The sequence below is a fragment of the Delphinapterus leucas genome, chromosome 2 (genome assembly GCF_059928025.1).
Source record: "Delphinapterus leucas isolate spDelLeu-1000000601 "Yukka" chromosome 2, BTC_Dleu_Yukka2, whole genome shotgun sequence".
Lineage (NCBI taxonomy): Eukaryota > Metazoa > Chordata > Mammalia > Artiodactyla > Monodontidae > Delphinapterus > Delphinapterus leucas.
The window spans coordinates 63,396,564-63,527,032 of NC_143130.1; the positions used below are offsets into that span (position 1 = coordinate 63,396,564).

General features: G+C 54.1%; 1 long non-coding RNA gene across 1 annotated transcript; it reads right to left on the minus strand.

Annotated features, from left to right (window-relative positions):
• Positions 1-24,117: 24,117 nt before the first annotated feature.
• LOC111177847 (uncharacterized) lies at positions 24,118-103,944 on the minus strand. The gene is made up of 3 exons (XR_016392033.1): positions 102,837-103,944; positions 80,194-80,307; positions 24,118-25,162 (listed from the first exon to the last, which is right to left on the minus strand). It is a non-coding gene; the product is annotated as an uncharacterized LOC111177847 (long non-coding RNA).
• Between the last annotated feature and the right edge of the window lie 26,525 nt (positions 103,945-130,469).

Sequence of the window (130,469 nt, forward strand, 5' to 3'; positions counted from 1 at the left end):
GGGAGAGCTTTGTGGTGGCAGTCCAGGGTGCTGAGAGGGCTCACAGTAGGGCCACCTAGACCAGACTGGGAGGGCTCAGGGATCCTGGAGACAGATGTCCTGGAGGAAGGGTGTCTGTGCTGAGATGCAGAGTGGGACAGAGGCTACGGGAGAGGTGTGGTGGCAGGGAGGGTCTCGGGCACCGGGCACTAAACCCCAGGAGCCCTGTCCTCCCACTCAGGGGCCTCCTCACCCAGACTCCACCCCCAGCTGCTGACCACCAGGCCTGTGGGGGGAGGGAACTTGGTGTCTCCTCATAGCTGTCCTAACACTGATACAGCAGCCCCCCTCCCAAGAGAGCCACTTTGCCAGGCTCCATGGACGTCACTGACATTTCCACATGCTGCCATCTCCTGGTTGTGGCCCATCTAACTAGTCAGTGGGGGCTAAGGCAGTCCCTGGAGCCTATCACAAAGCCGAGAATTGAAAAGTTCAGGATGGCCAAAAGGCTCCATGGGTGGGGGCGGGTATCTCCAGTGAGGGGCACCCTGATGCCCTCTCTTCCCTCCCACTGCAACTCCCCCAATATGCTGGTGACCTCAGGGGAGGGTGAGGCTTAAGGAGTGGCCTGGGCTGTGCCCACAGCTCTGGCCTGGGCACGACTAGGAGGGGAACCAAGAAAAGGGAAGTAATCATCCCTGCAACCAGCCCCAAACACACACACACACCCCTGGGCTGGGGAGGGGGGACAGTGTATGAGGGAGGAGAGCCACACCAACCCAGGGCCACTGAGGGATGCTGGGGAGCCATTCCTCAAGTCACCAGAGTGGCCACTCGGTCCAGCATTAAGCAGAGAGGAGAGGGAAAGAAGCCCCCACGGCCAGTCTCTTCTGGGAAAGGAAGCAGTGTGGATTCACTTCCCACTACGCGCCAACACCAGGTGTTCCACATGGTCAGCCATAGCCCATCTCACTACACCCTTGAAGCAGAAACGATCCTGACCATTCTGCAGGTGAGGAAGTTCACCTCAGAAAGATCACATGACTTGCCCACTGTCACACAGCCAGGAAGAGAGGGGCTTAAAACCAGGTCAGCACTGGGGCAGCAAGGGGTTTTAGCCAGACACGAAAGAAATCCTCCGAAAGTTTGGAAAAAACTTGATGATTCCAGGAAGGCTGGAGTCCCTTCTCAGAAGGCTGCTGGGGAGGACTGGGTAAGAGGCTGAGGGCAGGGACTGGACCTATTGACCCCCAGGGTCCCGCCCCACCATGATTTTCTTCGACAACTGGGCAAGCAGCACATACCTCCTGGAGGGTGGGCTCGGGAAGAGCTAGGCAGCCCCTGAAAACGGCTGGGGGAGGGTCTGACCATCGGAGCATAGGCCCCCATCCAAGGCTGCCACCCCCAGCCCTGGCCACTCTGCAGCTCTGCTCTCTCTATGGGAGGCTCTGACCTCCTGGGGCCACCAACAGTGACAAGGGTGCCCAGATCCCAGAAGAAAAGGGACTGGAGAGGATTAAATGGGGGAGAGGAGGAGCTCAACCCTAGTGGCCAAACCAGCAAGTGGTAAACCCTGTCTGGAAGTTTGGACAGTGCTGGGCACCAGCTCATCCAGAACCTCCTTCTTGTGCAAGATAATTACAGTTCTCCCTGTGTAATGAGATGGTTTTTAAAGGCCATTCAAAAGAAATTTCCTATAATGAGGTGAAGGGGTTTAAAGTATTATACATCAAGGCAGCTGGTAATTGGTGGGACCTGGGCTGAGTCCTGGAGTGGAATGATGGGAGTTCCATGTCTAAAGGCAAGAAGATGAAGAACCTAGGGGCAGGACAGGAATAAAGGTGCAGTCGTAGAGAATGGTCTTGAGGACACGGGGAGGGGGAAGGGTAAGCTGTGACAAAGCGAGAGAGTGGCATGGACATACATGCACTACCAAACGTAAAATAGATAGCTAGTGGGAAGCAGCCGCATAGCACAGGGAGATCAGCTCACTGCTTTGTGACCACCTAGAGGGGTGGGATAGGGAGGGTGGGAGGGAGATGCAAGAGGGAGGGGATATGGGGATATATGTATACGTATAGCTGATTCACTTTGTTATAAAGCAGAAACTAACCCACAGTTGTAAAGCAATTATACTCCAATAAAGATGTTAAAAAATTAAATAAATAAAGGCGAGAAGAGCAGGAGGAGGGATGCCAGAACCGGGGAGGTAAGACGGACACTCTGCCAGAAATGTTCCTGTAAGAGCAAAAGGTGTCCTGGAAGAGCAGACGAGGGCATGGGAGGCTGACAGAGCTGGGGCTGGGCAGGGGATAATTTCTGGGGGTGGGGTCACAGGGGTGGCGTCAGGAGAAGGAAAATGAATGTACTGGTTGAATTGTGTCCCCAAAATTCATGTCCACCTGGAACCTCAGAATGTGACTTTATTTGGAAACAGGGTAATTAGCAGTTGCAGACATAATTAGTTAAGATGAGGTCACACTGGATTAGGGTGAGTTCTGATCCAGTGACTGGTGTCTTTATAAGAAGAGGGAAATTTGGACATAGACACACAAACATGAAAGAATGCCCCGTGAAGAGGGAGGTAGAGGTTGGAATGATGCATCTACAAGCCAAGCAATGCCAAACAACCACCAAAAGCTGGGAGAGGCAAGAAATGTGAATCCCTAGAACCTTCAGAGAGAGCATAGCCCTGCCAACACCTTGATTTCAGACTTCTAGCCTCTAGAACTGAGAAGATAAGTTTCTGTCGTTTTAATCTACTAGGTGTGTGGTAATTTGTTATGGCAGCCCTAGGCAATTAATACAGTGACCATTCTAACAACTGCAACTATCCAGCAATTAAAAAGGCAGCCTCGGGCTTCCCTGGTGGCGCAGTGGTTGAGAGTCCGCCTGCCGATGCGGGGGGCGCGGGCTCGTGGCCCGGTCCGGGAGGATCCCGCGAGCCGCGGAGCGGCTGGGCCCGTGAGCCATGGCCGCTGAGCCTGCGCGTCCGGAGCCTGTGCTCCGCGGCGGGAGAGGCCACAGCAGTGAGAGGCCCACGAACCGCAAAAAAAAAAAAAAAAAGGCAGCCTCAAAAGTGGTGAGCACCTCACCTCTGGAGGTGTGCAAGCAAATCTGGGAGTGTCCCCATTCCTCCCGACCCCGTACTCTGAACAGATGCCAGGGCAGGTTCACACTTAGTCCCCCATCTGACCTTACTGTATGCAGTCCAGAGAACTGGACAGGAAAGAGTTATCATTCCCATCCCACAGATTTGGAAACTGAGGCCCAGAGAAGGCAAATAACCTGTTCAAGAGCACAAGGTAGCCAGTCAGTGCCGACCACAGGCCTGAAATCCTGGAATCCTGAATGCCAGTCATGGCCTTTTTCAGGCTCATGACCCCGAGTCTTCCTTCTGTGCCTCCCCTGTCTCTAGACTCAACTGTAGTTCAACGTCCTGAAAGGCAGAGAAAGATCCACAGTCTCCCTGAACCCAGATGTTCCAGACTGAAAGTGACGTGACTGCTGAAAGCCTTGCCCAACTCTAAACGGAAACTTCTCAGCAGCACTGTTGGCCATTGCATCCTGCTGCAATCACCAGCCTCTCACACAGCATTCAGCTGAGAGAGGGAGGTGCTGAGACCCTTACTGAGCACCTACTCTGTCAGTGCAAAGCCCTTGGCACAGTGTGGGGTGGGGCTGAAGACCAGGGAAGGCAGGTTACTGCATCTCCTTGGGGACCCAGAGTCCATGTAGATGAGACCACCCAGCAAGACCCCATAGGGTGTCCCCAGACCAAGTGTGACCTCTGGCTGGACGTCCTAGGTCCTCTTCTGGGGCCTCCGGAGGAGGAGCTGGACCTGGAAGTTGAAGGATGGGAGGCGACAGTATGGCCTTCTCCAGCTCCTTCCAGGCCCTGAGCCCCGGTGGACTGCACCGCACCCCAACCTGCAGCTGGCACGTGGCTCCGTCTACCCCAGGAGCTAGAGAACAGCGTGGAGGCCCCCAGCTCTGGCACCAAACGGAGCGTGAGCGCAGCCAAGCTCACCAGCCGGGGCAGCCAGCTCTTAATGCTGGTTAGTTGGCGCCGCAGAGCAGAGCCGAGGGACGGGAGGAGTGGGCTTTGAAGTCACCTGGTGTGAATTGTCCTGCGGGAACAATGGGCCACCCAGCCGGTGGAGAGTCTCGGCTCTTTCTAATTAGGTGCCTCTTTGAACACGGAGGCATCAGATTAATGAGGTTTACAGAGCTCAGTTTCATGGAGTGGCCGGCTGCCTCTGTTCTCTGATCGCAGTTTGATGCCAAAACCTTGTTCTCTAAATCAAAGGTTCTCCCGAAACTCTGCTTTCTGACGTGCCTTGGGTTTCTGCTGGGTGTCTAAAAGCCTTCACCTCCATCCCATCACTCCCAGTGCCAGCATTTGTCTCGCTGAAGAAGACTTCACAGGGCTGTGACACCTCACACAGCCCGCCTGGGAGAGGCAAGGGGCGGCTGGGGTAGCCCCATTTTGCAGAGCTTGCTGGCCCAGTGCACCCCGGGGCCAATAGCCCCCCTCCAGCCTGCAGGCCCCTCCGCTTCAGCTCTTGGCGGCTTCAGGCGTGCTGGGCCATAGAGAATCCACTGGCCAATTTCCCACTGTTGGCATCTGTTCACAAGCCTTAGGGACAACTGGTTCACCAGTCTTGGAGAAGATTGAGACATCGCAGGAGCCAGCCTGCAAGGCCTCGCCCTCCCACCTCTTCTGCTCTAGCGGAAGCCTCCTCGCCTCCCCCGCTCTGGGCCTTTGCTAGTACAGCTCCCCTCTCCTCGCCCCCCACCCCCAAACGCCCCTCTCTCTAAACTCACACGACCCTTCAAAACCCAGCTACACCCTTGCTCCTCCTTCGCCACCACAGTCACCAGACTTCTTTCGCCCTCCGAGATCTCCCAGCCCCATATCCCTGTCGCCTTGAGCAACTGTTCCTTGCCTTGTATTCCATTGTTTAATGCTACTACCTTGTCTCATTATTTTGTCCTGTCTCCCCTGTGAGACTGTGGCACAGGGACAGGAACAGTGTCTGTGTCAACTCTGTGTCCCCCACAGTAAAGACTGGCTGATAATAAAGATTCTACCCTCCCTTGGCACTCTGGGATACATAGAGAGGAAAGATACCATCCTGCCCTCAGCTTCCCCATCTGCCAAATGGGAACGAGACCCTCATCCTGCTTGCTTCCTGGGGCTGCTGGAGCATCCAGGATGACCCTGACAGAAGCATGTGTTTGGGGGAAGTGGGGCAGTGCAGTGGGTGGGGTACCCCTGGAGCAGGGCGGTGGGCTCTGGCAGGGAAGCTGGGAACCACTGGGGCTTGGTCAAGTCAATGCCTCTCTCTGAGCCTCAGTTTCCCTATATGTAAATAGGGTTGGCTCCAGGACTCACAGAATGTGTGTATTAACTCACTCAATCCTCGTGCCCACCTCTGGAGTAGACACTGTTACTAGCTCCATTTCACAAATGAAGAAAGGCCCAGAAAGGTTTAGAAAACAGCTTATAGGTGGCTGGAAGCAGGACTCAAACCCAGCAATATGCTAGCTCCTGAATCTACCTTCTTCACCACTCCACTGACTTTCAAGTGGGCCCTGGCTAAGCTTCCACAGAGCCTATCATTTATGAAGCTTGTTTAACCTCTCTGGGCCTCTATTTTCCCATCTGAGGGGTGGGTGCACAGTGACACTCTGTAGATGGTTTCTGCTAGGCCAGGCAAGGCCGGTGTGCTCCCTGCTCCTCTGAGTCCCTTCCAGACCTCAGCTCCAAACCTCTCCCACCTAGAATTTTCCTGCCCTTTGGATGCCTACCCCATCGGGCTGTGCCTCGCCCATCTCTTCCTTCCAACTTCCTGGCCACCCCTCCTCACCCACCGAAGGCTCCCGTCTCCCTCCAAGTCTCAGCGCTTGTCATCCTCTTGGTGACTTCACCACGCTAGGGAAGACCAACTCTGGGGCTCTCCGTTCCCTCACCTCCTGCCTCCAGTGACTTTTGGCTTCCATGCCCTCCAGCTTCCATCCCAGGCTGTAGCCTGGCCCTTGTCTCCACCACAGCTTCTAACCAAGCCTCCCAGCCCAGCCCACCTGTGCCTCTGCTTGGCTCTCTGCCACCACTGAGACCTTCACACCTCCCTCTCTCCCACACTGCTCTTCCATCCTCACACTCTTTGCCTAGCTTGGGTTCCACAGTCCATCAGTATAATAAATCCTTCAAGCACATTGCCCCCCTCTCTCCCTTGGCAACACTTTCACGAAACCCATGTCTGGAGGAACCCAATTAGCACCCTCTTGACACGTATAGCTGGAAAGTCAAATGTGATTGGAAAAAATGAGCCCACCATGCAGGCTGCGCCCTCCGTGAGCTCAAAATCTCAGAATCTGAGTGGCCCCAGCACTGCCCAGCAGTCCCAGCTTGTGTCACGGGCTGGCTCGCTTTCCTGCTCTCCAAGATGGCAATGTCGTTACCCCTTACCGAGGTAAGTACCGAGGTACTTACCTCGTACCTCCCATCTCTGTCTGACCCGTCACTCTCAGCTGAGCCCTCCCTTCAGTCTCCCTGAGGAAGCAGAAGCCGGCAGATGTGAACTCCCTCAACTGCCTACGGCAGATTCCAGAAGCCTACCTGCTTCTGCCTGTATCCCCTCTTCCTGCCTGAGGAGGGGTCACGCTGCCTGTCGAAGGTTAGTTGCTCCACTTGGACTCTGAACCGATCACCTCTGGTCCCAAGAATTTGGTTCCCACCACTGTGCTGTCTCTTGACATCACCCATCTTGCCCTCTACTGGATCCACCATCCCCACCCCAGCAGCAATCATGTTCTGGTATCTCTCGTCCTTTTAAAACTCCTTCCTTAATTATGCTGAGTTTAAAAAAACTCAATCTCAGAAGGTTCTATACTATATGATTCCATTTATATAACACTCACAAAATCACAAAACTACAGAGATGGCGGATAAAGTAGTGGTAGCTGCGGGGGAGGGACAGTGGGGGAGGGGAGGGGTATGTGGTAGCACAGGGAACCTCGTGGTTATGGAACAGTCTGTCTTAACTGTGGTGGTGGTGGTTACAAAGCTACGCGTGCAATACAATTACACGGTATTGATGCGCGCGCGCGCACACACACACACACACACACACACACACACACACAACTGGGAAATCTGAATAAGGTCTGTGGCTTGTACCAATGTCAGCGACCTGGTTTGATATTTGATGTGTATTACAGTTATACAGAACATCACCGCTGAGGGCAGCTAGGTAGAGGGTGTCCGGGACTTACACATTCTTTGCATTTTCCTGTGACTCTCCCCCTTCCAGCCCCCACTCCATCCACTTCTCTTCCCCTCTTCACAAAATTTCTAGGAAGAGTCAACTACACCCTTTCTCCCTTCTCTCTCCACCCATTCTCCTCAGCTCACTTGAAGCTGGATTCGTCCATCCCGTCACAACACTTCTCTCATCCAAGCCTGCTATGGCCTCCTTGTTGTCAAAGGCAATGGCGGTGTCTATGTCTCCATCTTACCCACCCTCGCAGCATCCTCGACCATGGCCGACTTTGCCCTTCTGTTGGGAAGCCTCTCTTGGCTTCTGAGTTGCCACACCATCCTGGTGTGGATCTTTCCTTGCTGTCCCTGGATATGCCCCGTCAGCCTCCTGTGCCGGCTCTGTCACCTCCATCAACTCTCCACGTTGGTGAGCCCAGGGCCCAAGCCTGGGTCCTCTCTCTCCACCATCCACATCTCTTCCTGGGCGATCAGCGCTTATGTCTATAAACACCACCTACAGCTTCTGGTTCCTGCATCTCCATCCCCTGCTCAACTTTCTCCCTGAGCTCCAGCCTTATGAGCCCAACCATCAGTGGACATTTCTGCTCCAGGAGGCGGTCAGAACCAAACTCCTATCTGAATCCCAATCTCAAGCCTCATCTGGTCCTCCACATCTCAGAAAACAGCCACAGTGGCTGAAGTCAGATATCAAGGCATCCTCCTTGCTTCCCTCATGTCTTTCCCCCAACTCCCAGTTCTGCCTCCACAATGGGTCTGGAACCATCTGCCTCTCTCCATCCCCATGGCTACCATTTTGGCCCAAGCTTCCATCACTTCTGCCTTACGCTGTTTCCCCTCTTGGTCCCTCCTACAGCAGCCAGAGAACTCTTTTTAAATCATAAATCACATCAGTCACTCCCCGGCTTAACCCATCAAGAGCTAGCTGGACGTTGCCCCTTGGAAAACATCTCAGCTCCTCCCCACAGCCCCAGAGTGCCATGCAAATGCCCTTATGTGAGGCCACCTCCCTCCCACCACAGTCTCCTCTTCCCAGCTCAGGGCCCTGTCACAGGTGCTCCCTCACCTGAGAGGGAGCTGGGCCTCATCTCACAGGTGACCCCATTCATCCCGTCACTGCACCATTAGCAATTTCGAATCTCCTGTTTGCCTTTATTTTGTTTGTCTTCCTTACCCACCAGCCAGAGGGAGTTAGCACGTCAGTGCCTGGTGCATAGTAGGTGCTCAGTAATGCTTGTTGAGTGAATGGACAAGAGCTCCCTGGTCTCCTCCCCCAGCAGCATCCTCTCTCCCCTGAGGAGGCAGGCTCGTCTGCACATGGGGGAGGGTGCACGTGTCTATAAATATCCACATACTCCACTCTCCCCAAAACAGTAACTGTTACCCAGATGACTCGATGACATGATAATTTCCCCACGTCTTGCTGGGAGCTGCTTCTAGCAGTAAAAGTTTGCTGTTTTATGGCCCCAAGAAGACATCAGCTGTAATGTGCTAAAATTATAACCTAGTAGAATCATGTGTTTAAATACTCTGGAAACCAAATACTCGGGGCTGAGCACTATTCTGGATTGCCCTGGATGCCAGTGGTGGGCCTGGTTGTGTGGAACACTGAACGCCCGGGACTGGGCACCAGCCTATTCTACAGGGTGACCGTGGTCACAGGTGGAATGCGGCGGTGCCGTGCATCACGTCCGGCACACTGCAGGCACTCAATATAGCGCACTTTCCATTCCTTTCACACGTCAGTCGGGCCCACTCAGCATGGGCCCGTTGGGCAGGGCATGGCCGAGGGGGTGTACGGTGTATAAGGGATGAGTTATAGCAACTGGATTTTGGCTGAGCCTGAATATCACGGTTAGAGTGCAACCATGTGAAAATGACATGAACTGTCCTGAAAGGTAGTGAACTCCTGTCAGTAGAGGTGTCCAGCAAAGCAGGACACTGCAGGGGAAGGGTTTGGACTGGCTGCCCTGCTCCAGCCTTGCAGCACTGGGACTTGAGCCACGAGTGGAGGAGAGCTTCAGGGTCAAACAGACACGCATTCAAATCCCACCTTTGCTACAGACAGCTTGGGTGACCCTGGGCAAGTCACAACTCAGTGCTCAGATGCAGTTTCCTCATCTCCACAGAGAGATAACATATACAAGATGTCTGCATGTAGTAGGTGCCTACTAAATGTTTGTCCTTCCCCTCCCTGCTTCCCTCTGAATCGATGTAAGCACAACCATCTGGGCCTTGGAACTCTCCAAATATTCTTCCTGCCCTTGCAGGTCCACCCTCCTATCTACCTGAACCCTAGTATTGGCACCACCTCCTCCAAGAAGCCTCCCCAGGCTACTCTGATAGACGCTGAGCTCCTCCTCACCAGGTGTTGGAGGCTGGTGGGTCTGGGCACATGTGCCTACTGCATCTCTGGTGTCTCATGGTTTGGGGAGGGGAGCTTGCTCTGTGTGCGTGTGTCTTAAACAATAATGACAGTAAACATTTACATTGCACTTACTATGTACCAGGCACTTTACAGGCAACTAACTCATTAATGTGTACAACAAAATTATGAGGGAAGCACTATTTTATCTCTATTTTACAGATGGGGTAACTGAGGCTCAGAGAGGTTAAGTGACTTATCCAAGGTCACACAGCAGTAAATGGCAAAGCCAGAATTGCACCCAGGCGGTGTGACCCCCAGAGTCTGTGCTCCTAACCTCGGCCTGCACCATTCAGCCTCTCAAGGCAGACGTGGTTCCCCGTGTGAGCTCTTTCACACGTCCTGCAGAGGGTCAGAAGTCATCTTAGGTGAACAGCGGTGGTGCTTCATGACCCTGGAGGCCAAGACACTTGCATAAACACTCACACACAAACGTATATACAGATGCAGGCATTAGTGAACATGCAGACTCATGCACAGAAAAGGAATGAAGAGCCATCACTACCAGTCCCTCTGCCCGAGAGGCTCTCACCTCTCCTCTCCCCAAGCCACCATGGGCAGGGGAGTAACGGGGGAATCTCAGGCACTGCCCACCTCTGCTGTCAAGTCTATCCTAGATGTTAAAAATCAAATCCTCGTCTGCCCATGTGGTGAGATCCAGTTATTATATAGGTGTGACCTGGAAGCTCAGAGAGGCTCCTGTTAGGCCACACAGCAGGTCAGGACAAAACTGGGCCAGTGCCCAGACCTGGGAAGCTCTCAACAAACGCTTTCTCACACCATCCCAGGGTCCCCTCAACAATCTCCAATTCCAGACATCTCCTCTATTCCTGCTTGCTTTGAGCAGGACAGAAATAAAGGACAGAGATGAAGAGGAGACAAGAAGAGAAAGAGGGGAAACAGAGGCAAGAAGGAGAGAGACTTGGGAGAAGAGAGGAGAGGAGGGGAGCAGCGGGGAAACACTGAGCAGCGAGCTGCAGGGAGCCCAGCTCAGCTCACCAGCCCCCCTCGCCCGCCCGAAGCTGCCCGCCTCCGAGAGGAATACGGCGAGGCGGGGGTGAACTCTGCTGTGGAGCAGAAAATGAGGTTCCGGTTATTAGTTGATTCATTGCTCTGTCCTCACTCTGCTCAGGTCCTGGAAGGAAATGTTCCACTCGAAAGCATTAAGCGTCTTCAAAGAGCAGAGGCATTAAAAACTGAAATCATAAAATAGACACGTAAATACAGTGGAGGTGAGAGGGGGGCAGGCTTCTAGGCAGGCTGAGGTAGGGGTGGCAGGTCCAGGTCCCAGCGGGCCTGTGGGCCCGCCACACGCATGCAGGAGCCGCCACACGCATGCAGGGGCCGCCACACGCATGCAGGGGCCGCCACACGCATGCAGGGGCCGCCACACGCATGCAGGGGCCGCCACACGCATGCAGGGGCCGCCACACGCAGGCAGGAGCCGCCACACGCATGCAGGGGCCGCCACATGCAGGCAGGAGCCAACTGTGTCTGCTGAGGCGAGGGGGCGGTCCTGCCCAAAACGGGAGCACAGGCATTGCTCACAGTGCCTGAAACCCCTCCATCAGCACACCGTGTCTTAGGGGTCGGAATTGTCCCATCTTTGAAAACACATTCCCCCTTGGTAGAGGGACAGCCCCTGGGCCTGTCAGATAATGGGAGGAGAGAGAAGGGAGGGGAGGCAGACAGACTGCAAGGGCTGAGTTGACCCCACCTTAGCCAGAGTGCTGGTGGGAAGAGGAAGAGGCAGCCCTGGGAGCCTAGGGCAAGCGCAGCTTCTTCTGTGCCAGGGCCCAGGCTGCTCTGTGCGAAGGGAGCCCCGGCAGACGGGCACCTAGTCCCAGGCCCTCCGCAGTGGTGCTCAGACCCCACTGCACAGCCGGGCTTTGGTTGGGCCATGTGGGGACTGGCCCACCCCCAGCCACGGCTGGGCCTCAGGGGGAGTGGACGAGGAGGGTCTCTGCTCTGCCCTCAGTACATCTGGGCAGTGGAGTCACGGGGCAGGTTATACAGCCCATGCTCTCTCCATACAAGGGCTAGCGGGCCGGACAGCTGCCAGTGGGGTGCAAGGCCCACCTAGAAACCGGCACCCAAGAGGATACTCACCAGCATCCTGAGGGGGCCGGGTCCCAGCACAATCCACACATACACACAAGCACACACGCAGACGCCTATGGGGCAGATTCTGCCTGGGCGGCATCTGTGATCCTGGCCTAGGCAGAGGTGAAGAATCGAGGCTGAGAGACAGTGAGGCCAGGCTCGGAGTCACACAGCACGTCGCTGGAGACCCAGGCCCAGAACTCAGATTTCTGCCATCAAGTCCCCGCTCTCATCCCCTTCCAGCTCAGCTTCACTGGGAGTGGGAAACAGGTGTCATCCCCACCTCCCCCTCTTCCTGCCCTCCCTCCGTCCCTCCCTCACTCCATCTCTCATCCCTGCACAGCAACAACCATCCCACTTTATTAGGGAACGCCCCCTGCTCCTTACCCCCCAGCTAACCCTCCTCCCCCCACTCTCCCCACTCCCACCCACCAAGGCCAGGATGGGGTCATCCCCCAGGCTCACCCCTCAATTCTAGAACCACTCCTGGCCCGGGCACCTCTTTCCCCCATATGTAATTTTTCTTAAATGGGAGCTCGTTAATTATCCCGATGTTTTCCAGAGGAAATAAAGAGCAATTAGAGAAATAAGTGGTTTCTTTTTTTTTTTTTTTTTTCAGTACGCGGGCCTCTCACCGTCGCGGCCTCTCCCGTTGCGGAGCACAGGCTCTGGACGCGCAGGCTCAGCGGCCATGGCTCACGGGCCTAGCCGCTCCGCAGCATGTGGGATCTTCCCAGACCGGGGCACGAACCCGTGTCCCCTGCATCGGCAGGTGGACTCTCAACCACTGCGCCACCAGGGAAGCCCAATAAGTGGTATTTTTGTTCTCCAGCAGACCCAGCAGCACGGTGCCCCATCCCATCCCCGCCCCGATGGCCAGTCCAGCCGCCTGCCAGGTCTGCTCTCTTGCCCTCTCTCCCTACATCCATCCCCACGTGTATGTGAGCAAAGTGCCTGCCACCAGGCCACCCAGCAGCAGGTCGCCTCTTGGAATCTGCGTGAAGAACCATAAATTGCTGAGAAAGGGCCTCCTTCCCCGCACAACAGAAGGTTAGAGTGTTAAAGAGAGCAGTGAAACTGTTTTTATTAATCAGAACTGCTATAAAGAAAGCATTTTAATTAACATAATTATCCCAATTGAGAAAAGCAGTCCTTATCCCATAGATACTTTTCAGACTAAAGATGCAAGCTGTCATAATTAAGTAAAAGCGAGCCACTTTTTTCTTCTTGCGCTCCCTTCCCCTCTCGGACACCCGCTCCTCCCTAGGTTAGATCTCAAAGTGGAGACAAGGCAGATGTCACACCTTCAATGCACTCATGCTCTCACACCCCGGCTGCCTCTTGAGCTGCATTTCAGAGAGGATGTGCCCCCCGGGCCAGTGGGCCCTGGACCATGACCCCCTCTCATGCCTGACCTCAGAAGGGCCTCCCCACCTCCTAGGGAAGGAAGGAGACCCATCTCCAAAGGCACCCACCTCACCCCCTGCTGGATGACAAGTCCTAGAGCACTGTACCCCCCGGACACCTGCAGGGACTTTCCTGGGTCAGCAGGCCCAGAAGGAATAATTGGGGAGGACAGCCAGTGGGCACCCCAGACCATCACCCTGGTCCAAGCCACCAGCCCCCTCTCACCTGGATGTTCACCTTCACCCCCTAACTACCTCTCCTATCCACTCTTGACTCAAATTCAGGCCATTTCCCCCACATAACAGCCAGAAATCTGTTCATACCACAAATGTAAGTGTATAACCCTCCTCGGCCCTCATGGAGGCCTGGCCCAGCCCCCTTCAGCCACATTTCCCACTACTCCTCCCCTGGCTTTCTCCACTCCAGCCACACTGGCCTTTCCTCATCCTTCTCAGCTCATGTGCTAGTCCCTCTACCTCCTGCCCTCATCCCTCCAGCCACCACCTACCACCCTCTCAGCTCACATGTTCATCCTGCAGTGCTCAGCTCATGTGTCACCTCCTCAGGGAAGCCCTCCTTGACCTCCGGGACCTGGTCCATCCCCTCTTAAATCCTCTCACAGCACTGCATATCCGCCCCTTGCTAGTGTGCACACAGTGGCTTTACAACAGTGCTGTGATTCTTTATTTAGCTTTAGTCTCCTCTGTTCAACTATAAACTTCATGAAGCAGCCAGACCCTTTATTATTTTGCTTTGATTGTATTTTTGTTTGTTCACTGTTGTGTCCCCCGTGTCCATCACAGTGCTTGGCTTGTGGTAGGTACTTAAGAAATATTCGTGGAAGGAAAGAAGGAAGAGAGGGAGGAGGGAAGGGGAGGGAGCCCCGGCCCATGGCACTCTCTAGGAGACTGTCACAGCCCTCGTGTCAGCTGAGGGCATTTCAAGGAGGTAAGGGGTCACCCCAACAAACTGTGAAACTCTCCACTCCCCTCGTCCCATCTGGGCGTCATTACTCTCCCCATTTTACAGATACGGACACTAAGGCGTAGAGAAGCAGGATATGCCCAAGGTTACAGTGAACCAGTGCAAGAGTCTGGGCCTGTCTGAGGATCTGAGAATGTCTGCTTTGAGGTGCGATGAGGAGGGAGGAGAGAGATACAGGACCACCCACTGTGGATATAGTGTCCCCCTTGGGCTTGGGGGTTCTGAGAACTGCTAGGAGCACCTCTTAAGATGTGTGACCTGGGACTTTTCAGCCCATCTGAGCCTTAGCTTCTCCATCTGTGAAATGGGTGGTCTGGAGCAGGGAACATCCTCCGCCCTCCACCCATGACTCCCACTCCACCCCACCCTAACATCTAACACCCCCAAAGCTTCAGACCTCCCTCCTCCTCCCCCATAGAGCTGGCGATGCTGACAAATGCACCTGCTCACCGAGTACGTGCCACCCTCTGTGGCCATGCAGGGAGGGTGAAATTGGGAGCTTGCTGCTCCCGAAACAACTCCTACAGGGTGACACGTGCATAGGTGACACCACAGGTGTATTTTACCCCAACATGCTTCAGTTTCCTCCCTGAAAAGGTGTTTATTTTTCAGTACATCTTGAATAGGAGCCGCAAAGTGTATCGTCAGCTCTTTTTAAATGGCTTGTTAATGCTCCTGTAAAGCTCAGCACTGGCCGGAGGAGACAGCTCACTCCTGGTCCTGGTGTGGCCTGGACTCCCTTGCAGCCTGCGCTCTGAGCACACACCTGTGCTGAGTCTTGCACCGGACTCTGGCATTGCCAGGAAGCCTAGGAACTAGACACTCCCCGACAAAAGTATGCCCAGATCCCTGCTGGGGTCACAAGATTTGGCAACTCTTTGGAAATGGCTAGGAGCAGAGTTGGACCCTGCCTGGCAGAGGAAAGAGGAATGAGCACTGGCTTTATAGTCAGGTGGCCCAGGTTCAAATCCCTTCTTGGCCACGTACCAGCTGTGTGACCTAAATCCAGTTGCCAAACCTCTCTGAGCCCCAAGTTTCCTCATCTATAAAATGGCAATGCTAACGCCTACCTCAGGGCTTTTTTGCAGAGTGAATCAGGTAATAAATACCAAGTGCGAGGTAACATTCAATTTTTAAGGTGTGGTAATGGCATTATGGTTATGTTTCTTAAAGGGTCCTTACCTTTTAAAGATATACACTGAAACATTTATGGATAAAATTATACGATGTCAAAATAACCCAGTGGTGGTGGGTAGTAGGTGGGTATAGAGGAAACCAGTCTGGTCATGAGTTGATGCTCGATGATGAGAATGTGGAGCTCAGTCGACTAGTCTCTCTGCTTTCGGACAGGTTGACATTTTCACACTGAACCATCACACAGGCATCCATTAGGTGTTCATTAAATCCAGGGGTGCACTCTCCCAGCTGCAGAAACCTTGGACCCCTTGTACAGCAAGATTCAGAGACCGGCGGCAGCAAGAAAACATAAAGCACGAGGAAGGAGCACGGGGTGGGGGGCTAAACCTTCATAGAGGTACCCCCAGAGGCTCCTGCAGTCCACAGAAGGGGAGACAGGCAAGTGAGGGGCACCTATAACCTGGAAACTTGGGATCCCAGGGGAGTCAGGCAGCCTCTGTTTCAGGTCTGCTGTCCAAGCTGTGTGACCCAGGGACTATGGTTTTCCCTCTCTGAGCTCCAGGTTCCTATCATTATAATAGGGGTGGCAACACCTCACCCCACTTGACCCATCTGACCTGCCCAGGTAGCAGAAGCCTAGCCTGAGGCAGGTGCTTAATCACCCTTAATCACCCTTCTACTGGCCCCGCCTTCCTCAGCAAATTTAAATACAACCGCCTTCAGCTACTGAAGGCTGGGGTGGGCAGACCTGCTTCCCACTGGGCACAGGGATGCAGACCTGATAAGAGCCATCCTGCCCTCAGGAAGCTCCCAGGGATAAAGTAATTTTTTAAACCACTCTGTACCCAGCAAAGCCTCAGGAAATGGGGCTGAGAGGACTCCAGGCCTCAGGAAAAGAGGGACTCCGGGCCAGGAAAAAGGCAAGGATGATAGTAGTAATAGGAACAACGATGATGGGGCCTGACTTACTGGCACCGGGTCACAGCCTTCACCTGCACCTCTTGTTCTATCCTCACCACCACCTACCAGGTACACGGTACCATTATCCCCCCTGTAGCTGAGGAAACCGAGGCTCCGGGGGAGATGTTGCAGCAAGAGAGTGCAGAGCCACGCCTGAACCCTGCCACCCAAGTCCAAGGCCCAACAGGGTGGGGAGATGCTGGGGACACCTGGGCATCCCAAGGGGCCATCAGCAGAAAGTGCTGTGTCTGGGAGCCTGCGGCCCCGGCGAAGCCAGCCCTCTCCAGGCCTCAGTTTCTTCATCTGTGAAATGGGGGCAGGGAGACCCCAGCCCCACCTAGCGGGCAAGAGGGGAAAGCAGCACAGGTTGGGGAGGAGGCCACATCTCGAAGGTTCCAAAGGGAGCCGAGGCGGCTGTGAGGTAAGTCGGGGCGCGGGAGTGGGAGGCGAGAGAATGAGACAGATCTCTCAGGCTCTGGCTCTGGCGCTGTGATATTTTCCCCGGGTTATATTTTTAGATGGACTACTTTCTCTCCCCTCCCCCCTGCCTCAGTAGGAGGAAGAACACAGAAATAGCTGGGTGTGTGTGTCTGAACAGCTATATATAGTGGGCACAAACCCTCACCCAGGGCATCTCCCACTCACTGCCCCCTGGAGAAGGAGCGGGGAGGGGTGGGGGGCCTCCTCTTGCCCAGTAGCCACAGAGTCTACTCGGCTTCCCTGGCTCCCTCCAGGCACATCCCTCACCCCAGCACACGCATGTGCACACGTACACACAGCCAGACCCGCATCACCAGTGACTGACGGCTCGGACACGAGCCTCAGGGGGCGTTGGAGAGGGCCCGGAGCAACTTGGGATCTTGGGATCCCAGGGGAGTCAGGCAGCAAGCCCTACCCGGGAGGGTGGATGGGGTGAGGTGGGAAAGGGGGTGACTTCCAAAGACCTAACTCTAATTCTCTCTGCCTCGGGTTTGCTGGTCTACAGACTGCGATCAGGGCCCTTCCTTGGACTTGTCAAATCTTCAAAGCTGTGGATACTCTGACACTTCAGCATCCTTAGCGGAATATATATCTGAAATCAAACACATTCCCCCAAAGGCATCTGTCTGAGTCTTCATTGCTCAGATGTGGCAACTGAGAGCTGAAGGTCACAAGCAATCAGTGGCAGAGCCGCTTTCTAGCTTCGAGCTCACCTCTCTGAGCTCAGTTCCGTCATCAGTAAAGTGGGGATAAGGTTGGCACCCACTTTGTGGGCTACTGTGAGGAACAAATGAAGTGAGGCACATGAAGCCACCATTCCATAATGAGGAGGAGGGCCACGAGCTCCCAAGGGCCGGAAGTACCCCACAGCCTCCCTTGGCCAGAGCCCCCTCTGGGCCAGGCTCCAGCCTCATGGCCAGGGGCTGGTCCATTTCCACCCAACATCCCACCCTGGCAGGTCTCCACAAAGCTCACACCCAGCCCACAGTAGGTGCTTCCCAGATGGCAGGCGGACCCTATTACTACCTACCCTGGGGGAGCCTGAGATGGAGTCCTGTCCTCCTCTCCATCCTCCCACCGGTCACATAAGCTATGGTGGAGGATCAGGGTAGAAGGATTTACCCTCATGACCACTCCCCTCCAGGTGGTGGGGCTCCCACCTGGGTATCAGAAGCTGGTTTGGGTGTACCCAGTCCAGAGGCAGGTCTAATTGAGCTTAGCTGATTCCCTGTGCGAGGACCTGAATAGGACAAAGAGCCCTGGATGGGGGATTCAGTGACTGGAGTCTGAGTCCTGGATCAGCCATATGAGCTTGAGGGTGTCAGTTTCCCCATCCATACAGTGCAGGGAGTGGATTCGTGGTCCCTGGGAACCTTCGGGCTCACAGTCAACTCTTAGCACAGCTGACTCCCCACAGACAGACTTACAGCCATCATCTTTTTGAACCCTCAAAATTCCCCTATGGGAAGGAAACAGTGGTCATCTTACAGATGAAGAAACTGAGGCCCAGGGAGGGGAAAAGGCCTGCCTGGGTCACACAGAAAGCTAGTGGCAGACTGTTTTACCCCCTGGCTCCACGGGCAGCCTTGTCAGAGGTGGAGCCTGCATCTGCCAGGCCTGGGGAAGTCAGGACACCTGGGACACCTGTGCTGAACCACTGGCTCGCAAGATTCCTGAACATGTGCCAATGGACACACCTCAAGGAGGAGGTATGCAAGCTGGCTCCAGCACAGCACTGCTGCAGTGTGTGTGAAAGTGGCCCTGTCCCCTTCCTGCACCCATCCCCTGGCCATTGAGTTTTTGTTCCCAAGTGCAGAACTTCATTTTTCTACCCCTAAGATTCCATTTGGTTTGGTGGGTTTTAGCCCAGAGCTTCCATCAGCTGAGGACCCAAGGTGAGAACCACCTCTCACTGGCAAATGTGGGACTCTGTACCTTCGTCTAACTCACCAGAAGATTGGGGCAGAATGAGGCCAGAGCCCTAAGGTGCCCCACTGGGGACCTTCTTCCCACAGACCAACATCCAGTGTTGCCTCTTTGGACCCTTGGCCCTGCCCAAGTCCTCCTGAGCGCACTGTCACTGGGCACCGGTATCTGCCCTGCACAGAGCCTCTGAATCCACCCAGAGGCCCCAGAGGCCCTGGAGATGGGCAGGGAAGAAGCCTGCATCCCTGTAATGGTCCACACCACCCTAGTGGGGCCGTAGGCCCCTGTCCTGCCTAAGCAGGCCTGGGTACAGCAGTGCCTAAAGAGGGGAGGAGGAAGGACTCATGGCCAGGGCAACAGTCATTCCCCAGGCAGAAAGGATGTGGGCCTGATGGACACGGGTATATAGATATTGCACAAGAAAGAAGAAGCTTGCAGTTGCTACAGCCTATGTTCAGTTTCAGGACATCCACATGCAAAAAAAAAAAATGAAGTTGGACCCTTATGGTACACCATATACAAAAATTAACTCAAAATGGATTAAAAATCTAAATGTAATCCCTGAAACTATAAAACTCCTAAAGGACAACATAAGGGAAAACCTTCATGACATTGGACCTGGCAATGATTTCTTGGATATAAAACCAAATGCAGGGCTTCCCTGGTGGCGCAGTGGTTGAGAGTCCGCCTGCCGATGCAGGGGACACGGGTTCGAGCCCTGGTCTGGGAGGATCCCACATGCCGCAGAGCAGCTGAGCCCGTGCGCCACAACTACTGAGCCTGCACTCCGGAGCCCATGAGCCACAACTACTGAGCCTATGTGCTACAACTACTGAGGCCTGAGTGCCTAGAGCCCGTGCTCTGCAACAACAGAAGCCACCGCAATGAGAGGCCCGCGCACCACAGCGAAGAGTGGCCCCTGCTCGCCGCAACTAGAGAAAGTCCGGGTGCAGCAACAAAGACCCAACACAGCCAAAAATAAATAAATTTTAAAAAACAAAGGGGCTTCCCTGGTGGCGCAGTGGTTGAGAGTCCGCCTGCCGATGCCGGGGACACAGGTTCATACCCTGGTCTGGGAAGATCCCACATGCCGCAGAGCGGCTGGGCCCGTGAGCCATGGCCACTGAGCCTGCGCGTCCAGAGCCTGTGCTCCACAACAGGAGAGGCCACAACAGTGAGAGGCCCGTGTACCGCAAAAACAAAAACAAAAACAAATGCACAGGCAACAAAAGCAAAAATAGACAAATGGGGCTACATCAAACTTAAAACCCTCTGCGTGTCAAAGGAAACAATCAACAAAGTGAAAAGGCAACCTAGTGAACGGGAGAAAATATTTGCAAATCATATATCTGATAAGAGCTTAATATCCAGAATATATAAAGAATTCCTATGACTCAACACCAAAAACCAAATAATCCGACCCAAAAGTGGGCAAAGGACTTGAAAAGATATTTCTCCAAAGAAGATATACATATGGGGGGCGGGGAGATGAGGAGCCCCCTCAAACTGAGCCTCTTGAGACATGACCCCCAGGTCAAGGCTGTTTCTCCTCACTCAGACTGGGCCCCCTTCCCCTCCACCCCTGGCTGCCCCCTCACCCTCCCAGTCCAGCCAGGCCTGGTGGTGATAGATGCTGTCCCAGAGCAGGCATTTCAGGCAGCTTCCTCTCCCGCCGCCCGGCAATATGATTAATGCTCAGCCTGCCAGGAGCCCATTCATCACGGCCACGCCACATCCCCACGAGCGCAGGGCAGATGGGCTGCACTGGGGCCTGCCTGAGTCCTGGCCCACAGAGTCTTCCCAGGTCCCAGCCAGGCCAGAGGCCAAAGCCTCGCTGAGGGGTGGGGCCCAAGTGATGGTCACATAGGGAAGAGGGCTTTCTGCAGCCCTCACCACCTCACTCCTGCCCCTTCCTTTCAGCCTCCAGGGAGGGACCTCCAGGGGCAGCTCTAGGGGATCAGATAGAGCTAATGGGAACACCACCCCGTGTACTCCTTCCCAGCTATGTGGCCTTGCAGACCTCATCTTCTCTTCACAGCTCAGCTTCCATATCTGTAACATAAGAACAGTAAGAAGCTGCTGGCAGGTTCATTTGAGGTGATTTGTATCACATGCTCCCCTGAGGCCTGGCCTGCAGCAGGGCTGGGGCAGGATCCTGACTCCTTAGACCTTGCGGGGCTCTCCTGGGACCGCCCACTGAGCAAAACCAGAGCTGCGCCCCACCACCCAGGTCAGAACCCTGCCCCACAACTGCATAGTCACTACAGCCCCTCCGGCCTCAATTTCCGCAGCAGCAGAATGGGCATAATAAAATTATCGCTAACCCACACTTGGCGTACAACATCTTAGCCACCGATCATTTTTATTATCCCGGGGCACCTTCCAGCCCACCTTTGGCACCCCCCTCCTGGCAGGTAGGCTGGGTGAGGGGCTGGACAGAGTCATGGAAGGCCTGTGCAGGAGAACAGGCTGGGCCCGGGCACCAGGCTCCGATGTGGAAGCCGCCCCCAGGTGCCAATACCGTAGGAGGTGTCAGGGAGCCGCCCTACTGCCCCAGTTTCCCAGAAGTGTCCAGCCGAAGTCGGGGAGCGAGGAGGACGTGCAGTCACATATGCACATCCAGGACCCCGCATGACCACTGCCCGGGACAGCCAGAGCCTAGCACTACAGCCCCACCCGTTCCTGGTGCCCTGCATGCCCCCCAGGGCAGAGGACACAGGTGGGTTCAATCCCACCCCTGCCTCTTCTGTGACTTGGGTCAACTCACCTTCCCCACACGGGCCTCTGTTTTTCGTATGGCAACAGGGCTAGTGACATCCCTCTCCTGTATGAGGAATGAACAATGCTACGTGTGTGAAAACTGTGCCAGGTGCCTGGCAGGTGGCATGTGCCAGGTCTTTCTCCTTCCCCTCTCTCCTCCCTGTCTCCCACCTCCACCTGCCAGGCCTTTCAGGCCAGCCCCGTCGTTACCACTGCTGCCCCGCTGCACCCCGTTCAAGCAGCCTCCCCACCTCCTCACAACTTGGATTTCACCCCTCTGTGCCCATCTCCACCCTGGTAGCTGAAAGCACCAATCACCAAAGCGGGGACAAGCTGCCTCCGCCTCATACCCAGCAGTGCCCCCAGCAGCCTTCAGTAATTGATACCCAGAGGAAGGCAGCAGAAAAGAAGCCAGAGCCGCCACCCCAACCACAGCCACAGGAGCTGGAGGACAGAGATACCACTGGCTTCAGCTGGAGCTGGCTCTGCTGTCTGCCCCACCCATAAGAGCAACCGGCTACCAATCCTGGCAATAATAATAGCTCCACTGACGGGGTCCTCACCACGTGACAGGCCATGTTTAAAGGCTTCTCATGCATCCTCTTATCCAATCTTCCCAACATCCCTATGAGGAAGCGACTGTTATGCCCATTTTACAGATGAGGAGACTGAAGCACAGAGACGTTAGGAAACTTGCTCAAAGTCACACAGCTCACAAGCGGCGACAACAGTATGAACCCAGGTGGTCTGGCTCAGAACTTGGGCTCTTAACACTATACTTTTCTGCTAAGTCCATCCCCCAGCACCACAGAAATGCCCACAACTGGAGATCTGGTGGGGAGAAGGGAGAAGGCCATGGGGTCTCCCTTCTGTGTTGAGGTGACTGAGGTGAAAACCAAGGAAACAGAGCAGTGTTTGAAGCAGAGACCCTCTGACTTCTTAAAGCTGAAAATTACATCCCCAAGAATAGGATGTCAATTAGGGCATAGGCCTGACACCCAGCCCCATCATTCCCCTGTTTTAGAAATGAGGGCAGTCACAGCTTGGGTCTGCATCTCAGACCCACATGAAAAAGGCCAGTGAACTCTGGCAGCGATGATAGAATCGGGGTGGGTGCCTGGCAAGCCCACCAATCCAGCCAAGACCCTTTCCCCAGGCCTCCTGGGCTCTTCTGGGGGGGGCCAGGCCTCTTCCGGAGTGGTCCTCACACTTCTGGTCCCCTCAGATGATTGTACACCCCTTGGTGCCCACGTGGGGCTTCACGTGGGGCAGAACATTGGCCAAGGCTGGCCACCACCCACGCCCAGCCTTGACTGCAGATGGAGCCCGTGCCCTGGTGTGACCTGCGGACCTGCGGCTCCTCCTTCTGCCCCGGACAGATGCTGTTGTAACTGTGGCTCCCAGACTTGCATAATGCCTCCCCGCCAGGCTCCCCATGCACCACACACACACACACACACACACGTGCGCGCACGCGTGCATGCTCTGATCCAGCACAGCTTTCTTCTATTCCAAAGATTTCTCGGGCCATCCCACAGTCATAAATAATCAAACATGCATCCGATGCCAGTTCCAGGTGTGCCAGATGACATCCCTTCAGGTCTGTGGTCAGCCTTGTGGATTTGAAGCTGCCCTTCTCAGCCTACCCTTAGTAGCATCTCTGCTACTGAATCCCACGTCTGGGACAAGCGCCTGGAGCTTGCTCTCAGTCAACTGAATGGGGCTAGAGCCCACTCAGCCAAGGGATGGCGGGCTGGGGAGGGCAGCTAAGGGCAGTTACTGTGGGCTAGCTCCTAAGGGTGGGGACAAACTCTAAGCAGAGGGGCTGTCAGTGTGCAGGCACAGAGGAGAGGGAAGTGGGTCATGTCTAGGAAGGATAGATGTGCCCCGGAGAGGGAACCTGAGAGAGCAGCCAAGTGGCTTCATCTTGCAGCTCTGCTGATTGTGGCCTCCTGGTCCAGACAGGAGTCCAGCTCCCACCCCACATGCCATGGCTTCTCTGGAGGGCAGACCCCAACTCCTGGGGGCCTGGCCAGGGGACATGGTGGCCAAAGGTGTGGCCTCTAACCATGCCTCTCCCCCTGGGAGGCCCCAGACTGGGAGGAAAGGTGCAGAGTAGTGGAGAGTGATACATAGACTGTAGGACTTGGAGGGAGAACCTGAGCCAAATCCTACCTTGGCCACCAGGGTCCATCCCCACCTCTCAGCCTCGGCTCTAGGCTCCTTTCCACCTCTAGGAAGGGAACAAACTGCTCCCTCTCATGAGTTGTTGGTAAGATTAATGAGCTAATTAAAGTGTGAAAAATGTTTCTTGTAGACTTAAAAGAGGTGATCAACCATGGCAAATTAATAACAATTAACACCCCTCCTCCAGGCAGTCTGCCTGGATTGGGTCCACTGGGCACAGTTTTCCCTCGCAAGAATGGCAGGAAGGCTGCGCCGGCCTTCGCAGGAGTGTCTGAGCTGCTGTGGGCTGCTCTTCTCTGTTCCCCAGAGTCCTGCAGACTCTTCCCGATAACCAGACCCATCCTGTGCCTGGCCCTGGGCTCTGTGTTCACAGAACTCAGTCCATGAGGCAAAATAACTGGTGTGTCTTTTAACATTTACTGAGCATCAACTGTGTGCCAGCCTCTGTACCAGTCCTTCTCCATACAACACAACGCCCGGAAGGATACACTGGGAGGAGCCCCCTTTCAGAGATGAGGAAATGCGGAGGAGTGGGTCACACAGACAAGGGTGAAGCCAGAACTCCAGCTGGTTATCTCAGTTACCCCCGTCCTGGGCTGTGTAGCAAGGTTAGGCTGCCAGACGAGGGTGGAGAGCCAGGGAGGCCCGCCCTCAGGTCCCCCACTGCTCCCCACTGGCTGATGCTATTGCTGTGAAAGGCTTTCGGGGGGAATGGTGCCACCTCCCCTACTTCACACCCCTCTGCTCCCTCCTGTGTGTGGAGGCGAGGCTGACTCGGCAGACACACTTGGGCCCCCTGACGCCAAATTAAAGCCAGAACCCTCTTAGAAATCATCCACTCAGCAAAGCCTCCTTGGAACTGCAGTCCGAGGAGACACAGGGAGCTGGGGGGAGGGAAAGCACCTGCCCTGAGACCTGCTGGGGCCTGCCTGTGCAACCCCTCATCAAACAGCGTTCCCCAGACCCAGGAATCGTGTCCCCAAAATGCTCACTCATTGAAGAGCACGGCCAGGCCCCCAAAGCCTGAGCTCGACCACCTAGAGCACCTACAGCCTAACTTAGACCTTGGCCTGCCCCCCACAGGCAGGCCCACCTCCCCTGAGTGGCCCACAGCTCTGCCCCCTGCTCAGTGAGGGGCCTCCAGGGTCCCTCCAGGGTCTCACTCCTGGCTGGTGCCTCCGCCAGCAGCCCCCAAACCCCAACAGCGCCCATAACCCTGACCCCTCAGACCAAGGAGCCACCCTCCTCTTTTCTTCCCCAAAGCTGATTCCCAAACCCTTTTTTTCACCCTGCAGCTCAACAGGACCCCCAGGAGCATGGCTGGAGGAGGGCAAAGGTAGGCTCCAGGAGATGGAAGAGGAGAAATGGTGGCAGAGAGGGCGGAGCAGAGGGAGACAAGGCCCCTGGAACCTGCCCTGCATGCACACACCCTAGGGCCCAGCCTCATCCACCAACCCAGACAGCTGCTGCTGCTTACCTCTGGGGGGGGGGTTAGCGTGAGCGGGCTCAGGGGCTCTTCAGAGGGACACCTGCAGAGAGACGGCAGAGAAGGGGTGAGACCGCAGTCAGATGGAGACCAGCAGACTCCTCACCCACAGGACCCACCCGGCAATCAACCCCACCAAACCTCCGCTCACAGCCCGGGACAGAGGGAGCAGCAGACTGGGCAGCCAAAGGATGCCAGACTCACCCCAGAGTCAAGAATGCACTTTCTATAAAGCAAGTACCTGGCTGCAGCTGGCTGGGGAGGGGCCTCAGGAGGGATGGAGCTGCGGGGAGGGGTGCTCCCTGTGGCAGGCCCGAGTGCCCATAAACAGAGAGCAGCTGTCTCCACCTCCCCATACCTGTGGGTTCTCTGGCCCCTGGACACACGGGACCAAACCTCAAATTCTCTCTCCTGAGGTCAGATGTGGTGGCACAGGGAGCTCCCAGGCCCTCTCCTTCATCTCTAACTGGGACCTTGACATGGTCATCTCAGCTGGCTCGCCCCATGACCCTGGGCCAGCCCTTCCCCTCACTGTGTCTTGGCTTCCCCATCAATACCAGTAAGTGCATCAGAGTTACCTGGAGGGCTTATGAAAACATGGCATGCTGGACCCCACCCCCAGAGTTTCTGATTCAGCAGGTCCAGGGTGGGGCCTGAGAATCAGCCTTTCCAAGAAGCTCCCAGGTGCTGCTGCTGCTGCCATTTGGGGATCACACTTTGGGAACTGCCAGTCTAGATGTGTCTGGCCTGTAAAGTGCACAGTCCACACCCTCAAGGAGTTCATAGGCTGACTGAGGGGACCACACTCATGTGCACACACGGCTGATTCAAAGCAGCCACCGCAGGTCAGCTTATATTGAATAGATCCGATAGGTGTGGGATATGGGCCAGTGCAGTCATGGAAGGCTTCCTGGAGGAGGTAGAGACTAAATTTACTATTTTTACATATTGTAGTCTTATCACTATACAAGTAATACAGGTGTACCTTGTTTTATTGCACTTCACAGATATTGTGGTTTTTACAAATGAAAGGTTTGTGGCAACCCTTCATCGAGTAAGTCTGTCAGCACCATTTTTCCCACAGCATTTGCTCACTTCATGTCTGTGTCACATTTTGGTAATTCTTGCAATATTTGAAACCCTCCACCAGCAAAAAGATTATGACTCACTGAAGGCTCAGATGATGCTTAGCATTTTTTTAGCAATAAAGTCTTTTTTAATTAAGGCATGTACTTTGTTTTTTCAGACATAATGCTATTACTTAATAGACTACAGCACAGTATAAACATAATTTTTATACACACTGGGAGACCAAAAACTTCACGTGACTCACTTTATTGCAATATTCACTTTATTGTGGTGGTCTGGAACCAAACCCACAATATCTCCAAGGTATGCCTGTACATGAAAGCTCTCTCTTGTTAAGAGCTTCAAATACAGGTATTTGTAGGGTAAACATGCTCTCACTCCCAACCACATCTCCAGAGGTCCTGACTGCCCAGCTGGTGTGAAACTTTCACTATGCATTTGCACAGACATGCAGAGAGGTGCACAAGTGTTTACATAGAGAACAAACCTGCAGTTACGCGCCAGAGTATGGTCTCTATGCTGGTGTATAATCACGTTCCTCACAATAGATTCTGGAGCTCTTTCCCTGTCTGTACATAAAGATAACAATAATCACTGCTTGTACTCACTGAGCACCTACTATGTGCCAGATACTGGGTTGAGCACTGTATGTATTAACCCATTTAATTCTCATAACAACCCCCCCAAGACGGGTGCTGCTGTTAGCCTAATTTGTAGATGAGAAAACCAAAGTGCAGAGTAACCTTCCCCAGAACGCCCAGCCTAGGATGTGGCTGAGCCCATGAAGCGCCAGTGTCTGTGCTCCAAACAGAGCCCCACTATGCTCGGTGCTACATGGAGGAACTCCACGTGGTGAACATATCCTCACCTACGTAATCAGACCTCCCAGGATGAATGCTTAGGGGGTTCCAGTTTCTTATTTCAAACATTGCTGGAAAAAAAGCCCGCTCTTTGTACACATGTATTTCTAAAAAGCAGGTCAAAATGTATACACATTTACAATTTTGATACTCACTGCCAAATTGTCCTCCAAAAATGTCTGTGCCAATGCCAAGCTGACCACTCCCTCAGGTGAACGCCTACTTAAGAACAATTCCCATTTACTGAGTACCTACTAGGTGCCAGATCCAGTAACATCTGTGTTGTCATCTCTATTTTGCAGATGTGGAACTGAGGCTCAGAGAGGTTAAGTTACTTGCCCAAGGTCACACAGCTGGTAAACAGCATATCAGTTTGCCTCAATATTATGAAGGAAGAAAGGGAAGAAGAGGAGGGAGGAAAAGACAAAGGGGGAGAGGGAAGGAGATTCCTCAATCCATGTGCCCTTCCATCTTTCTGCTCCCTTTTATAGCAAAACTTAAGAGCTCTCTCTACTAAGTGTCTCAGTCTCCACTCCCTCACCTCCTGCTCTCCCTCACTCCCTCTCCAATTGTGCTTCCATCCCCATCACCCCACAAAACTGCTCTTATCAAGGTTCCCAGAAACCTCATTTTTGCCAAACCCAGTGGTCACTCTCTGACACGGCTGACTGCTTCCTCCATCGGGAAACACTTTATCTCTGGGCTCCCAGGATTCAGCCTCTCCTGGTTGTGCTCCCAGGCTTTCCTCCCTTCTTACCCCACCCGCCTCCAAACATCCGAGGCCACAGGGCTGGCCGGGGCTCTCTGCTCTCTCCTATCTATGCATTCCCTGGTGGGTCGGACGTGTGGCTTTAAATCCCAGCCACGCCCCCAGATCTCTCTGCAGCCCCAGCCCTCTCCTGAGCAACAGCTGTGTGAATCCACAGGCCTATTTGTCATCTCCACTTGCTCATCTAACAGACCTGTCCAAAAGAGAACTCTTAATTTTTATCCCCCAAATTATGTCTCCCTCAGCCTTGACTCCTCTCTTTCTCACCCGACACCCAAGCCATCAACACACCATGTCAGTTCAACCCCCAAAACACATCCAGAACCTGCCCACTTCCCCGGCTCATCTGCTTCCGCCCCTGTCAGCCCTTGCCTGGATAACTGCAGCAGCCTCCTGCCTCTCCAGGCTCCCTGATCCCACCCTGGCCCCAAACTATCAGGGCAGCCACATGATGGTACAAAGGGAATCCTGTCACTCTCCAGCCATAGCAAGCCGTTTCCATGGCAGAGAATCAAGTCTAGACTCCTCAAAGCCTACCCACTGCTCAGAACTCACCTTTGACCACAATCTGGCCCCCTCCCACACTGGCCAGTTTCGGGGACTCTGTCATTGTTGCTCCTGCTGCCCAGAATGCTCTTTCCCCAGACCTCCCTACCACCCTGGTCAAATGGGACCTCCTTTATCTTCCCTGGTCATCCCCATGCACCCCAATCTCTACCATCTTTCATAGACTTTATCCCTACCTGACATTATCTTGCTGATTTAGTCCTTGTTTCTCATGGATCTCCTCATCGTAATACAAACGCAGTTAGGCAGGGAGGGACCGTGTCCATCTTGTTCAGCTCTATATCCACCTCTCGCTATGTGCAGTACTCAGCACATAGCAGACACTCAGTAAATATTTGTTGAATGAATGAACGAATAAATGAATAAAAGAATGAAGAGGCAGAGGCAGCTCTATCTGGCTGCAAAGCCTGTGCTTCTATTTTCTACAGAGTCTGCTGCCATATGAAGTGGGAAGGAGCCGGAAGGCACACCCAGCAGGGCAGGACCCTCTGAGCAAACGCTGGGAGGTGGGCACAAAGCTGGGACAAGGCCAGCTGGAGTGGCGGATGCACACTGAAGAGCAGTGGGGCCTGAGGCCTCCCTGGGATGCCAAGCCCAGCAGCCCCGCCCCAGGTGGGAACTGGGGCTCTCACACCTGCCAACCTGTCCCATTCAGGAGGGAGCCTTGGGGGGCAGCCGGCAACTGAGCATGACTGGCAGGGGGCCAGGATGCCTGCCAACAGCTGGCACTGCTGCTTGGCAGCCAAGTAATCGTGTTAGCCAGCGGAAATTGGTCCAGGGAGCTTTTTCCTTCGCCTCCCATTTTCATTCTCTTCCCTTCCCCCTTGGAGCTGCAAGACTCGGAAGATTGATCTTTGCCTGAAACAGAGGAGATAACTCGATATAATGAACTCTACGGTCCCTCTTGCTGTTTGGAGGTTTTAAAAAATTTTAAAGGGCTAGGGACAAAAAAGCTTGTCCTCAGGGCTCTCTGGGGCTGCCCATCCTCCCCTGGTAGCCCCCACCTCTGCTCATGCCTCTGCTCATGCCCTTCTCCCAATTCTCTGTCTGCCTCCTTCCCCCTTCTTTTTCCCTTGGGATGCCTTGATGGAACAAAGGTTAAAAATATCCCCTTTCTCTTGCAGGTTTTAAAAATAATTTCGTTGAGGTCAGGGCTGGATCCGCCAATCGCCCTGTCTCCCACTGCCCCGCCCCTGTGGCTGCCCCCCACTTCCCAGAGTCACCAGCCAGCCTGGGGGTGACAAGTTGGCTCAGTCCACCTGTTCTCAAAGCATTTCCAAAGGGAGCCAGCGAGGCCCCGGCCAGAGATGGCTTTTGTTCCAGCAAACGGCTCTTTAAAGAGCTGCCTAATGACACACAAAGGAAGCAAAGCTCCAACTGGGACCCAGGTTTTGCCCCACCTCACTGGAGGTGCATGCCTCCCCCTCCCCAATCAGCCCCACCGTCCAGCCTGGGACTCACAGCCCTGTGCCCCTACATACATCCACATAATCAATCGACATTTATTGAGCACCTACGCTGTGCCAAGCATTGGGCTGGGAGCTGGGGATGCAGGGGACAACCAATCCCTTCTGATTCCTGCCCTCAGTGGCCTGAAAGCCTGGCGAGCAATCAATGGTCACACTGATGGGGGGGCAGGGGGGAAGCCCACTCCACACTGGGATGAGGGGGCTCTGAGAGCATGGACAGTGGTCAGGGAAGGCTTGCCTGAGGAACTGTCCTTAGAGCAGAAATCTACAGGACAAGTAGAAAATCATAGGGCAGAGGGTGTGGGTGGAGGGCTCCAGGCATTATAGGGAGGGTCTGCTCTCAGGAGGATGCCACCCAGTAGGGGTGGGGGGAGGAGTTCTTCCCCAGGGCTCTCCACCTGCAAAGGGAGGCCAGATCCCATGATTCCCTACCTGGCATTCAAGGCCCTTCCTAGCCTGGTCTCTGACCCCAAGACCCCCTCATCTCCAGCCTCCCCTTTCAAGGTACAGCTCAAGTGTTGCCTCATCGGCCCCAGGGCAGGAATTTCTGCTCCCTCTGGGCTCCTACATCCGTGCTCCTCCCCATGCCAGCCTCCTGCTGGATGTTACAGGCCCACCTGCTCACACAGGCAATGCTGAGCAGTCTCTGTGTAGCCGCAGCCCCGCACAGAGCCAGGAGTGTGTGCCAAGTAGAAGGGAGCAACTGGGGACACCATCAGGTTCTGACTCAGATCAGGGACAGCCGAAGGTATCAGAGAGAGCTTCCTGAAGAGGTAGGTCAGGGCTCTGAATAGAGAAGGATTTGGACAATACAAGGGGGGTGGACGGGGGATCCAGTAACCAACAAGGACCTACTGTATGGCACAGGGAACTCTGCTCAATGTTATGTGGCAGCCTGGATGGGAGGGGAGTTCAGGGGAGAATGGATACATGTATATGTATGGCTGTGTTGCTTTGCTGTGCACCTGAAGCTATCCCAACATTGTTAATCGCCTATACTCCAATATAAAACAAAAAGTTTAATAAATAAAATGAAAAAAAAAAAAAAGGTGGGTGGGTGGGACTTCCCAGGCTGTCCAGTGGTTAAGACTTCACCTTCCAATGCAGGGGGTGTGGGTTCAATGGGAGCTAAGATCCCACATGCCTCGAGGCCAAAAAACCAAAACAGAAACAATATTGTAACAAATTCAATAAAGACTTTAAAAATGGTCCACATAAAAAAAAAAAAAAAAGGGACATTCCTGGTGGTCCAGTGGCAAAAAATCCGCCTTCCAATGCAGGGGACGCAAGTTCAATCCCTGGTGGGGGAACTAAGATCCCACGTGCCGCAGGGCAACTAGGCCCACGTGCCACAACTACTGAGCTCGCGCGCCTCATCTAGAGAGCCCGCATGCCGCAAACTACACAGCCCACGCACTCTGGAGCCCATGTGCCACAACTAGAGAAGAGAAAACCCGCACGCCACGGCTAGAGAGAAGAGATCCGTGCGCCACAGCTAGAGTGAAGCCTGAGTGCCACAACGAAGAGCCCACGTGCCACAACGCAAAGATCCTGCATGCATCAATGAAGATCCTGTGTGCCTGCAACTAAGATCCGATGCAACCTAAATAAATTAATTAAATATTTTTTTTAAAAAAAAGGTGGGGGGATCCAGGGCAGCAGAGACAGAGCAGCTCAGAAAAGGCCCGAGGAGGTGGGCACCCAAAGACTTGAAGCCTGCCTAGGCTGATCTCTAAGCTGCAGCGCTTAAGAAGTCAAGTTGCAGAGGGGGAAACTGAGGCTCAGAGAGCAGCTGCTTCCACTAGGCTATGCAGCCAGGCAACAGCGGCAGGCAGGATGCTGTCCAAAGGTCCTTAAGCAGGCACCGTCCACCAGCACCCATTTCCAGCACCCTCGACCCCCACTAGAAGAGCTCACGGACTAGTACTCAGGCAGCTACCACACCATGTGGCCCATGGAAGGAGGATGGGAGCCCGGAGAGCCCAAACCTGAGCTAGGGAGGCAAGAGGTACCTGAAGTGGTTCTCTAAGATGTTTGCTGGGCTAAGAAAGGCACTCCAGACGGGAGTCATCCTGGGCAAGGCCCCAGAAGAACCTCCGTCAGGTTTGCTTCTCTGCCCACACCCAGGGTTTCTGGCCTGGCTGGACTCCTGGGAACATGGGTCAGCCCACTCAAGCCCGAGCCTTGAAGAAACCAACCCCTTCCCCGCCTACCACCACATTGCCCTGAGAGGCTGTTCTGGGAAACCCGTAGCCAGCCTCAGGCTTTCTGTCCCCCCCACTTTTGGCCCTGAGGTCCCAGCCCCCTTGGGTCAAGGACACAGCAGAGGCTAAGGGCTCTTGCCCAGGAAGGTCCCTGACTACCCCTCCAGCATCCCCCAGGCGGCCCTGGAAACCAAGCCACAGCCCCTACAGATTGCAGTGTGGCTAGCTTCTCTCCCCAGGGCCCACCACTGCCAGGAAGAAACGGAAAGGCCCAGCCTGCCCCCGTGGTTCTGCAGGCGAGTGGCTTCCCGCCTCAGCTTCTCCAACACGGCCCCCTGGGGCCGCGGGCTCTGCGGGCCTCAGGCTGGTTGGAGGTACAGGAAGCTCAATGTAACCAGCCCAGCCCCGCTGCTGGGGACTGAAGCCCTGGTCCCATACAGACCAGGGAAGCCTCACCCAGAAGGTCCACACACAAGGCTTCCCAAGACCTCAGCTGAACCCAGAGAGGAAATCAACGTTCAGATAGAGGGGGGAGAGAGTCTGGTGGGGGGAGGGGCAGAGAGCGGCTTGGGCCATACTCAGTGGGCCGAGCCTGGATGTCAGGCGGATGGAAATTTTGGGCATCGGCCTCTGTGCCCAGTAGCTTCATGGGCTGAGCCAAGCAGAGGAGTAGGGCCTTCAGCCAGCTACTGGCAAATGCAAGGCTGGACAGAGGGGCCACTCCAGGGGAGCCGGCTGACCTGGCTCAGCCCCCCAAGCCCAGCTCGGGCCAGGCCAGAAAAACTGCCACTGGGCATGTGTGGAGCTGAACGTTCTTTCCTAAGCCTCTGAGGGGTAAGAAGGCCCAGGCTGGTCCCCCAACCATGGCCTCCGGCCAGCCCAGCCAGAGCTGCCCCTCCCTGTCACTGTACCCGCAGCCTTTGGGAAGCAGAGTCACAGCAGACAGGGTCTTGCAGAGCCACCATCTGGGTGGCTGACACAGCAGCTTACCTACCCTCCCAGCAGCCCTCTGAGGGGGCTGTGAGCATCCCCCTTACAGAGGGGAAAACCGAGGCTGAGTAGAAGACACAGAGAATCCTGCTCCCAGCCCAGTGATGAGAGAAAAACCAGATGATGGGCAAAATCATAACTTTTATCCAGCCCGTCAGAGAGCTGAGGTCACAAGGCAACCAGGGGAACCAAACTGCAGAGGGTGACAAGCTGCTCCAAGGAGAGTGGGACACACAGGCGGTTTCACCTCTGGTAGAGTCGGGAGGAAAGGGTGCTGTCAAAACAGCAGGTGAGGGGCTTCCCTGGTGGCGCAGTGGTTGAGAGTCCGCCTGCCGATGCAGAGGACACGGGTTCGTGCCCCAGTCCGGGAAGATCCCACATGCCGCAGAGCGGCTGGGCCCGTGAGCCATGGCCGCTGAGCCTGTGCGTCCAGAGCCTGTGCTCTGCAACGGGAGAGGCCACAAGAGTGAGAGGCCCACGTACCGCAAAAAAAAAAAAAAAAAAAACAGCAGGTGAGGGGCGCTAGAGTCCGCGAGCCACAACTACTGAGCTCAAGTGCCACAACTACTGAAGCCCACGCGCCTAGAGCCTGTGCTCCGCAACAAGAGAAGTCCCCGCTCACCACAACTAGAGAAAGCCCGCACGCAGCAATGAAGACCCAATGCAGCCAAAAATAAAATAAATTAAAAAAACAGGTGAGCAGAAAGCAGCGACAGGTGGAGGAAATCGCAGGGACTAAGTGTGGATCAGCATATGACCATTTAGATCCCACGGTCCCAGACAAAATGGGGGTTGGCCCTCCCCACCAGCTTGTTTCCACAGCCGCTCACAACACTCATGAGAAAGCGTGGGGCACAGTGGGAGATGGAAGAAACATCCCTCAGTGTGCAGACAGAACACCAGCCACCTCCCCTCCCTGCTGACTTGGTTGTCCCCCAACTGCCCGCCAGCCTTCCCTGCCAGGAGGGGGTCTCACTAGGGGGTTTGGGCAACCCCTTCTCCTCTCTGGGCTCCTTCCCTTGTCAGTCATGTCCATCATGACCATCACCTTTGCTACGGCCCACAGGGTAATGAGAGTGGGCCTGCGGGGAGCCCAGGGACCAGGGGAGGGGAAAGAGAGCACCAGGGCCCACACCTTCTCTGTGGAAGGGGGAGCATGACCCCGATACCCCCAAAGCGGAGTTGAGGGGCTGAAAGGGCACAGGTTACTGGGGGCGAGGGTCAGAGCCGAGGCTTCCTAGCCTCAGGCCCGTGCCCTGTGCCCTTCCTAAAGGAGCCCCAGCCAAAGGAGGGTGGACAGGGTCTGCTCCATTCCTTCTGAAGATGGTCTACTCTGGGCAGAGAGTGGGGGGTGATTTTCTTTTCTCTCTCCTCGAAGAACCTTTAGACAGTCAAATTATAGTTCGATATAAAAGCAGAGGCAAAGACGTCAAGTTCAGGAGTTATTCTCTTCTTAATGAGCAAGTGGGGAGGACGGAGGGAGGCAGGAGACAGGCTGAAGATTTGCAGTGACTGGAGGTTGGGGGCAGAGTAGAAGAAAAAGCCCCTAGGCCACCGCTCTGGGGGAGGGCAGCAGCGAGGCAGGGGTCTGGGTGGGCATAGCAAAGGCCGGAGGGGATACTGCTGTGAACCTGGGGGCAGCGGAGGTGTTACCTCCCAACCAGGCAGGAAAGGTGGCGTCTGAGGAGCTCATGCAGTGAGCACTGCACGCTCCAGGAGTAGGTGGGGAGCCCACCCCACTTTCTTTTATGCAGCCAGACAATCAACAAGTATTTCTTGAGCACCTATTATATGCCAAGCCTTGAGGGTCCTCACTGCAAGACAGACAAGGTCCTTGGAAGGGAAGAAGATACATTGTAGGCAGGCCTGGTCCAACACCTCCAGGGAGGCCTTGACACTGGTTGTACATTGGACCCATCTGTCAGACACCGGGAAAGCCCAGAGTAGAAGAAAGAGCAGAGGTTTGGAATTAAACAGGCATTGGCCTGAATCCTAAACCTTCATCACAAGCTGTGTCCACGGGCAAGTCCCCAAGTCTCTCTGAGCCTCAGTAAGAATAACAATAGCAGCTAACTTTTATTAAACAGTTACTATGTACTCAGATTTGTTCTACAACTTTACATATATAAAGTCACTTAATCAGTACAACACTATGAGGTAGGTACTATCATTTTCCCCCTTTCCTTGGAGGAAACCAAAACACTGAGAGGTTTAGTGCCTCTCCCAAGGTCACACAGCTAGTAAGTGCCGTAGCCAGGATTCACAGTGGGGACAGCCTGGCTCCAGAAACTGCACCTTTAACCACTGCATCATGGTCAAGAAGCTGTTCCCAACAGAGGCCTTTAGCACTGTTCCAGGCATTCCACTATAATCTAGAATTATTGCCACCCCAGCCTGTCTCTGCCCACTGAACTCCTATTCACACTCTGGAGCCCATCTCAAATGCCCTCTCTGCAGTGAAACCTGACAATTTCTCTCATACCTAAGGAGGATTAAGGCTCAAAAAGATGAAGTGGCTTGTCCAAAGTCACTTAGCTGGTTGAGGGCAGGACTTGCCATATACCACACGCACCACATGCCTCTAGCAGGGATGAATGTGGGGATACTATGTGAATGGAGGCCAGCATACGGTCACCTAATAGTTCCTGGGCCACCTGGGAAGGATGTAGAGTACCTGAGCCTGAAAGAGCAGGAGATTATAAGACCTGGGAACAGGATCAATCAGTTAGTCAACAGCACTGCCTGGGCGCCCTCCGTAAGGAACATGGGTATGAATGAGGGATCTCCTCCACTTCGTTCCATGGTCTCCCATCCCTCCCCCAACCTCAAGGCTGAAAGCACCTACTCTTCTCTCCACCTGTCCAATTCCTGCCCGGCTATTTTTTCAGGTCCAGAACCAGTACTGCTACCTCCTCCAAGAAGCCAGCCCTGATTGTCCAGCACCCTTTAGAGCACCTTGAACCTGCAATCTAGATGAAGACTAAAGCAGATCTAGAGGGTAGAATTGCCCCCATGCCACGGGGAAAGGGCAGTCAGGTGTAGAAGCATGTTGGGTGGGGAGGAGAACGCTGCCTGGAGGATAACAAGGCACCCTACCCTGCAGGAGACTCAGGCAAGACACTGCACTCGCTGGTTTGGTGGATTCAGTAAGAAACAAATCCCGAGACCCGTTCGCCAGGTGAACTGGGCAGGGGCGGGGGTGGGGTGGGGGGTGGGGGGTGGGTATCCATCATACAGATGCTTAATGAATGTGCCGGTCGCAGCGGACGGCAGCACGTACATCTGCCTCCTACCCCTCTCCAGCTCCTTGTGCTCTTGGACCACCCTCTTCCCCCACCCTCAGGCTCAGCCCTTTCCCTAAGCTTTCCTAGAATCACGGATGGAGGATGCAGAGATTAGCTGGTCCAGACCAAAATTCCCATTGCACAGACTCGAAAACTGAGGCCCAGAGAGAGCAGCAATTTACCCAAGGTCACATAGGAAGGCCAAATGTAGAACCTGGACTAGAGCCCAGGCCTCCAGCCAAAGCCCACGTGGCTACTCCCTTAGACTCATCTCTCCAGGGACTTCTCCAAACCCTCCCTGCCTTCAAATTCTTCTGAGTCCACCCCCATCCCCAGGCCCAGGGCTCCTCCAGAGCACCCGTCCTGGATCTCTCTATCCTTCTGTTCCCCTCATCTACCCATGACAACATGGCCACACCATGGCAGGCACCCGGGGCTCATGGCCACTCCTGGGAGGACTGAGTGGATGAGGGTTCACAATGAGTCAGAGTGGGAGCACAGGAAGGTCCTGAGGGTCTGCTGCATTAATGACCAGATAAGACCCACCCCCAGAGAGTCTTCCCAAGGACCGTACCCCCAGGTTCCCTCCCCGGGGTTAATCGCTCCTGCTGTTTGCCTGTTAATTATTCTCTGCCTGGTGACCCCTCACTTCCTAGAAGAGCAGAGGTAAGGCTGGCCCTGGCTGCATCAGAATGTCTGCCAATCCCCACGCTGGGCTTTCACCAAGCTGACGGGCAAGTACGCTCGGAACAAATCCCTCGATCAAATTAACGAGACGTTGATCTGCCCTCTGCCCGTGAACAGAGCAGAGGGAGCCTTGGGGAAGGGGGCTGGAGAAGGGCCAGAGAATGAGGCTGCACATGACATAGGAACCAGGCAAGTCCCCACCCCAGCATCTCCCACAGCTGCCACCACACCTGAAATGTCACCGTTAAAGGGAAACATCGTTCCTTTGGGGTTCAGAGGCATTAAAGTCTCCTATTAAAGTGAAAATATCCCGGAGAGAAACCACACCCCCAGTCATTACCCACCTCCACGCCATCAGCAGAGGAAGTGGGCAGAGGGAGGGGGAAGCACCGAGAACCTACTATGTGTCCAGTGTTGGAGGCGACACCGAGGCTCAGGGGCCAAGTGGCTGGCCGGAGGCCACTCAGTCTGTGGGTGGCAGGGCTAGGATTTGAACCCAGAGCCAAGCTCGCTCCTTCCATACGATCCAGACAGGGGCTGTGGCTGCCTCCCTGAGACTCCCTCTGGCAGGATGAGCTGCTGCCCACCCTCCCACGCCCAAAAGCCCTGCAGGGCTTCAGGGCAGAGCTTCGCTGGGCCCCTGTGGGTGTGAAAACCAGGAATCGAATCCTTCTAGGACAGGTACTCTGAGCCCTCCTAATGAGGTGTACTTTCCACACTATCCCACCCTCTGGACATGCCACCCCCCACCCCTGCAGCCACCAGTTTACCACCGAGGAAAAGGAACTGTCCTTGGAATCAGACGACCCAAATTCTAATCATGTCCCTTAACCTCTCTGGGCCTCAGTCTCTCCATCTGTAAAATGGAGAGAGTACCGTCCTTGCAACAGCACTGCGGGGACTCCCTGGGAGAAGATCTGGAAGAAGCCCAGCCCCTAGAGTAGCCCCCTCTGCCTCCATGTGTAGCCACCCCACTTGACTTCCTGCAGAGCCCAGCCCTCCTGGAACTCCTGGAACCCTGAAGTGGCTGCCACCAGAGGAGGACTCGGGCCCAGTGAGCAGAGCCAGGAGGACACAGGAAGAAGCAATGGGTAAAGAAAGGCCGGGTCCCTGCCCTGTCTTCCCAGCCCCAGCCCAGGTCCCCCTGGTGGTCCTGGAGGGAGGTCTGGGCCCAGGATCACCTGCCTGGCCCAGTACAGGGCTCCTCTGAGGCCCCTGCCTTTCCTGCCAGGAAACAAGCACAACTCCATACGCTGGGCGAGGCCCCAGTGGGCACCCCTCCACAACCGTGTCTCTGGGCAAGTCTCCCTGACGCTCTTCCTCTCACTCAGTCCTCCCACACCCTGGCCCTGTGGCCCGGAGGAGGAAGCAGGCTCAGCGGGGGCTGCTGGATGGCCCAGAATCTCCGCAGCTGAGCAAAGACTGGAGAAGGGAGGGGTCTCTAACTCCTGACCTATTGCCAGCCAGGTCTGGGGACATGGCTCCTTAGGAATGGCTCTTCTTTGTCCCCTCCCACAGCCACTTCATAGGCCTCCTCGTTGCTGCCCAGTGAGGCTGCTCCAGCACCTCTGGGGTCCTCCCACAAGACCACCCATCAACCCACCCCACACCAAGCCTTCACCAAGGGGTCCTCTGAAAAAAGGGGCATGACCCCAGCTACTTATTGGCCCTTGAGTTAGTCAATCACCTTCTCTCTGCCATGAGGGCTGTCTGGGAGCAGCCAGAGAGGTTGAAACACAGAGAAGTGACCAGCTTGGGGGTTGGTGAGGGGAGTAAGGAGGGTATAGGAACACGAGTTAATCAAGCACCAGATATGGGGCAGTCTTGCTCTATTTCATTAAATCCTCCTAACAGCCCCTTATATTATGCGCACTTTACAGATGGAGAAAGTGAGCCTCTCCGAGGTTAAGGCACATGGCTTAACTTGGGATTTGAACCTATATCTACCTGACTCTCCATTGTTCCCCTGACACCCACCCCAGGTGCTGAATAGACACCATCAGATGGACTAACCGCCCTGGCGACAGAGCTGGTGCCATTTCCCAGATCTCCCTTGGGACAACCTTGCCAGTGACCCCTTCCTCCCTGACCTCAGGGTCAACAGCTGGCCTGGCCGATCCCAGGGTTGGAGGACGCCTGCTGCCTTCCTGTGGGGCTGTCTCCCTCCCACCCCCCTCTCCATTCTCGCTTACAAATGAGAAAGAAGAATAGAATTACACTTTGGCTACACAAGACACAGAATTAGCAGGATTAAATATAAATAGCTATTAAAAGTGCCTTATAATTAAATTCATTTTCCAGTTATTTGTTTTACACACACACACCCGCCCACACTCGTGCACACACGCATGCGCTCCAGGCCGCAGCTCCACACAGAGTGGGTGTCAGGGCCCCAGCTGCCAACCAGCCTCCTCCCTACTGTTGCCTCTTCTTTGGAGTTCTGGTGCCTGCTTCTCTCCCTCTTCTGCCTCTCTTCCTCACCCCCCTCCCTGGCCCTGTTTCGGGTCCCTCCACGGAAACTACGGCCACTGCTGTTCCCACGTGCTGAGCCTACTATGAGCCAGACACCTGACACCGTCACCTCCTTTGTTCCATCCGAAGATACAGTTTTCATTCAATAAATATTTGTCGAATGCCAAGTACTTAACATGCACGATCTCGTTTAATCCACACAATGACACTCATTCCTTCATTAGACAAGTATTAGTTGAATACCGACTACACGCCAGGGTCTGGTAAGTGCTAGCAATACTTCAGCCAACAAGACTGGAGCCTCTGTTCTTGGGGAGCCCACTTTGAAGAAAGCGCAGAGCCAGAGACCAGGCCAGGTGATGGGAAAGATGCAGACGTCACCTGAGTTGGGCCAGGAGGAGGTCAGGTGGGACGGGGACGCACAGAGTGGGTGTGTTGGGGAGATTCTTCCCACTGTGAGCTCCTCGAGAGCCAGAGTGTGTCCCACCATCTCCCTGTGTCCAGGGGAAGAGGTGGGGCACAGAGTGGGCACGTCATTCATGATTGTCAGCCTAAACTGACCTAGCCAGGTGTGAGCCCGTCTCTACCGCCTCTCACGCTATGCCCTCGAGAGGCCCCTCCTCCCCTTTAGGACTCAACTTCCTTCTCTGTAAAACGGGAGTAAACCTAGCCCTGTCTACATAAAGTACAGAGGTGAATACATGTAGAGAGCTTTGAACTGTGCCTGGCACATAGTAAGCGCTCAATAAGGGCTAGTTGCTTTTATGACTACCATTATTACTACGATTACTGCTATTACTGTTAACCATCTCACCTATGGAGTTGATCAGTCACGATATGAGAGAACTTAGAAAAAGCCTCATAGAGACGGGAAGGATTATAAGACCTGAAATAGTGGGAGTGGGGAGGATACCCTGAGAGAAGTACAGTGAAAGTCTACGTGGAAGGGGTCACACAGGGAAGGAATATTTCCAGCTAATCCCTGGAGGGCTTCCCGGAGGAGGGAGCAGTGCTTTTGGCCTCTCCATCCCAGCTCCCTCCCCTCTGCTTTCTTGGCCTGACCTTCAGCTCCTTCCCATGGGAAGACCCCAGCCCCAGAGCCTGGACTCTAAGGGAAGGGGCACTTCAAAACCTTCAGCCTTTGAATCCAGCCATTCAACCAGCCCCACTGCCTCCTGAGCCCTGGGAAAGGAACGAGAAGAAAACCCCATCCTTCTAAGGGATCAGATGGCTAGGAGGAGGGCACATGTGTCCAAGATGAACAGGGTCTGAGACAACGCCAAAGTAAGGGCATGACCCCAAGCAGTGAACTGTGAGGCCACCAACATTTTCTAGTCCCTGCTGTGCATCAAGCACTCTGCCCCATTATCTCTCTCAGGCCGAACAGCCACCCTCTCACACAGTGGTACGACCCTGGCCCCTTCGGAGGAAGAGACTCAAAACCCAGAGAGGTCGGCAGGGACTTGCCCAAGGTCACAAGACCTGCAAGTCGGGGGTGGATAGACCCCAGATCCATCTGATCCAAGGCCTTTCCTTACCCCATGCTGCCCCTGAACCAGCGAGGCTCTGCTGGGGGCCACAGGGCCAAAGAAGCAGTGCTCCTGGACTGCCCACCCTACTCGTCCCCCGCAGGGTCCCTGCACTCAGCCAGCCCCAGGAGCCCAAGAGTAAAGACTTCTTGTCCTCAAAGTAGGCAGCTGAGCTTGTTAGCACAGACTCCATCCTTTCCTCCGCGAGGACATTACTTCATTATCCAAAGCCAAACATAGCCCCACGGTGTCCAGCAAACACTCTCAGGCAACTGGCAAAAGCAGCGCAAATCGATGGGCAGCAAGAGGCCTGCTCTGGCCCAGTTTCCACACAGGGCTTTGGGGCTCTGTCCCACCTTTCTGACAAATACCAGGGAAGAGAAAGGAGCCTGTGTCGGATGAGAAAGATTACAGGTCAAGCAATAAGACACAAAGACCCCACAGACAACCCACACCTATTGTCACTTCCAGACGAAATCGGCCAACCCCAGGTGAAGGAGGGAGGGCGGGAGAGGTGGGGGTGGGATTATGGTAGCAGGCCAGGCTGCAGCACCGGAGAGCCGAGTGGAAATCCCGCAGTGTCCATGGTGATGGACAGCCTTCCCTTGTGCCCACAGGACAGAGACCAGCCCCTCAGCAGGGGCACAGCCTATGTTCTTAGACTCATCGCTGCCACCTGCCCTAAGCCCATTGGATGGGCTTCTCACCGTCTCCCCCACACACAGGTGGCCTCATGCCAGCCCCCTCTTCAGTGACCATGCTCTTTCCCCCTCCTTTCTGTCTGGCCAGAATTGGTGCCACCTCTTTCAGGGGCCTTTCTGACTATTGCATCCTGCAGGGACCTGCTCTGCCTCATGGCTGGAGCACTTCTCACAGGCCCCACAGAATCAGGCACATGGTTCTGTGGTGCCTGTCGTGCCCAGCTCTCGTTGCTGTGGTTGCTGTTGATTTGTGGGTCCTGTTGTGGAGAGAACAGAGATCTGGCTGCCTCCGTCTCTGCTCCATCATTGAGCCTGGAATAGAGACAGGCCCACGGTAGGTGCCTGATAAGTGTTGATTGAACACTAGGAAATCCTTCTAAAGCCTCCCTGCGCTGCAACGGGGGACACCTGGGGAGTTTAGAGAACAGTGCTGTAGTCAGCTCTCATGCTAAGCTTCTGTGTGCTCTGGGAAAAGTCACTGGCATCCTCTTGGCCTTGGTGCCCTCACCTGACAAAGCAGGGCTTGAGTCAGAATGACAAGCTGCAGGAGACCGTGAGCCCCAGGCTGAGCTAGGTGCTGTTCGTGGTGCTGAATCTGGGTGTGGCCCTCTCTGAGGCTGGTGGGCACAAAAGCTGAACCGAGCCCAGAGACAGAGGACTGGAGGGAGGGAAGGAAGGCACAGCTGAGAGACAATTTATTTGGACTGCTGGCTCTGGGCACTGCCAGGGTCTGTCAGCATGGGGGCCACATGCTCAGGCTGGGGGAGGAGGTTCAGCCTCAGCCATTGGGAGACCAACAGTCTGGCCAGGGACCCAGAGTCACATTGAGAACACTGGTGGAGGAGAGGCTGGAAGCACACACCCACCATGCGTGCACGCAGCAGCACACGCACCATAATGTCTCCATAAACAATGTAGGCAAGCCTCGCAGGCATCGAGCTTCCCAGCCCAGAGCGCCCTCCCAGGCATTGCCACACTCCATCCCCGCACACCTGAGGCGGCACAGGGAACCCCTTATGGACCCGCTTAAAAGAAGAGGCAAGTAAGGCTCGGTTCCTGGCCCCTTCTCACTTCCAGAGTGTGAGAGGCTACTGCCGGATCCCCTCCTTCTCCAAACTGGGCCAGGTGCCTGTCTTCATGAGAGATGAGACAAAGAAAGCATTCGCTCTGGAAGAGCGGGCAGCAGGCCCAGAGCTGGGAGAGAAAGTGTGAGCAGGGAGGGGTGGGGGAAGGGAGGGAGGAAAAGAGAAAGGGAGGGAGGGAGGGAAGGAAGGAAGGAATACAGATTCCACTGCTATTGAGGAACAGATCTTGGCAGGGCCTTCTGCTGGGCCAGCCACCGTCCGCTTCTGAATCATTTCTCCAGCAGAAACTCCATAATTATGGGTAATAACAATCACTCTGATTTGCACATATTGAGCACCTTTCAGCCTGAGATCTCCAAGTGCTTTGCCAACATTAATTAATTCATTAGGCATGCCTGCTTCCCTGGGCCAGGGTGACATGACGCCCCGCCCAGCAAAGCACAACTGACTCGGCTACTCAGCCGGTGGGTGGCGGTCCCAGCATGGGCACATGTTGGGTGTCCTTGGGGAGGGGCTCTGAGGAGGAGAAGACTGCAGAGCGGCCCCTCTGGCCCTGCATCTGCATCCTGGCTCAGTTGCCCCCCTCAGAGGTCAAGTCCCTGCCCCTAGGCACAGCTTCCCTGCCCCAGCCTACTAGAGGACCAGGGCCAGAATTGTCCGGTGCACAGAGTCGCGGAGCCCCAGCTGTGCCCTCAGTCACTGGAGACCTTGGGAAACTCACAAGCTTCCAGGAAATCGTTTCTTCACTTGTAAAAAGGGGTCCGGGGTCTTCAGCTGCTAGGGTGGTTGTGGAGATCGCGGCAGGCAGTGTGGGTGGGAAGCATTTAGACCTTACCAGGGTTCTGCGAAAGAAGGATGCTGCTTCACCCTCTGCCAGCCTGGTCTGTGGGAAATGGGACCAGATGGTCACAGATGGATGCACAAACCTTCCCTACTGGCTAGGACCCTCCTACGACTATACTTGGGCACTCAGTCCCCTTCAGAAACATGGAGACGCCCCTCACTCCTCACTCAGTCCTGCCCCTATTGCCCACCCCAGGCCCCGTCCCACACTGGCCTCGGTGTCGGAGGCCCTAGGGATCTGACTGGGAAGGAAGCGGTTCCCTGAAGGCCAGGCTCAGAATCAGGGCCAAAAGGGAACTCAGGGGTCAGCAGGCTGTAGCCCCAAAGCAAGGCCCTCCCCAAACTCAAAGAGGGCGGCCAAATCCAAGTCATATCCTCCAGGTCCTGAGAGTGCAGATGGGAAAAACTGAAGCACAGAAGGGAGACGAATACAAGCTTTGAAGTCCCACCTGGCATCGAATCCTAGTACTACCATTTCTTTGTGCTGTCACCTAGAGCAAGTCACTACCTCCCTGAGCCTCCAGTTTCCTTATCTGGAAGATGAAGTGGTAAAATACCCTTGGCTAACAGCACTGCCTACACGGGAGGTACTTAACAAATGGAGCCGTTGTCATTAATTACGCTGCAGTTACGCTGCCTATTTAACACCTTCCCTAAGGTCACATAGAAAACTCCACAACTGGATCCCTGGTTTCACCTCACAACTCTTTACTGAGCATCTACTATGTGCCAGGCACTCTGCTGCCCACCTCTCCAGCCCCTCTGCTTTGTACACATCCTCTGCTCAGGTGGTTGGCTTCCTCCCTGGGGAGGCAAAGTCTCAACTGCAAGGAACATGCGAGTCCATATCCATGCAGAAGGGCTAGGGTAGGCCACCTCCTCCTCCCCCACCACTGGCTACACCCTGCCCAGCTGAGCCCACTTCCTTCCTTGACGGGTCCTGATCTCTACATGGACATCTCCTCATATGGTGACAGAAGATGACCCCTCATGTGCAAAGAGTGCTTTACAGTTATAGAGCCCATGGTCCCCTTGGGGTCCATGAGGAACTCAGGATCCAAGGAGCTCAGACGCTTGACACCCACACTCACAAGCACAGTCCCACATGCATAAACACTAGCACACAATGACACAATCAGGCGTGCACTGTCATACACACAATCACACGAAATACATGGTGACACACACCCATGGACACACCCTCTCACACAGAGTTACACAACACACACTGACACACAATGACAACTACACACCCACGAACACACACCATGAAGGGGAGGCCAAGCCGAAGTGGTGGCCCAGGCTCAGCACGGCTGGTTGGTGAGGCAATGAACACAAGACTGTTTCCCTCCATCTGGGCATCTAACTGGTTTCCCGTCCTTCTTCTGCACATTTTCATCACGGTCTTAAGAACACTTGTGTCAACACGCTAACTTGAAAGATGATTACAAAAGTCCCGCCTCAGGGGAATGTGCTCAGGGCACTGACCCTGCACTCCCCTATTTCCACCCACACATCTTCCCCCACAGGGCACTGGATGGCTCTACACGTGTGCACGCATGCCCAGTGCTCCACTGCCCGCACACACTCACAGGCACTGCCTCTCATGCACACTCACCCAGGCTCACACATGCTGACCTTAGGGACACCTCGGAACCCAGCCCTAGGGAATGGCCCCGCTTCTGCTGTGCAGGTCTCCCCACACATACCTGCAGCCCCTGCGCCCGGGGGAATGGGCCAGAAACCCAAGGAGTCTCACCGTCCTTGAATAAGGTGAGATGCTCAGGGCCTGTTGCCTCCCTCCTTGGCCAAGCCACCCTCCCTTCTCCCTCCCCAACCAGTGTCCCTGTCTCAGGGTCATCTCCTCCCGGAGGCCTCCCTGGTCCCCAGGAATCATCTTGGCTTGATGTTTGAGACTATGTCTTCGAGAATGGTCTTCTCAGGCAGTCTGTCCCAGGGTCTTGGCTGTGGGCTGACACGAAAGGAGGTCCAAGCCTCTGGAACAAGAATGGTTGCGAAGCACTCTTGCGGGATGGTAGGATGCTTCCTCAGGCTTGGGTTCCTGCCTCACGCTCCCAGATTGGGCTCCTTAGGCATCGACCACGTGTAGGGGTTGACTCCAGGGACAAGGCATCACAGGGGAGGGGCGTCCAGTCAGCCAGAGCAAATCTGAGGTGGGCATGGGAGCACCACATAGGCAGAGACTGGGGCCCCATAGACCTTATGGTGGTCACTTTCCGTCTTTGTGCCTCAGTTTCTTCATCAGTCAATGGGGATATTGTGAAGACCAAGCCAATGAGCTTTTGATCTAAAAATGCCATGTAGGTGTTAGGATCTCATGGTGTTTTCCTGCAGGGTGTCCTCAGGGAAGTCTTTTATTCCCTTGACCACACAGGGTCCTCAGTGGACCCTGAGCCACAGAGATGTCCCTTCAAGTCCCCAGAGGAGAAGAAAGAAGGTGTGGAGACAGGGTAAAGAGAGCCAGCAAGGGGCGGGAGGTTGCCCTAAGGCACTGATAGAAGGATGAAGAGGAAAAGAAAGGCAGCCATAGGCATCTATGAGCACGGGCTGCCTGGAATTGCCCAGAACCTGGGGCTCAGGCCCCCACCCCGGCACAGGCCTCAGGGCACAGGGCCCCTGGTAAGAAGCCCAACCTCCAGCTCGTTAGCCAAGACCTGCTCGTTAATCACCACAGCCGCCTCTCTCTGCCTTGGCTGTGTCAGGCCACAATAATATATGAAGAACATTCATTTATTCACCAACTTCCCACTCAAGAAAAGATATATGACGTTGTAGGAATGGGTTTATCCTGACACCCAGCTTTCCGCAAAGTGAGGCTAATTTAAACATTTAAGTCAACAGCTCACCCCTCCCATTGTCTCCCAATTTTTTTTTTTTTTTAATGGTGGGAGGTGAAGGATGGGAGGGAAGTTGAAGATGCACAGGCCTGCATGGCTTGAGGATTAGAGGCAATGGAGGGAGAGGAAAGGGATTCTTGGCCGGCTTTCCCTCTGGCCTCTCCCCCCACCACTCATCCTGCCCCATCTCTGAAATAAAATCAGTGCAACAAGTGGGTGTGGAGGAGAGAGCACTGAACCTGGGGTCCAGAGTCCTGCTCCATCTCTAACTCACTGCACCCTGACAAGTCCCTCCCCGTCTCCGGCCTCCATTCCCTTGTCTGTAGAGCAGCGGGTTGAGCAAACTAGGCCGCATCCAGGTCATCTCCAGCTTCTGGAGCCGGGTTCCTTTGTCCACTTCTGGGCATCTCCTCACCCCTGTGGTCCACCTGCATGCTCTTAGGAGACTAAGCAGGACTATAGGCCCTGCCACAGAGAGCCCTCAGGAAGGGCTGGGATGGCCGCCCTGCTACGGAGAGTCAGCTGAACCTGGGGGAGCTCAGAGCAGGCTGGGCAGTCAGGGTGTGCTTCACGGAGGAGGCAAGGCTTACATTCAGGCCAAGGGAGCAGCTCTTTAAGAGCACAGCCTCTGGGGCTAGATGCTTGGACTCAAATCCCTGCTCTCCCATCTATTCTGTGGCCTTAGCAGATTGCTTACCCTCCCTATGTCTCAGTTTCCTCATCTGAAACATGATAACGAGAGGGCCTATCCCACAGGGTTCTTGAAAGCATCAGATGGGGCCACCATCCATGAAAAGCCCCTGGTACCACGCTCTACACAGAGGAAGTACTCAAGCAACACCAGCATCACCATCATCAGGGGTGGGCTGAAGGGGGGGGGAATATCTGGGTGAGGTCCGTCTGCCCCAAGTCTCCCCACTTCAGCCCAGGCCTGTCTGAGGTGTCCCAGGGCGGGGTCTGCTCCTCTCAGCCCATCGGAAGCCCACCAGGCCTCCGACCAAAGCAGCAAGATTTCTCTTTGCTGCAGGCCAAGACCCAACCACCCCACCCTCCATGAGTAAGAATTAAAATCAGGGGCTTCTCTGAAGCCCTGGAAAGCACTTAATAGCAGGGCAGGGGAGCAAGTAGCAGGCACCCAGGGGGCAGGCACGTGACATGAGTAAATGAACCACCCTCGTGTGTGTGTGTGTGTGTGTGTGTGTGTGTGTGTGTGTGTGCGCGCGCGCGCGCCTGTGTGTACGAGCACACACGTAGGCACACACTAACTTTCCCACAGCTCCCCCTCCCTTCACTGGCCTCTGACCTGAGGTTACAAGCCACCAGCTGCCCCCAGAATCCTTGGGCCTGAGAGTGGGCTAGTGTGGAGGTGACGTACAGACTGCAAGGGCCCTGTCCAGATGGAAGACTGGAGATCAACTGGGAAGAAGGACAGGAAGCCTTGCTAACCCCCTCAAGTGGGCCCGGGGCAGCAGGCCATGGCCAAGTTACTCTCAGAACCTCAGTTTCCTCACCTGAAAAAATGAAGCCAATTAACACCAACTTCACCAGGTGGCTGTAAATATTAAGCGAGGTCATATACTGAAGCACCAAACCCAGGGCCTGGCACACAGTCGGTGCTCAGTGAGCATCCCCCACTGCCCCTCCTCTAATTTCGGGGGTGCCGGGAAAGCTGAAAGCAGTTTTCCTCTCACACCCCACCAGAACAGGAGACCCCATTAGACAGTGACAGATTGGAGCTGGCGACCGGGGAAAAAGGAGCCAGCTTATGTGGGGGGCGTCTGCATCTCTGCAAATCTCACTCTCATTGAGCGTCCTATTAAAACACGTTGATTGGTAGCACAGCCACTCTAATAAAAGAGTTCCTGTGTTATTTTTACAAGTCATAACTGAACAAACATGCCAGATCCTCTCCCCTGGCCACGCCCGAAGGGAGCCTGGCATCTGAGCCACATCCTGTAACTGGGATGCCACTGCTCACCTGGTGCCAGCAGCGTCCATACCTCAAGAGGCCTGGAAGGCGGCCACGCCCCAGAAGGTGACAGCCAGAGGGTCCCAGAAAGACACGCCCCAGAAAGCGTCACCCAGGCAGGCCTGGGTGACAATTCTTAGGAGGCAGCTTTTTTTTCCTCCTCGAAAGGAAGCTTGTCAGTGACTCACGCCTGTTTCCCCGCAGCAGCCTGCTTCTGTGTTGTCGCTCAAGCACACCTGATGGCTCCCTCCCCTGCAGGGGGTGGAGGGCACCCGGGGGTGGGGAAGGTGACATTTAACAGCCCAGGCTGGGTGTGGAAATGTTCAAGGAGGCAGAGTGAGCCCAACCACTGAGGGTGTCCTGGGCCCCAGCCAGTGACCCCAGCCCCAGTGGGCCTCAGTGCCTGTCTATAAAAGCAGAGGTTGGACCATACACAGTGCTTGCAAACTGGGCAACGGAATGCTTTATTGGGCCTGCTCAGTGGTTTTTAAAAGATTCGAGTCAGTTGCCAACTTTTATGAATCACATAGAAATCTGCACTTCTGGTTTCTCTTGGAAAAATCTGATCTGGCCACAGAGGTCCCGCATTTCCACATGGCAACAGTCAGCTGGAGCTGACAGTGGCCCTCCAGGTCCCCACAGTCCCCATCCAGCCTGCTTCGCTCATTTACATTCCCTGCCTGACCCCTGGAAACTTTGAGTCTGAGACCCCCCCGGGTTTCCAGTTCTGAGGTTCCAAATCTCTAAATCAGTATGAGCTCGCTGTGCTCTGCCTGGGGCTGGGGGAAATGAGGAAAAGGAGGAAAAGGAGGCTAACAGGACTCACAGCTAGACCCAGATTGCGGATACAATCTAGGAACATATAAACCGTGGACTCTATTGTGAAAGGTTTTATTTTGTTGCTGCTATTAATAAGTATCCATGTTTAATTCCCACCATTCCGTTAAACCAAACACTTGCTCCAGTGTATGGGGTGGGACAGTGCTGGGACCAGCCACCCAACTGTGAGGGACCAGGCCATGACAGCCCAGTCCAGACACGGGACCCCACACGCAACCAAAGGCTGTCCTAGTAATTTGCTGATAACACAGAAGCTCGGATGGACATTCTCTGTTTTCAAATTTGGGGACATACTAACCACTTTAAAGGGTTGAGTTGTAATTGTGCAAATACACAGAATGAAATAAAGGCTTTTTTCCACTATGATTGTGCTCTTTCCAGTTAAGATGCCCAGTCTCTAAAAATACCATTAATCTCGTCCAGGTCAGGTACAGGACATTCCAGGTAAATAATCTCCCACTGTAATTAAGGGCTGGAAGGAGAGATCCTGACAGAGGAGTTCTCAGGAGGGAGGGCATCAAGGGTTGAGGGAGCCCAGGCAGTTTCTTGGCCTCAGGGCATGAAACCAAGTCCCCTTATGGCTGCCTGTAGCTCCTATGCCCAAGAATTCCCCCAGGGGAGTGATGTCAGAGGATATGACCCAAAGGAGCTCACTGAGGCCCTGCCACATGCCCAGCCCACGGAGCTTCCATCCCGGCTCATGGCCTCTTTTGAGCCTCAGTTTTCCCATCTATAAAGTGGACATGAATGATGGAGTGAGGCTTGGCTTGCAACTGTGTTCAGGGAGCAGGCTTCTGCTTCCATTTCCCTTGTTCCCCAAGAAAAGGCCCACAAGCCACCTGAGACCCAGTTCTAGGCTGTGCTATGCTACTAACTGCTGGCTGTGTGACCCCCAGGCTAGACCCTGAACACCTCTGGCCTCGTGTCCCCCATCTGTAAAATGGGGCTTTACACACCCTCTTGGGTCTTCTGAGCCCTAAAACTTGATGAGCCAGCCCTGAAATCGCCTGGGCAGTCTTTGTTGAAGCCAGAACAGTCTGAGGCTTCCTGGTACCTGGGGGTGGAAGAGGACAAGGAACAGGCTTGGGAGGTGCTGAGTGAAGGCCGAGCAGGTTGAGGGGTGGGTAAAAAGCAGTGACATGAGGACAGTGAATGCAAGCCAGTCTTTTAGGACTCTGGCTGTGGTGGTCAGGCCTGGATGGAACGTGGGGCAATGGCACACACCAAGCGCATCTTATGCTCAAAGACCCAAGTGCAAGGGCAAGATATAGTCTCAGAGCTCCAGAGGAGCAGGACTTGGGCAAGCCTCCTCTGGTAAGCCTGCACTGATCACCTTCCTCTCAGGACCCCACTCCCCACAGGCCCACATCGATTCCTGATCAGGCCCTCAGTGTACAGATGGAGTGAGGTACCCTGCCCAAGGCTCTCTGCACAGAGCCTCCCAACCATCCGGTATTTCACAACCAGGAGATCTGGATTGGAGCCTGGGAAAGCAGGACCACAGTGGGAGAGCCCTTTGGGGAAGCTACACAATGGACAAGGCTTCAACCACCAGGTCTTTGCCCTTCACCCAAACTCAGGTCTCTTATCTACCTGGTCAACACCTTTCCACTTCTAGCACTCAGTCCGTGGGCCCCGCCCTCCACGAAGCCTTCCCTGACTCCCCACCCAAGGGACACACCACTTCCTCCACTGGACCACCCACCCCACGAAGCAGTCCCTCACGCCTCTACCTCTGTCCCAGGGGCCTTCACTGTAACATCTACTCACAAGGCTGTCTCCCCACAGGGCTGGGAGCTCCCTGAGGGAGGGACCGGGTCTGACTGTTCTCTGTCACCCCAGTACCAGCCTCAGGACCCTGCTTGGCACATAGTAGGTTCTTAACAGATGTCTAAGGAACTACTGGAGGACCAAAGGTGAGAAGGCAAGAGAGACCTGGCCCAGAAAGGGAGATGCCCACGCACCCCCACCTCCCAGGCAGGCAGGCATGCCCCTCCCCACCCCGCCCTCACCCAGTTGGCAAAAGCTGCAGAATTAAGCACAAGTTATAATTAAGACGGGATGTTTGAAGAGAAACATAATCTCCGTTTCCGTGGGATCCGCGGGCACAACAGTAATTAACATCTCATTAACATTTGCCTAATTAAGCAGTTTATGAAAGTGTATGGATTTGCATACTGCCATGCCAGGCTCAAGGCGGCAAAATTAACCCCTCAGGCCCTGGGTCGGGCTGGGAGGCTGGGAGGGATGCGTGAGGCCTGGGGAGGAGGTGGGGTGGAGTGACACCAGTCAGCAGAGGCTGGGGGAGGGGATGGTCCTCACCTGCCCACCTAGCACCACCCCCAGCCCTGCCTTACCAGCCTCTCCGCCAGCCTGAGGGTGGCCAGTTCACTCCTCCCCTCTCCCCACTCTCTGGGCCAACAGCAGAGTTTCTCAAAAGAGACTTTTTTTACAAGGAAATGAAGGTCATTGGTCCCACCCCCTTCACTACCCACAAGCTTTTCCCGACCCCCCCACCAACCCCTGAAGGTCTGCCTGGAAGCCCACTGCTCACCCAAGCCCCTGGGTGCCCACCCTTCCCTGTGGCTCTCTGCAGGGAACAGACCTTCTACCTAAGAAAACCTTTTTAGCTTCAGGTGCTTTTACCTGCATTACCTCATCTCACTCAGCAGCTCCTCCCACCACCTCCCCGAGGGCTGTGTGAGTGTCACCCCATTTTATCCCAAAGAAGAGAGGCTCAAGGAGGTGTAGACCCTGTCCAAGATCACAGAGCTGGCGGTGGCAGACCCCTGGGCTCTGTGACCCCCAAACCCCTCCCATTTCCCCAGGGGCTCAATCCTGGGGGCACAAAGACTCCCAGCCAATAGTAACAACACACACAGCACACTTGTAGCCCCACCTTGGGAAAAGGCATTCTGCTCCTTCTCGGCTCCCCTGGACTCCTATTAACCACCCTCCTGGGGGCCTCCTCAACTCCCAGCCCAGCCACCACAGGTGGATCTGAGTCGAACCAGAGTCACCCGTGACGGGCCATGGCGGGAGGCCTCGGTTCTCCAAAGGAGACAAAGAGAGGGGCCTTTTAGGACGGTGTCAAGGATCAAGAAAAGCATTTCTCTCTAGAGCACTTTGAAGCCTTGAGCACTGCATGAATTTTGGTGTTCATTAATTATCCTCTTACTCCTTGATCTCCGCTCCCACTGCGGTGATGCCCACCGTTCGTGCTCCTGGGACATCTGTCAACTCTCTCCTTCCGAAGGCAGGTTCGGACAACTTTTCTCAGTGAAAATTTAGCAAGATATATCACGAGCCTTAAAAAAATTCTCATTCCCAACAGGCTATAAAAAGCATAAGCCATAAAGGTGAGAAATCTGACTTTGTTACAATTTAAAGCATCTGTGCCATCAAAGACACCACAGAGGGAAAAGGCAAGCCAGAGACAGACCCGAGGACTACACCTGCAGTACGTATAGCCAACAAAAAATTTGTTTCCAGGCTGTATAAAGAACTCTGCAAATCAATAAGAAAAAGACAAATCGCCCACTTTTTGTAAAAGGGAAAAAATAGGAACAGTCAATTGGTGGATGAGGAGACCCAAAGGGCCAAACGCATGACAAGACCTGCCTCAGGGCAGCAGAGTTCCCAGCAATGCCAAGTAAAACGAGATACAACTCTGTACCCATTAAGTTGGTAGGCATCTAAAAAGTCACAGTGCCAAGTGTTGTTGGGGACTATGGGGCAACAGGACAACTCCTGCATTGCTGGTGGAAGTAGAAGCTGTTGCAAGCATTTGGGGAAACAATCTGGCCTTATCTTATAAAGCTGAAGTTGCATACAGCCTACCACCAAGCAATTCCACTTCAAGAGAAACTCCCACACACACACCAGGAGGATGCACAGCCTCCTCACAGCCGCCTTGTTTGTGAAAGTGAAAAAGGGCAACGCTCTAAATGTCCACCGGCAGGACAATGGATCAGCTGCAGGATGTACAGATTAACTGTGGCAGGTTGAACACATGCATTTACCTTCACTCCTTTCCAAAACCCCATTACAACAAGAAAGGATCTTTTTTTGTACATAAATCCACCAGGACAAAGAATGGAAGAAGAGGAAAAGAGCAACATAATTTTGGAAGTTGGAAAGCAGATAGGTGAGTTGTAATTGATTCGGCAGAGCTGAGAAAGAAGTGCCGGTCCTATTACCTGGCAGAACCCACCAAAGGCTGAGTAACTGGAGGCACCAGGTAACCCTGCACATAAGGACTGGTCAGAAAGCAAGAAGCAGGTAGACCCCAAGGGGCTCCCAGCTCTGCCCAGAGAAGACTGGGAGACACCAGGCCGGGTGGAGTGTGGGGGACCCTACTGAACACGGAAGGAGTCGGAGAAAGTTTATGCGCTGGATTTCAGGTCTCAGCTCCAGCCTTCCACCCCCACTCAGCTCCAGGAGGCCCTGCCATCAGGGCTCCCAGTGAACCAGCCACAGCGAAGCCACAGTTGATGAGTCTGCCCCCAAACAGGGGACACCAATCACCTTTTAGTGCCCCAATGCTAAATAAGAGCTACCAAACAAGCATTACCAGACATTTGAACGCCAGCTCCACCAGCTCGAGGACTTTTGACCATTTTGTTCAGGGCTACAGAATGGGGCTGGTGCAGAGTAGGCACTCCATAAATTTCTGCCAAGTGAATTAACTGAGGAAGCCTCTAATAGGAAAGACAGAGTCCCAAACAAGTAAGCAAACAGAAAAAAAAAAAAAAAAAGCCAACTTGAAGGAAACAGGCAATGCAGATAAAAGGAAACTTAAAAAAAAAAATAGAGAGAGTGCTATTATTATCCTCAGAAATAAAATACAGTATCCATGAAATAAGAGTTGGATGCAACATATTTTAAAGAGAACATTCAGCAAATAAAAAGGAATCTTTGAAATTTAAAATTTACAAAGCAGAAATCAAAAACTCTATTAGAAGGGTAGAATGATAACACAGAAGAGATCTCCTAGGAACAGGGACAGAAAGGTAAAGAGATGTGACAAAGGAGGGAAAAGATAAGGAAGTTAGGGGTCCCTCCGAGAAGCACAACACGTGGCTAATTGGAGTTCTAGAAAGGGAGAACAGAGAAAATAGAGGTCAGGAAATCACGAAGGAGTAAATCAAAAACTTTTCTGGAGCTGAAGAACATGAACTTCTAGCTTGAAAGGGCAGACCCTCACCAAGGCCCAGCACAGTGAGTTCTCAGAACATGGAGGGAAAGAGAAGGTCCTACAGGCTTCCAGAAAGAAAATCCCAGGTAGGATGCCCAGAATCTATGCCAGAGCAGCCGTGGACCCCTCAATACCAGCACCATAAGCAACGTTAAAGCAACAACTTTAAAGGGAGGGCCCCCTCTAAATTCTGGGAAAACAGATCTCCATCTGGAATTCTATACCCAGTCAGACTATCAATAAAGATTCGGGCAGAAGGAAGAATTTTCAGACGTGCAAGGTCTCAAAACATGTACCTCCCACGCACCTTTTCTGGAAGCTATTGGAGGATGTGCTCCACCAAAATGAGAGTGTCAACTAAGAAGGGAAGCAAGACATCCAACCCAAGAGAGGTGAAGGGAACCCAAGTAACGGAGGGGGCCCATCCCAGTGTGCCTGCAGCACGACGGGCATCTAAATAAACTGAATTGGAGCAGGTCAGAAGGCTCAGGGAGAAATTTCATCCAGAAGATGAAATTGATAGAGTACTTTACGTGTTTACTTATGTTGAGAGGAGATTACCCAACTGGGGGAGAATTGGGAATCGAATAAGTGATAAGTATTTAAAAAAAAAAAAGGCCCTAATCCCTCCCACCCCTCCAACCCCGCAAGAAGATAGTTATAAGCTCCAGGGAAAACAGAGCTGTCAAGAAAGGAAAAGTAGGGCTTCCCTGGTGGCGCAGTGGTTGAGAGTCCGCCTGCCGATGCAAGGGACGCGTGTTCGTGCCCCAGTCCGGGAAGATCCCACATGCCGCAGAGCGGCTGGGCCCGTGAGCCATGGCCGCTGAGCCTGTGCGTCCGGAGCCTGTGCTCCGCAACGGGAGAGGCCACGACAGTGAGGGGCCCGCGTACCGCAAAAAAAAAAAAAAAAGAAAGAAAGGAAAAGTAATCAGAGTATTCTATGTGGCTCAGCTGGGAAGCTCAGCCGACCAAGAATGTGGTCACTGGAGTGGAAGCAGGGGGATGGTGATCAATTGGAACTAAATCCTCAGCTTCTTTTTTTTTTTTTTAATATTTATTTATTTATTTTTGGCTGTGTCGGGTCTTAGTTGCGGCACGTGGGATCTTTCGTTGCAGCGTGAAGGCTTCTCTCTAGCTGTGGCGCGCAGGCTTAGTTGCCCACGGCATGTGGGATCTTAGTTCTCCGACCAGGGATCGAACCCGCGTCCCCTGCATTGGAAGGCGGATTCTCAACCATCAGACCACCAGGGAAGCCCCTAAATCCTCAGCTTCTATAGTAAAAGTCACTAGGTAATGCCTGAAACTAAACCAAGGAAGCCAGTTATTTAGAAGAAGGGAAGTAAACACACAAACTATCCACAAAAAGGTTGAACGAGTTTGCTCCAGAGGAGTGGCAAATGGTCCATCCCACCAGCACCCCAGCCTCCTGGCCAGCTCCTGCCTCCACTCCTGCTGGGTTTCAACAGCTGGGCCCCTTGCCCTCCGTCAAAGGGACAGAAGCAGGTCCCCTGAGGCAGACAGGGAAGCCCTCAGCTTCCTCTTCCTCTGCCTCTTCTCCCTGGTTGGGGGCTTCCTGAGGGTGGGGGCCTGTCCAAGCCCGCGGTCTACTGAGTTTTTCTTTCCACTTTTCATTCAACAAATAGTTACTGAGCACCTCCTCTGTCCCAGGCACTGGAGACAGGGCTGTGAACAAGGCAGCCGGACATTAAGCAAATAAAGCAATAAATACAAATTGTGGGGAGAGCCGTGAAGGAGGAGAGCCAGGTCTGTGGAAGGAGAACTCTGATTTCTTCATGGGGACACTGAGGGGCAGACTGGGATGGTGACAGGGACACAAGTCTCCTGTCTAGAAGGAGGAGAGGAATAGGTGGTGGGGAAGGAGAAGCATGAGTCTCTACCCCCATCCCCCTCACCCGCTCCCCTCTGCTCCCCACCCATTACCCAGAGCTCTGCCCCCATCCCCCCTCACCCGCCCCCCTTTGCTCCCCACCCATCACCCAGAGCTCTACCCCCATCCCCCACACCCGCCCCCCTTTGCTCCCCACCCATCACCCAGCCAAGACCAGGGCCAGGCTTGTCAGAGGACAGCAGGAGAGGGAAATTCACGGCCCAGGCTTTTAATGGAAATTGATGATCGATGCCCACCTTGCCAGGGTGTTCCACACCCTCAATTCATTCCTCTCTCAGGTCAGATGAGGCACCTCAGCCAAGTGGGGAGGGCGGGGCAGCAGGCTGTGGGCGCAGGGTCCCTCTGCCAGAGAGTTCTCTCTGCCTGCTGCAGCCCTGTCACCGCAGGTCTTCCTGCCCTGTCCTTCCTCCATGAGCCCTGCTTTCATTCAGGTCCCCCTTGCTCAAGACCCTTCCACGGCTCCCACTGCTCTCGGGGACAGTTTATGGGCTCTGGCGTGCAGTCCCGGCTGCAGCCTGCCCCAGGCCAGGCTCATAGCCACAGAGCTGAACTAGGGGCTGATGACCGCTTAGCACCATCCTGGCAGAAACAGAGGAGGCTTCCCATGGCAGGGCGAGGCTCAGAGCAGGAAGCCCCCACCAGCTGCCACAAATTCAGCAAAGGTCTCCAGAGGGGCCATGCTAAGCCGGCCTTGGGATGAGCGGAAGTCTGCCAAGAGCTCCAGGAGAGGGCCAAAACCCCACTTGGCCCATCCTACCTCCAGGGCTTTGCTCTTGCTGGGCCACTTGCCCAAGGGCCCTCCCTTCTCCCCCCCAGTTAGCCCACTTCAAGTCCTCCTGAGGCTGCTCCTTCAAGCAGCTTTCCATGACCTCTCAGTCTCCCTCATGACTTGGGCCTCTCTCCTTCCTCCCCTAGCACAGGGCAGGTGCTTTGGGAGGTCTGTCGGCCGACAGAGTGGCCAGGGTCAGCAAGGGGTCAAGGAGGGTACCTTCCCATGGGAGGAATCGCCCTCCTTCCCTGCCATACTCCAGCTTGGGCTGAGCAATGTCAAAGCCGAACACAGCCATGGATGGAGGCAGGGGAACTGACACGGAGAGAGAACGAGGGAAGGAAGCCAGCCCCTCAGCCCCTCGCCCACTGCTGTGGACAGAGACCGCTGTGTGGTGCCGGACCGCTGTCATCCACTTGCCTATGCTCCCTCCCTCACCTCACACCATGAGCAGAGATGGTCCCTGGGGAGAGAGGTCAGGGCGGACCTGAAATAGCCACCATCACCCAGTACCTCCTAGGTACCAGGCACCTCACGTAAGACCTGCCTTTCGTTACACGCTCACTCGGCGCTAAACGTGCAACATACGTGAGCTTGTTTAATTCTGAGACCCTGCTGTGCCCCATTTTCCAGTTGGAGAAATTGAGTTCCAGAGAGGTTTAGTGACTTGCCCACAGTCACACTGTGGTTAGTGGTGGGGCTGGGATCTGGGGTCAAATATGCCAACCGGGGGAGCTTAATTCTTCCCAGGGACCTCCTGAGATGGGGGTCCCTGGGATGAAGGGACATACAATTTGGGGCCTGCATCCCAGGAAGCAAATTAGCCTTCGTGCTCTCAGCTGGAGTGGCGGTGCCCAGAGGGGCAGATCATTGCTGCCATCTATCACTCCCCATAGATGGGGAAACTGAGGCTCTGGGAGGTCACAGCTAGGAAAGGTGGATTCAGATCCAAGCCTGACTCCAGACCCAGGGGCTCTTCCCCAGGAACGATTCATCCTCCTCAACTGGGCAGGAGTCAGTAGGCCCTTTCTGAGCCCCTGGACTGGCCAGGGCTGGGCTTAGCCATTCCGGGCCAGGGACACAGGAGGCTGAAGCTCCCAGCTTGGCCTGGCAGGCTGCCGCCCAGGGCCAGAGGGAGCCCAGACACCTGCCCCCTTCCACCCCCTGCCTTGGCCAGTCAAGTGGGTGGGCTGTGAAGAAAGGGGCTGGTCCCACCTTCAGGCTCCCAAGTGAGGACTGCGACCCTTCCCTGGGCTCAAGTCACCCAGAAAGCTGAAGCCCACACCGCACCCAACACAACATCTCCTCACCTGCAGGCACCTGGTGAGTGAGACAAAGTCAGAGGATGAAGCCAGATAGAGGTGGGATGAGAGCATCACAGCCCTGGGGGAGGAGCAACCTCGCTTCTCGAGTTGGGCCAGGGGCTCCAAAAATCCAACCTCTTGACAGTCGAGGACCCTGGACCTCAAAAGGTCTGTGATTCCAAGATTTCATGCTTCTCAGAATTTTACATCTGCCATCACTTTTGAGCACTGACTAATGTACAACATCGTATGGCATTTGCCCCCTCCACCATCCCACCAGGAGGTGGGTTTTAACTCACTTTTCTCACGGGGAGCGGGGACTTGCCCAAGGTCACCAGTGAGGAGAGGCAGGCTGGGTCAGACTCTGGTGCACTGACTGGAGCCGCTATGCGCTCAGCCCACGGCCCATGAGCCCTCACAAATCCCACTGTCCCAGATGGGGCGGGAGGGGAGGGCAGAGGGTCTGCAATAGATTCCTCTGACCTAGAAAACCAAGGGTCTGAGAGCCAGGATTTCTCAGCCCCGGGATTCTCTACTGAGAGTTCTCAGAGGGTAGAAAGGAAGCGCCCACACTGCCCTGCCCTCCGAGACCTTCTCCAAGCTCTAAAGAGCTCACAGTGTTGATGGAGTGCCCCGTGCAGGAGCTGGTGGGGCTGGGCCTCAGGGCCCCGGAAGCCAGGCCAGGAGCCTGGGGCAGCACCCGAGAGGTAGAGGGGGCCAGCAGGGACCTCGGAATCCACTGCCACCCCTCTGCCTGCAGGATGCTGTCGGGCCCATTCCACAGATGCAATAACTCGGGAAGGAAGATTCTGGGCTCAGCTCCACATCCTGCTCCCATCCCAGCTCTGGCCCTGAAAATCTGTGGGGGGTTAGGCAGGCTGCCTGCCCTCTCTGGCCTTGAGTTTGTCTCTGTTCAGTAAATTGGGTCATCCCTCTCCAGCCAGGCTCCGGGGTCTGGTGCTAGCCCCGCACTCTGATTCAGAGGCCACTGGGAAGATGGGATGCCCATCTCCACTATGGGTCCTGCCTCTAGACCTGCAAAGAACACCATTCAAGCGGCATCCTCCGTGTGGAAAGAAGAACCCTGCAGCCCTTCTTCTAGACCAGTGTGACCACAGGTGCTCTGGGGCCAGGGCTGGCCGGTAGCCTGGAGACTCTGCTAGCTTCTCCAACCTGTGCTCCCTGTCCCTGGGAGTGACCTGGGCAGACAGTCCCACTCTGGCTGGACCCCCGCACACCCCTGGTCAGGCAGCAAGATGGAGTAGAAAGAGTGTGGAGTTTGGTGTCCCACAGCCCAGGTTCAAAGGCCGCCCACCAACCCCTCCAATTCCAGAGCAGTTTGGGGCAAGTCTTTTAACTTCTCTCGACCTCCTCTCGATTTCCTCATCCACAGATGGAGCCCACAAGCACGCCCCTAAAAGGAGGGGATGCATGTGAGCAGGCGAACCCGTGAGATGGAAGCGGGAGACTCTGCCCATGCCTCCCTGAGCAGTCAGCCTGCCCTCAGGTCCTGCCAACCTGATACCTCGGTTCCACTTTCAATGCCCAAAAGCCACTGACAAAGGGGGAAATCTGTAGTTTAAAATAAAGTGGAATTTGCCTGTCATTAAAATGAAGTTTGTCACCTCTATCATAAATTGTCCCTCTCAGCTGCAGGAAAAGGTCCATTAACACATTTCTTTTCCTTCTCCAAATGATGTGAGAGTGGGTAGGTTTGAAAATCCCTGTGGACAGTAAGAAAAGCCAGATAAGCCCTCCCCCCTACCACCTCCAGCTGCCCCCCAGAAGCCAAAAAAATCATTGTAATTATCTGGCTGGGAGCATCCTCGGGAGAGCGCCTTAGCAAGGTTGTTAAGGCACTAATTAGCAGGAACCAGCTTCAGCTATGGGGGTTGGGGGCCAGGGGAGCGGCCTTCAGCCTCTCCCTCTCCTCCTACAATCCCCCAGCCTTCCACCCACTCAGCTTCACCTGGTTCATGGGCACTTGCTCTCAGAGCCCAGGTACCTGCAATAGCCCTCTCCCTTTGAGGCCTCAGTCTCCACATCTGAGCTATGGAGACTGATCCCTGTGAGTGCTGAGGACTCACAGAGCCCTGGATTCCCTGTTCCTGGGAGGCTTTGACACAGACAGAACGATAGAGCATGGAGGGGGCAGGCCAGTGGGGGGAAGGGGTTGCCCGGAGCTCTGAGCACTTTCAATTCCGATGTTAGAACAATGATGCCCTATATTTAATGAGCACCTACTATGTGCAGGGCTTGACGGAATAGACTCTTAATCTGGGCACAAGAGCCCCACGAGCTCGTCCCTCCCAATGTCCTTTACAGATGAGGAGGCTATAGTCACAACAAAGTTGAGTGACAGCTAGTAAGTGAGATCCGAACAGAGACCGGGAAACTGAGCCTGGTCCCCACCCACCCACCACCCTTGGAGCCCATGCATCCCAGCCCCTGACTCCACAGAGAAAGGACATGTGATTTTCTAGCACCTTCCAGCACAAATGACCCTATGAGAGGGAACTACTACTGTACAGTGATATACAGAGATAAAGGCGCTCCCTGGGGTCACACAGACCAGGAGAGTGAGGATTTTAAGAATAGTGTCCCTGCTCCCACTTCACAGCCCTGGAAACTCACTTGGGGCCGGGCAGCCCCCCAGAGGCCCTGCCCGGAGCAGAGCTCTCCTCCAGTGCCCTCACCTGGGAACCTGCATGAGGCGCAGCTGCGCCTCCATGGTCTCAGAGACCCCATCTGTCATGCCTACTCAGCTGTCTCCAGGCCCCACCCAACCCTCCCTTAAATCCTGAGAGCACCCCTCGGCTCCTGCCAGCCCTCACAGACAATATCCCTCTCATTCCCACACCTCCGTGGCTCCAAGGGGGTCACTGGGCCATGAGCTCTGGGAGGGCTCCCAACCTCTCCTGAGATCCAACCACCAGAGCAGTTCTGATCCCTGCCCTGCCAGACCTTCTGGGGGCTGCAGGCCAGCCCATGCCCTTTCTGGGGAGGATGGGTAAAGGGAGCCGGAGTCTGCAGAGGGGCAGTCTAGGGGGTGGTGAGATTGTGCAGGGAGGGTGCCTCAATTTCCCAGAAGGTTTTCTTGGCTCCTTAAGTGAGCAGGGAATTGTGGGCCTTCACTCACACGAAACGATGGCCACACCCAACAGGTCTGTCTCCCCTGCCTGATGCCCACTCTGTCCCCAGCCAAGCCCTCCAGCCCCTTGCCCACTTCACCCAGGACCCGCTGCCCCTCAAGCACCTTCCAGCTTAGATTCCGCCTCAGAATCAAGGAGCAGCCGCTACCCGATTCCACTCACACCCCCACGGACACCAGAGTTTGTGGGGCATCCTGCAGGAGCCCTGTTCCAACCACCATTGCCCAATGCACACACACACACACACACACACTCATACACACGGTCCTGGGTGCCTGCCCCAGGCAGAGCGTGAGCGCCCACCACCCACACAATCCATCTGCCACCCAGTTCAAGCCTCTGGTATCAGTAGTGAGAGCAACAGGCCAACAGGTCACGGGGCTGATTGCCACTCAGCAGCGGCAGATGAAAGGAAGCTTCCTGACCCTGGGCTGAGCCCTGACTGTGCACAGGGATCAACGATGGGGATATGGGTACTCCTGGGATTCTAGCCTCCCCCTTTACCTGGGTTCAACTGTCTGCAGAGGAAAGTGGCCAAAAGGGGCTGGAGTCAGTGCCCGGCATCAGGCCCTAAGGTTCTTCCTCAGCAGCTCCCAGCGCACAGCCTCAGTGCTCCTTGCTCCTGCCCAGAGAGGCCAAGGGCTCTATCTGAAGTCACACAGCAAGTCAGACACAAGCTGGCACTAGAACTCGGGTCTCCCATCTCCTGGACCTGGGACTCAGATGCAATGCACATTGTAATAGGGGCAGAGCCACAGACACAATTCTCATGTCATGGGCCATCTTATCTCCTAGAACTCAGGATGACAGTGCCTGCCTCGGGCCTAGAAGGATAGGCCCCAAATTCTCCCCTTTCTCCATCAGGAATTCCTTCTCTGGTCTCCTTGGCCATGGTCATTGAGCCCCTGCTTGCATGCTTCTGATGAGAGCAAGCTCACTACCACCCAAAGCAACCTGTCCATCTGTAGCTCTAATTGGGATGCCCCTGGCCAGACCTGGCTCTGCCATGGGGCAGTTGGTGGCCATTGCAGGTCGGGGTCTGGGGAGAGGGCTCTGGCCCCTCAGAGATTTCTGGACGACAAATGCAGCCCTCGAGCCTACCATTTTCCAGGTCCCAGTCCCTCCTTGCCTTCTCCTTCCTGTTAGTGTCCCGGAGGGCCCAGGCGGAGGCCCAGGCTGGAGCACCGACTGGTCGGTGGCTGAAGACTAGTTCCTTGCTCTCTTAGGTAAAGCCCTGGCCCCAGAGGCTCTGGCAGTGTGGGTCCATCACACTCAGCCCTGGACAGGGCCCTGCATACCAGGCACGACCAAGCCTCCCCAGTCATCTCCTCCTTCACACCAGACTCCCTGCTCCTTGTGATACAGCCTCCCACAGCCTGAGCCAAGGCTCTCCAGCACTCTGCCCTGTGTCTGTGTCCCTCCAGGCCTAGAAAAACATTGTGTCTCCCTGCCAGCTTGGCCTGTCTCTGAGGTTGGCCCTGGGCCAGAGGCTGGAGCGTCTCCCCCAAACCCTGGCCAGCCGCAGGCACCCAACTGTCGCCCTAGATGCCCAGTTCCAAGCCCCCATCCCTCCATCAGCATCCCCGCCATGCCCTCATTAGCACAGCCGGCTGTCCCGGAGCCCTAAGCTTGCTGAGTTACAGCCCATCCATCCCTTCCAACGTCCTTGCCACCGCCACCGTGGGCCCATATTATGGCATGCACATCTGCCAGACTGTGGCCGCCACCACTGCCACCGTTTCCAGGGAGACAGACTCCGTTTATGACATTATCAAAAAGTCCAGCCCCTCCCTCCCCCTCCCACCTCTTAGCCCCACCTCCCTTTATGAGGACGAAGATTTGAGCTGTAAATATCACCGCACGTCTTACCTGCAGATTCTAATGGGCCTGAATACCTTGCTGCTACGGAGGGCACCACAACCAAAAGCACGCGGCCAGCGCGTGCTAACAGGTGCATTAAGGCCTCACCCTGGCTACCCTGGCCACCCTCCCTGCCACACCCAATGCCACTGGAGAGTCCCCAGCCCACCCCTCACCCATGCACCCCCTGTTTCCCTCTAAGCCCTAAAGCAGAATCTGCTCACAGTAGAGGCGGGCTGGGGATGGGTCACCAACCCAGGGCTTTGCGGGAAGGAAGGTAGAGAGCTGGCCCTGACTGAGCCCCCAACTTGGGGGCCCCAACATAACAGACCCTTTACATATCGGCCACCAAGTCCTTCTCCCAGGAGCCCCGCAGGCAGCTAGTGTTAAGAGGAGAAAACTGAGCATCTAAGGTCACACAGCTGGGGAAGCTGGGATTCGAACCCAGAACTGGGGACTGCAAAGCTCCTTCCACCACGGTCCTGGCCCCCCAAGGCCCGAGGGTTAAAAGCTGACATGTTATAAGCATTTTAGATGTTTACATGTAATAATTTAAGCCTCACAATGACCCCATGAGGCTGGCACTATAAATACACCCATTTTACAGACAGGACACTGAGGCAGAGCCAAGGCCACATGGCTTACAGGTGGAGGAGCCAGGATGCAAAGCCAGGCAGGCTGGCCCCAGAGCCCAGCCCTTAGGGGCTCTCCTCAGAGCAGCGTTCTAGCCTGGCCAGGTGAGGTGTTCCCACCACTCCGGGAAGACTCAGCCCCTTCCCTGCACCCACCCCACAGAGATGGGCCTTGTCACCGAGATAACACTAGAGGAGCGAAGCCCAGGCGCTGGGCCTGACACGTTGTAAGGGTTCACCCTGCCTTCCGCAGCCCCCAGCCTTCATCGCAGGGGAATCATGAGGAGCAAATGTTCAAGAATTACTCATCCATCAAGGGCTGGGCAAGTGGTACATGGCAACATCATCATCATCATCATCATCATTATTATTATTATTATTGTCATTGCTATCATCACAGCAGAGGTTTGACCCCATCATTGTGGGCTTTCTGACCTCATGCCCCACAGGAGGGCACACACTCCCTCTCTCCATGACCCCGGGACACTGAGGGTGCTTCACTAACTCTCTAGGCCTGTTACAACTGTATTCATTTCCAAGGGCTGCTGTCAAAATTACCACGAACTTGGTGACCTAACAGAAATTTATTCTCTCACAGTTCCAAACTGGTTTCGCTGGGCCAAAATCAAGGTGTCAGGAGGGCTGATTCTCTCCAAAGGCTGTAGGGGAGAATCCATTCCTGGCCTCTTCCAGGTGGCCTCCAGCATTCCTTGGCTTGTGGCCACATCACTCCAATCTCTGCCTGTGCAGTCACATAGCCTTCCCCTCTTTGTAGTCAAACCTCCCTCTGCCTCCCCCTTATAAGGACATTAGTGATTGCATTTGGGGCCCACCCAGACAATCCAGAATAATCTCCCCATCTCAAAATCCTTAATTTAATCACATCTGCAAAGACTTTTTCCATATAAGGTAATTTTCACAGGTTTTAGGGATTAGGATATGGGCATCCGTGGGAGCCATTATTTAGCCTACCACAGTCACCAAATACCCAACTCAACACCCCTCCTGGACAACTAACAGGGGCATCAAGCTTCACATTATCACAGCTGAGTGCCTTACTTTACCCCAAGCCTGATCCTGCCAAAGTCCCCATTTCAAAAGTAGTTGAATCCCCATCTGCACAGCTGTCGAGGCCAAAAACCACGGGGTCAACTCTTAGTTCCTCCCTTTCTCTCACCCGGGATAGGTGATCCACTGTCAACAGGTCTCACTGATTTTCCCTTCAAAATTGATCCAGGATCTGACCATTTCTTGCCACCCGCACAGCCACCACCTGGTCCAGACACCATCCCTCTCTCCTGGATTACTGCAACAGCCTCCTCCCTGCGCACCTGCTTCCACAGTGACCTCAACAAGGCAGCCAGAGGGACCCTTAAAACCCAAGTCAAGGTGTCACTCTGTCAAAACACTGCAGTGGCTCCCGACACACTCAGAGCAAAAACTTCACAATAGTCTGCAAGCTCTGGCCCCATTTGCTCTCAGACATCAAGTCCCACCCCTCTCTCTCTCCCTCCCCACTGTCCTGCCACTCAGTCCTCCTCCCTTTTCCTCACACAGGCCAGGCATGCTTCCAACCTGGGGGCCCTTGTTCCCTGGCCTTGAATGCTCTCCCCAGGTATCCACGTGGTTCCCTCACCTCCTTCAGGTCTTTACCTAAAGTCTTCTCAACGGAGCACTCCCACCGCTGACGTTTCCTTTTTTCCTCCACCTTGATTTATTTTTTTTCTCCTTGACATTATCACGATCTAACACAATACGTATTTTGCTTATGCATCTTGTTTAATGTCTGTCTCCTCTGCTAGAATGTAAGCTCCACGGAGACAGCCTCCTAGGTCCAAAAAGTGCCTAGAAAGTAGGTGCTCAGAGATAATCATGGAACCAGGCACTGAGGAGGTACTGGGACCCAGTGGTGAACCAGACACAGCCCCTGACAAGGACCATCCAGGGTATCAAACACAGAGACAGGGAAGCACAGAGTGCTGTGGGAGTTCAGAGTAGGGAGAGACTAACTCAGCCCAGAGAGTTGGGGAAGACTGTACTTCAGAGGGTTTTGCAGAATACATAGGAGTTCACTGGCCGGATGAGGAGACAGCTTTCTACCTGGCAGGAGAAACAGCTGGTACAAAAACAGGGAACAAAGTAGTAAGACCTGTTCTTGGTACAAGGGAGAAGGCAGGATGTGAGGCTAAAGGGGTCAAGCAAGGGCCAGGTTCGAAGGACCATGAAGAGTAGGCCAAGGGAGTTGAACTTTTCCCTGTGAGCAATAGTGGGGACTGAAGGGAAGGGCGTGGCAGGTGTGGATGTCTGGAGGCTCCCCTACCGTAGATGACCAGCAAGCAGCCTAGATGCGGGGAGAGGCTGGGGTACAGGGCCCACCTACCAGGTACCAGGGGAAGGAGTAGGAAATTCCCTCAAACTCTGGCCTCAGCCAGGAAGCAGCTCAAGCCACAGTGACATTATGGGGCCCCAGTGTGCCCAGGACTGTGCTGGGAGGAGACCTTGGGGAAAATTAAAGCCAACAGTTTACAACAAATTCTAGACTGTGCAGCTTCGATGCAGCCAGGGAACAGGAGAGCAGGGATGGCATCATGGATGGAATTGTATCCCTCAAAGTTCACATGTTGAAGCCCTAACCCCCAGTATGACTGTATTTGGAGTAAAGAAATAACTAAGGTTAGAGGAGGTCATAGAGTGAAGCCTTAATCCAATAAGATTAGTGCCCTTATAAGAAGAGACACCAGAAATACCTCTCTCACCCTCTCTCCCTCTCTCCACGCCCCACTCCTCACTCCCTCTGCCATGTGAGCGCACATCGAGAAGGTAGCCATTGCAAGCCACAGAGATTATTCTCACCAGAATCTGACTGTGCTGGCATCCTGGTCTCGGACTTCCAGCATCCAGCACTGTGAGAAAATCAATTTTTATTGTTTAAGCCACCTAGCCTATGTTATAGCCACCCAGTATTTTGTTACAGCAGTCAAGCAGACTAAGACAAATGTCAAAGTCAAGGAGAGCTTCCTGGAGGAGACAAGGTTTGGGGCCATCCTAGGGCTTGAAGACAGCTCAGATCCTGGCTGGCTGGCCCTGTGGTCACACGGCAGACCCCAGCCAAGGCCCTCCTTCATCTGGCCTGCAAAGTCTCAGCAGCTTCTTTGCGGTTTAATTCCTCTGCTGAGGAGCGTAGAGGTAGTTGCAGGATTGATGGAACTTTACATCTTCCATAAAGTATAGCCAGACCCCTCAAGACAGGGGTAGGAAGTTATGTTATGGTTCCTGAGCACCGGATACCCGCGTCCCCCTTCTGCCACCATGAAAGGTAACTCAGCCTGGCCCGAGCCAACCAGTAGTCAACGTGAAAGGGCCTCCCCCCAACTCAGGATCCCACCCCTAAGGGGGCTGCCTGCACGTGGAGACCTGGGCTGGACTCTGAATGACAGAAATGATCAGGATATGCAGAGAAAGAAAGAAGGTCTATAAATAAATATACATTTTTATAAAACATGTTTAATTAAAGTGGATTAAAATTAATTTGCTTTAAGAAAATTAGAAGTGCCCTAGAGGATTTCAGAAGCAGGGCAGGAGACCCTGAATCTAGAGGCTCCTTAGAAGGGCCTGGGAGTGGGATAAGGGGGGGCGCCCATTCCCTGCTCATGGTGTCCTCAGAAGGAGGTGGCTCCCATTTACACAGCACTCTGTACACCTCAAGGTGTGATCCCGTGGGATGGCAGGCACGTTCAGCCTCACTTTGCTAGGGAAACTAAAGCCCAGAAAGGGCAGTGATTTGCCCAAGGTCACACAGCACAACTGTGGCAGGGCTCAGTGGGAAGCCGCTGGTCCTTTCTGCCAGCCCTGGGCATTTTGTTCGTGCTCAGCACTCCAAAAGCCCCTCACCGCACATACAGGCCCCGCTCCCCGGCCCGAGCCGCTGCCCCCCAGGATCCTCCCATCTGCAGGGCGGGGACTCTTGCTCTGTGACAATCTGGCTCCTCTGAGGCCTGGCACAAGGAAGGTGGAGGGAAGCAGCCTGGGGGTTGGGGACAGGAGGCAGAAAGGGAAAGGACCTGAAATCAACAAGTGTTCCAGAATTTTAAGCAGTTTTTGGAGGAAAATGAGGAGCAGGTTCAGCTGTAGCAATTTGCTCCAGGGGAAAATTATGTTCGCATGCTCTATTATACAGAACAGAAGGAACATTTGGTGGGTTGAATACTTGTTAATTTATTTCTCTGTTTGTTAATGGGCCTGACGCATGCGCGTGCTCACGTACACACACCCCAGGCGTCAGCAGATGGTGCCCGGCTCCGCGAGTTTTCCTGCCACCTTCCTATGAAGTATCACTCCTGTTCTTGCTGTCTCCTCCCAGTGTCGACGCCGGGGGTCTAGAGGGAGGCAGTGTGCAGTTCAGGGACTGAAGTGAGATAAGAGCCCCTCAGTTTTCCTCATCTGAAAACTGGACTTGGCAATGAGATGACCCAACGTGTTTGACCTTGGAACGAGTATAAAGAGATGCAAGAAGTCATTTTGAGAGCGTCTAGAGACACGCAGTAGGTCCCCACAGGGCCTGAGGGAATGATGCTCCACTGGACAGCTCCTCGGCACCTCAACCCAGCAAGTCCAAATGAGGATTGTCACGCTTCTGCCTGGCCCAGAATCCTATCTCGGAAGTGGGGCCACTCAGGCCAAGTTGACCTCCCCAGACCTGGACTCTCAGCCTTCCCCCCACACGGCCCATCTCCAGCATCTCCCCTTCCATCCATTTCTCACCATCCCGAGTCCACCTTCCTCCCCGCTGTGACCCCACGGCTCCCCTCCAGATCCTGCACCCACCTGCCCACCAGGCTCCCTGCTTTCCCTGCCACTGGCTCTAATCCATTCTCTCCCCACGGTGGCCAGAACGGAATTTGAAAAGCACGTCAGATCCTGTCACTCTCCTGCTTAGCTCTCTCCAGAGCTTTCCCCACCCGCTAGCGCTCCGAATAAAACCTGCTACTGGTAGGGCCTCCCCTCTCCCTCCTTCCCTATCCACCAGCGTGCTGTCTTCCTCCTGGTCTTCACACACACCCAGCTCCTTCCCATTTCCAGGCCTTAGTCTTTCTCTTCAGGCACCTGGAATGCCATTTCTTCTCAGACTTGAGGTCACCTCTTCAGAAAGTCCTGCCTGGATCCCTCCCCCTCCAAAGCCACTCAGCCCACCCCAGCCACTCCCTGTTTCATGGCCCTGTTTACTTCCCTCCCAAAATCATCACAGTCTGACACTATTGAAATTATCTGAGGTTTGGCTCACTGCCATTCCCAGAAGAATGGAAACCATCTGAGGGCAGGTGAAGCATGTGTAACTTTCCTCTATCCACAGAACCTAGAAATAGCACCTGGTACTTAGGAGGTATTTTATAAACACTTGAATGAATGAATGAATGAAAAGACAGGTCAGCTCTAAGCCAGAGGGGTTAGTGAGAAGGGGGCCAGGGCTTCCTGTCCCCATTGTCTTCTGTCCCAGCCTTTGAAGGGTGTCAGCACCTCTTCAACTGAGAAAAGGGAATGGGTAGGGATGAGGTTTATGGAGCAGCACCTATGATCCGGGACCTTTTCTCTAAACAATTTCATGAAGCAGTTACAGACCTGAGACTCAGGCCTGAGTCCTGGCCCCGCCACTCTGTGCAACTTGTTTGACCTCTCTGAGCCTCAGTTTCCTCATCTGCATAATGGGGATAATAACAGGACCCATCTCCTAGGACTGTTCTGTGGGCGAATGAGATCTTGTTTTCAAAAATATGAGACGAGGGATTTCCCTGGTAGTGCAGTGGTTAAGAATCCGCCTGCCAATGCAGGGGACACAGGTTCAAGCCCTGGTCCGGGAAGATCCCACATGCCTCGGAGCAACTAAGCCCACGCACCACAACTACTGAGCCTGCGCTCTAGAGCCCGTGAGCGGGAACTACTGAAGCTCCCGTGCCACAACTACTGAAGCCCTCGTGCCTAGAGCCTGTGCTCCACAACAAGAGAAGCCACCGCAATGAGAAGCCCAGGCACCACAACGAAGAGTAGGCCCAGCTCGCCGCAACCAGAGAAAGCCCACACGCAGCAACGAAGACCCAATGCAGCCAAAATTAATTAATTAATTAATTAAAATAAATAAATTTTTAAAAAAATATACGAGACGATGATGATGATAAAAAGATCCCATCTCTTACAGATGAGGAAGCAGGAAAGGTTACGCGTGCTGTCTGGGTCCCATAGTTGGAAAGTGGGGAGCTAGGACTAAATGCAGACTTGCCCCCAGAAATCAGGGCTCTTGCCCCTGTGCTGGTTACCCCACCCCCACTGGCTGGGAGTGGGGAGTGGAGCACAGGAGGCCTGTCTGTCATTTGTGCCTCGGTGGTTGTGTTCCTTTATGTTCCCCATGTGAACTGGCTTAGCCTCCCATTCCCCCAGGTTCAGCACAAAGACATTTCAGGAGGCTGGGAGTGCTGGCCAAGGAGAACATCGTGGCTCCCACCCCAACCCCCATGCCTGAAGCTAGGGAGCTGGGGAAGAGGCAGTGGCCCAAGCCCTGGACAGGTAAACTGAGGCAGCCTCAGAGCAAGTCTGTGCAGAGACTCCCCAGGATAGTCTAAGGTGGAGGAATGGGCAGGCCTGAGAGTCAGGAAATCTGAGAAGAGTTGGCCCACACAGCAGGGGAGGAGGAATACCACTTAGCAAACACAGCCCTGTCCCCCGGGCCAAGGGCACAGAGCAGGGGGAGGTGGCAGGACTCCAAAGGCCCTGGGGCGGGGTTCTAAGGACAGACTCGGGGCACACGCACTCCCACTCAGACTGGCTTCTGGGTTTGGAAGGTCATCACTGAAGGTCCAGAGGCCTAGAGGTAAGGCCGCCCTAGCAGAGACCCCGCTCAGGTCCAGCAAATGAGGGACGCCGCTGCGAAGAGCCAAGGTGCCTTCCGCTTGCAGCCACGCACGTTAAGAATTATTCCTCTCGCCAGCAAACAATTTGTTACAATATCCATCGCACACTTTTCCTAGCTGGGTGCCCTCCCATACATCCTGAATTAATCCCGGAAGTCACTCCATTCATTTAGGACACACCTGAGTGTGCCTCCTCTTTTATTAGGGAAATTTTTCATTGTTTTGAAGCACTCATAGGTTTTAATCTGGGGCTGAGATTTTAAAGCCTCCTTCAGTGGCTAAGACACATGAGTAGGCTTGTGGCTGGAAAGATTACCTCTGTCCTCAGATCTGGAAGGGCCTGGCAGGGGCCACCAGACCCTCTAGAGGAGAGGAGCAGAGTACCTCCTCTCCAGGGAGCCAGGGACTGCAGACCTCAGTGCTGTGTGGCATTGGGGCACACCCTCGACCTCTCTGAGCCTCCCCAAGAGAGGCAAAGTCAAGGAAGACGGCATATTTGGGTGTCCCTCTACTGAGCCCACCCAGAGAAATCTGGGAGATCATCACCTCTAGAACCCACAGCCCTGGGCAGTAGTGTGGGGCCACTGAAAAAGCTAAAAGTTTGGAGTTCATCAACTATATTCCAAAAAAATTTTTTTAATAAAATAAAAGTTTGGAGTTCAGATCTGAAATGACCTGGGGCAGGTGAGTCATTAGCCTCTCTGAGCCTAGCTTCCAACTCCTCAGGATGAGCTAAGTGCCACCCCGTCTCTGGGCTGTTGTGCAAGCCCAAGTTCAGAGCAAGTCTGACTCAGGGCCTGGCACACAGTGGGTGCTCAATAAGAATTACTCTCCTGGCCCTCCCAACCCACCACAGACCCCTCCCACTTCTCCATCTCTCAGTCTTGTGGCCCTCAAGAAGCCAGACCCCCTGGTTCCTTAATCCAGGCTTGAGGCTGCCCTCAGGCTGTGGCACCTCCAGCCAGAGCCTCTCCGCAGGCCCATCCTGCCAGTCTGGTTATCTGCCACCAGCCTCCTCCCAGGCCTTGCACGAAGTCTCCATACCCCCCACCCGAGGCTCTGGGGCCTGGGGAGTTCTGTATGTACACAGTGAACCCCTGCCCCCCGCCACAGGCCCCATCCCATGCCAGGCTCTGTGCTGGGATTCAGGCTGCATGTTTGCTGCCCCCTGCCCTAAATCAAGAGACAGCTGTCCCACTCCCAATTTCTAGTCCCCCACCACCACCAGGGGTCCAGGGCTGGGACTTCTCTGGGCTCTGAAGGCAACCCCCTCCCACCCCCCACTCCCCACCCCCGTTACCATCCCCTTCCTGGTCTTTGCTCACCCAACCAGGCCTGCCCTCTCTACATCCCTCCCTGCCCCACCTCCTTCCCCAAATCTTCCTGAACACTAAGGTCCAGCTTCCTCCAGGAAGCCCTCCCTGACTTCTCCAGCCCTCATCTCCTTCCCTTTCCTGTACTCCCAGCATTTCTCCTCAGTCCCGCTAAGTTCACATTGCTACCCAAAAGCAGGAACTATGTCACCTACTCATTTCGTGGCCACCAAGCCCAGTACCACTGGGCATTCAGGAAGGATGGGCTCATTAAATGATTCAGAGGGAAGGGTGTAGAAGACTCCCACTGATGGAGTACATACCTCTGTGAATAGGTCTCATCATGCCCATTGAGCTGATGGAGAAACTGAAGTTAAGAGAAGTGAAGCACCTACCAAAGCAACAGGGCTGGCAGCCTTCCCACCCTGGTGCCCTCCCCTCCCCAGGCTGCTGGATGGCCCTCCCTGTCCCCAACCAGCACATCACCTGCTCCCAATTATCGGCCCAACCCCAGGACTCCAGGGAGCACTTGCACGGTTGATCGACCTTTTGGAGGGGCCTGGCTCTCACGGTTCTGGGTATTTACACAGACAGCCTTGCTGCGGTGGCTCCCGGAAAGTAGGACATGTGGGGGGAGGGTAGGAAAGCAGGTGCAGACTGAAAACACTCCCGCCATCCTCCACACCACCTGGACAGCGGAGCTACCCGTGGCATGGTCTCCTCAAATGACCTTGACAGGTTCTAGGGGCGGAAACTGTGGGGACTGGGGTAAAGGCCTGGACTGCCCGCTGAGGGAAAGGCCTTGGCCAACGTCCCCTCCAACTCCTCTCTGCTCAGTGACCTGGAAGACCTCGGGGGACATGGGAAGAGAAGCCCCTTTTTAGCAAGCACCCCTCTCTGCGTCTAGGGGTCACTTTACGTCACTGCTCCCTCATCTGTAAGTGGGGTTCAGGAAATAGAGGCCTCCACATTCTAGACATTCAGGGAAACTAGGCTGTCTTATCCCAGCAGGATCTGAGGATGCAGCTCTCCTGAGACACCCAGCAGACATTCAGCTCCAAGCAGGACAGATCTGGTCTCCCAGGAAACCAGCTGTGTAGCACTGAGTAGGGGTGCCAAGCTGAAAGGCAGGTGGACACACCCACCAAACAGCTACAAAACCACACCCAGGATGTTACCACGGAGCCCAGGGTCTCAGAAGCCAAGAGGTGCTGCCCCCTCTGCAAACTGTCTGCTCCTGAGCACAAAGTCAAGTCCTGTTCACCACTACAGACTGTCATCACCACACCCCAGCCTCCTCCCAACTCTCTCCTGGCCTGAGTGGAAGAGGACAGAGGGTTCACAGTAGAAGGCACCAGTGTTTGGCGTTCAGGCTAGAGCCAGAGGGGCGTAAGGGCTGCAAGGGGTGGAGGTAAGGACAGTTTCCCCCTCTTTGCCCTCCCCATGCCAATCCCCATCTCCACCGCTGAGCAGAAAGGAGCTGCACCCCACCCCCATCACACACAACCATCATTCTCAAGGCTGGGGGCACCCGTCTTCAGTGTCCCCCACCCTCTCATCTGCAGCTCAGGCTCCACTCTGTCTCTCTCCAAGCCCAGCTCAAGCACCTTTTATTATTCAGAAGAGCTTCTTGATTGAAAAGGCCTCTAAGGCATCTCGCAAATAAGAATCCTTTAATTGGGAAGTTGTTAACTTCTCAAAGAAGAATTTTAATTTTGCTTCCCCACCATCTCCTCTCCCCGAAACCTATGAAAACTATGGACTAAAAGCAAAGACTAACAAAGCCAAACACCCCAGGCACCCTGTCCCGAACTGCACAGCGCCCAAGGCGGCAGAGGCAGAAGTGGCAGCTGCCCCCCCAACTTGCACAGACCCCCCCCCGGACCCCCACCTAAGACTGTGCGAAGGCCTTGACCTCTCCCTTTGGGCATGCCTGCTCCATACCCCCCTCACCATCCACACAAAGGGTGGCAGATGACTGAGGGGTTAATAGGATGACAGGGCACCCAGACAGGGCAGGGACTGCGTCTGTCGGGTTCCCAGAGCCAGACTCTCGATGCACATCTCCCCATAATCTCCTCTGCTGTCCTCTATCACACTGTCCTGTAGCTGATGACTTTAAATTATATTTATTGAGCATTTACTATGTGCCAGACATTGCTCTAAGCCCTTATGTGCACCAACCGACTTAATCCATACAAGGTCAATGCTATTATTACTCCCAATTTACTAATGAAGAGACTGAGGCCCAGAGAGCTTAAGTAAATGGCCTAAATTTACACCATTAGTGAGAGGCAGAGCTGGGACTGGATTCCAGGCAGTCTGACCCCAGAGTGGGCATAACCTAAAGTGCCACCTTCACCCGCCCACCCGCCTCCATGGCCCGTGCGCTCCTTGAGGACCAGGGCCATAACCATCTCATCTCTGGGTTCCTGGGGACAGCACAGAGCCTAGCAAACAGCCCGCACTTAAGAAATGTCTGCAAAAGGAAAGCACTTTCCCAGTGGTTCTCTCCTTCGAGCCTCACCAGAGGCCTGTGACAAAAACAAGCAGGCAAGATGGTCCCTGGTTCACAGTCAAGGTAGACTGAGGCTCAGAAGTGAAAGCAACTGCCCCAGGTCACCCAGCTAGCGGGTGCAGAGGCCAGGGAGCTCCTCCTTCAGCCCCGACTGTGCGTACCTGCCTTCCACCCTGAGTGTACAGGGACTGGGCTGCTACCGTCACACACCAGGTACCATGTTCCTGGGCCCCAATTAAAACCCCGGCCTGAGGGCTTCCCTGGTGGCTCAGTGGTTGAGAGTCCACCTGCCGATGCAGGGGACACAGGTTCGTGCCCAGGTCCGGGAAGATCCCACATGCCGCGGAGCGGCTAGGCCCGTGAGCCATGGCCGCTGAGCCTGTGCATCCGGAGCCTGTGCTCCACAACGGGAGAGGCCACAACAGTGAGAGGCCAGCGTACCGCCAAAAAAAAAAAAAAAAAACCCCGGCCTGAAACAAACACCAGGAAGCCCTGGGGTAGGAATCTCCTCTCTCCATCCCTGACAGCTCAGGGCAGCCTCAGCACTACCTTGTATACCTCAAGGCATGAGATGCTCACCACCACCAGGGCTTCCCGGTCCACTGTTCACTGCTCTGGAAATCCCAGGCTAGTCGCGTGCTGTTACCAGTTGAGTTTTGCCCCTCAAATTTATATGTTGAGTTTCTAAACCCCAGTACCTCAGAATGTGAGCTTATCTGGAAATGGGGTCATTGCAGGTGTAATTAACTAATTAGGATGAGGTCATACTGGATGGAGTAGGGTGGGTGTGGCCAACCAGTATGGCTGGTGCCCTGATAAGAAGGGAAATTTGGACATACACATACCCAGGGAGAACGCCATGTGAAGAGACACAGGGGGGAGATGACCATCTATAAGCCAAGGAGAAAAGCCTGGAATAGATCCTCCCTCACAGCCCTCAGAAGGAACCAACCCTGCTGACACCTTGATTTCAGATTTCTAGCCTCCAGAACTATGAGAAATAAACCACCCAGTTTGTGGTTACAGAAGACCTAGGGAGGGTGAGCTGACAGCAGTTTCTCCAGGCTGGTAAATCTACACAGCTTGTCTGCAAGCCTGGGGTAACAGGCCCACCCATGGGCAAGGAGCCCCCATGGGCTGGATCCCTAAGCAGTAAGGCCCAGATTCCTCCTCTACATGATCTTGTCCAGGCTCTGAAGCTTTATTTTTTATGTTTTTTTTTAAATAAATTTATTTATTTATTTGTGTTGTTATTTATTTATTTATTTTTGGCTGTGTTGGGTCTTCACTGCAGTGAGCGGGCTTTTCATTGCAGTGGCTTCTCTTTGTTGTGGAACACGGGCTCTAGACACGTGGGCTTCAGTAGTTGTGGCTCATGGGCTCTAGAGCGCAGGCTCAGTAGTTGTGGCACACGGGCTTAGTTGCTCGGCGGCATGTGGGATCTTCCCAGACCAGGGCTCCAACCCGTGTCCCCTGCACTGGCAGGCGGATTCTCAACCACTGCGCCACCAGGGAAGTCCCCAGGGTCTGAGGCTTTACACACACCCTTCCCCCCCGCACCCCCACCCTGGGTCAGACTGCTGACAACCCCTTCATTTACATGCCCACGCCAGCCTCTGCCCTCAGCTGCAGCTGTACAAACCCACGGTCTGTGCATCCCCTCCACGTGGATACTGGCATTTCAAACATACCACTTCCAAACAGGACTCTTCCTTTCCCTTCCAAATTCATCCTTGGTCCCCTGAGCTCAGCTCAGTCAAAGGCTCTACCAGCCACCCTGTTCTCAGGCTCTGACCCCTCACAGCCCACAGTCCATCCTTCAGTACCCCTTCAGTCTCCTACCCTCGGCCACTCCTCCCCATCCAGGCCCAGTCCCCCAGCTCTCTCCGGACTGATGCTGGGGCCTCCGCATGGGCCTACCAGCTTCTACTCTTCCCCCCGACCCACAACCCCCTCCCCAGTTTTTTCCCCATGAGGCTGTGAGAGGGAGCCTGTGAGCCATTCCATTCACACTCTCTAACAAGAGGCCCCGCAAGCCCATTTCTCAGCCCTTCTTCCCCACCGGCTGCTCCCTGCTCAGAGCCTATCCAGACCTCCAGGGGCCTATTCCCTCTCCTCAGGTCTCTGCTCACAGGGCAGCTCAGCTGAGAGGCATTTCCCAGACCACCCTGCAGAGAACAGCTCTCCCGCATGCTCTCTCCCTTTTCCAGCCTTATTTTTCTCCACGGCTCTTATTATTCCCTAACCTTTATTATGAATTTACTTCTCTGGTCATTTTCTGTCTACTCTGTTAGAATTTAAGCTCTGTGAGGGCAATGACCTGGTCTAACTTATTCACCTGTGAATGCTGGGCACATAGAACAGTGCCTAATACGCAGCAGGTGTTCGATAAGTACGTGTCGAATGATGAACGAGCCATGGAATGAATGAATGACTTCAGTAAGCATTTGTGCAGCACCTGGTATAAAGGGAACAGAGGGGCAAATCAGGCTAGGTCTGCCCTGAGGTCTGTGGGGAGAAAGACCCACGCCCATAGGTAATCCCGCCCAGCATGTGAGCAGTGCTGGTGTGAACACACGTGCACGGGGAAATGAGGACTGGGAGGGGGCTACCAGATGGGCCCAGAGGTCAGGGAAGCTTCCTGGAAGAGACACCCCACCCCCAGCCTCCCTTCCTGGCTCTCCAAGGTCATGGGCCACCTCCCACCCTCCACCAAGGGGAAGAAGGGAGGCCTGTCTGAGCTGCAGCACTGATTCAGAAGTCAGTAAGTGTTCAGAGCTGGTGTGTGTGTCCCTCCTGCAATGAGACCTGGGCAGGGCTCACCAGAGAGAGAGGGGGGCTTGAGTTAAATGCCATTGATCCCTCCAGGGAGCGAGAGGTCAAGGGCTGTGGCATCTGGGACCCCCAGCCGCACCTGCCCTTCCCCACTCCACCAACCTGCCCCCTCCCCTCCGACCACAGGAGCAGCCAGAGGAGGCAGGAGACGGCAAAGAAAGACCTGAGCTCCCTCCAGGGCTTTGCTTAGTCAAGTCTCAACTCCTCAGCAGGTCTCGAAGGCTCCCGGTGACCAGCCCTGCCCCCCTCCTGGGCACCTCACTCCACAAACACTCCAAAGTCCCCCACCTCTATACCTCTGCTTAGCCTGGACCCTCCTCCTCCCCCAATCCTTTTCCACCCATCATAACTCTACATACGTCATCTTGTTCATCCAGGAATTCTTTATGATGACACACCACGGGAAACAATCAAACCCCACCACAGAGAATTGGTTAAACATGCTACGGCACACACAGGCTGGAACATTACACTGCCATTAAAAATCACATTACAGGGCTTCCCTGGTGGCGCAGTGGTTGAGAATCTGCCTGCTAATGCAGGGGACACGGGTTCGAGCCCTGGTCTGGGAAGATCCCACATGCCGCGGAGCAACTAGGCCCGTGAGCCATGGCCGCTGAGCCTGCGCGTCTGGAGCCTGTGCTCCGCAACAAGAGAGGCCGCGATAGTGAGAGGCCTGCGCACCGCGATGAAGAGTGGCCCCCACTTGCCACAACTAGAGAAAGCCCTCGCACAGAAACGAAGACCCAACACAGCCATAAATAAATAAATAAATAATCACATTACAGAAGAGTATTTAATGATGGGAAAATGATCTTAGTATAGTATTAAGTGCAAAAGGCAGGTTAGAAAACAGTAAGTGCAGTTTGATCCCAATTATGATATAAATATGTATTTTGTAAAAGACTGACAGGTAAAACACCCAAGTGTTCACATTTTCTATGGAGAAATGCAGGCTTTTTTATTATCAGAGAAACAGAACATTTTAAATGAATCCTACAGCCTTCCAGGCTCAGCTCAGGCAGCCCTTCTTCAGGGCTCTCCAGCCCCCCAGCTGAGAGGGGCCCCTGTTAGTTCCCCTGTCTCCCTGCCCACTGAGCTTCCCGGTGCCTCACACTGTCGCCTAGCCAGCGGGAAGGCTGCTGCAGCCCCTGATGGGGAAGTGGGGGGGGGATGGGCAGGGCCCAGCCACCTCCTCCCTGACGCCCCTGCCCCCAGTCCTCCCATCACCCCTGGCTGCCTTGCAGATAACCCTGACCACACCCTCTCTCCCCATCTCCCAGCAGCAATTACAGGTTAAACTGGAGGGGCTAATCAGCTGCTCATTCCACCCGGGGCTCACTGACTAGCAGGAATATTTTGATGGAGGTAACTGGACTTCAAAACGAGCCCTAGCACCCAGGAAGGAAATCCAGCCGTCTGCTCCCTGCCACACCCCGCGGCCTCCTGAATGGGAGGACAGTGTCGGCTGAGCCGCAGCCATACCACAACTGTCACCCAGTCCTTCAGCAGAAGGGATTGAGGTCCACTGCCCTGCTGAGCCGTGAGGTCTTCTCTCTCTGAAAAATGGGGTTAACATTCCAGTCCAGACTGCTGCCCTGAGCCCTCCCCCGGTGCTCCTTCTGTGTAGCAAACTTTCTCAGGGGTCACAGAGGCCTGTCCAGAACAAAGCATTGGCCGGGAAAAAGTGTGGAAGTCACCTGTTCAAAGTCACAGGCAAGGCAGCAACCCAGGCCCCCCTACTTCCCCATCTACCACCTCTTTGGGACTTGCTATAGTTTCTCCACATCCCCTCACGTGAGACACAGAGTGGGAAGGTCTGTCACCTCCTACATTCTGGGTGTCCTGCTCCTTGTGATACAGTCCAAGAGGCCATCTACTCTGCTCACACGGAGCCAAGGTCACCTGGCCACCAGTGCTTGTCACATGCACACACCTGGGGCTGAGCCTCATCCTGCCTTGAAGGTGTGTGGATCCACACATTGCCTCTGGCTTGGAGCCCCATTAAATTCCACACGTTGGAGCCAGTGCCAGCCTCTTGACAGTTTCCTGGACCCTGATTGTCTCAGTCCACACGTTCCCACTCCCTCCTGACCTAGAGTCATGCACACATTTGTTTAACGATGGGACAGAACCAAGGACAGAGCCCTTCAGCTCACCATTAGAGACGTGCCATGCCACGTGGGAACCCATCAGCTGGCACGCCCGTGAGACCGCATCACTCAGAAAAATGACCCCGGCTTCTGAGCTGGCTGCCAGGGCCCTGCCATAGCAAAAGCACTACTGGGAGGTGGCCCAGCCAAATCAAACCTCCTGGACTTGAATTCACGTGGGATGGAGAGATGGGAACACCCCCCGGAGAGACTGCCCCTCGATGGCCTTCCCACAGCCTCTCCCTTGGGGACACCACACCCACCCCCCATGGCCCACGCCAGCCCCGCTCTCCCAGCGGCCCAGAGCAGCTTCTTACCTCAGGTCGGGCAGGCGTTTGGGGAGTGCAGCTGCTGGGGGATCAGCCTGGTTTGACCCGGTCTCTCTCTTTGCCTGTGGGCACAGGAGCCTCAGGGCCTGTGGGAGCAGGAGGCTGTGGGAAAAGGAGATGGGCCGTCAGCCAGAGCGGAGCAGCAGACGGCAGTTCTGGGGAGCAGCGGGGGGCCATGCACACAGGGAGTCTGCTCCCACCCGGCTGGGCAATAAACACTCACACATCTCACACACACACACACTCTCCCTCTTGCTGACACACTCACACTTGCACACTCGCACGTGCCCTCACTCATTGGCACACTTGTGCTTATACACACTCACGTGCTCTCACATGTACACGCACATGCACTTACTCTCTGACACACTCACATATCACTCACACACTGGCATTTACACACACATGCCCTCACTCACTGACACTCACGTGCACTCACATGCCACCATCTAGGGCAGGTGGGGCTCTGGGAATGATGGAGATTCTGGCAGCAGGAAGAGAGGGGGGTGTCTGAACATGCCTCCTCCACCCACTGGCTCTGTGACCTTAGGAAAGTCAAGCCCCTGAGCCTCACTTCCCTCATCCGTAAAATGGGGATACCGTCCCTCCCGCCAGGACTGCTGGGAAGATACAAGCAGACAAGGGACACATGGCCTGAGGCACAGGAGGTGCCCAGCCAACACCGGGGCCTGCCTCCCCCCCAGCCTGGCTCCAGGAAGCAGGCCCCGGGGCTGGCCCCTGAGGGCGGGCACAGCAGAGCACCAGGGGTGCCTCTCCCTGGGCCTGAGCCCCAGCTTCCTGGTTCCCAAGGATGCCCTCTGCTCCCAGCCACCCACCTCCCCGCCTTCCTTCCCCAGCCTCTTCTAGTTCATTCCTTCACCAAACACTCTCCAAGAGCAGCTCAGGTCCCTGTCCCCCCACCCTCCATGAGTGGAGGAAGACACTAGGGAGTCCTGTCTCCTTGGCAAGGGCCCAAGACACAGGCCTGGGGCTGGAAGTCCGAGGAGGCAGGTCGACTCCCAGCTTCCTCACTTGCTGGCTGTGTGGCCCTGGGCCGAGCTTCCCCCTCTGAGCCTTAGTTTCCTCAGCCTCTCAGACCAAGACCCAAAATCCCCTCTCACATAAAGACCTAAATCCCTTTCTGAGCTATTGCCAAGAGGTTCCAACCCCATCAGTGATTCTCTAAGCATGGGGCACACTGCTGGAGGTACATAAGGGGATTCTAGGTGGGATGTAGACAAACATTTTTATTTTCATAGGTGTGTGTTTATATTTCTGTGTATTTTTTTTTTAAATGACAAGTATATCACAGCTGTGATTTCATGGATGTGTGGCGTGGGGAGCGCTGGGTAATCCACCTTCAAACGTGAGTCAACGCAAAGACAAGGGTTAAGAAAACGCGAGTGCAGGTAGCACCCAGAGGTGGCTATAACCATGATGGTGAAAGGGAGACACAGAAAGTCGGCATCTAATAGGGTCTGGCTCCCAGCAGCCCTCACGAGGGTTAGCAGCTCCCTTCTTTCCTGACAGGCCAGGCAAGCCCGTCCGTTTCCTCTTAATTCCCCACATGGCACCATAAAACACAGGCCTAAGTCCCCAGGGGGACTCACAAGGCCTTCCAGATGGGATGGATGGACGCATGGATGGAGGGGGCTTGGAGGTAGTTGCCATAACGTGGGCGGAAGATGGCAAAGGCCTCTGAGTCTCTCCCAAAGTCAACATTCCCTCAAGTCTAACATGCAAAGATGGAATTTCTAGCTATATGGTAGGTGAAGATGGAGGGACTCTCTAAAGGCAAGTCTTCTCGTTTCATGGGCTGTAAACTTCTCCTCCAAGAAAGAGGCAGAGAATTGGGCCGGTTTCAGGGTCCACCTTGGCTTTCTTCTCCTGACAACAGAGCCACAAGCAGTGTGGACCCAATAAGAGAGGCCTGCCTAGCCCCACAGTTCACCAGCCCCAAATTATGCCCCCTGCTGCCAGCAGGTCCCAAGGGTGCCTCCCAATGGCTGCTGACCCTGGAGGACAGGACAGGACAGGACATAGTGATGCTAGCCTGGGACAGAGGGGTAGCCAGAGCCTGGGCAGTTCCTCAGGCCTGGGTCCTCCAAGCCAGGTCTATCCAGGCAGGGGTACCCTGAGTGGACGCCCAAGCTGGCTCCCAGTAGACTGGCACAAGTCAGCAAAGCCCTGTCCCTGGCAGGCCTCCGGACCACCTGGCTGGCAGCCCTGAGCCCATTTCCACCTGAGCTGGCAGGACAAATCATCCTCACAGCTCCTCTCCAAGCACCCAGCTGCCAATGTTCCATGATAATGAATGGGCCTCCTGATCCCTTCTTCCCAAACCTTCCTGAAGCTCCCACTCTCCACAGTGGCATCACAAGGAGTTGCTATGGAAATGCAACCACAGGCAGAGCATGACAATGATTTGGGGCAGGGGAGGAGACACAGTGGGAGCCGTGAGCTCTCCTGGACACGAGGCCTGCCTGTGTGCTGAGTCCTAGAAAGGACATGAAATCCCAGCTGCAGGCCTCACAGCCCAGGGGGGTGATGGGGACCATGGCAGAGGTGGTGGTGGGGGGAGGTGCTTCCAACCTGCCCTCCTGTCTCCTTACCCCCTCAGTGGAGCCCAGGGAGCCCTGGGAATCAGATGCCTGCGTCTTCAACAGAATTAACACATGCCCCGGGGAATGTGAGACTTCCACAGAAACAGCTACTTCAGGATGCTGCTAAAGTGGCTTCAGTACTATGGGGGGCTGGCACCAGTAGGTGCTCAGCGAACACTGTGATCAAAGAGGATAGTACTGGTGTGTGTATATGCAAGTGTGTGTGTGTGTGTGTGTGTGTGTGTGTGTGTGTATAAGAGAGAGAGATAGAGACATGTGCCTGCTCTGGTCAACACAGTCACAGAATCACAGAGCTTGAAAGGCCCATTGTACAGATGGAAAGACTGAGGCCCAGTGAGGGTCAGGGTCAACCCAGCAAGTCAGCCAAAAAGTCAAGTCCAGAACCCAGGTCTCCTCTTCCCCAGACCTGAACCCTCTACCTAATACCCCTGGTTTTTCATTCATTCATTCATTCATTCTACTTTTGGTAAGCGCCTACTATGTGCTTGGTGACTGGGATGAAGAGATGTGAAGGACACCACCCCTGCCTGCCAGAAGCTCAGAGAGGAGAGAGGCCATCATAGTCAGGGAGAGGGGGCTGGGACAGAAGTCCAAGGGGCTGCAGGAGCCCAGGGAAGTTACCTCAGAGATTTCAATTATGTGCTTCTGAGTCGTGCTTCAAAGAGACCCCGACTTGTCTCCCAACTGCTCCCTCAGCCCAAGGCCCCCTACAGCCCCCACACAGAGGCCTGCAGTGTGGGGCAGTACTGAGCCCACCTGCCCTCACCTCCAGGAGGTCATGGGGTGTTCCCCATTAGCACCCCCAATCCCCAGAAATGAGGAACCATGAGAAAAGTACCTTGCTACACAGAAGGAGCTCAAAGAAAGTTGGTGCCCTGGCTGCCCTTCTCCTCCCCCAGGCTCAGCATCCTCCTGCACTATTCACTCTTTCCTTGTTCATTCTTGCTTTCCTGGGCGCCTCCCATGGGCCAAGCATAGCACTGGGCCTGGGGTGGAGCAGAAAAGAAGTGAGCCCTAGTCATCAGCCATCACACTCGTGGAATTCAAGTCCCCATCTCTGTCAGCAGCACGCAAATTCTCTCCTGTAGTGGGTTTTTTGGAGGGCGTAGTACTGAGAGGGCAAGAGGGGACAACTTCCAGAGCTTGGCTTGGATGACCTGCCAGCTCTGCTGTATCCCACGTGGGCCACACCTCCCAGCAGCTGTTACATATGCCCACAACCAATTTCACACAGGCGGAAACCAAGACCCTGAGAGGTGGCCAGGTGGACCCCAGGTTGCTCAGCGCTGAGAAGGCAGGGGACAGGGAAAGAGCAGTGAGGACAGACGGGAAAGGCCAGGTCCAGGGCTGTGGAAGTGGAGGAAGGGGCTGTCTGGGATGGCTTCCTGGTGGAGGAGGGAGGGGGGTTAGCTCAGAGCCTTCCCTCAGCCTCGCAACAGGAAATGAGTTTCTGTGAGAAAGAGAACTGAGCCAGGGGCCGTTCTGCCAGCCTATGTGACTTGGGGCTGCGCTGGCAGGCGGAGGATGAGGGGGGCATGTTCCCTAACAGCCACTGTCCCATCCCAACCCACTGAGGGCTGCCACAGCCACCATCTCACATCCCTAATTACCGCTGCTCGATGGGGAACCAGCTGGGGATGGGAAAACAGTAGAGACACAGAAAGGGAGGAACAGAGCACACGAGAGACAGAGGCCCGAAAAAAGAGCAACTGTCTCCCCAAAGCCAGAGGACAGAGAGAGAGTCAGAGAGATGAAATGGATGGGCCGATGGGGCCATCCCTCCCTCCCCCAGAGCCAGTGCTGCAGCTGCCAGGAGGAACCCATAAACCAGGGCTTTGCAAAGATTTCTCAGCAATAAAATTCTTATTTGAAATGAAACCTTATGCAGTGGGGGAAGCCTTCTATGCCAGACATTAAATCCAGAAGCCATAAAGTGAAAATTTGATAAATCCGACTATATAAACACATAAAAACATCTGTACAGCAAAGACACTATAAACAAAGTTAAAAGGCAAGTGAGACACTGGAAGAAAATATCACTAATATACAAAGAGCCCCTACAAATCAATAAGAAAAAAAGACAAAAGAAGAGAAAAATTGGCAGTGAATTAGAAATCCGAAGAGGAGGAACTAAATTGGCCAATAAACATATGAAAAGATGTTCTATCTCTATAGCAATCAGGGGAATGCAAATGAAAACAACACGATATCATTTTTTGCCCATCAGACTGGGAAAAATTTAAATGATTGATAACAACCAGTGCTGGCAAGGATGTGAGGAAATGAGCACTCATGGACCATCGGAAGGAGAGGGAATTGGCTCAACCTTTGGAAGTGTAATTTGGCAGTACTGAATAACGTTTTAAACCCACACACCCTACCACCTAGTAATCTCACTTCTAGGAGCTTCTCCTACAGAAACGATAGCATAAGCACTCACATATAAATATTCTAGGATGCTCATAGCTGCATTGCTGGTAAGAGTAAAAAAGAAATGGCCTAAATGTTTATCAGTAAGGGACTGTTTAAACAAAATACAGCACATCCATACTATGGAACACTCCACAGCCACACAGCCCTTTGACAGAAGGAGGCACCTCTATGTATAACAATATGAACAAAAATCAAGCTGTATAATGCTATTTCAGAAGGAACCCATTTTTATAAATAGCAGATTGTTGGTTTATGCCCCAAAAGGCTGGAGGATAATATCCAGACAGTACAGTGATCGCCTCTTAGGTGGGGGACGAGGGGACTTTCATGGTCTCCATTGCCTACAAGATGTGTTATTGAATTTTCAATAAAGAGTTAATTTTTTTCTTTAAATCCTGCCGGGAACCCAATATAAGATGCAGATCTGAGCAGATCTGCTGTGGTTGAAATGGGAGGGACCTATGCAGCCCCACCACCACCCCCATAGCCCCCAGGCCCCTTCAGGGACACCAGGGCTCTAGGACCAGTTTGAGAACCTCAGCTGGAGAATGTGGAGCCCATACCTTCACTCTCCCAAACCAAGGCCAGCAGGGCAGAGGGTGGCCCAAGTCACACAGGCAGTACAGACAGGTCGGGGCTAGAGGCCTCTGGCTCCTCGGCAGGGCTCCCAGGGCTGGGGCAGGAGGTTTCCCTAGGTGTCCAGGAAACCCTGGAACATCACAGTCTTGGGAACCCTAGGCTGAGGCTCAGGGGAGCCCAGGGGGTGAGGGCAACATGGGAAGGGCCTTGGTAGAAAACTCCAGGGGAGCGGGCTTTGAGGTCCAGCTCTGAGCTCTCACAGGGCTCATGTGCTAGGGAAGGAGAGGGAGGGAAAGAGGAGAAGGGAAAGCAACAGGGAAGCTGTGGTGTGCTTCCCTCTGTGCAGAGAGAGGCTGGGGCGAGCCCGTGGGTACAGGTAGAGGGCACTGCTGTGTGCAGGTGTGCGGTGCTCGGAGAGAGGGGGCTTGTGTGGGTCTGCAGCAGTGACTGTGAAGGGCGTGTGTGTCGTCGTGTCTACATCTAGAGTCTGTGTGTGTGTGTGTGTGTGTGTGTGTGTGTGTGTGTGTATGTGTGTTAGGGCGTCTGGGCAGCCAGCAGGCCCGTAGAGAGGCCAGGAGCAGGTGGCAAATTCCAGAGACACATCCCCAACTGACTCTCAGCCTCATGCCTGACCCAGTGCCTCCCAATACTGCCCTACCCTCCAATGAGAGGAGGCATCAAGGACTCAAGTTTGTGGAAAGAATGAGTGGGTTATCACAGCACTCAGGCCCCAGCCAGGCACCGGGTGGAGCCGCAAGAGCGTGGCCACGGGACTGACACGCCTAGCTTCCCATCCTAGGACAACACAACAGGTCACATTAACCATGTCACCTGGGAATCGATTAAAGCAGAGCTCTTAACAGGGGTCCCCTGGGATGGGGAACTCAGGAGGTCTGTGAGCGCTGAAACTGCACAAAACTAGATGTGCATTTATGCATATGGTGCCGGCAGGGGAGGGTGCATTGTTTCGGGTCGAGGGCCCTGGCTTTCATCAGATTCCCCAAGTGGCCCACAGACCAAAAGGACTCAGAACCATTGAGCAGGGAGGGAGCAAGGCTGGGCGTCCTAAGGACAGAGGTCTCAGGGGCTCGGTGTCTGCCTGTGCGTCCATGGGGGTGTTGGAAGGCAGGGGCTAGGACAGGTTCTGCGACTCCAGGCCCCAACCAGGATCCCCGCGAGAGTCCCATGGGGTAGATGCTAGCTCCGAGCAGGCACGAGAGCCGTCCAAGGTGAGTGGGGCTGCCTCAGCAACGGGGAAGCACCTTGTCGTGCAGGGGTGAGAGCACAGGCTAGACGGGCAGAGGTCGGGGTGAGCAAGTGGCGACCCTGAGTCTCATTCTCAGACTCTGTGGGCCTCAGTATCCCCATCTGACACCCCAGAGCTACACAAGGTGTACCCTGGGAGTCCATTCTGAGCGTGTGAAAGGAAGGGCCAGGGCCATGCAGGGGTGAGGCTCAGGCTGTAGGGCTGCGTGTACGGTCCTGCATTTGGGAGTCCTCCCCCCTGGTGTTGGCCTCAGACCCTCTTCCCTCCTGGGGTAGGGGGGCAGGCTGCCCCGGCTGCCCCACACTGCTGACTAGGTCTGCAGAGTCCAAGACCTTCTTGGGTGTCACCACCTCCCACATGACAGTGACCCCAGAAAGTACAGGAATAAGAGGTTTCATTACAATCCTGGACTGGGGCCAAGGGAGCCCAAGGGCTGGACAGAAGCACTGAGCAGGGCTGACAGCAAGGCCAAGGCATGTGAGCTCAGTGGAGCCCCCCGAACTCTCTCTGAGCCCTCCAGGGGCCTCTCTCAGCCTGGCCTGGGGAAACTGAGGCACAGAGAGAGCCCTCTGTCCTGGGTCACACAGGGAGTTGGTGGCAGATCTGGGCCAGGATCCCAGGCCTCCCGCCCCTGGCTGGGCTTACTCTGGGCACAAACGCAGCTCGTCCCCCTCAGGTGACTCAGTGCCTGTCTCAGCACCCCTATTCCTGCCAGAAAGAGGCAGCTGGCACTGGGGCTCCAACACACTGATTCACATGCAGGCCGGCAGGGCCCCCTGGATCCAAACACCCTGAGCCTCGGTTTCCCCCTCTCTAAACACAGGTACAAAAACTCCTCTTGTGAGGATTAGAAGAGCACACATGTACAGGCTGCTTAGGGTCGCTTTCCAACCTCCCGTCTCTGGGCCTCAGTTTCCCCATCTCTAAACAAGAGGGTTACTCTGAGCGATTCCCCAGGTCCCCAGAGCCTCTGAGGCTTCTGGAAAACTTGCCTGGGTGCCCAGCCCATACCCATGTCTGTGGGGAGACAGGCTGCAGGGGCAGAGACCAGGGCCTGTCCTCAAGGAACTCCTTGCTAGTTGGAAAGGGAGAAGTGTGGGGACTTCCCTGGTGGCACAGTGGTTAAGAATCCACCTGCCAGTGCAGGGGACATGGGTTTGATCCCTGGTCCAGGAAGATCCCACATGGCATGGAGCAACTAAGCCCGTGCACCACAACTACTGAACCTGTGCTCTAGAGCCCGCGAGCCACGACGACTGAGCCCATGTGCTGCAACTACTGAGCCTGTATGCCACAACTACTGAGCCTGCGTGCCACAACTACTGAAGCCTGCGCGCCTAGAGCCCATACTCCACAACAAAAGAAGCCACCACAATGAGAAGCCCGTGCACCACAATGAAGAGTAGACCCCGCTTGCCACAACTAGAGAAAGCCTGCGCGCAGCAATGAAGACCCAACGCAGCCAAAAATAAAAAATTTAAAACAAAAGAAAGTGAGAAGGGTGACTGTGGAGCAAAGACTACTTAGCAGAGCTGGGTGTGAAAGCGTCCATGGAAGAGCTCCCAAACATGCCTGCACACTGCCACAGTCTCCACCTCTCCCTTTTGCTTCACACCCAGCCTGCTCCACTCATTACCTGCCCGTCCCCTTTAGACCCCTGCTCCAGGGGCCACAAGAAGCTTGAAAATAGAAAACCCATTGTGAGCTGGGCAGTAATCAAGGAAGGCTTTCTGGAGGAGACAGGACAAAAAGAATCAAGTTCACACAGGGGACCTTGAATACCCAGATGAGGAATCCAGACCCTGAGGAGCCACTGGCAGTTTCATATGGGCCCCCCCACCCTGGGCAGAGATACCAGACCACACCCCAGACTGGCCTCAGAGCTGTGTCCCCAGCAGAGGGCTTGAGGGGGTGGGGGACCTAGGCACCAGGCCCCCTCCACCCCTCCTCCACAGCCATGGACTCTGACTCCATCCCAGAGAAATCAGTCCTGGTCGGTGATGCCCAGCGGCCGCGGAGGCCTCATTGCAAACAGCTTTGCTGCTGGTGAATGCCGTCTGGCCAGTGAGGGCTCCCCGACTGATTAAGAGCTATGCCGGCCCGGGACTCATTCATATTCCGGTCTGGCTGCTGGCTTCAATATGGCTGAGAGACGCGAGGGCAGAGGCGGTCCTCCGAGAATGCCCGGCGATGATTCCACTCCGATTCCAATTTATTTTCTATCATTAATGCTTTTGAAAAGCCCCACATGCTCTGCAAACAGGGAAGGAGCACGGGGCTCGGGAGGGGAGGAGAGGAGAGGGCTGGGGGTGGATGGGGGCGCAACAGAGGCGGTGCGGGCAGCCGGCGAGGGGCCCTGAGACCTGGGTTCAAATCCGCACCCCATCTCCACCTGCCTAGAGAACCCTGGGGGTAAACCTGGCCTATAGCTGGCAGTGGGGAGCGGCCCCTGCTCTGCCTACCTCAGGGGACAGTTTCCAAGATCTTCTGAGGGGTCAGAGGTGAGCAGGCTTTATATATTGTAAAGGGCTGTACACCTTGAGGAACCGAGAGCGAAGCAAACCTGACTGACCATGGCAACAGAGGCCTATGAACTGGACGCCTGCCTCCCCAGCTACACTGGGGGACCCCCACCCCAGGGTGCAGGAAAGGCCTGGGCTGCCTCTCACCCCAGCACAAGCAGAGGAGATAAGGATTTGGGTCCCCTGTCCCCTGCCTTGTCTGTCTCAGACTCACACTGCCAGCCTCCCTACACCCCCTGCCCCCAACAGGCTTACCAGGACCAAAAGGCCCTAATCCCTCCCACCCCTCCAACCCTGCAAGAAGAAGAGAGTTATAAGCTTCCCAGCTGAGCCACATAGAATACTCTGATTACTTTTCCTTTCTTGACAGCTCTGTTTTCCCTGGAGCTTATAACTACCCTTGGGATCAAGTCCAAACTCCCCACCTCCATGCAAAGCTCTCCCAGGTAACTCAGGCCCATCTGGGCAGCCTCAACTCCTCCCTGGCCTGACCCCACCCTCAGTTCCAGCGCTGACCACCCCTGGTCTTCGCACATGTTATTTCCTGTCTGGAACTCCCTCCTCCTTGGCCACAGTTCAAACTCCTACTCCCTCTTCAAGATGCAGCCCAAGTTCTCCTCTCTGCAGCTTTTCCCAGCTTCCCTGGGCAGCCCTGCTCTGTGCTTCTAAGTATCCTGTACCCACCTATGTTACAACTCAGCAATATGGTAATTATGTTTGTGTGGCAGCTCCCCTCCATTCAGCCAGTGGCCAGGGGCTGCGTCTGATTCGTCCCCTGCATTCCCAGTGCTTGGCAAAGTGCCTGGCTCACAGTAGAGCCACTGATTCAGTCAACTGATCTTAATAGAGCACCTACTGTGTGTCAGGCTCTGTGCTGGGTGCTGGGGATGCAGCAACAAAGACAGAGCCCGTCCTTGTCCTCAAGTTCTTCCAGTGGACGTACTCAGGGTAATGTCTGTTGAATGAATAGACATACGACCACATTGTAAATGGGAAAACTGAGGCCCAGAGAGGCAAAATGCCCTGTCCAAGGGTGCCTCTGCCTCCTTGCCCACACCTCTTTCTACTCCATTTCTCTCCCAGAACCTTAGCAGCAGTGAGGAGGAACTCAAAACTAAAGGTTAGAATCAAAAAAAAAAAAAAAGGAAGAAGAGAACGTGGTGGATTTTCCTCCTTTCTCAATAATGTAAAGAAAACTGCTTTTGCCAACTATGGCAGCTTAAAAGCAATTAGAGTTTTTGGAGGGGACTCTGGGCACGAGCAGAAGAGACAGAGTGAGCGCCCGGCACAGAATTTTTCCAGCATTCGTTTGTATCAAGCAAAAGGGGAAAAAAAAGTGTTAAAAGCAGCAATTTCTAGCAGCAGAGATGGTGGAGATAAAATATTTACAGCCTCCAAGGAAGGGGCCTGAGAGGGGCCAAAGACCCCCACTCCTACTTCTCTGGAGGCAGGAAAAGGGAGGGCAAAAAAATGGGAGACAAGGAGAGATGAGTCACCTCCCCACCGCTCCTGTCCCGACAGGAGCCGTGGGGCAAGGAGGGGAGAAGCCCCCAGATGCCCCTACTCTCTCACCCCTTCCCCACCATTCATGGCCCACAGCCACTAACCAGCCCCCAGACATCAGAGATCCATCCCTCCAATCCTCAGACCTGGCTCTGCTCAAAATCCAGAGAACATCACCACTCCGAGCTGGCATTTGAGGCCTGCACAGCCCAGGCCCCTCTCCAGCCTCTTCTCCAGATGCTCCCTACGGGACACACCGCCCTGACTGTTTTCCGAGGACCCTCGCTCAGTCCCACCTCCAGGCCTTAGCCTGAGGAGGGACTATAAGGAGTGTGCACCCCTCCCCTCAGGGGGAGGTAAGTCAGGTTGGAGGGTGTAGACCCTGAGCAGATGACGGAGCCAAGGACACACAGCTCTAGACCGCACGCTAGACTTCCAACCACACCTCTCCCACTGAACTGTTCCTTCCCTACCTGGACCCTTCACTTGCCCCTTGTCCTCCTCTCTCCAAATACACAGCAGCCTCCAGCGGCATCTTCCTGAACCCTAACTTCCTCCGTCCCAGCTGCAGCACAGACTCCCCTCGTGTGGCACACAAATGACATAGTCTCTGTTAGAAGCAGATGTTCCTAGATTCACATGTCAGCTCCTCCACTCACTAACCGTGTGGCCTTTGCAAGTCCCTCAATCTCTCTAAGCCTCAGTTTCCTCATCTGTTAAACGGGAATAGTAATGGTACATATCTCATGGGATTGTTTTTAGGATTAAATGAGGTAATGTATGTAAAGCACCTGGCACTATGACTAACATTTAGTAGGTGTTCAATGAACTCACCACTGCCCTACTTCATGTTCAGTCCTCAAGTGTGACTCTCCAGGCCTCAAGATGGTCCATACACTTGCACACAGCCTCCCGCACCATCTCGTCATCACCTGATAAATGCACAGAAGGCACGCACCAGCTGAGAGCAGAGGGTGGAGGAGGTGCTGAAGGGCTCTGCACACTCAGAGGCCCAATCCCGCTGCACAGAGCCAGGGAGCCTCTCACTTTGCTTAGCTTAGGAAGGATTCCTCCAAGAACAGCAGGAAGCCTCAGTCAGAACCCTGAGAATTTGCCAAGCCAGGAGGAGGTGACTGGAGGCTCAGCCTTCCCTCCAGCCTGTGGCTGCAGCGCATCCCTCAGCCATCCTTCCAGCCCTACTGGACAAAGGCAAACACCAAGGCCCAGGGAACAGCAGTTAGTAGTAAATCCCAGAGCAGAAACCAAGTCTCGAAGACAGTGTGGTCCAGCAAAGCTGGGTAGTTCTGGTCTCAAATCCCAGTCCCACCGCTGACCAGCTGGGTGACCTCTCTAATCCTCAGTTTCCTCATCTGTAAAATGGAACCCATAATGCCCACTTTGCAGGGCAGTTGTATGCACTAACAAGGGTAGCGCTCTTCCAACACCCTGCCAAGGTTCCAGCATGCAGTCAGTCAGCATGGGGACATGTGCTTGTTCTGTCCACCTGCTCCCTGGACTCCAGGCACAGTGCACTCCCTACCCCGCCGCACTGGGAGAGCAGAGGGAAGGCCTGGAGGTGGGGGCAACAGGACCTGCCCTATTTCCTGTGATCCTTCCCAGCCCACTGCCCACCCAGCAGGGTGCTAAAGGACCAGTCAACAGCCATGGCCAATCCTCCCTGCCCCACTCTCAGAGCAGAAGAGGTCCATTCCCTGCCTCATTTTATCCAGGAGAGGTAGTGGCATGTCCCAGGTCATACAGCCCCCATCAAGCCACTTGGTGGAAGTTGGGTGTCTTCCTCTCCTTCCCCAACTTCGGAGAATACACAGCCTCGATATAGGATCTGGCAGTGCCACAGGGCTGTAGACCAGGAATCAGAAGGTGTTTTGAGGTCTCTGTCTCTTGCTTCCCCTCCGATTGCCTTCCTCCCACGGGGCTCTCCTGCCCACTGCCCCTACTCCTGTCCTCAAGAAAGAAGCCCAGCAGTAAGCCTGGCCCTAATCAGAGCTCTCCTCATTGTGGGGGCAGAGATGGGAGCACATGAAGACTCTCTGAGCCCTGGATGGCTGAGCCTCAGGACACCCTACTGCAGCCTCCTCCCCAGCCTACATACCCATTCTCCCCACTGGTAAGTAACTGGGGCAGGGGGGTGTGCGTGTGCATGCAGACAGGATCACGGGTCCTAAGAACCTGGGGCCCACCGCCAGGATGAATGATAGCCCTTCCCCAGCTGGGCCCGCCTCCACCCCTTTGCATCTAGGGGAGAACTGGTCTGTCTGAACCACAAGCCCACAAGGCCCAGGAGCTGGGGATCCTGAGACTGAGAAGCCGGATGCCTGACTTAATTGCCTAGGCTCTGCAGTGCTTTTCAATTGAGACCCAAGATGCAGTTGGCCACTCCCTGTGCCTCAGTTTCCTTATCTGGAACCTAAAAGAATGAGATCATCTCTGAGCCTGCCTTCTCCTTCCCACATTCTCCAATTGCATACCTATGACCTCTGGGACCCTCACAGAGTCAAGAGGTGCTCCCAAGTCACCAAGGGCCCTAAGGGCAGAAAAAGGAGTCCCAAGCATTTGTGGGTGCCGGGGGGGGGCAGGATCACCCTGACCCCAAGGAGACAAGGAATCCCAGAGAGACCTGCACCTACCCTAGGCTGGCAGAGGACACCCATCCTCCCTCCCCAGGGAGGAAAGTGGGCCCAGGCAGGAGAGCGAACATGGCTCCTCAGTGAGGCTAGAGGCAGCCAGAGCCCTCTCTCCTTTCTGCACGTGCCCCAGCTCACCCCTCCGTGCCTCACCTCCCATCTCTGTTCTAGGCTACAGAAGATTTAGCCCAGCCCAGATCTCAGGCTCGGCCCCAAGCTGTCCCACATGCCCCCTGGACTCCAGGCACAGTGCCCTCCCTTCCCTGCAGCACATACAACCCCAGTTCCCCCAAAGCCCCTGGCTGCCCAAGCTAGGATCCTGAGCCCTCCCTCCAGGCAGCCCTCCCCATGCCTTCCCTACTGGCCTCCAAGGCGGCTGGTGGGGGCAGCCCTACTCCTTGTGCCAGCAGGGGCTCCCCTGGCCCTGCATGGCCAGAGCCTGATAACAGTCTCCTAAATTAAACAATAAACAAGAAGTTGTTCTAGATTTTCCTGACGCTGTAGTTCCTGATTAATCCCCGTAGCAAACAAAAGGAAAAGAGCCCCAGTTACTCTAAAAGAGGCTCACTTCCTGTTTCCAGGCGGAACCTCCAGCCTGAGCCAGAGGAATCCCCAGAGGGGGATTCTGCTCCAGCCACCTGCCCGGCTCCAGACCACTTACCCCCTCCCTTTCCCCCCACCGTCTCAGCCAATCATGGGTTGACACCCTTAGCGGCCTCCTAGATCCCACCTCTCCTCCCCTCCCGCTCTGCGCTATGTGACCTTGGACAGGGCAGGTCACCTCATAGGCCTCAGTCTCCGCATCTCTCAAGCATCCTCACCTCTCAAGGATAAAATGAAATATGTGACCACTTGAGGTTAGACAGAAATTTTCTTGTATTTTTTTAGAGATGGATGCTGAAATATTTAGGGGTGAAATGTCATGATGTCTATAATTTACTTTAAACTACTTCAGAAAGAAAAAGATAAAGCAAAATGTCAACAACTGTTAAATCTAGGTGAGCAGGTATATGGGAGTTTCCTACACTATTCCCTCTATCTTTCTGTATGTTTGAAAATGTTCCTAATGAAAAGTTAAAAAAAAAAAAAAAAGCGTTGGTCACATGAACCAGAGCCCCACGAATAATGCCTCATGCTCCTGGCATGCCTGAAAGGCAACTGGATCTCTTAAGTAGGTTAAACGTCCCCCCTGCCATCTCCTTTATGTGGTTTCCCTAGAAATCGCTTTTGCACAAATTCCACTGAGTCCTAGCTCAACATTTAGAAGCCTTAGCACATTCAGAAGCCAGACACAGTGCTTTACTGAAGCAACTGTTGTCGTCTTTTTTTTTTTTAATTTCATTTATTTATTTATTTTATATAGCAGGTTCTTTTTTTTTTTAATTTTTGAATTTTATTTTATTTTTTTTTATACAGCAGGTTCTTATTAGTTATCTATTTTATACATATTATTGTATATATGTCAAGCCCAATCTCCCAATTCATCCCATCACTGCCAGCGACTGTTGTCTTCTGACCCACCACCTCCCTCCGGCCCACCACCTCCCTGTCCTTTCTGCAAAGCAGCCCTGGGCGAGAGATCGTGATGCTGGCTCCATCCTCATGTGGCCACTACCCTCTCTGAGCCTCTGAATGTCGCCCCCCACCCCGCTTAAGCACAAATGATGACAAGTCAGTGACTGCCCAGCCTTCTCATTCAAAGGCACAATGTTACCGCACAGAGACCGATATCCCCATTTAACAGATGGGAAAGCTGAGACTCAGGCCAGGAGAGACTGGAAGCAGAACACAGAAGGTGGGGACAAAGGGAGGTGGGAGTGAGCAAAAGCTCCCTGTCTGCCCCCTCCCCACTCCTCCCCATTCCTCTATCCCAACCCTGGCAGCACAAATCAGAGAGAGGATGGTCAGCACCTCCCTTTCTCTGGTTCCTATTTACAAGCTTCCTGGTCAGGAATAAATGGCCGTGATCACAATCTCCCAGCCAGGCCCAGCTGACCCACACCGACGTTGGCCAGGTCCACCTCTGCCGATCGATAATGGAAGAGTTAACAGTAACCCAAATACTCAATCGCTAATTGCTGAATGCCATGCAATTCATCAGGGAGAGTTACGTGTGGCCAGTGACTGGGCATGCCTGCCCTGGCCTGGCGGAGATGGAGAGGCAGAGGCAGAGAAGGCCTCGTCTGTCGTGAGCACCTCAGCAGAAAAGCCGCCCATAACTTGGAGCTTCACAAACAGGTGTCCTAGGCCCAGCTCACATCCCCAGGCACAAAGGAGAGGCGGAAGAGGCAGTGGTCGACGAGGCCCTGAGGGATGGGCCACATGCCCCTGGTCAGCTCATCTGGCCGCAGGTCCCCTGGAAGTGCCAGGTACCCAGGATGGATAAGCCCAGTCCCTGTCACCAAGGCATTCCCAGGCCATGAAGAGAGACCAACTGCCATGTATCACGGGCCTTGCACACAGTAGGCCTCACATACGGTAGGTACACAGCAAACGTTTGCAAAATGTAAAGCAGGTATGCTGCTCTCAGAGTTCTGAGGAAGGAGCAGCTACTCCCAGCTAGAGTGACCAGGGGGGGTTTCTAAACATGACATTTGGGCTGAGTGTTGAAAAGTGGGTGGGATCTATGGGCAGAGACAGAGGAAGGAATCAGGCAGAGGGGACAGCAGAGCGAAACCCTGGAGGAAGGAAAGCCAGAGCGTGTGTGAAAAGGAGAGTGAGTGGCATTTGGCTGGAGCCTGGGTGCACAGAGGAATATGGAGGGAGATGGCTGGGAGAGAGAGTCAGACAGTGCAAAACACTGAGGGGTCCAAAGGCCAGTCTGAGGGAATAAGAAGCCCTTGAAGGATGCTGAGTAGGAGCATGACAACGAGCATGTGTTTGGAAGGACCGTTAAATGCCATGGCGTCCACAGTTACTGCCAGGTTGCACGCCCTAAGAGGGCGGGGGCTGGTCTTATTCATCTCTGTCCCCATAGCAGCCAGCACAGCGAGGCCCAGAGGAAGCACCCAACAAGTGAATCGCTGTATGATTACAGGACCGTCAGATGTAGGACTGGGGACTCCTGGACTCACAGCTGTGGAAGATGCTGTTTGTATAAAAATACATATTTATAGTAGAGTCTCAAACACAGCCTTTTGAGGCAGGCTGGGAGAGAATTATCTCCAGTTTACAAAGAGGGAAGCTGAGGCTCAAAGAGGGAAACAGTGACCTGGCCAAGGTCACACAGCTGGCAGAACCCATTGCTCTCCCCACCCGGCCCAGAAGGCTGAGCCCTGCTTCCCTTGGCATGGCCCAAGGCTGCCTAAGATGGGCCCAAGGCCCATCCCCTCCTCATTCCTTGTCACCGCCACCGCTTACCTGTTCTGGCCAGACAGAGAAACGCAGCAAATGCTGCCCCATTGAGCATCCCCCATACTAACTCCAGCTGGGACTGGCTGCTGTCACCATGGCAGCCTGTCCCTGCACCTATAATATAAACAGGGCTAGGCAGGGAATCTCTAGAATCCCCAAGCTTGGTCTAGACAGACCTTGTTGAAGACAGACCCACTTCTCCCCAGCCTCCGCCCCTCAAAATTTGGGAAGCATACCAATGGAGCAAGAGTCTTGGACCAGGAATCCAGAGACAGGGTAAAGGCCAACTCACTGTGTGACTCTGGAGAATCACTTCCAAGCTTCCTCATCTGTGAAATGGGTCGGTGCTCTCTGCCTACTTTACAGAACTGCCATGAGGACTAAATGAGGAAGGGAATATCAAAACTTATGGAAAACTATAAAGCAAACTTTGTCCTGGAAAATAATAAGTCTCCTCTCTACTTCAGCCTGGAGATTGAACCTCCAACAGGACTCACTTCCCTCTCCCAGCAGAGGGCAAAACATGAGCTAACATTTACTGAGATTCTTCAGTGTATCAAGCTAGTGCAGTTTACCTGTGTTATTTCAAAGTACACTAATGACACCCCTACAAGGTAGGTATCGTTCTCCCATAATAGATGAGGAAACTGAGGCTCAGAAAAGTGATTTGCCCGAACTCATCCCACTCAGAAGGAGCTGAGTCAGAATTCAAACTTGATTCCAGATGGCATCCAAGCCCAGGCCCTTTGATTGAGGGGTCCATTTCCACACCCCAAAATCTCAGAGCTACAGAATCAGTGCTCAGGGTAAGGCTGCATGTCCACACCTGAGCTGCATGTAACACACATATACTGCTGAGGCCTGAGACCCTGACATCAGAGGCGCCGTGCCCACCCCATGGCCTGTGGACCAGCAGGGCCATCGGAGCGGCATGGGGAATGGGGGTGGGGATGGGGGTGGCTGGCACAGCTGGTCTTGAGCCAACTGGATCAGTCCTGGGCATGGAGCCGCCTGTCCGGCTGCCCTGGCAGATGGGTGTCAGAACTGGAACACCTGCCAAGCCTCCGCCTCCATGTCCAAACCAACCTGGACACTGAGGTCCCATTTTGGCCCCCTCCCGTCCTGACCCTGGGGGCTGGCAGTGCCTACATAGATCCAGAAGGTCAGGGTGGCAGCCGCTATCTCTCCTTCAGCAGCTGGTATCTCCCCTGATGTGGCCATATGGCCCCATACGCTCCCTGACAGCTGGACTGACAAAGCAACTGCCTGAGGATGTCCTCTGCAAAGGCCCCGAGGCCCCAGCCTCCCCGCCCACCACTGCCCTGGCAGGTCACAGGCGCAGCCAGGAAAACCCCAGGCTGGAACGCCCTGCCCCCAACTTGCTTTATGACCTTGTGTAAGTCACTGCCCCTCTCTGGGCCTCAAACTCTTCCTCTGTCAAACAGTGATGCTGACCACCCCTCTACGCCTTCCCTTTGTATTCCACTTCCAAGGTCACTAACTTCCACCCAAACTCACTCCAGGTATCCAGGGAGAAAAATGTATCCGTTTTATAGACATAGAAACTGAGGCCCAAGGGACCTCAGAGACTTGCTCAAGTGTGCACAGTGGGAGGGCCAGTAGTAAAGGCTCATTTTATGACTCCAGGATGCCTGCCACCTCTGTATGCCCAGGCGGTGGGAGTGGTGATAACCGAGGCCCTGCCCAACTCTGATGGCCTACATCACCCCACCCGGCTCCCCATCCAGTCCGAATTTCTCTCCATCCTCCATCAAAGGGGAACCATGCACGGCCACTTGGCTATCAGGGCGAAGGCTGACAAGGTGCCTGCCCCTGCTGCTGCCCTCAGCACCAGCCTGGATTCCCAAAGCAGCCTCAGGACTGCCTCCCTGCCTCTGGCTCTCCTGGCCAACCCCTCCCCCGACCACCAGAGGGAGAGGTTTAAATTGCAAATCTGATCGCGTCCCTCCAGAACTTCAACCCTACAACCCCTGAATACGGAATCAGCCCACACTCTTCAGTCGGGCACTCAAGATCCTCCTCCGTCTTGTGCCAACCTGCTCTGTGCCTGCTGTGCCCCTGCATAAACTACTCCACTGCAAACATGTTCCACCCATGCCTGGCGCCTCCCACCTCCGTGCCTTTGCTAACACTAAGCCATCTGCCTGGAAAGCCCTCACTTGGTCACATGCTCCATTCATTCACTTATTCAACGTATTTACTGAGCATCTACCAAGTGCCAGAAACATCCCAACAGGTCAAATTGCAGCAGCCCTTCCGGTCCATCTGAAATAACCCCTTGCCAGCCTCCCTGCCCCATACCTCTGCAGGGGCCCAGCCCAGTCTGCCTCATACCCAGGGGTGTGGGTCAATGTCTGTGACCCCTTTCAGGGACAGCCCACCCAGGGAGGGGCCCAGGTTTGTCATCAGTACCCCCAGTACTCAGCCCAGGCCTCAAACCAGGAGATGCCCCCAATGTGGAGTGAGTCCCAAGTGAAGGGTTCCAGGCAGTAAAGAGCAAGGCCAAGCAAGACATGGTTCTTGGGAGCAGATGTCTGGGCCCTGGAAGTCTGCAGAAGAGACTCTGATTGGCCAGGGTGGCCCCCAGTTCCCTCAAAAGGAGGCCTGAGTGGTCAGGGGTAACTTTACCCTTTCAAGTCACCCAAGGGCCCAGCCCAATCAACAACTTATCACTGAATTTGTTATAATTTAAAAACACAGGGGCTTCCCTGGTGGCGCAGTGGTTGAGAGTCCGCCTCCTGATGCAGGGAACACGGGTACGTGCCCCGGTCCGGGAAGATCCCATGCCGCGGAGCGGCTGGGCCCGTGAGCCATGGCCACTGAGCCTGCGCGTCCGGAGCCTGTGCTCCGCAACGGGAGAGGCCACAACAGTGAGAGGCCCGCGTACCGCAAAAAAAAAAAACCACAAACATTGCAGGGCCAGGGCCTGGCTGGACACGGAAATTAAGGGGGCCACACTGAGCACTACCCATTCCCAGTCAGGAGGTTTAGGGAGGGGAGTGGCTGTCTTTAAAAAGACAGTGGGGGCTGCGAGCACGTGACTGGGATTTTCACCCCTAACAAACAGATCTGGGGCCAAAGAGGTACCATGTTCTCTCCCTCTCCATGGCTTGAGGTCCCATATGGAGGGCTCATCCTGCTGGAGTCAGTTGGGGGCAGTTGGGGGCAGTAGGGGGTGGGGGGGGTGCGAAGTAGACATCTGGCCATGCTCCAGATGTGGGTATCAACCAGGGCATCAGTCAGGTCAGCACACAGGAGGCAAAAGTCCAGACTCAGGGAGCCACACAGGGACAAAGGGTTAAAGAGGTGGGGAGAGAGAGAGAGAGAAATGACAGCTAAGAAAGACTGAGTCAGCTAGAGCTGGCAGAAAGGAAGGGGTAGAGGCAGAGAGAGTCTGCCCCAGAGTGAAGCCAGCAAAGAGGCTAAGGGAGCCGCCACAGGACCCAGCAGGCCACCACCACCACCCCCAGCCCCAGGATGAGCTTTGGTCACTCCTGGGCAGCAGCCTCCCACCAGAGGCCTTCAAGGGCCTGAGTGGCCCTGGAGATGAGTCTAGGCTGTCATCGGGACTGGGCTGGGGGGAATGGTCACAGAAGCCTGCCTGGAGTTGATAGCTACTCTAGCCGACTATGCCTCAAGTGGGCCATTTGGGAAGGAAGTGGTCCCGGTAGTCACCAGACCCCATCCCCGCCAATGCACGTTTAGACCTCCGTGTGGAGAGCCCATTCACCTGAGGGTGAGCTCTTTGCCCCACAAAGGGACTCCAGGGTAGAAATCCTGAGACAGTGGGAAGGGTTCCAGGGCCCAAACAGGAGGACCTAGAGTGCCAGGCTGGGGTTGGGAAACCACTCTGATTCCCAGAATGATACTGACATCCCAGTGCCAGAACCAGGTTTGCAAACCATCAAGCAGAGCCCAGGCAGACTCTGGCCCCAGATCCAGGAGGCAAAGATTAATGAGGCTGGGGTCAAGCCAGGGAGAATCAGGCCGAGATTGGCTGCACCAACCTCCCTGCCCGTCTGGAGAGGGTGTTGGTCACAGGCAGCAGGAGAGCTGCCCTGGGGAGACCTTCCAGCAGCAGGCCCCCAGAGCCCTGCTGCCCAGTCAATAAAGAGGGCTTGAGGGCCCTCCCTGCCCCCTCCCCACCTCACCAAAGACCAGGTTTAAAGGATACCTTCACAGTGAAAGGGGCTGCCCTGAGACTGCAGTTCTCCTGTCTCCATCTCTGCCTCAAAATCCTCTTCTTACAAGGTGGCAGAGAGATTCCAGAAAGGGTAGTGGAAGTGGAAGTGAGGTCTAAGCCTGAAAACTGGTCAAATAAGATATTACCATACCCCAGAGACCCAGGTAGATACTGACTGGCCCAACATCACGATCCTTCACCCAGCATCTAGGTTGAGAACAAGACTTCTGACCCCACAGGCTCATACACTGAGTGCCAGGAAGGAGGGCACATGGACAAGGGCTGCTGGGGAACTCAGCTGCTCCAGCCCAGAATCCCAAGCCAAAAGGAAGGATTGGGAGCAATCAAAGAAGGCTTCCTAGAGGAGGAAGAACCTGGCTGGAAGCAGGGAGGATTTGGTAATGCGGAGGGGCCTGCAGGGGGCCTGAATACTGACCCTTTCTTGGGCCTCTCACTCCTGGGGACACTGGCCTCCCTCCCTCTCGGGGCACCATCCTGGACCACATCTCCGCATCCTAGCTTCTGCAGGAGCAGGGCTGGCATGGCGGGGTGGTGGGGGGTAGCTAGGAAGTTTCCTGAAGTAGTCAGCAGTGGACAGGAATGCGGGAGGAGGCGCAAGAAGATGGAGGTGGGGACCGGAGTACAGCACAACCACAATCTCATCACACTGAGCGAGGCTCGCAGGATCATGGCTCCAAGCAAAGCAGGGATGGGGGGCGGGGGTGGCACTATGCTGGGGCCCTAGAGGTTCCCCTTCCAATCCCTAGCCTCTTGGGAGCTCCTGCGGGCCAGGGCTGATGGGATGCACTTTGCCGGCAGTTCCAGCCGCCTGTCCCACGGAGCAGAAGGAGCAGGGACACACACACACACGGGAACGTCTCCCAACTCTCCCCACCTCAAACCCATGTCCTCAGCCTGGCTGCAAAGATGACCTCGCGGCCCTGGGACCTGGAAGCTGTGGCTGTGCCTGACCCTGGAGGGGTCACAGGGGTCCAGCGCCCGGAGCGGCTCTAGAGCGGCGCCGCGGGGCTGGACGGGTGTCCCAGAGAGCCGGCGGCTGCGCTGATGGGGTGGTGGAGATGCACCCCTTGGCCCGCCGGGCGGCACAACCCGCGCCCCCGCCCCATTCCTCCCTCTCTCCCCGAGAAAGAAAGGCCGCAGTTCCACCACTAAAGAGCCTCCACCCTCTCCCCCTACACGCAAAGTTGCTCCAAGTCGCCGGGGTTCCCGCGACACGCTAGGGTTAGGCGGGGCCGCCCAGCGGGCGAGAGCGCGGTCACGAACAGGGGTGCCGAGCGCGCCCCCCTGCAGCTCCGCGCGTGCACCCTCCCACAACGGGCGCGCACCCAACACCCCACCCCTAACCCGCGGCCCCTGAGGCTCCCGCCCAATCAGAGGCCGCGCACGCGGCGCTGCCGGCAGGCAGAGACACCCCAGCTCCCTGGCCTGCGCCCCCGCGGCCCCCGCCCCGCCGCGGTCTCTCGGCCCGGCCACACTCACCGTCCCGGGCGCGCAGTCTGCGCGCAGCTCCTCTCCGGGGCCGCATTCCCCGGCTCCGTTTCCCTCCTGTTCCCGCTCCGGCTTGGGTTCCCGCTCCGCAGGGCTCGGCTCTGAGATGGTGGCCGCGGCAACGAGCGAGGCAGGGAGGGCGTGTGCGCGTGTGTGTGTATGTGTATGTGTGTGTGAGCGCGCGCGGTGTGTGTGCGTGTGCACGGGAGGGCCCTGCGCGCCCCGCTCCTGCCTCCTGCTCTCCACTCTGCGATGCCAGCAGAATCCCTAACGCGCGCTCCCACCCTCCTGGGCGCTCACACTCGCGCACACACGCGCACACCCGGGCGCGCACACACACCCCGCCACCGCACACCCGGCTCCGCACTCCCGACTCTCGCCCTCCTGACTCTCGCCCTCCTGGGGCGCTCACAAAGGCCCCTGGCCCCGGCCTGCCGGAGACCCCGGAGCGGGGCCTGAGGAGTGGCCCTGCGGTCCTACCGGGCTGGCCCCGCCTTAGGTCCTCCGGTGCTCCCAGAGGGGCCCCCTCGGGCGTCCCTGCTCCTTCACCCTGCCCTGCCGGGCCGCGGCCGTGCTCTAAGCCTGACCCCCGGCCGGGGAGCCCGACTCCGGCTTCCGGCGCTCCCACCCAGAGGCGCTGGCTTCCTCCTCCTCGCCTGCTCCGCCGCCTGCAGCCGCGTGCTCTCCCGCTCCTTTCTTTCCCTCTCTTCTGTCACTGCCTATCCTTTTTCTCCTCTCCTTTCTCCCACCTGCAGCCGCCCCGATCCCTGTCCTCAGTCTCTCCGGCTGCCTCTCTATCTTGCCGACGCCCTCTCCCGCGCCTCCTCCCCACCGCCCTGCGCTGCCCTCACATTCTCCGCATTACATGGGGTGCCGCCCGCCACTCGCCGGGCCCAGGGTGCGGACGCACTGTGGGCGGCGAGGGGACCCGCCGAGCCCGGGCCCCACCGCCCCCTCGGCTCTCCGCTTGCTCCTCGCTCCTCGCTGCGGCCTGGCGGGCGGCTACGTCCCGCGCTAGCCTCGGCTGTCGCTGACAGCTCCCATCTCGCCCGGGCTTAAAGGGATAGCGCACCGGGCTCGACCTGCCCCACCCGGGGGCGCCGAGGAGGGCGGCCTCCTGCGCCGGCACAGTCCGGGGCGGTGGCGCAGCCGGGGCGGTGCGGGCGGCGCCCTGTCCGCCGCGGTTGAGCCCAGCCCTCCCGGGCTGGAGGTGAGTCAAGGAGAGGGCGGTCGGGCCTGACCACGCCATCCAGGGGGCGCTCCGTGCTTGTTGGCGGCTAAGCCTAGGGGCAGGCTGGAGGTGTGAGGCAGTGCAGGCTGGGCGCCCAGCACTGCGGGGCGGGGAGAGGAGGGATCAGGGAAGCAGCTGTCCGGATCTGAGCACAGGGTGAGGACACCTGTCATGCTAAGAGGACAGGGCTCACAGGATGGCCTCCCGCTCTTGCCGTGTGACCTTGGGCAAATGCCTGCCTCTCTCTGGCCTCAGTTTACACTTCCTTGGAAGGCCATTGGCTTCCATCATCTCTGGGGCTCTGATTTGGTGGTAGATCCCTTCAAAACTGAGAGAGCAGGAGGTATGACGGAACTTCGCGGCGGGTGGGGGTGGAGGAGGTCCAGGAAAGCTCCTGGAGGAGTTGACACTGAAGCTAGATATTGAAGGATGAGTAGGAGTTGACTGGGCAGAAAGGGCATCCCATGGTAAGAGAAGAGGATATACAAAGACCTGGAAGCGGGAAACAGGGAAAATGCGTGTATTTGCTGGGAGGAGAAGCTGTAAGAGCCTTGAATTGAGGCGTTTCAACTTTGTTCTGGGGCAGCAGTGGGGATGCCACTTAGTTAATCTAGGCAGAAGCCCTCCCCATCCTCCAGCCATCACAGAGGCATTGCTAAGGGCTCCCCAAATCCAGGAGCTTTTAAAAGAGGCCTCCTCTCCTCTCCTCTCTTCTCCTCTCCTCTCCTCTCTTCTCTCCTCTTCACTCCACCCAGTCCCAACTTCTCCCAATATCTCCAGCCAGGCGCAGCACAGCCTCCCCCTGCTGACCGGAGCTGGAAGTGGGAGAAGCCCAGGCCTCGCTGTAGTGGTGCTGTGAGTCCCAGAAGGGTCAGACTTTAGCACCCACCAACCAAGGTGCCCTGAAAAGACCCAAGCCTTTGTTGTCAGGCCATACCCAGTGCCAATTCCAGCTTCACTGTCCTCTTCTGTACAATGGGAATAAAAATACTCAGCCACAAAGGAGGTTGGCGAAGAATTCATGAGAATTCACACACAAGAGTGACCCAGCACGCAGGAAGCATTCAGCAAATGTTCTTTTCCTTCTGCACACCTGGCCTTGGCTCTGTGGACCATCGCAAAGGCCCTTACTCTCTCCCTTTTCCCTTCTTCCCTGGCCATTTTCCTCCTGCCTTCCTACCACACTTCCTGGGGGCCTCAAGGGAAATGAGCTCGCGGCTGTTGCCTGCTCTGGTTCAAAGCACCTCCTGAGGAGTCTTCCCAGGGCTTCCAGGTGGGCCCTAGGGAAGCCAAACAGAGACATACAGCCTTTCCCCAGAGTCCCTGACATCCAAGCAAAGCAGCAGTCTACAATCCCATCCATTTCTCCCGCTCTCCTATTCTGGGAGCCACACAGCCTTTGTGTTTGTGCTTGGGAACTTATGCCCCCAGTTTTGCTGTGCAACCTCAGATAGGCAGCACACCCTCTCTGAGCCTCAGCTTCTTCCCTAAGTATGGAGACATGCTGGTGTGCCACACAGGGGCAATGAACATAAATCTAAGTCATTTATTTTCCCTCAGCAGGCCCAGGCCATGTCCTCTATCCAGGAACTCTGCACAGAGGCAGGCAGGTACAGAAGACTCTTTGGGAACCCCTTATGTCCTGCCGTTGTGCTAGTGACCAGGAGCTGTTACCACCTCTGCCTCCCAGCAGGCTTTACAGAGAGACAAGGCATAAATATGAACAGACCCACTTGGAGGAATCACTCTCCTGCCAGAGCAGCAGAGGCCAGGGGCCAGCCCGCTGTGAGCAGCTCCAGGAAGGAGCTCCTTCACGAGAAGCTAGGAACTAGCTGCTTCCTGCCACAAGGGCTGAGTCAGTGCCTCTGCTGATGTCAGCTCAGGGCTCCTCTGCTGTTTTCAGCCAGGTCTGCAGGCCAGTGTGGGAGACCTTGGCAATGTCCCAGACCCAGTCACTAAGCCAAGTCCAGCCGGGGGCTAAGTGGCCCACATGGAGTCCCAGGAGGCAATGGGCATTTCCTGCCTGCCTTCTCAGCCAATCCCTGGCTTCCTGGATCAGGCTGAAAAATAAATAGGGTCACTAAGGCGTTCAGAGAAACAGCCCATCCAGGCAGGCTGTCTCTGTGCTCTCATCCCATCTCCCCACCTCCAAGTCTTTTCCCACCTGTTCTACGGCCTCTTGGCTTCCACACACCCATCCACCTCGCAAGTCCTTGCATCCCTAAACAGCTTTCCTCAAGTACCCCTGCCCACTCCCATCTCCCTCCTCCTCTTTACTCTTAACCTACTATGTGTCAGGAGTTTTCATACATCGGTTCATCTTTACACTAAGCCTGGCGTTATCATTCTCACTTCAGAGAAGAGAAAACCAAACTTTAGTGTGCGGTTCCAGGATTTGAAGTGAGAGCCGCTGTTCTTCATTCTTTCCATGAGCATTTGTTGAGGGACTGCTCCGTGCCAGCCTCTGTGCCAGGTGTGGCACATACACATCAGAGGACTTAGAGTCTGGAGAAAGAAACAGACAGAACTCAGACAGAACCCTTTACATTGCAAAGAAATGTAAAATTACAACTAGGACAAGTGCCATGAAGATCTATGGGGCTGTTAGGTTGAGGCCCAGGCTGGTCTTGGGAGTCAGGAAAGGCATCCTGCAGGATGTGACATTTGACCTAGCACCAGAAGGTTGGGTAGACATTAACTTGGAGAAGTAATGAGCTCCAGAGAGAGGGACTAGCACGTGCAAAGGCCCTGTGGTGAGAGGAAGGAGAGAAAGCCCATGTGGCCAGAGCATAAGGAGAGGGAATTGGAGATGGGACTTCATGGGGCCAGGACAACAGGTTCTGGTGGGCCCTGCAAGGAGTTGAAGGTTTGGCCTGATGGCTCTGGGCTGGCCCTGGAAGTCTGAAGCAGAGGACAGCGTCCCACTGTTCCTCCAACTGCTTCCCAGACCACCACCCAGCACCCTTGTACCCAGGGACCGCTTCTACCCCCTCCTGATGCCCCGGCCCTAGCACAAGGTGGGGCATGCTGGAGGCTCTTGGCAGCTGAGCTGGCAGCATGGTGGGGGGAGCAGGAGGCCTTGGTTCACCTTCACTGAGACTCCAGCTGAGTGACTCTCAGCAGCCCCCGCCCCTCTCTGTCCCTCATTTAACTGTAAGGCAGAGATTAAGACTGATTCCCTCTGCCATCTCTGGTTGATCTTGGGCTATAGCCCATAGCAAGGGAATGGAGAAGACACAACAGTCAAAATGACCCCACCTGAGCCAGATTCCAGGGCCTAGAGCCCCGCAGTGGGGACGGGGGTGGGGGCTGCTTGGGGCCTGCTGCTGGCCTAGTGCCTTCCCATCCCGCCTCTCCTCCTGAGCTCACCCTCCCCAGCCCTTCCCAAATGAAGCACTCTAAGGGGCTTTCCTCCTCCCCTCCACCCCCAGCATGGCCCATGCCCTCACCCACTTCTCCCCCATCAGATGTCTGGGAGTCCCTGTTGGCCTGTAAGAGCTGAATTGGATTCTTTGGGCCTTTGGTTTTCCCATCTGTAAAAGGGTGTCATTCTTTACTCCTCCTGTCTCCCTGGGCAGGAGAGAGGATGAAGAAATGAATTCTTGGTATAACCTCCATCTACTCCATCAGGGGTGCTGCTCCCTTGTCAAGCATCTTCCTGGGACCTTGAAGTCAACAGCACTGGGGGAAACAGACACACCAGCGAACATTTTAAAACCTACTCCTGGCAGACCGTAGCCAGCTGCCCCTCCTTAAGGACACCACATACCTTCCAATAGGACTGCATCCCCCTCATGAGTGCCACTGGACAGAGACCGGTTTATGGGTCCCAGGTATAGATGGGAAAGTGAGGCTCCAGAGACAAGAGGCTGGCCCTGGCCATCACAACAAGCCCTCCTGCCTTGCTTCATCCAAGCCACCTGGGAGGAGTTCAGGGAAGGGGGACTCTGTGGAGTGCCACCTCCCCTCCCCCAGTGCTCCCTTGTGCGTCCAGACAGCAGCCCGAGGGGGGCAGCTTCAGAACTTGCTCCCTTCCTGGGCAGCCCTGCCCTCTGCCCTGTGGGAGGCTCTCTTCTCTGAGTTGTAATAGCTGCTTCTGAGCTGGCCTTATCTTTTTAAGGGCCCATCCTAAGGATGCTGGGATGGCCCTGCAGGAACTGCCCCCAGGTCAGCAGGGGCCAAGCCAGGTCAATCCACAGTTCTGTCACATCAGCTTTTTCTACAATAATCACACCTACCTATAAGTGGGGAAATACTTTGCTGTCCAGAAGTCTATCCCTTGTGCCTTCTCAGCGAAGGCATGCTACAGCCTGGGGAAGTAGGAACAAGGATTATCCTCATTTTACAGATAAAGAAACTGAGGCACAGAGTTAAGGCCAGGATGGACATGGGGGACCTGCAGTCCAGCACAGTCACATGACAGGGAGTCAGGAAAGGATGGTGCCAGGGGCAGCAGGAGTGGTGGCTATTGGGGATCTGGGCAGAGAGGTGACCCTGCCTACTACTGAGAGGTGGGGTTGGAATTGCAGTTAGAGAGGCCAGTGGGGCAGGGGGCAGATTAGGGACCTGGGAGTGTGCACAGCTCAGGGGATAAACCTACACTTCAGCTCCCACTCACAGAGGACGTGCTCTCTGCCAGGCTCTGTGGGTCCCTGTCCTCAGGGAATTCACAGGCTGTGGGCAGACAGGCACCAGGACAGCCACATCCACAGAGGAAGGCCAGGTCTGGAGTGGGCACTGTGTTGGGGTGGCTGGCAGGATCACAGAACTGAGTGGGGAGCCCATGGGGCGTGTCCCTGAGCCTCAGAGGAGAGGAGGGGCCTCCTGCGCTTACCTGGGCTGTTGTCAACCGGATCTGGCTCTCCCCAAAAGTCTGTGGATTGGCTGCCCTTGAATGATACATAGGAATTCACTGGGCATTGGAAGGGGGCCTGGGGAGGGGGAAGTGCGAGCAGGAGTCACCTCTGAGTCCTCAGCCCCCAGCAGTCCAGGCCTGGCTACTGCAGGGATTTAGGGAGTATGTGCTGGCCACTTGGATGGTGTTTGAATGAAAGAAGGAAGCCAGGGAAGGAGGGAGGGAGGGAAATAAGGAGAGAGGGAGGGAAGGAGGAAGGAAGGAAGAAAGGGAGGGAGGGAAGGAGGGAGGACTGCATGAGAACAGACAGAAAAATAAGGAAGCACCCACACTGTCAAGGGAGGGGCAGGATAGCAAGTGGGGTACACGGGGGGGAAGTGGCAGGGCAACAGGGCCAAGTCACCAAGGTCCTTGAATGCCATGGGAGGATAATTGAACTTTGAAGGATTTTCGGGGGAGGCAGACGATCAGATCCGAACTTGTGGACACTTCCTCCGGCTCCTGTGGGGAAGATGGATGGAGGGGGTAAAACTGGAGGTCAGAGCTGGAGAGGAGGCTATTGGGGTCCTCCAGGCAAGGAGATGGGGTGGGGTGGAGGGTAGATACTTAAGAATCGAAGGAGCAGTACTTGGCGAGTGTCTGGGTATGGAGGTGAGGAAAGGAGGGGCCCCCAAGGCCTTTCAACAGAGTCTACTGTGAGCTGACCCCTCCAGGCTTCATGACTTTGTTTCAGGGAACCCTCACACCGACCTCCCTCGATCGTCTGCCATGTGCAGGGGCCACAGACTCCCTTCAGGCTGAAGCACTTCTCCCTGCTGCTGGGACAGTTGAGGCTGGCCGGCCACAGATGAGCACCTGCCTCTCAGCTGAAGAGAGAGGCTCCCTGCCCAGGGCCTTGCCCCTGCATAGACAGCTGCATCCAACGACTGGTCAAGACAGGGGATAATGGCCCAACCCTCTTGTCGCAATTCAGGACAACCCCACAAAGAGAGCTCAGGTCCAGAGATTCCCATGCCTCTGTACTGTGAATGCATCGCAACCCAGCTTCCCCCTCTGCCCCATCCTGCTTCCCTCACTCCCTCCCCGCCAGGGGGGTTGACCCCAATAAACCTCTCGCACGCTAATCTTCCTAAACACACTGGTATTAACATCCGCATTTCACCCACAAGGAAATTGCGGCTCAGAGATATAAAGTGACTTGTCCATGGCTGCACAGCTGACAAGTGGCAGGTCAGGGGCTGGCTAGGGAGGGAAGAGGCCAGGGACCCTGGCTGGCTGAAGCAGGGAGACGGAGGTGGAGTCAGTCCCCAGGGAAGGCTGGTCCAACCTGTAGGCCAGCACTAGACCAGGAGGGACTTATTCCATCTGCCTCTCTCTCCCCATTCCACAGACGGGGAAAAGGAGATCAGAGAAGAGGCAAGACTTACCCAGGCTCATAATGTCAGTTAATGATGGCCCTGGCAGTATTCCCTAGGGTTCTCCCTCTCAGACCAGCGTGGGTGTTTCCTTTGGACCACACTAATGTTCTCTTCCCACCTGCCTCCCTTCCCAAGCCCAGCACTAGGTCTCAGGCTCAGAGACGTGGCTGGATCGACCCTTACTCGATTTCCCAAGGCTGGAATGAGGTGCCTGCAGCTCCCCAGGCCTGCAGAGACCTTGGCAGCAGCCTGAGCTGCCCAGCCCTAGCGTGAAGTTGGGATGTACTGGGCTGGGCGGGCTGGATCCGACTGGCACAGCAGAGCAAACAGACGAAACAGACGGGAAGGAAATCAATTTGAGTGTTTGATTTTCATTTTTAATTTGCACAGAGAGTAACGCAGCCCATTTGACGCTGCATACTCCCTGTGAGCTGCTAGCATTCGCCATTGCTGCCACCACTGCCGCTTGGAGTGCCCAGCGGCTCCCTGCCCTTCTGTCAGGCGAGCCAGTCCCTCGCATGGCGGAAGGGCCTTCTGCAAAGCAGGAAGGAAGGGTTTCCTCCGGGACCTCTGCCCCTTCTGCCCAGGAGAAAAGTGTCTGGTAAGTCCCTTCTGGGCAAGGTGGGAGGAGCCAAAGATGTGCTCCCTCCTGGGAGAAGACCAGTAGGCAACTGTCTGTTCCAAAGTCAGGGTTGGCAAATGAACTCTCGGGAGAGGTGACAGACCAGTTTGGGGGAAAAGGGAGATTCTGGGTGCACATCAGCTCACAAGCGCTAAGTAATTGCCCAGGCCACCTATATTCAAGTGCAACCCTGTACCTAGAGTCAAATCTGTCTTAAAACTAGGACGATCTCAGCTCTTGTGTTCTGAGACTTCACCGGTCAAAGCCCTGCTATCTCTTTGTTGATTTGGAATTTAATCACGTGCAGGTGGGGAACCTTGGTCTGAATTGAAGAGACTAATTCCATCACACCCTCTTCCTGGCCCTTCCTTCTTCCCCCAAGGGCCTCATGCCCTGAGGGCATCATCCTATGGGGCTGAGAACAGAGACTGTAATGGGGCAGACCTGGCTGCGATCCTGCTCTGCCAATCATTAGCTGTGTGACCTTGGGAAAGTCACATAATCTTTCTGAGCATGGCCTTCAAGGACCCCCTTCAGACCTCATCCTCTCTTGGTATCTACAGAACACAACATTCCATGGCCTCCTCCAAGAAGCCCTCTCTGATTAAGGCTTCTATTTTCCTCACCGCTACTATTATTGGGTGCTGGCCCTGCCCCTGAGTATGAGCCCTTTGCAACCCCTCCTTGACCCTCAGTAGCTCAACTGTGTGCACTGCATGGGGTGATGTGCTAGAAAGAACGTGACCTTTGATATAGACATCCCTGGTTCAAATCCAAGTTCACCTCCATGCTGGCTGCTTAGGCCCATCTCTCGAGCACCTCAGACTCAATGGATCCAAACTGAACTCATCACCCCTCGTCAAAGCCACCCTTTGCCTCTTTTTCTTCCCTATCTCATCAAACAATACCCCTGTCAGCCAACTGCTCAAGCCAGCGAGCTAGGAGCCACTGAGACTCCTCCATCTGCTTCATTCCCAGCATCCTATCTGCCCCAGGTCCTCTGTGCCCACCCTCCACTACCTACCCTCTGATGGGGCAGGCAGAGGGGAGGAGAGGGGTGCTCCGTGGTATTTACTCCACTGCATGACAGGGCTGGGAGAGCCTTCAGGGAACAGTCAGTCCTCCCCTCTCATTTTATTTATTTGTTTATTTATTTGCAGTACGCGGGCCTCTCACTGTTGCGGCCTCTCCCGTTGCGGAGCACAGGCTCTGAACGCACAGGCTCAGCGGCCATGGCCCACGGGCCCAGCCGCTCCGCGGCATGTGGGATCTTCCCGGACTGGGGCACGAACCCGCGTCCCCTGCATCGGCAGGCGTACTCTCAACCACTGCGCCACCAAGGAAGCCCTCTCTCCTGTCATTTTACAGACGAGGACACTGAAACCCAAAAAGGAACAAAGACCTGCCCTGGGCCAGATGGTGAGTTACCCACAGCAGAGCCACTTTGAGAAGTCAGATCTCCTCTGCAGCCCAGGTGGGCATCTCAGCGAGGTCATGGTCAAGGCCAGGCCCTGTAACAGTGGCAGAAGGGAACATGAAGCCCCTGAGGTCTCGGCCCACTTCCCCTCGCACCCCAAACCCAAAGAGGCTGCAGGGGAGGCCTGAGGGGCTGGGGCTGTGTTCAAGTTCCCAGGCAGAATAAATAATCAACTACTGAGAAGCTCATGCAAACCAGACATCACTCCCTGGCGACTCTGCATCCTGGACCCTGGAGTCCTGCTTGGAAGTGGCCACGGCAGCAAGCAAGAAGGGGCCTTAGCCATGACCGGAACCAGTGGCCGTTCTCTGTGTCCCCCTCCCCACACACCCAGCTCTCACACTGCCTGAAATTCTACCACTGTGCCAGGCTCAAGTGCAGATTTTAATGCGGTCTGGCCATTAGAAGAGCCGGTACAAGGGTGGGAGAGAGGGTCTGAAGAGAAGTCATCCCAGTTAGAGGGCCCTGAGCGGGAACCCAGGGTGGACAAGGCTGTCCCCTTTTACTGAGCACCTTCTGCGTACTGGGCACTGTGCTGAGTGCTTCACAATCTTCCTCCCTGCTGTTCCAAGGCCCCCTGCCTGTGACCCAAGCATCATTCAACCCCTCCCGACCTGCTTCCTCTCCTATAAAATAAAATGAGTAATAATAGCTACCTCCAGAGGCTACTGGATGATTAAATAAGAAAAGGTGTGTAAAGTGCTTCCTACATTGCTGGACATAAAGTAGATGCTAATTAAATGCTCATTATACATGAGATAACTCCTGTGATAAGGCCAAGAATGGGCCCAGTTCATGCTGGTCGAATCTGAGCTGCTAAGAAGATAAATGTTTTACCACTTGCCACTGGAATGGGGCAGAGCTGTGGGTGGAGAGGGGGGCTGTCCAGGGCTATGGGACAAAGGAGCTGTCTAGGAACCCAGAGCATTAATGCTAAGACAAAGCATAGAGGAGGGGTAAGGCCACAGGAAATGGACCACTAGAGGCCAGAATCCCCTCTTATCTTTTTTTTTTTTGTGGCCTCTCCCATTGCGGAGCACAGGGTCCGGACACGCAGGCTCAGCGGCCATGGCTCACGGGCCCAGCCACTCCGCGGCATGTGGGATCCTCCCAGACCGGGGCACGAACCCGTGTCCCCTGCATCGGCAGGCGGATTCTCAACCACTGCGCCACCAGGGAAGCCCCACTCTTATCTTTTTAAAAGCCTCTCTCTCTGAGGTTTGGGCCTGGATGGGCCGACTCCAAAGGTCCCCAAGTCTTTTGGATTGGACCAAGTGAGGCAGTCAAGGAGAAGGGATGAGAACTTCATCCACTGGGAGAGAGAGGGGAGTGGAAGAGACCCAAAATGAGATAGAGACATTATGAAGACAGTCGTGTGACAGCCACCAATACACAGCCCTTAGAGCACGTGTGCTTGGCCTTTGCCTACATTTTCTCAACTCATTCTCCAAACAACCATGTCAAGGGTATTGTTATGCCCATACACAGTTGAAGCTCCAAGAGGCTAATAATGACTTGCCCAAGGTCATTGCCTATAAGCCTTGGAGCCAAGATTTGAGCCTAGATCTTTCTGGTTTCTCAAGACCATGCTTAGAATCACGTGAAGAAGGATCAGGGAGAGAGCTGGTGCCAGTCTCTCCTCTGGGTTCCAGAGCCCCTGGCCCAGGGCAGTGGGGCCTCCCAGTTTCCAAACCAATGCTTCCTCAGATCCTCCAACAGTTTACCAGCCCAGGAAATGTCTGCCTCTTCCCAATCTGATGCTGGAAGCAAAGCTGGGAAGAACCTGGCCATGCACCAGAGCTGCGGCAGACATGCTTGAGGTTAAAAAATAATAATAACATTTTGCCACACTAACTACGTGCCAAGCACTGCTTTAAGTGCTTTATATATTATGTTTCATTCTATAGCACCCTTTGAAGTAGGTGCTATATCATCCCCATTTCACAGATGAGGAAACTGAAGCATAGAGAAGTTAACTAATGCCCCCTAGTTCACACAGCCTGGGAGAGACAGAGCCGAGATTCAATTTCAGGCAGTGACGTTGCAGAGGCCGTGACTATAACCACCTACCATGCTGCCTATCAGAAGGGCCAAGTACTGCCCCCAAGCCCACAGCAGCCAGGATGGTGTTGGGGGTAGGATTCGACTCACAGCACTCTTATTTGCACACACTTTTTAGAGTGAAGAAAGTGAGACACCTGTGTCTTTACAGACTCAGCAGAGAGAAGCTAGCTGGGCTGTCCCTGCTTTTGCCTCCGTTCCAGAAGACACAGCCACAGGCAGTCAGGCTGCGGGGAAACCTGAGGCCACCGACCCACTGAATGACTTAGGCAAGTCATGTTCCCAGGGCTCTAGTCCCCAGGTCCCACCCATATGATGATTTCCCAGGATGAGCCAGTTCTGAAAAGCCCAACTCCGCATTCCACACACCTCCGGGGAGTTTGGGGCACTCTCCAGGGTCCTGAAATATCTCTCCTGCCTGTAAGCAGGGAGTCTGGAGACCCCAAAGCAGCTGACTTGGTTCTCTGAACACGTTCTTGAAAACCAGGAAGGTACATCAACATTTTGGACATGGACTATTACCCTAAGCACGTGTGAGGAGCTATTTCTTAGATTCATCACCACCACCACCAAGGACGATCCTCTCGTGAAGTCAATGAATTGATGCACCTCTCCCTCCTCCCTGTGGGTGGCTCCGTTTCCATTTGAATTTTCATGTAAAGGATGTGCCTCAATGAGGTAGGCTGGTCTGTAGCCCTGGAATTGAGGCGAGTGCAGCACGAGGTGTTTAGCCCAGGTGCTCGTAAATGCCATCGGCTGCCATCATCACCACCATAATCCTCATTTTCCCTGGGTAGACCCCTCTTCTGGGATAGCAGCCACACCCAGATGTGTACCTCCAGCTTGTGGCTCCAGAAAGCACACCTGGGGGGAAAGCAGTGGTCTCCAATTGCTGCGTGCAAAAGATGGCCAGATGGCAACCTTTAGGGGAAGGAGGAGGAGGGCCTTCCTTTCAGAGGCTGCTCAGATCCCCTCTGTCCAAAGTTCCCCCTTGGGGGACCTGGAATATCCTTGTCCTACCTGTGCTTTCAAGTTAAGACTGGGTAAGGATCTGAGAGGGTCTCCCTCTGTCCCCCACCCACCATTCACAAGTCCTGATGGGGAAACCCCATGAAGTGACTCCAGGACCAGTTGATTATAGAGCCACCTTCTCCCTCCATACCTGCTTCTTTGGGCCCCAAGACTCCCCATCTCAGTGGAAAATCATGCAGCCAGATTCTAGTAATTCTTCTTCTGCCTGAAGAAGGCAGGGGCCCTCCCCACTTAAGGAAGGGGCCCAGATGCTGCGGAAAGAGCTGTGTCCCCACCACGAGGGTGGGGAGTGGGGAAAGAGAAGGACTTACTACCCTTTGCTCCCCCCTCCCACCTTCTCCCAGTTACCCAAGGTCTCAAGGCAGAGGCCCCTTACTCTTGTCATCACGTTCAGTGCCAGCCAGCCAGTGCCCTGTTACTCAGCCTCTATTACAGAGCAGCTCTGCAGGCTCCACTGCTGGGCCTGAGAACCCTCAAGTCCTCCTTTCAGCAGACACGTATTAAACACCTACTGTGTGCCTGACCTGTGCCAGGTAGTTCTCTTACACCTGACCCCATTTGATCCTATGACAACACATGCAAGTAGGTATTTTACAGATGAGAAATCTGAGGCTTAGAGAGGTTATTTCCCCAAGGTCACACAGCTGGGGAGGGGTGAATCAGGAACACCAGATTGCCCCTTTTCCTGTCTAAAGAGAGTGGCTCTCCTGGCCCTGCCCCAAATGTTTGATCCCACAGAGCTGACTACAGCACAAACTTTTGCCTTAGAACAGGTGTGAGGAAACAGAGGGGAAAGGAATGTCTAGCCTCCTTTACACCTGCTCTGGGAGAGCCTGCCCTGCTGGCTCCCTCCGTCTGGGAAGGATACCCCATGTGGGCAATGGTCAAGAAGATGAAGGAGGAAAAGTAGTCACTTCCAAGGCTCGACTCCTTCCTTGCTCCCCACCTGACAGGCCATCAGGCACTGCTGAGACTGAGGGGTGGGGAACAGAGATCCAGGAGGCAGACGTGCCCTCCTCCCCCACCAGAATAGAGGCCCCTCATTTCTCGGGGCCACCGGAGAAGACCCCTTCTGAAATGCCAACATTTTCTGAAAGGGTCAGTGGTCACTACCCCCAGGGTCAGGCAGGTAACCAGAAACGGACCTGCTGAGGAAGGGCCAGGGAAGTGCAGGCTGTGCCTAAAAACCCCAACTACCCTATGTGGGCCTGCTGATTTTTCAAGAGAAGCCAAAAGCCAGACTTCCCTCGGAAACTGCCCATTTTTTAAATATTGGCCACTAATTCAATTTTTTAAAGTACCCTAAGGGCCAAACATTTGCCATCTCTGGCTCATGCACTTAGATGCTCCCACTGACCGAGGCTTCAGGGGAGACCAGCACAGGGTGGCCCAGCAGTTCACAGAGCCCCTGCCCAGCCCCCTTCTTCTGAGCCTTGGGGATCATGGTCCCCTTTTTACAGCTGTAGAAACTGAGGCTACATTGGATGGGGTGGGGACTGAATGCGGACAAGGTTCAGGGGCCTGGGCCCCCAGGGAGCTAGAAGCCAGGCTTCTGATGGGGAGGCCACGGGGGTGTGGGAAAATCCACAAGTCCAAGACAAGGAGGCACCAATGTCCTTTCTCGGCTTTTTACACACATGCACACGTGTGCCCGAGACTTGTACATGGAAACACCAGCACACGCACACATATGTGTATATGGGCAGGTATACGTGCAAACGTTCTCACACATGCCTCCAAAGCCCTTGCTTAAACTGTGCTCCCCGCCTAGGTTACCCTCCCCTTCTCTCTGAATCCTCCTGTATCATTTCTTGGGCCGCCTCCATGCCTAGTCTCTGGAGCCAGAGAGGCGTGTCTGGATCATGACTCAGGCCTGGGGGTAATGGGCCCTGGGTGTATGTCTGAGAGAAAGCAAAAGGGTCCTAGGGCGAGGAGAGCTCAGGGACCAGGACAGTGCCAGTGCTGGCAGCAGGGCAGGGAGGTGTCCCAACACTGCCAGGGTGGGAATGCTGAGGCTGCCGTCAGGGGACTGAGAAGGATCCACTGTTCACAGAAAAGGGCACCAAATCTGGGCCTGAAAATCTTCCTTTGGCACCCCACTGGAAGTCCTCCAGGATTACCCCAGGCCGGGTGCTCTCTCCTTTTTCCTCTGAGCTCCGACAGCCCTGATGGTGGGCTGAACCCACTGGACACTGTGCTCAAGAAATCTTAAATCCATCTTCCCAGAGCACCCAACCTCCTGGATCAGCTCCAGACCCAGGACTGCACTTTTAAAACCCAAGCCCTTTGGTGGTGGGGAGGTAGCCTTCAGCACCTAGCAACAGAGAAACCCGGCTGAATGTGATTGGTCAGTGCCAGCTTACGGGAGGGAAAGTGTGAGCTGATTGGTTGGCGATGCTTATAAAAGGGAGACACCAGCGACCACGAAGGAGCAAGTCCATGCAAAGGACCGTGGTAGGGCTTGGCTGTCCTCCCGAGAGAGCCAGAGAGCCGGCCGGAAGGAAGAAGGAGGGCAGTCTGAAGCTCAGAATTCCCCCTCCCACCCAAGCAGGCCATAGAGGAGCACTCCCATTGGAGGTAAGTGTCCAGTTTCAGATCCCAACCTTGGTGTTCCAGGAAGATGGGCCCAATTCTCAGTCTGCTCATGGAGACTGGCAACAAAGCAAAAGTTTCTGGCACTCAGAGGGTTAAGCCTGAATTAACTAGAACAAACCTAAAAGCATTCCCCAGAGGGTCACAACACCTGTGTCCCCAGGCAAATTCCTGGAAGGTAGGCCAAGAGCTTCCAAGCTGGAGAGGCTTTGGGGATGAAGTAGCCCAGTTCCCATTACACAGATGAGGAAACTGAGGCCCAGAGGAAGCAGTGGGGGGTAAGAGGAGGATTTGTCCTTGGTCACACAGGTACTTAGAAGCAGAGCTGGGACTGGGACCCACGTCTGCTGACTCCTGGTCTGTCCAGCAATCTTCCATCTGGCCCACACAAGCCTGTAGGTCCTTCATGAGGCCCAGCTATTGTGTACCTCCATGCTTTTGCATATGTCCCTGGAATGCCTTTCCCTCCATTTCTACCAGGCAAACCCCTACCCATCCTTCAGTTTTCAACTCAGGGATCACCTTGTCTAGGAAGCCTTCTCAGATGCCCCCTCTGTCCATCCTTGTGCTCCCCTGGCTTCCTTCGTGCTGCCTGTCATAGCTCTGGTCACAGTGGACTCCTACTGTTTGTTTACATGTTTGTCCCCTGACAAGGCTGTGGCCCCTCAAGGGCAGGGTCAATCTGCTCCATCCTCATGTTTCCACCACCCAGGCAGGGCCCAGGGTGCAGCTGGATGTTGAGAATTAAATGTCTTTTCAACAGAGGAATGAAAGACTTTGATGTTTTAATTTCAGTTTGCCTCCAACATGATTCCCATTTTCTATGTGCCCAGCCCTGTGCTTGGGAGGAGAGAAGGGGAGGGCAGAGGGCCAAGCCCTGCCCTCCAGAGCTCCCAGACTGGAGCCATAGAAGAAGATGTGTTAAGGCAGGGGTTCAGGCATGGTGTGCACAGGGTTATTACTTAGAGGCCTGGGTGCCAGTAGTGGGAGTAGCACTAGGGCTACTGGGCTAGGACCCTGTCTGCCCTTGCCTGGGTACCCATGCAACAGGTAGATCCAGGGGGAGGGCTATCCCCTTCCTCAGGTCTTCCTAGTAGCTGTAGAGCTGTGAGACTGCTACCCCGAAGAGCTCTCAGGCCTCAACTGCACACCTCCAGGGGGCATTATTCATGTTGTTTTCCACTAATGGCACCACCTGGAGCCCAACTCCATAGCCTATAATGTGAATGGCACCCCCTGGAGCTGGGTAATGTGGTGGCTCTGGGCGCTCAGGCAGCCAAGCTGATGGTGGACCCCAGAGGGAGTCTTTAGTCTCACCTTTGCAGTATCCCTAGTGGTGGTAATGGGTGGGGGCTGACTAAAGACTGCCAGTTCAGATGCCCCTGTACAAGAGAGTCTGGACACTGTCAGCCCGGAGCCTCTCTTCCCAGCCCCTGCTCCCAGCCTCCCCCCTCAGCAGTCATCGACCAGCTAGCTGGACAGGCCCGTGGATGACATGTCTGCAGCATGTCATCCATGGCAGCCCAGCAGTTGAAAAGCACAAGATGCCCATTTACTGCAGGGCAATATTTACATTTTCCAATACCAGGCAAAGAGGTGGGTAATGTAACAATATTGGGAGCATAAGGGCTGTTCCATACAACAGTGACACCATTAGAGGAGTACCCTCTGTGTGCCAGACACCATGTAGCGTCTCTGATTCTCACAAAAATCTTGGGAAAGAAGTATAATTACAGTAGAACCACTTCACATATGAGGAAACTGAGGCTCAAAGAGGGTCAGGGACTTGCCAGGCCACACTGTGTCATGGCAGAGCTGAATTGAAGGGTGCCCTGCCTGACACCAGGGCTTTCCACCTGCCCCCTAGTAGCCCAGCCCCCAGTAACCTTCTGTCCTCAAGGGCTATAAAGGCAGCAGGAACTTACGTCTGAAGTGGCTTTGGCCAGCCCAGTGTGATGAGAGGGCTGCACTATAAGGGTCCCCTCCCCAAGGCTGTGGGCTATCCTTTCCTGTAGCAGATAAGAGCTGTGCTACATGGAACAGTCATGTGCTCTGGTCCCAGACAAGATGGCCTCAAATCTCACTCATTCACACAGTAGCCTGGACCCTGGGGAGTCATGTCCCAGCTCTGCCACTTACCGTCTGTGTGACCTTAGTGGACTACTTAACCTCTCTGTGCCTCTGAGTCTTCATCTGTACGATGGGGATGACAATAGCACCTTCCTCAGGGTTTAATACAATGCCTGGTGCATGGCAGGTGCCATATGGGTGCTGGCTAGTATATTTTTTCAGCAAAGGCTTACTGAGCACCTACTATGTGCCTGGGAGTCTGATAGGTGCTAGGACCACATACTTATCCAGACAGGCACAATTCCCACCCTCAAGGGGATCTAGCAAGGTTCCTCAAGACTGCCTCCTTCCACAAAGATGCACTTGCAGAAGGCACAGGTAATGATTGAGACAGAAGATGGGAGAGGTGGCATCAGGGACCCTGCTCTCTCTGGTTTTCCTCCTGCCCTTCTGGCTGCACCTCCTCCAGCTGCCCTTAGGCTCCCTGTCCTCCACCAGCCCCAGCTGTGGGGGGCTCCCAGGGCTCTGTGCTTTGCCTCTTCTCTCCCCACTGCCCACCCTCGCCAGCCCACCCACCCTCTCCCATCTCCACAGCCATGGCACCCACATCTCTTTAACCTGGCACACCCAGCTGCCTGCTCCACACCTCCACCTGGGGGTCCACCATGTCCAGATAACAAATCACCCTCCTCCCCGCACCAGGTCTACCCTCTTTCTGGGTGCCCATCTAAGAACCTAGCCCTCCCAGCTACCCAGTCACCCAAACCAGTAGCCTGGAAGCCCCCTTGTCATCTCACGCTCCATCACCCCTTCATTCAACCACTAAATTCCATCAACTCTACCCCCCTAAATCACCATGAATCCATCCATTTCTCTCCAGCCCCACCAGACTCCACCTCCCCCAGTAATAGGTGCTGTTGGTGCCCCACCCAGATCCCTTTCACCAGTGCATTTGCCCCCCAGCTGCTGTGAGTGCTGGCTGTTAACAGCTCACAGCTGCCCTTCTCTGGAGCATTGCCCTCCACCAAGGAAGACTGACCTTATCAGGAAATGCTTGAAGGTTTACAACCCACAGCCAATGGCTGACAGATCCAGGAACAAAAGCCCACTCCCCAGCTCCCTTGTCTCCTGACAAGTCTGACACTATTCAAGCTCCAGGGCTCCCCTGGGATCAGGCTGAGACCAGACTTCAGCTGACTCCCCTCATCCTTGCCTAGCTTCCTCCCCATCCTATCTCACTCTCTTGTGGGCATCACTTGAAAGAACTCATTTAATAAACCTCTCACTCGGATCTCCTTCTCCTACTCTGCTTCTCAGGAACCCAATCTAAGAGACCGTCTCCTTGCTGGGCTAGTAAGAGTGACATAACCCAGCCCCTGGGGGAAAACCTGAAGGACAGGCGGGGGCCAGGCTGGTGTAGGGGACCATCGGGCCCTGGGAAGGGAAAGGAAATGAGCCCTGATTCTCCCCACCCATTCTGTATAGGCTGGCCTGAAGGAGCAGCTAGTACCCACCTGGCCTCCCAGACACTGTGATTAAGTTTTGTGCCAGAAGGAGAATGGGGAGCTAGTGCTTTCCCTCCTCCCTTTTTCTTTTTACTTCTCTTGCTTTTTTTCAAAGGCTGAGCCCAAGTTAATCAGATAAATTCTTCCCTAGTTGCACCAACGATTTTTCTAAGGTTCAGTCTCCCCAGAGCGAATCATAATTACTCCAGACTGAGACATTAAAGCCAAGGGGAAAGAAGAGGGGGAGAAAAAAATGTTTTTAATTAAAAAATTAATTTTTCCAACAGACCCACTGATGGCTACCCGGCTGTGGTGCTTCACTACCCTGGAGACAATCCCCCTCCATCCGTCTTTTCCTCATTAAATCTCGAGGAGGGGGGTGGGCCTGGAGAGAGCAGCCCCTCCCTGAACAGAGCTTTCTCACCCTCCAGCTGAAGCATCCAACTCTCTGCCCTCTTGTAAAGTAAGTGGTTGGATTGCAGGAGTCTAGGTGGGAACAGCAGACCCAGAGTGCAGGCTTTGGAGTCAGACAGACACGGGTCCCAAATCAGTCCCTTAGGACATATGCAACCTGGCAGAGCTCCCCGGCACCTCCCTACTCAAGTGAGGTCCTCCGACCAGCAGCATCGACATCACCTGTTAGAAACCAGAATCTAGGACCCCTCCCCAGATCACCTGAATCCAAATCTGTGTTTTAATAAGATCCCTGGTGATTCATGTACAGACTACATTTTATGAAGCACTGCTGGGACTTCCCTGGTGGCACAATGGTTAAGCATCCGTGTGCCAATGCAGGGGACACGGGTTCCCTGGTCCAGGAAGATCCCACATGCTGCAGAGCAACTAAGCCCGTGCACCACAACTACTGAGCCTGTGCTCTAGAGCCCACAAGCCACAACCGGTGAGCCTGCCCACCACAACTACTGAAGCCCGCGTGCCTAGAGCCCGTGCTCCGGAGCAAGAGAAGCCATCGCAATGAGAAGCCCACGCACCACAACAAAGAGTAGCGCCCGCTCGCCACAACTAGAGAAAGCCTTCGCGCAGTGATGAAGACCCAACCCAGCCAAAAAATAAATTAAAAAAAAAAAAAAGAAGTAGAGGAAGAAGCACTGCTGAGTGGCTCTGAGCCTCAGTCATTTCCTCTAGGAAATGGGCAGAATAAGGACCTCTGCCTTACAGCTTAGTTTGCAAGGATTATGAAGATGTAGAAGAAAACAGTTTGGCAAACCATAAAGCAGGAACCTCAAAAAACACTCACTGCTTATTACCCTGAGCCACTTGGTTGTTTGCTGTCAAACCTCCTCACATCCAGTAGCATTTCAGGAACTTGATTTGGTGAGCCAGCGGCCTTCCTGCTCACTCGGGCACTTTGTTCCCTGTATCTGGGGCCCAACCAGGAGTCTCTTAAAGGAACTAAAGAGTTTGTAATCAGGGAACTCTCGACCAGAGGAAATAAAGTCACTCACTGTCAGAAGCATTATCTGGGTGCCTTCCCTACTCACAGCAGGCTAGGAGCTGCTGGGAGTGGGTAGGCTGGGGTGAGGGCAGCTCAAATCCCAATGTCATAGGGATGCAGGTATCCACTCTAGACAGATAGCAATAGCCAGGGCCTCTGATTTTTACTTCGTCATTCCCTTCTGGGGTCTTTCCTGAAGACATAATCTCAAGTGTGGACAAAGCTTTATGCTATCAGATTACCTCTAATTAAGAGTAACTGGGGGGCTCTGCTACCCTTGTAGGGTGTGAGAGCTCCCCTTTCTGGTCTCCAACTCTATTGTAATTGAGGTTTCTGTTTATTAACTTTTTACAACATTTTACCTGAAAGTTTTGACTTTTCCCACTCTCAAGAGTCTCCATTCCTGGCGAGAACACCAGAATCACAAATAACTGCTGAACAATCATCCACAGGAAGACACTGGAACTCACCAAAAAAGATGCCCCACATCCAAAGACAAAGGAGAAGCAACAGTGAGACAGTAGGAGGGGCGCAATCACAATAAAATCAAATCCCATAACTGCTGGGTGGGTGACTCACAAACTGGAGAACACTTATACGACAGAAGTCCACCCACTGGAGTGAAGGTTCTGAGCCCCACGTCAGGCTTCCCAACCTGGGGGTCCGGCAACAGGAGGAGGAATTCCTAGAGAATCAGACTTTGAAGCCTAGCAGGATTTGATTGCAGAACTTCGACAGAACTTGGGGAAACAGAGACTCCACCCTTGGAGGGCACACACAAAGTAGTGTGCGTGTCGGGGCCCAGGGGAAAGAGTAGTGACCCCATAGGAGACTGAACCAGACCTACCTGCTGCTGTTAGAGGATCTCCTGCAGAGGCGGGGGGGTGGCTGTGGCTCACTGAGAGGACAAGGACACTGGCAGCAGAAGTTCTGGGAAATACTCCTTGGCGTGAGCCCTCCCAGTGTCCGCCATTAGCCCCACCAAAGGGCCCCGGTAGGCTCCAGTGTTGGGTCACCTCAGGCCAAACAACCAACAGGGAGGGAACTCAGCCCCACCCATCAGCAGTCAAGTGGATTAAAGTTTTACTGAGCTCTGCCCACCAGAGCAACACCCAGCTCTACCCACCACCAGTCCCTCTCAACAGGAAACTTGCACAAGCCTCTCAGAGAGCCCCATCCACCAGAGGGCAGACAGCAGAAGCAAGAAGAGCAACAATCCCGCAGCCTGTGGAGCAAAAACCACATTCACAGAAAGACAGACAAGATGAAAAGGCAGAGGGCTATGTACCAGATGAAGGAACAAGATAAAACCCCAGATAAACAACTAAACAAAGCAGAGATAGGCAACCTTCCAGAAAAAGAATTCAGAATAAAAAAAAAAAAAAAGAATTCAGAATAATGATAGTGAAGATGATCCAGGACCTCTGAAAAAGAATGGAGGCAAAGATCAAGAAGATGCAAGAAATGTTTAACAAAGACCTAGAAGAATTAAAGAACAAACAAACAGAGATGAACAATACAATAACTGAAATGAAAAATACACTAGAAGGAATCAATAGCAGAATAACTGAGGCAGAACAGATAAGTGACCTGGAAGACAGAATAGTGGAATTCACTGCTGCGGAACAGAATAAAGAAAAAAGAATGAAAAGAAATGAAGACAGCCAAAGAGAACTCTGGGACAACATTAACCACAACAACACTTGCATTATCGGGGTCCCAGAAGGAGAAGAGAGAGAGAAAGGGCCCGAGAAAATATTTGAAGAGATTATAGTCAAAAACTTCCCTAACGTGGGAAAGGAAATAGCCACCCAAGTCCAGGAAGCGCAGACAGTCTCATACAGGATAAACCCAATGAGAAACACGCCGAGACACATGGTAATCAAACTGGCAAAAATTAAAGAGAAAGAAAAATTATTGAAAGCAGCAAGGGAAAAATGACAAATAACATACAAGGGAATTCCCATAAGTTTAACAGATGATTTCTCAGCAGGAACTCTACAAGCCAGAAGGGAGTGGCATGATATACTTAAAGTGATTAAAAGGAAGAAACTACAACCAAGATTACTCTACCCAGCAAGGATCTTATTCAGATTCGATGGAGAAATCAAAAGCTTTACAGACAAGCAAAAGCTAAGAGAATTCAGCACCACAAAACCAGCTCTACAACAAATGCTAAAGGAACTTCTCTAAGTGGGAAACACAAGAGAAGAAAAGGACCTACAAAAACAGACCCAAGGGCTTCCCTGGTGGCACAGTGACTGAGAGTCTGCCTGCCGATGTAGGGGACACGGGTTCGTGCCCCGGTCCAGGAAGATCTCACATGCCATGGAGCGGCTGGGCCCGTGAGCCATGGCTGCTGAGCCTGCGCGTCCGGAGCCTGTGCTCCGCAACAGGAGAGGCCACAACAGTGAGAGGCCCGCATACCGCAAAAAAAAAAAAAAAAAAACCAAAACAATTAAGAAAATGGTCATAGGAACATACATATCGATAATTACCTTAAACCTGAATGGATTAAATGCTCCAACCAAAAGACACAGGCTTGCTGAATGGATACAAAAACAAGATCCATATATATGCTGTCTACAAGAGACCCACTTCAGACCTAGGGACACATACAGATTGAAAGTGAGGGGATGGAAAAAGATATTCCATGCAAATGGAAATCAAAAGAAAGCTGGAGTAGCAGTACTCACATCAGATAAAATAGACTTTAAAATAAAGAATGTTACAAGAGACAAGGAAGAACACTACCTTGATTGATCAAGTGATCAATCCAAGAAGAAGATATAACAATTATAAATATATATGCACCCAACATAGGAGCACCTCAATACATAAGGCAACTGCTAAAAGCTCTAAAAGAGGAAATCGACAGTAACACAATAATAGTGGGGGACTTTAACACCTCACTTACACCAATGAACATATCATCCAAACAAAATTAATAAGGAAACACAAGCTTTATATGACACAACAGACCAGACAGAACTGATATTTATAGGACATTCCATCCCAAAACAGCAGATTACACTTTCTTCTCAAGTGCACATGGAACATTCTCCAGGATAGATCACACCTTGGGTCACAAATCAAGCCTCAGTAAATTTAAGAAAATTGAAATCATATCAAGCATATTTTCAGACAACAACACTATGAGATTAGAAACCAATTACAGGGGAAAAAAACATAAAAAACACAAACACATGGAGGCTAAAGAATACATTACTAAATAACCAAGATATCACTGAAGAAATCAAAGAGGAAATCAAAAAATACCTAGAGACAAATAACAATGAAAACACGACAATCCAAAACCTATGGGATGCAGCAAAAGCAGTTCTAAGGTAGGATAGCAATACTATCCTACCTCAAGAAACAACAAATACCTCAAATAAACAATCTAACCTTACACCTAAAGGAACTAGAGAAAGAAGAACAAACAAAACCCCAAGTTAGCAGAAGGAAGGAAATCATAAAGATCAGAGCAGAAATAAATGAAATAGAGACAAAGAAAACAATAGCAGAGATCAATAAAACTAAAAGCTGGTCCTTTGAGAAGATAAACAAAATTGATAAACCATTAGCCAGACTCATCAAGAAAAAGAGAGAGAGGACTCAAATCAATAAAATTAGAAATGAAAAAGGAGAAGTTACAAAAGACACCGCAGAAATACAAAGCATCCTAAGAGACTACTACAAGCAACTCTGTGCCAATAAAATGGACAACCTGGAAGAAATGGACAAATTCTTAGAAAGGTATAACCTTCCAAGACTGAACCAGGAAGAAATAGAAAATATGAACAGACCAATCACAAGTAATGAAATTGAAACTGTGATTAAAAATCTTCCAACAAACAAAAGTCCAGGACCAGATGCCTTCACAGGCGAATTCTATCAAACATTTAGAGAAGAGCTAACACCTCTCCTTCTCAAACGCTTCCAAAAAATTGCAGAGGAAGGAACGCTCCCAAACTCATTCTATGAGGCCACCATCACGCTGATACCAAAACCAGACAAAGAAACTACAAAAAAAGAAAATTACAGACCAATATCACTGATAAATATAGATGCAAAAATCCTCAACAAAATACTAGCAAACAGAATCCACCAGCACACTAAAAGGATCATACACCAAGATCAAGTGGAATTTATCCCAGGGATGCAAGGATTCTTCAATATACATAAATCAAGCAATGTGATACACCATATTAACAAATTGAAGAATAAAAACCATATGATCATCTCAATAAATGCAGAAAAAGCTTTTGACAAAATTCAACACCCATTTATGATAAAAACTCTCCAGAAAGTGGGCATAGAGGGAACCTACCTCAACATAATAAAGGCCATATACAACAAACCCACAGCAAACATCATTCTCAATGGTGAAAAACTGAAAGCATTCCCTCTAAGATCAGGAACAAGACAAGGAGGTCCACTCTCACCACTATTATTCAAAATAGTTGTGGAAGTCCTAGCCACAGCAATCAGAGAAGAAAAAGAAATAAAAGGAATACAAATTGGAAGAGAAGTAAAACTGTCACTGTTTGCAGATGACATGATACTATACATAGAGAATCCTAAAGATGCCTCCAGTAAACTACTAGAGCTAATCAATGAATCTGGTAAAGTTGCAGGGTACAAAATTAATGCACAGAAATCTCTTGCATTCCTATATACTAATGATGAAAAATCTGAAAGAGAAATTAAGGAAACACTCCCATTTACCATTGTAACAAAAAAAATAAAATACCTAGGAATAAACCTACCTAGGGAGACAAAAGACCTGTATGCAGAAAACTATAAGACACTGATGAAAGATATTAAAGATGATACCAGGGCTTCCCTGGTGGCGCAGTGGTTGGGAGTCCGCCTGCCGATGCGGGGGACACAGGTTCATGCCCCGGTCCAGGAGGATCCCACATGCCATGGAGCGGCTGGGCTCGTGAGCCATGGCTGCTGAGCCTGCACTTCCGGAGCCTGTGCTCCACAGTGGAAGAGGCCACGGCAGTGAGAGGCCTGCATACAGCAAAAAAAAAAAAAAAAAAAGATGATACCAACAGATGGAAAGATATACCATGTTCTTGGATTGGAAGAATCAATATTGTGAAAATGACTATATTACCCAGAGCAATCTACAGATTCAATGCAATCCCTATCAAATTACCAATGGCATTTTTTAAAGAACTAGAACAAAAAAAATCTTAAAATTTGTATGGAGACACAAAAGACCCTGAATAGCCAAAGCAGTCTTGAGAAAAAAAAGTGGAGCTGGAGGAATCAGACTCCCTGACTTCAGACTATACTACAAAGCTACAGTCATCAAGACAATATGGTACTGGCACAAAAACAGAAATATAGATCAATGGAACAAGATAGAAAGCCCAGAGATAAACCCACGCACCTATGGTCAACTAACCTGATGACAAAAGAGGCAAGGATATACAATGGAGAAAAGACAGTCTCTTCAATAAGTGATGCTGGGAAAACTGGACAGCTACATGTAAAAGAATGAAATTAGAACACTCCCTAACACCATACACAAAAATAAACTCAAAATGGATTAAAGACATAAATGTAAGACCAGACACTATAAAACTCTTAGAGGAAAACATAGGAAGAACACTCTTTGACATAAATCACAGCAAGATCTTTTCTGATCCATCTCCTAGAGTAATGGAAATAAAACCAAAAATAAACAAATGGGACCTAATGAAACTTCAAAGCTTTTGCACAGCAAAGGAAAGCATAAACAAGATGAAAAGACAACCTTCAGAATGGGAGAAAATATTTGCAAACAGATCAACAGACAAAGGGTTAATCTCCAAAATATATAAACAGCTCATACAGCTCAATATTAAAAAAACAAACAACCCAATCCAAAAATGGGCAGAAGAGTTAAATAGACATTTCTCCAAAGAAGACATACAGATGGCCAAGAAGCACATGAAAATCTGCTCAACATCACTAATTATTAGAGAAATGCAAATCAAAACTACAATGAGGGGGCTTCCCTGGTGGCGCAGTGGTTGAGAGTCCGCCTGCCGATGCAGGGGACATGGGTTTGTGCCCCAGTCCGGGAAGATCCCACATGCCGCAGAGTGGCTGGGCCCGTGAGCCATGGCCGCTGAGCCTGCGCGTCCAGAGCCTGTGCTCCGCAACGGGAGAGGCCACAGCAGTGAGAGGCCCACATACCGCAAAAAAGAAAAACAAAAAACCTACAATGAGGTATCACCTCACACCAGTTAGAATGGGCATCATCAGAAAAATCTACAAACAGGAAATGGTGGAGAGGGTGTGGAGAAAAGGGAACCCTCTTGCACTGCTGGTGGGAATGTAAATTGATACAGCCACTATGGAGAATAGTATGGAGGTTCCTTAAAAAACTAAAAATAGAATTGCCACATGACCCAGCAAACCCACTACTGGGCATATACCCAGAGAAAACCATAATTCAAAAAGACACATGCACCCCAGTGTTCATTGCAGCACTGTTTACAATAGCCAGGTCATGGAAGCAACCTAAGTGCCCATTGACAGACGAATGGGTAAAGAAGAAGTAGTGGTACATATATACAATGGAATATTACTCAGCCATAAAAAGGAAAGAAATTGGGTCATTTGTAGAGACGTGGATGGATCTAGAGACTGTCATACAGAGTGAAGTAAGTCAGAAAGAGAAAAACAAATATCGTATATTAACACATATATGTGGAACCTAGAAAAATGGTACAGATGAACCGGTTTGCAGGGCAGAAATAGAGATACAGATGTAGAGAACAAACGTATGGACACCAAGTGGCGGAAAGTGGCAGGCGTGGTGGTAGTGTGATGAATTGGGAGACTGGGATTGACATATATACACTAATATGTATAAAATAGATAACTAATAAGAACCTGCTGTATAAAAAATAAAATAAAATTCAAAAAAAAATAAAAAAGAGTAACTGGAAATAACACTGAAAGACTGAATAAATAATAGTAAGGACCTTTGAAATATTAAACTATTAATGACAAGAAGAAATGTTTATAATGTAATGTAGGATATAGAACAGCTATAAACCTATACCTATGTTTTAAAAAATTGTAAACATAAGTTTGTGTGTGTGCAAGTGTGTGTGTCTGGGCTTCTGGCCAGAGAATGCTGTAGTCCTGGTTTCCAGGGTCTCTATAAGCCCAAGTCCCCATAGCCAGAGCATCCTGTAAGCCAGGCCCCGCCCTGGGAGAAGAGGACTGAGGGAGGAAGAGAAAATAACAGAGGCGAAGGATCAGGGCCACAGCAGACAGAGCCAGACTTCAGGG